The sequence below is a fragment of the Equus asinus genome, chromosome 29, assembly GCF_041296235.1.
Source record: "Equus asinus isolate D_3611 breed Donkey chromosome 29, EquAss-T2T_v2, whole genome shotgun sequence".
NCBI classification, from domain to species: Eukaryota; Metazoa; Chordata; class Mammalia; order Perissodactyla; family Equidae; genus Equus; species Equus asinus.
Genome location: NC_091818.1, coordinates 9,931,544 through 10,074,284, shown reverse-complemented (window position 1 = coordinate 10,074,284; position 142,741 = coordinate 9,931,544). Strand labels below are relative to the sequence as shown.

General features: G+C 44.8%; 3 protein-coding genes, 1 long non-coding RNA gene and 2 pseudogenes across 11 annotated transcripts; 3 read left to right on the top strand and 3 right to left on the bottom strand.

Moving 5' to 3' along the window:
* The first annotated feature begins 18,449 nt into the window (after positions 1-18,449).
* Positions 18,450-59,980, top strand: LOC139042504 (annexin A11-like). 4 transcript variants are annotated; one of them, XM_070501070.1, is made up of 14 exons: positions 18,450-18,696; positions 42,241-42,303; positions 44,304-44,416; positions 45,316-45,702; positions 47,068-47,155; positions 47,402-47,496; positions 48,220-48,333; positions 50,392-50,482; positions 50,921-51,000; positions 51,130-51,186; positions 53,281-53,374; positions 57,247-57,305; positions 57,508-57,630; positions 59,185-59,980. In XM_070501070.1, the coding sequence occupies exons 2-14, from the start codon at positions 42,249-42,251 to the stop codon at positions 59,242-59,244; spliced, it is 1,416 nt and encodes a 471-aa protein (XP_070357171.1). In that variant the 5' UTR covers positions 18,450-18,696; positions 42,241-42,248; the 3' UTR covers positions 59,245-59,980. The 4 variants fall into 4 exon arrangements, 2 of the variants coding, with proteins under 2 accessions (XP_070357171.1, XP_070357170.1); XR_011499284.1 differs by lacking the exons at positions 18,450-18,696; positions 59,185-59,980 and adding exons at positions 35,197-35,284; positions 56,196-56,291 and having other exon boundaries at positions 57,508-57,586; XM_070501069.1 differs by lacking the exon at positions 18,450-18,696 and adding an exon at positions 35,197-35,284.
* A 6,700-nt stretch (positions 59,981-66,680) lies between these two features.
* On the bottom strand, positions 66,681-79,054 carry LOC139042506 (placenta-specific protein 9-like). 2 transcript variants are annotated; one of them, XM_070501073.1, is made up of 4 exons: positions 78,766-79,054; positions 69,342-69,439; positions 67,944-68,067; positions 66,681-67,405 (listed from the first exon to the last, which is right to left on the bottom strand). In XM_070501073.1, the coding sequence occupies exons 1-4, from the start codon at positions 78,827-78,829 to the stop codon at positions 67,365-67,367; spliced, it is 327 nt and encodes a 108-aa protein (XP_070357174.1). In that variant the 5' UTR covers positions 78,830-79,054; the 3' UTR covers positions 66,681-67,364. The 2 variants fall into 2 exon arrangements, with proteins under 2 accessions (XP_070357174.1, XP_070357173.1); XM_070501072.1 differs by having other exon boundaries at positions 67,931-68,067; positions 78,766-79,028.
* On the top strand, positions 69,539-112,543 carry LOC139042507 (uncharacterized). 2 transcript variants are annotated; one of them, XR_011499286.1, is made up of 3 exons: positions 69,539-75,043; positions 85,126-85,311; positions 110,698-112,543. It is a non-coding gene; the product is annotated as an uncharacterized lncRNA (long non-coding RNA). The 2 variants fall into 2 exon arrangements; XR_011499287.1 differs by lacking the exon at positions 110,698-112,543 and adding an exon at positions 100,761-101,671.
* LOC139042520 (small ribosomal subunit protein eS1-like) lies at positions 88,057-90,935 on the bottom strand (annotated as a pseudogene).
* On the bottom strand, positions 107,185-115,435 carry LOC106828630 (transmembrane protein 254). 3 transcript variants are annotated; one of them, XM_044761440.2, is made up of 4 exons: positions 114,831-115,238; positions 112,787-112,890; positions 112,550-112,609; positions 107,185-108,945 (listed from the first exon to the last, which is right to left on the bottom strand). In XM_044761440.2, exons 1-4 carry the CDS (start codon positions 114,933-114,935, stop codon positions 108,825-108,827), a joined length of 390 nt encoding a protein of 129 aa, XP_044617375.2. In that variant the 5' UTR covers positions 114,936-115,238; the 3' UTR covers positions 107,185-108,824. The 3 variants fall into 3 exon arrangements, with proteins under 3 accessions (XP_044617375.2, XP_044617374.1, XP_014692771.1); XM_044761439.2 differs by having other exon boundaries at positions 114,887-115,067; XM_014837285.3 differs by having other exon boundaries at positions 107,340-108,945; positions 115,183-115,435.
* A 190-nt stretch (positions 115,436-115,625) lies between these two features.
* On the top strand, positions 115,626-139,023 carry LOC139042505 (cytoplasmic polyadenylated homeobox-like protein 2; annotated as a pseudogene).
* The last annotated feature ends 3,718 nt before the right edge of the window (positions 139,024-142,741 follow it).

The following is a 142,741-nucleotide window of genomic DNA, read 5'->3' as shown; positions in this document are numbered from 1 at the left end:
AGTCAGCCGGAACCAAGGATGCAATCCAGCCACTTGTGACCACCAGAATGGCTGTGAGGGTTTTAGGGAAGTGAAACAAGCCCCAGGGAGCAAGGCAAGTACCGTAGGACCTCACTTAAGAGGAGAAGGAAAAACAAGCGGTCAGGAACAGGTGGCACGGGACATTTGATTGGGGGTTCCCAGAGACAAAGCGGGCAGGTGTGAGAGGGTGAAACAGATGATGAGGCACAAGTGTGTGGTGAGGGCCTGCTATTAGGCTTACGCAGGGGAAGATGATGTAAGCTACACGGAAGTCTACATCGATGAGGATGCAAATCGGAAAGATATAGGATGTTCTAATGCAGGGTTGCGGCAATAAATTCACCTAAAAGCAGAAAAAATCCAAAATGGGGTCCAGAATGACGGCATAAAGCTTTGGGGCTGAAAGAGATTAGAGAGGGTGAACTTCCAAGGCTGGAAAATCACCTCAAAATGCGTACTGATGCTACAGAAAGGTAGACCCTTCCAAATAGATGAAGAGGAATACTACCCACAGAACATGCTGCCTGCTAAACCCATGCACCAACGGAAAAGGTTACCGTCCAGGACGTTACTACTAATCACCTTCACGAATAATGCAAACAGGCCCACGTGTTCCCAAGCTCAGGCAAAAGGTTGGTCCAAAAGTCCAATTCAGGGCCGGCCCTGTGGCGGAGCGGGTAAGTGCCCACGTTCCGCTTGGCCGGCCCAGGCCTCACTGTTTCACATCACGGGTGCAGATCACATTGGCAGTGTTAGGACATACAGATTTCATGGTACGGTGCGGACAGGGATCATAAACTAAGTAGCAATGGTGAGGTCAACCTTATCAATACGCACCAGAAAAAGAACCGTGAGGCTTTTACAATCCATGAACGCATCTGGTACACTTCCCCAGAGGAAGAAGGAAGGAAAACATGGGACCTGCCAAGGTGGAATCGGCAGAGTGCTAGGAGATGGCACGATCACTGCGCATCAGAGGACTGCCCGGGCAACTTCAACTTGGGAGGGAGTCCAGGACTTTCTCTGGGGAACGTCCACCCACTTGGCCATCTACATAAAATGTAAGAGGTAAAACCCAGGATAATCTTACAGGGCAGAAACCAGTGTCTAGAGAGAATGTAGCAGGCCTTCCAAAGTTCGAGGAGCAAGACAGAAACCGACAAGAAATCGAGAAAAAGGAAAACTATCCTACCAGGAAAGGGTGAGGAGTCGGACTGGCCTGAGATGGCTCTGAAACTCTGTGTGCACGCAGGTTGTCAGGACAACTTCGAATTTTGAGGTTGTTTATGACATCACGAGGATCCTGTCCGCCAAGATGGCCGCACGGTTACAGACCGAGGATTGGCCTAGGCTAGGCTATTACAGGGAGGGATACCCAGAAACAGCTTTGAGAAACAGAAAGCGGACACAGAAACTGGAAGACATAAAACAGACGCTGATTCGAGGGGTAAGAAAGGGATCCTTGGCAAGAAGCGAGAATAGAGGGACAAGCCCCGAGAGGAGAACGTTGTCATCTATTCAAGTCTATGGGGAGGCCATGCTGATTCAAGCTTGCAACTTGATTGGAAGCAAGAGGCCGGACTTGGGCCTTATCAGACCTACGTGGTCCTTCTGCCTTAAGCATAAGCCAAAGTCAAGAATGAGGGCTTGAGGACGTTGAAGAGAAGACTCGATGCCTCCTTTCCTAGGCCCCTGGCATTCTTTGCAGATCAGTCTCACTTTCCATAGCTCTGGCGTCACGGGGGCCCACCGGGTACATGCTAATGTGTCCCAAGAGATGTCTTGGAAGCCTTGAAGGAATGGAGCCCCGTCACGCTTGGGCTACGTCTCTTTGTTTGGAAGTGCTCTACAAGGGTGCTGAAAAGCACCCTTTTCCACAGGGCTTCGTTCCTTCGTGAAGGCTGCCCTCCCAGGCTAGTGTGCTCAGTTTGCCTCCATCGAAATTCTCTCCCCCTACCTCTTGCCGTAGAAGGATTATTGATTATGTGTTTTGACACCACATGTAAGGAAGTGGGCTGAAAATGAGAACATTACAATTCTGTTTCAAGAAAATTAAACAGGCCAGGGCTGAGGATGTAAGGCAAACAAATGGCACAGCCGATAGAAATAAAGTACGCCCGTATCTAGACGGCACCTGGGGGAACGTTCCAGGATCAGGGGTGAAGTTTGAAACTTCCCAAATCCGGAAAGGAGACAGAAAAATATCTTTCCTGGAGAGAGGGATTCATCAGATTCGTCTAATTTGTCTTGGAAATATTGTGTCCGTGAAGGGGGATGCCAGGACCACCTCGAGTTTGGAGTTTGTGACCTCAGGATGGCAAACCAACCCAGATGACGACGTGTTCCCAGTGCTTAGTTTGACCCAGGCTAGGACAGCAAAGACTCCTTCAAGTGACCGGTGCAAATTCAAAGACAACAACCAAGAGTCACGAAAGCACTCACACCTCGGCCTAGAGAACATACGGTGATTCCAGAAATGCAAAATGAATCACTTGGAATGAAGGGGAACGGACTGATAAGCATGTCTAAGGGGGATAGCTGAGAAATACCATGACGATTCTCCTATGGAAAAGAGACAAAGGTCCCAGAAAATGGAAGGCGAACAGAAATCACCCCTGGATAATCCACAATGAAAGATGATGTCCGTCTTTAGACAGACTCTGCTGGAACGTTTGAAAGGCAGAGAAATTCACAAGCCAAAAGACGGCAGCGAAGGTCAAGGCTGGGCTAAGTGGGAAGGGTGAGCTATGAGACTGCTCCAAGCGGGCCAGGAAACCGTGTGTCCGTGAAGCTTGCCGGGACAGCAGAGACACGATTATGACCAATCCTCTGACATCGCAGTGGACCCGAAAAACAACCTGGCCTCATCTACACAGTGCCAGAGTTGGGCTCAAGTAGCATATTCAAGTCCCATTGCCCTCAACTGCAGGTTGCCAACGGAACATGAAAGGGGCCGGCCGGTGGTGCAGCGGTGAGGTCCGCACCTTCTGGGTCGGTGGCCCGGGGTGGGCCGGGTGGACCCTCGGGTGGGCCTGCTCACCACTGCTTCAGGCATTCTGGGGCAGGCGTCCGAGGTAGTGTAGAGGCAGATGGGAAGGGACGTTAGCCAGGGCCAGACTTCCACAGCAAATACAGGAGCATTGCCAGCAGATGTGAGCTCAGCGATGCACTTCTGCCAGAGCAAAACCGATTCAAAGTTGCAAAGCATAGAGAAACTGAAGCTGAAAAGAAAAAGTGAACAACTGCATGCCAGTGAGAAGGATGAGATCTCTATGAAGAAACTTAGCAAAACAGGTGAAAGCCATGGCAATGGAAAACTAACAAACGTTGGGGGAAAGAAATTCAAGAAGACACAAGGAGAAAGAAGGAGATTCCAGGATCTAGGAGTGGAAGCAGCAACACACTGGAAACGTCCCTACCGGAGCAAGGAATCTCTGGATTCCATGCAATCCCAGTCAAAGTTGCAGCAATGTTTCCCACAGAGACAGAAGAGGGCATCCTAAAGCTTCTAGCCAGCAACAAGAGACCCTGACTAGGCAAAGGAATCCTCAGGAAAACGAAAAAAGCAGGACGTGGCACACTTTCCGATTTCAACCTATGGGACGAAGCACTAGGTACCGAGACGGCACAGTCTGGGCCCCAAAACAGGCACACAGACCCATGCAACAGAATCGAGAACCCAGAGCCCAACTCAAACGTACATGGACAGCCCATTTTCGACCAGGGAGCCAAGAGGAGACAGCGGAGAAAGGAGAGTCTCTACCATAAACGGTGCTGGGAAGCCTGCACAGCCACCTGGAACACAACGACAGTACACCATGATGTTACACCTGGCACACACACCACCTGAAATGGATCAAAGCCTTGAATGGCAGACTTGAAACCGTGAACCTTGTAGCAGAAGACCTAGGCAGAGTGCTCTTTGCCATCGGTCTGAGCCGCCTGTTTGGAAGAAGCAAGTCCGGCTGGGCCAGGGCAACCAAGTCAACAAGAAACCAACGGGACCACGTCAAATGCGGACGCTTCTGCCCAGTGAAGGAAACCATCGACTGAATGCAAAGATAGCACAACGACTGGGGGAGGATGTTTGCAAACCACACATCGGACAAGGGGTGAAAAGCCCAAAGATGCAATCAACTCGCACGTCCCCACAAGAAAAAAAAAAACAACAAGCCAATGAAAACCTGGGCAGAAGATGGAAACAGAGATTTCTGCCAAGAAGATCGAAAGAGGGCCAACGGGTGCATGAACACTTGTTCACCGTCATGAAGTCTCAGGCCAATGCAAATGCAAACTGCAAGGGCACAGCAGCTCACTGTGGTCAGAATGGCTATAAGGAAGCAGACAGGAAGCCACAAGTGTCAGAGAGGAGGTGGAGAGAAGGGAAGCCTCCTGCACCGTTGGTGGGAGTGCAGACCGGTGCAGCCACTACGCCAAGCGGTGTGGAACTGCCTCAGAACTTTAAGAATCCATGTCCCATATGATCCAGCTATTCCTCTGCGGCGTGTTGATCCAAAGAACTCGGAAACACTCCTGCCTAAAGACATGTGCACCGCTGAGTTCACCACAGCGTCGCTCCCACTACCCAAGACTTGGAAGCCTCCCTGGAGCCCAGCAAGGGACGAGTGCAGAAGGAAGATGGGCTATAGCCACGCAATGGCATACCAGTCAGCCGGAACCAAGGATGCAATCCAGCCACTTGTGACCACCAGAATGGCTGTGAGGGTTTTAGGGAAGTGAAACAAGCCCCAGGGAGCAAGGCAAGTACCGTAGGACCTCACTTAAGAGGAGAAGGAAAAACAAGCGGTCAGGAACAGGTGGCACGGGACATTTGATTGGGGGTTCCCAGAGACAAAGCGGGCAGGTGTGAGAGGGTGAAACAGATGATGAGGCACAAGTGTGTGGTGAGGGCCTGCTATTAGGCTTACGCAGGGGAAGATGATGTAAGCTACACGGAAGTCTACATCGATGAGGATGCAAATCGGAAAGATATAGGATGTTCTAATGCAGGGTTGCGGCAATAAATTCACCTAAAAGCAGAAAAAATCCAAAATGGGGTCCAGAATGACGGCATAAAGCTTTGGGGCTGAAAGAGATTAGAGAGGGTGAACTTCCAAGGCTGGAAAATCACCTCAAAATGCGTACTGATGCTACAGAAAGGTAGACCCTTCCAAATAGATGAAGAGGAGTACTACCCACAGAACATGCTGCCTGCTAAACCCATGCACCAACGGAAAAGGTTACCGTCCAGAACGTTACTACTAATCACCTTCACGAATAATGCAAACAGGCCCACGTGTTCCCAAGCTCAGGCAAAAGGTTGGTCCAAAAGTCCAATTCAGGGCCGGCCCTGTGGCGGAGCGGGTAAGTGCCCACGTTCTGCTTGGCCGGCCCAGGCCTCACTGTTTCACATCACGGGTGCAGATCACATTGGCAGTGTTAGGACATACAGATTTCATGGTACGGTGCGGACAGGGATCATAAACTAAGTAGCAATGGTGAGGTCAACCTTATCAATACGCACCAGAAAAAGAACCGTGAGGCTTTTACAATCCATGAACGCATCTGGTACACTTCCCCAGAGGAAGAAGGAAGGAAAACATGGGACCTGCCAAGGTGGAATCGGCAGAGTGCTAGGAGATGGCACGATCACTGCGCATCAGAGGACTGCCCGGGCAACTTCAACTTGGGAGGGAGTCCAGGACTTTCTCTGGGGAACGTCCACCCACTTGGCCATCTACATAAAATGTAAGAGGTAAAACCCAGGATAATCTTACAGGACAGAAACCAGTGTCTAGAGAGAATGTAGCAGGCCTTCCAAAGTTCGAGGAGCAAGACAGAAACCGACAAGAAATCGAGAAAAAGGAAAACTATCCTACCAGGAAAGGGTGAGGAGTCGGACTGGCCTGAGATGGCTCTGAAACTCTGTGTGCACGCAGGTTGTCAGGACAACTTCGAATTTTGAGGTTGTTTATGACATCACGAGGATCCTGTCCGCCAAGATGGCCGCACGGTTACAGACCGAGGATTGGCCTAGGCTAGGCTATTACAGGGAGGGATACCCAGAAACAGCTTTGAGAAACAGAAAGCGGACACAGAAACTGGAAGACATAAAACAGACGCTGATTCGAGGGGTAAGAAAGGGATCCTTGGCAAGAAGCGAGAATAGAGGGACAAGCCCCGAGAGGAGAACGTTGTCATCTATTCAAGTCTATGGGGAGGCCATGCTGATTCAAGCTTGCAACTTGATTGGAAGCAAGAGGCCGGACTTGGGCCTTATCAGACCTACGTGGTCCTTCTGCCTTAAGCATAAGCCAAAGTCAAGAATGAGGGCTTGAGGACGTTGAAGAGAAGACTCGATGCCTCCTTTCCTAGGCCCCTGGCATTCTTTGCAGATCAGTCTCACTTTCCATAGCTCTGGCGTCACGGGGGCCCACCGGGTACATGCTAATGTGTCCCAAGAGATGTCTTGGAAGCCTTGAAGGAATGGAGCCCCGTCACGCTTGGGCTACGTCTCTTTGTTTGGAAGTGCTCTACAAGGGTGCTGAAAAGCACCCTTTTCCACAGGGCTTCGTTCCTTCGTGAAGGCTGCCCTCCCAGGCTAGTGTGCTCAGTTTGCCTCCATCGAAATTCTCTCCCCCTACCTCTTGCCGTAGAAGGATTATTGATTATGTGTTTTGACACCACATGTAAGGAAGTGGGCTGAAAATGAGAACATTACAATTCTGTTTCAAGAAAATTAAACAGGCCAGGGCTGAGGATGTAAGGCAAACAAATGGCACAGCCGATAGAAATAAAGTACGCCCGTATCTAGACGGCACCTGGGGGAACGTTCCAGGATCAGGGGTGAAGTTTGAAACTTCCCAAATCCGGAAAGGAGACAGAAAAATATCTTTCCTGGAGAGAGGGATTCATCAGATTCGTCTAATTTGTCTTGGAAATATTGTGTCCGTGAAGGGGGATGCCAGGACCACCTCGAGTTTGGAGTTTGTGACCTCAGGATGGCAAACCAACCCAGATGACGACGTGTTCCCAGTGCTTAGTTTGACCCAGGCTAGGACAGCAAAGACTCCTTCAAGTGACCGGTGCAAATTCAAAGACAACAACCAAGAGTCACGAAAGCACTCACACCTCGGCCTAGAGAACATACGGTGATTCCAGAAATGCAAAATGAATCACTTGGAATGAAGGGGAACGGACTGATAAGCATGTCTAAGGGGGATAGCTGAGAAATACCATGACGATTCTCCTATGGAAAAGAGACAAAGGTCCCAGAAAATGGAAGGCGAACAGAAATCACCCCTGGATAATCCACAATGAAAGATGATGTCCGTCTTTAGACAGACTCTGCTGGAACGTTTGAAAGGCAGAGAAATTCACAAGCCAAAAGACGGCAGCGAAGGTCAAGGCTGGGCTAAGTGGGAAGGGTGAGCTATGAGACTGCTCCAAGCGGGCCAGGAAACCGTGTGTCCGTGAAGCTTGCCGGGACAGCAGAGACACGATTATGACCAATCCTCTGACATCGCAGTGGACCCGAAAAACAACCTGGCCTCATCTACACAGTGCCAGAGTTGGGCTCAAGTAGCATATTCAAGTCCCATTGCCCTCAACTGCAGGTTGCCAACGGAACATGAAAGGGGCCGGCCGGTGGTGCAGCGGTGAGGTCCGCACCTTCTGGGTCGGTGGCCCGGGGTGGGCCGGGTGGACCCTCGGGTGGGCCTGCTCACCACTGCTTCAGGCATTCTGGGGCAGGCGTCCGAGGTAGTGTAGAGGCAGATGGGAAGGGACGTTAGCCAGGGCCAGACTTCCACAGCAAATACAGGAGCATTGCCAGCAGATGTGAGCTCAGCGATGCACTTCTGCCAGAGCAAAACCGATTCAAAGTTGCAAAGCATAGAGAAACTGAAGCTGAAAAGAAAAAGTGAACAACTGCATGCCAGTGAGAAGGATGAGATCTCTATGAAGAAACTTAGCAAAACAGGTGAAAGCCATGGCAATGGAAAACTAACAAACGTTGGGGGAAAGAAATTCAAGAAGACACAAGGAGAAAGAAGGAGATTCCAGGATCTAGGAGTGGAAGCAGCAACACACTGGAAACGTCCCTACCGGAGCAAGGAATCTCTGGATTCCATGCAATCCCAGTCAAAGTTGCAGCAATGTTTCCCACAGAGACAGAAGAGGGCATCCTAAAGCTTCTAGCCAGCAACAAGAGACCCTGACTAGGCAAAGGAATCCTCAGGAAAACGAAAAAAGCAGGACGTGGCACACTTTCCGATTTCAACCTATGGGACGAAGCACTAGGTACCGAGACGGCACAGTCTGGGCCCCAAAACAGGCACACAGACCCATGCAACAGAATCGAGAACCCAGAGCCCAACTCAAACGTACATGGACAGCCCATTTTCGACCAGGGAGCCAAGAGGAGACAGCGGAGAAAGGAGAGTCTCTACCATAAACGGTGCTGGGAAGCCTGCACAGCCACCTGGAACACAACGACAGTACACCATGATGTTACACCTGGCACACACACCACCTGAAATGGATCAAAGCCTTGAATGGCAGACTTGAAACCGTGAACCTTGTAGCAGAAGACCTAGGCAGAGTGCTCTTTGCCATCGGTCTGAGCCGCCTGTTTGGAAGAAGCAAGTCCGGCTGGGCCAGGGCAACCAAGTCAACAAGAAACCAACGGGACCACGTCAAATGCGGACGCTTCTGCCCAGTGAAGGAAACCATCGACTGAATGCAAAGATAGCACAACGACTGGGGGAGGATGTTTGCAAACCACACATCGGACAAGGGGTGAAAAGCCCAAAGATGCAATCAACTCGCACGTCCCCACAAGAAAAAAAAAAACAACAAGCCAATGAAAACCTGGGCAGAAGATGGAAACAGAGATTTCTGCCAAGAAGATCGAAAGAGGGCCAACGGGTGCATGAACACTTGTTCACCGTCATGAAGTCTCAGGCCAATGCAAATGCAAACTGCAAGGGCACAGCAGCTCACTGTGGTCAGAATGGCTATAAGGAAGCAGACAGGAAGCCACAAGTGTCAGAGAGGAGGTGGAGAGAAGGGAAGCCTCCTGCACCGTTGGTGGGAGTGCAGACCGGTGCAGCCACTACGCCAAGCGGTGTGGAACTGCCTCAGAACTTTAAGAATCCATGTCCCATATGATCCAGCTATTCCTCTGCGGCGTGTTGATCCAAAGAACTCGGAAACACTCCTGCCTAAAGACATGTGCACCGCTGAGTTCACCACAGCGTCGCTCCCACTACCCAAGACTTGGAAGCCTCCCTGGAGCCCAGCAAGGGACGAGTGCAGAAGGAAGATGGGCTATAGCCACGCAATGGCATACCAGTCAGCCGGAACCAAGGATGCAATCCAGCCACTTGTGACCACCAGAATGGCTGTGAGGGTTTTAGGGAAGTGAAACAAGCCCCAGGGAGCAAGGCAAGTACCGTAGGACCTCACTTAAGAGGAGAAGGAAAAACAAGCGGTCAGGAACAGGTGGCACGGGACATTTGATTGGGGGTTCCCAGAGACAAAGCGGGCAGGTGTGAGAGGGTGAAACAGATGATGAGGCACAAGTGTGTGGTGAGGGCCTGCTATTAGGCTTACGCAGGGGAAGATGATGTAAGCTACACGGAAGTCTACATCGATGAGGATGCAAATCGGAAAGATATAGGATGTTCTAATGCAGGGTTGCGGCAATAAATTCACCTAAAAGCAAAAAAAATCCAAAATGGGGTCCAGAATGACGGCATAAAGCTTTGGGGCTGAAAGAGATTAGAGAGGGTGAACTTCCAAGGCTGGAAAATCACCTCAAAATGCGTACTGATGCTACAGAAAGGTAGACCCTTCCAAATAGATGAAGAGGAGTACTACCCACAGAACATGCTGCCTGCTAAACCCATGCACCCACGGAAAAGGTTACCGTCCAGGACGTTACTACTAATCTCCTTCACGAATAATCCAAAGAGGCCCACGTGTTCCCAAGCTCAGGCAAAAGGTTGGTCCAAAAGTCCAATTCAGGGCCGGCCCTGTGGCGGAGCGGTTAAGTGCCCACGTTCCGCTTGGCCGGCCCAGGCCTCACTGTTTCACATCACGGGTGCAGCTCACATTAGCAGTGTTAGGACATACAGATTTCATGGTACGGTGCGGACAGGGATCATAAACTAAGTAGCAAAGGTGAGGTCACTTTATCAATACGCACCAGAAAAAGAACCGTGTGGCTTTTACAATCCATGAACGCATCTGGTACACTTCCCCAGAGGAAGAAGGAAGGAAAACATGGGACCTGCCGAGGTGGAATCGGCAGAGTGCTAGGAGATGGCACGATCACTGCGCATCAGAGGACTGCCCGGGCAACTTCAACTTGGGAGGGAGTCCAGGACTTTCTCTGGGGAACGTCCACCCACTTGGCCATCTACATAAAATGTAAGAGGTAAAACCCAGGATAATCTTGCAGGACAGAAACCAGTGTCTAGAGAGAATGTAGCAGGCCTTCCAAAGTTCGAGGAGAAAGTCCGAAACCGACAAGAAATCGAGAAAAAGGAAAACTATCCTACCTGGAAAGGGTGAGGAGTCGGACTGGCCTGAGATGGCTCTGAAACTCTGTGTGCACGCAGGTTGTCAGGACAACTTCGAATTTTGAGGTTGTTTATGACATCACGAGGATCATGTCCGCCAAGATGGCCGCACGGTTACAGACTGAGGATTGGCCTAGGCTAGGCTATTACAGGGAGGGATACCCAGAAACAGCTTTGAGAAACAGAAAGCGCACACAGAAACTGGAAGACATAAAACAGACGCTGATTCGAGGGGTAAGAAAGGGATCCTTGGCAAGAAGCGAGAATAGAGGGACAAGCCCCGAGAGGAGAACGTTGTCATCTATTCAAGTCTCTGGGGAGGCCATGCTGATTCAAGCTTGCAACTTGATTGGAAGCAAGAGGCCGGACTTGGGCCTTATCAGACCTACGTGGTCCTTCTGCCTTAAGCATAAGCCAAAGTCAAGAATGAGGTCTTGAGGACGTTGAAGAGAAGACTCGATGCCTCCTTTCCTAGGCCCCTGGCATTCTTTGCAGATCAGTCTCACTTTCCATAGCTCTGGCGTCACGGGGGCCCACCGGGTACATGCTAATGTGTCCCAAGAGATGTCTTGGAAGCCTTGAAGGAATGGAGCCCCGTCACGCTTGGGCTATGTCTCTTTGTTTGGAAGTGCTCTACAAGGGTGCTGCAAAGCACCCTTTTCCACAGGGCTTCGTTCCTTCGTGAAGGCTGCCCGCCCAGGCTAGTGTGCTCAGTTTGCCTCCATCGAAATTCTCCCCCCCTACCTCTTGCCGTAGAAGGATTATTGATTATGTGTTTTGACACCACATGTAAGGAAGTGGGCTGAAAATGAGAACATTACAATTCTGTTTCAAGAAAAATAAACAGGCCAGGGCTGAGGATGTAAGGCAAACAAATGGCACAGCCTATAGAAATAAAGTAAGCCCGTATCTAGACGGCACCTGGGGGAACGTCCCAGGATCAGGGGTGAAGTTCGAAACTTCCCAAATCCGGAAAGGAGACAGAAAAATATCTTTCCTGGAGAGAGGGATTCATCAGATTCGTCTAATTTGTCTTGGAAACATTGTGTCCGTGAAGGGGGATGCCAGGACCACCTCGAGTTTGGAGTTTCTGACCTCAGGATGTCAAACCAACCCAGATGACGACGTGTTCCCAGTGCTTAGTTTGACCCAGGCTAGGACAGCAAAGACTCCTTCAAGTGACCGGTGCAAATTCAAAGACAACAACCAAGAGTCACGAAAGCACTCACACCTCGGCCTAGAGAACATACGGTGATTCCAGAAATGCAAAATGAATCACTTGGAATGAAGGGGAACGGACTGATAAGCATGTCTAAGGGGGATAGCTGAGAAATACCATGACGATTCTCCTATGGAAAAGAGACAAAGGTCCCAGAAAATGGAAGGCGAACAGAAATCACCCCTGGATAATCCACAATGAAAGATGATGTCCGTCTTTAGACAGACTCTGCTGGAACGTTTGAAAGGCAGAGAAATTCACAAGCCAAAAGACGGCAGCGAAGGTCAAGGCTGGGCTAAGTGGGAAGGGTGAGCTATGAGACTGCTCCAAGCGGGCCAGGAAACCGTGTGTCCGTGAAGCTTGCCGGGACAGCAGAGACACGATTATGACCAATCCTCTGACATCGCAGTGGACCCGAAAAACAACCTGGCCTCATCTACACAGTGCCAGAGTTGGGCTCAAGTAGCATATTCAAGTCCCATTGCCCTCAACTGCAGGTTGCCAACGGAACATGAAAGGGGCCGGCCGGTGGTGCAGCGGTGAGGTCCGCACCTTCTGGGTCGGTGGCCCGGGGTGGGCCGGGTGGACCCTCGGGTGGGCCTGCTCACCACTGCTTCAGGCATTCTGGGGCAGGCGTCCGAGGTAGTGTAGAGGCAGATGGGAAGGGACGTTAGCCAGGGCCAGACTTCCACAGCAAATACAGGAGCATTGCCAGCAGATGTGAGCTCAGCGATGCACTTCTGCCAGAGCAAAACCGATTCAAAGTTGCAAAGCATAGAGAAACTGAAGCTGAAAAGAAAAAGTGAACAACTGCATGCCAGTGAGAAGGATGAGATCTCTATGAAGAAACTTAGCAAAACAGGTGAAAGCCATGGCAATGGAAAACTAACAAACGTTGGGGGAAAGAAATTCAAGAAGACACAAGGAGAAAGAAGGAGATTCCAGGATCTAGGAGTGGAAGCAGCAACACACTGGAAACGTCCCTACCGGAGCAAGGAATCTCTGGATTCCATGCAATCCCAGTCAAAGTTGCAGCAATGTTTCCCACAGAGACAGAAGAGGGCATCCTAAAGCTTCTAGCCAGCAACAAGAGACCCTGACTAGGCAAAGGAATCCTCAGGAAAACGAAAAAAGCAGGACGTGGCACACTTTCCGATTTCAACATATAGGACGAAGCACTAGGTACCGAGACGGCACAGTCTGGGCCCCAAAACAGGCACACAGACCCATGCAACAGAATCGAGAACCCAGAGCCCAACTCAAACGTACATGGACAGCCCATTTTCGACCAGGGAGCCAAGAGGAGACAGCGGAGAAAGGAGAGTCTCTACCATAAACGGTGCTGGGAAGCCTGCACAGCCACCTGGAACACAACGACAGTACACCATGATGTTACACCTGGCACACACACCACCTGAAATGGATCAAAGCCTTGAATGGCAGACTTGAAACCGTGAACCTTGTAGCAGAAGACCTAGGCAGAGTGCTCTTTGCCATCGGTCTGAGCCGCCTGTTTGGAAGAAGCAAGTCCGGCTGGGCCAGGGCAACCAAGTCAACAAGAAACCAACGGGACCACGTCAAATGCGGACGCTTCTGCCCAGTGAAGGAAACCATCGACTGAATGCAAAGATAGCACAACGACTGGGGGAGGATGTTTGCAAACCACACATCGGACAAGGGGTGAAAAGCCCAAAGATGCAATCAACTCGCACGTCCCCACAAGAAAAAAAAAAACAACAAGCCAATGAAAACCTGGGCAGAAGATGGAAACAGAGATTTCTGCCAAGAAGATCGAAAGAGGGCCAACGGGTGCATGAACACTTGTTCACCGTCATGAAGTCTCAGGCCAATGCAAATGCAAACTGCAAGGGCACAGCAGCTCACTGTGGTCAGAATGGCTATAAGGAAGCAGACAGGAAGCCACAAGTGTCAGAGAGGAGGTGGAGAGAAGGGAAGCCTCCTGCACCGTTGGTGGGAGTGCAGACCGGTGCAGCCACTACGCCAAGCGGTGTGGAACTGCCTCAGAACTTTAAGAATCCATGTCCCATATGATCCAGCTATTCCTCTGCGGCGTGTTGATCCAAAGAACTCGGAAACACTCCTGCCTAAAGACATGTGCACCGCTGAGTTCACCACAGCGTCGCTCCCACTACCCAAGACTTGGAAGCCTCCCTGGAGCCCAGCAAGGGACGAGTGCAGAAGGAAGATGGGCTATAGCCACGCAATGGCATACCAGTCAGCCGGAACCAAGGATGCAATCCAGCCACTTGTGACCACCAGAATGGCTGTGAGGGTTTTAGGGAAGTGAAACAAGCCCCAGGGAGCAAGGCAAGTACCGTAGGACCTCACTTAAGAGGAGAAGGAAAAACAAGCGGTCAGGAACAGGTGGCACGGGACATTTGATTGGGGGTTCCCAGAGACAAAGCGGGCAGGTGTGAGAGGGTGAAACAGATGATGAGGCACAAGTGTGTGGTGAGGGCCTGCTATTAGGCTTACGCAGGGGAAGATGATGTAAGCTACACGGAAGTCTACATCGATGAGGATGCAAATCGGAAAGATATAGGATGTTCTAATGCAGGGTTGCGGCAATAAATTCACCTAAAAGCAAAAAAAATCCAAAATGGGGTCCAGAATGACGGCATAAAGCTTTGGGGCTGAAAGAGATTAGAGAGGGTGAACTTCCAAGGCTGGAAAATCACCTCAAAATGCGTACTGATGCTACAGAAAGGTAGACCCTTCCAAATAGATGAAGAGGAGTACTACCCACAGAACATGCTGCCTGCTAAACCCATGCACCCACGGAAAAGGTTACCGTCCAGGACGTTACTACTAATCTCCTTCACGAATAATCCAAAGAGGCCCACGTGTTCCCAAGCTCAGGCAAAAGGTTGGTCCAAAAGTCCAATTCAGGGCCGGCCCTGTGGCGGAGCGGGTAAGTGCCCACGTTCCGCTTGGCCGGCCCAGGCCTCACTGTTTCACATCACGGGTGCAGATCACATTGGCAGTGTTAGGACATACAGATTTCATGGTACGGTGCGGACAGGGATCATAAACTAAGTAGCAATGGTGAGGTCACCTTATCAATACGCACCAGAAAAAGAACCGTGAGGCTTTTACAATCCATGAACGCATCTGGTACACTTCCCCAGAGGAAGAAGGAAGGAAAACATGGGACCTGCCAAGGTGGAATCGGCAGAGTGCTAGGAGATGGCACGATCACTGCGCATCAGAGGACTGCCCGGGCAACTTCAACTTGGGAGGGAGTCCAGGACTTTCTCTGGGGAACGTCCACCCACTTGGCCATCTACATAAAATGTAAGAGGTAAAACCCAGGATAATCTTACAGGGCAGAAACCAGTGTCTAGAGAGAATGTAGCAGGCCTTCCAAAGTTCGAGGAGCAAGTCAGAAACCGACAAGAAATCGAGAAAAAGGAAACCTATCCTACCTGGAAAGGGTGAGGAGTCGGACTGGCCTGAGATCCTCCTCCACCTCACCAAAAATGTTTAGTGCCCCGTCATAAATGTTTAGAGGCCTGTCATAAATGTTTAAAACCTTACCATAAATACTTGAAGCCCACCAATCAAAGCCTGTCCCAGGAGCACTTCCACGTGCCAGCCTATTCTCCCTAACCCCTTACATTTTGCCCCAAATCCTGAATCAGGGAGACAGCTCTTAGGGCACACGCTCCCTGTCTCCCTGCAGATCCATCTCGCAGAATCAAAGCTGACTCTCCCCCAAGGCTGGCGCCACAATCAATCGGCTTGTTTATGCAACACCACGCAGAGAACTCCAATTCTGTGCAGTAACACTACTCAGAGCTCCGTGGAATGTGACCTTTTCATAAAGCACTTTCTTCATTTGATGTTTCTATCAGTCCTGAGAAGCAATGAAGCAGGGGTTATTTTACAGATTTTTATAGATAATTTTGAATATTGTATAGGCGAGAAAACCAAGTCTGGGAGAATGCATCACTTCCAAATGTCAGAATCGGAACTAGAACCCAGGTGTTTGAACACCAAATCTAGCGTCCTTTCCCCCACACAGTGCTTCCCCCGCGGTGGGGATCAACACAGGTTTGTTGAAAACAAATGGGTGAAAATCATGAAAAGGTGAGCACAGTGGTAGCTATTCACCATTCTGGACTTGAAGAGTTCAGTTCTGAGGCATGAAAGTGTGTGCTACATACAGAAGGAATTCCATCCTAAATGACTTATTATTTTTTAATGTGGTATTTAAAGAAGCACTTTCTCAGCTAGGAGAAAAGTGAGCCATTCAAAGAAGCTCGCCTTTTCTGGGCCAGGGGCTCTGGCGCAGAGTGTCCAGGCAGGGGAGGCTGGGTCGGCGCCAGGTGACCTTCCAGGACGAATCCCCCTGCCCAGAGATAGCGAGGGAAAGAGAAGCTCCCCTTGGAAGGCCGCGGCTAGGTTGGAGACTTCACGCCCACGCCCCGAGTCCCGCCTGCTACTGCATTGCTGCGGCGCCCCCACCAGAGTAATAATGATTCCTGGGAGTCTCCTGGTGCCTCATACCCTCCGCTCCTCTTCTGCTCCAGTGAGCGTTTCCTCGGAGTCACTCTGGAACCTTTAGCCTGAGTCTCACCCTCGCCCATCCATTCATGTCCAAAAAATGCAGTCCAGGCCGGAAAAAGAGCCAGGACTTGAGGGAGGGGGTATGTTGGAGAGGCCAGAAGATGACTGGGTCCCCAGCGTTGTAGTGGGGCAGTGGCCAGTCTGTCCCAGGCACGGCTTCTGTCAGGTACCCACACCCCTGCATGGGCAGAGCTGAGGCCAGAGCCTCCTTTTCAGCTTAGAGCTGCCAGTCCTTCCCACTTCATTTCCTGTTAAAATGCAAATAGGACCAGCAGCCTTATTTGTAACAGCCCCAAATAGGCAACTACCTACTGTTCTTCAGTAAGGAACTAGGTAATAAAGAATGGTGCCCCGCAGGATGGTGCATACTGTGCATTCGTTAGGAAGAACCAAGTTGATCCAGGTGTGCTTGCATGGAAAGGCTCTCCAAGATACGAGTAAAAAAATTACATTGCAGAAAAATAATTGCACCACTGTTTTGTAACTAATGGGGTTCAGGGCAGGCTGCCTCAAGATGTTCCACTCTGATGTGTGTGGATTATTTTGAGCTGAAGACAATAAAGGCTCAGAAACACTTAGGAAGAACATTCAACCTTCCCCCAAACTGCCTAAAGAATTTAACATAGAAGCCCTGTTCCAAGAAGGAGCTCATACCATATGATAGCTATAGTATAATGTTAAATAGGTGTTGATGGAAAGACACCAACAAACCCATTTTTTGGCCCAGCAAAAGCTGTCTGACAAACATTTCCATTTCCATCTCCATGTAAATTGTCTTCCTCTCCTCTGAAATCCCAAATCACTACTCCCAACATCCTCCTTGTCTATGGATGAGGATATTTAAACAGGTAGCCTCAGCCAGATGGCTGAGTTACTCACTCTTTCCTGAGTTTCTCCCATATATACATGTTATTAAACTTTGTTTGATTTCCTCCTGCTAACCTGCCTTTTTAATTATTTGACCGGTCATAAGAACCTTAAGGGAAAGAGTGAGGGGAATTCTCCCACTTCCCCAACATAAACAATACATCTACGTGAATATACTATACACAACACACAAAGACTGTATTGTAAAGAGAAAGATCCGGTAGGGCACACCGAAAAGTGGGTTGGGGAAGTGAAGAGTCAATCTCAGTTTTTAAAAAATCTTTTATAATTACCATATATTTATATCTTAAGTGCATGACCTTTTTTTTTAAAAAAACTTTTTTTAGAACAGTTTTAGATTTTACAGAAAAATTGCGAATACAGAGTTCTCACAAACACTGTGTTATTCTGTTCTGTTATTAACATATTAGCATGGTGGTTTTGCTACAATGAATGAGCCAATATTGATGCATTATTAGCCAATATCCAGACTTTATTCAGATTTCCTTAGTCTTTACCTAATGTATTTTTACCAGGATACCACATTACATTTAGTTTTTATATCTTCTTAGGCTTCTCTTGGCTGTGACAGTACTTGTCTCAAATTTTCCCTGTTTTTGATGACCGTGACAGTTTTGAGGAGTACTGGTCAGGTATTTTGTAGAATATCCCTCAACTGGGATTTCTCTCATGTTTTTATTACGATTAGACTAGAATTATGTATTCTTGGGAGGAAGACCAGAACGGAGTACATACTATCACTGCTGGTTGATCACTTGACGTTGACCTTGATCACGTGGCTGAGGCAGTGTGTCAGGCTTCTCTACTCTCCCCACCCCCACCCCTATTTGCATACTGTGTGTGACCTTCTTAATGCAGAAAGTTTTCTTTACCTTAAAGAGAGTCACTAACAATGGCACATCGGGAAGATGGAAAGGGCTTGGGGAATTCCCTCCCCGCTAGTGCGGTGTAGGGCGGGATCCGTCGAGGGAGGTGGAGGATAGTAGAAGCTCCACGCCGACCTCCAAACCCTGGCTGTGCCCTCCTCAGTTCGGGAGCCGGAAGGCCTACGGCTTCCTTCCCCCGCCTCTTGGAGGCTGGTCCCCACCCACTGGCCTGGGCTCTCACCTGGGGGCGGTGCCGCACCCAGACCACGCCCCCGCCCCGCCCCGGGGCGCTTAGAGCGGCCGCGCCCGCTCAGTTTTCCCCACAGCGGGCTTCTCCTCCAGCCCCGCCCAGACGGCTGCGGCGTCCGGGAGTCCGGAGTGTCCCAAGTGCCCCTGGAGAGCGGGAGTGGGACGGAGCTTGAGGCTGAGCCAAGGCGCCGCACCCCGAACGCCCGCGGAGAGAGCGGCTGCTGCCCACATCCCCGTTCGTCCCACGCCGTCCCCCGCCCCGTTGTCCAGTGGCCCGGTGAGTGAGGGTCCCCAGCTGCCCGGGGGCACAGGACGGGGCGGCGGCTGTGTGCCGCGACCCCCGCAGATGAGGCCCGGACAGCCCCGCGCCCCCTCCCGGCCTGGCCCTGCGGCTTCCTGGTTGCACAGCATGGGGGCGGGGACGGGTGTAGAGCTGGTCCCGGACAGGCTGCCGCGGCCTGCCTGCTCAGCTAGACAAGCGGCGGGGGGTGCCCTCCCTGTGGGGTGGGCGGTGCACAGGCCGGACCCTGGTGTGTAGGGCCATGGGATTGTCCTGTGCGGCCTAGGCCTGCTTGGGACTGGGTGAACAAGCGACCAGAAGGCGACTGGCTGGTGTGGGGGATGGCCGGTGGCCCAGGGCCCTCTGACCCAGCTGAGTTCTCGAGAGTATGTGTGCCCTTCTGGGAAAGACTTGTGCTGAGGAGAGAGTAGAGGAGGCTGCCTTCAGGAACTTTCCTCCGGAACTGGAAGGACACAAATTCCTGGGAGCTGCTAGTGCTGGAGTTTGTAAGGCACCTTATTTGAGAGAACGTGGGATCCATCCAGGTGCTGTGTTCACCTGTGTTTACCGTCTCTGCCTTTCCCTCTTCTCCAATCTTAAACTACATTTTCAGGGAAGGATTCTTGGACTTTTATCTCTCCCTCGGCTCAGCCCAGCCCTCTGAGGGCTTAAAAAGGTAGAAACCCGTCTATTGGCTTAAAGGAGAGTTGTGAAGTTCGTCATCTAGAGACTGGAGAGGAGTTAAGCTAGCTAGTGCTAGCCTAAGCTGGCAGCAGTCTGCCCTAGACGTTTCTGTCCCCGCCCCTCTGATGAGTGACCTGTCTATGGAGACTGGGTGTTTTAGGACAGACCCTAGAAATCCATGGTAGCCAGCCACTCTGCTGTCGCCCCGCAGCCTTCCTTTGCTCCCTGCTGCCCTGACCTGGGCATGGAGTGGCTCCGTGAGGGGTGAGCCCCTGCCCTGCCCACACAACAGGAACAGAAGCTTGCAGGGCAGGGTCAGGCTGAGTCCAGGAGCTGGACAGGCAGGGCATGCTACTTTGCTCACTCCTGACTGGCCTGATTATGATCTTCATTCCTTCCTTGCTTCAGTCCATTGTTGGGGATTCTGGGAGGATTAACATGGCCTCTTCCCTCAAGGCATTCTCTGTGCTACAAGGGGTTCCCCGACAAGAGAGGCCAGCTGAGGTGCTAGGGCAGTTTGTTGCCCTGGCATTGGGTGCTCACTACCTTGGGCTCCTGCATCCCTCCTTAATCTCGTCTCTTACCAGTATCTGTGCCTTGGTTTCCTCATCTTTAAACTACGGGTACTAATAATACCTGCCTCCTGGGGTTATTGTGAGGATTCAGTGAGTTACTATATTTAAGGACTTTACAGCTCAGGCACTACAGAACAGTCAGAACAGGTGGTGACTGGTACACTATACCTGTGTGTTCCAGGTAGATGTCACCCAGATTAGACGTAAAGCTTACAGCTGGGCCTGGTGTGTAACTAATGATCTGTGAGTGTCAGCGATAGTAATATAATGATAATAATAATAGCTGTCACTCCCTTCATGCAACTGAAGATCCATCTGAGTTGAGCCACTCCTCTCCTAACCTGTCTCTCTGTCTTAGCTCATGGTGGAATGCCCTGCTTTCCCCATTTTTGCCTATTAATCACAGCCCTTATGGGAGCCATCGAGGTGCCTGCCTCATGTAGGTGCTCAGAAGATGTTGGTTGAGTGACAGTGGCAGGCCAGGGGAGTAAGATTTCTCTATTGGTAAAATATTAGACCTTGAAGGCTCGGTTTAGATAGGCAAAAAAAAAACACAAAACAAAACAAAAAACGGTGAGGAGAGTGAGATAGAAACTATTCCAGACTGAGAGCTGAGGGTAGACACTGGTCGAGAGGCCAAGTTGGAGTCCCTTTTGATTCCTTTATGTAGCCAGGTTGAGGATGATCGATAGGGTCCATTTCGATTGCTTTTGCTAGAAGGCCAAGATCAGTGGGAGATGCTGTGGTCATCTCTCTTCGCTGCCTCCTCCTGCCACCCCCCCACCCGAAAGCCTGTTCCTGGCACTTGGTCCCATGGGGGCAGTCGGGAGAGTCTGTGTGTGGGTGTGCTTCACAATCACAGACAAGCAAACAGGCTTAGGGTTTTCTGCATTTTTCTCTACAACACCTTCTGACCCCATTGCCCCTAGAACACCAGAAATTTGAGTGATGCCTAGATAGGAAAGCTCTTAGGGAAAATGAAGAAACTGAAGTTTCCTTGTTAGGAATTTGCATTTTTAAAAGGAGTTGTTGAAAGTAGTGGAACTTTCTAATAATCAGTGAAACCATACCGAGTTAGGCCAACTGATCCTGACCCTGTACTCCATGACATAAAGGTCTGATGTCACACAGTGGTGTGCTTGTGCTCCTGAAGGTCCTGTTGCCTTAGTGGAAAAGGGAGGACTCACTCTTGAAATTGAGAGGGAAGTCAGGTGCTGCCAGCCTCTTACACCTGGAGCATGGGTTGAGGCTGGCTTGGAGGGCAGTGAGATGAGAGCAGTCTGAGGGAGGGTGAAGAGGACGACCTCCAAGGCTGCTAACAGGGAGGCAGAGGGAGTATGGCAGATTAAGCCTGGGGAGTGGCATCTTTGAGGGAAAGTGGTGTGTATCTGGGGGGACTCATGATAGCAGATGTGAGCTTGTTGTGTCCACCTAAAAGGTCACAGCTTTTTTTAGGAAGTGGGTGACAAGGCATATTTCTGTTGAACTCAGCATACCCACTGTTTGCCTAGCCCTGTGCTGTGTGCACAAAAGCAGAGGCCACTCCCATCCTCCCTAGGTTGTCCTGGATTCCCCTGAGACATCGGACACTGGATGAGAACCAGGTCTGCAGGCTGGGGTAGATCATGAATTCTGTTCTGGACATGGTGCGTTTGAGATACCAAGTAGACAGGTGGGTCTGGGACTCAGGAGGGATATAGGCTAGAGAGATATTTTTGTCTAGGTTGTGTTTGATGTCAAGGGCATGGTGAGATTGAGGAACTCACCTAGAACAGCTGAGTAAAGGAAGATGAGCCTATAAAGGAGCCAGAAGGGGGAAGGAAAACCAGGACTGTGTCATATCACAGAAGCCAGGGTGAGTCTGCTTCAGTAGGAGGCATTGGTCAGCAGAGGCCATTGCTGCCACAGGAAGTGATGTGGAGGAGATTCAACACCTTAAGTTGTGGCTGTTTTGGTGGGATGATGGGAGCAGAAGCCAGGTGGGAATGAATGGGTGGAGGAGTAGCAAGAGGTGAGGATCTTGGGAGACTGAGTGTAGACAAGCTTTGAAAATGTCGGTTTTGAAGGTGAGGAGAAAGATTGGGTGATGCTGGTGGAGGACCACATTGAGGGGGTATTTGCTTCTGTTTCCTCAACCAGTCATCCTCCTATTCCCATTGCACCCTGAGAAGTTAGCAGTGTGGATGGCCTGTGGTCCCATGGTCCCCATGATAGCCAGATTTTTAGAAGGGATGGGTAAAATGAGATTTGCCTGCAAACCCCAGGGATAGGCCTGGGTACTGCTTCTCTCCCTTGGCAGTTCCTGCCTCCTTCCTGTAGGTCCGAGATAGACAGCTCTGACTTGCTGTTACACATTTCCTTCCCCTTTTGAGGCCACAGGAAGGACTTTCTCTGTTCCCCAAGGGATATGACAAAATAGTTAGTACACAAAAATGTTTCAGGGCCGTATGAAGACTGGGCCCGTCTTATGCTCTGTTCTATGCTTGCATTTTAAGTCGCATAAACTATTTCAGGGGACTGGAATGGCTAAGCCTTGTTGTACCATGAAATCCTAGTGAGTGGTTTTCTAAGTCCTATTTCCAGATAAAGGCAAATGGCTGGAAAAAACTCTCAGCCTACTGAGGCAGGATTGTTGAAAAGTCTTCAAAATATTTTTAATATTAATATTTTCACTTCTTGTTTTTCTTTGTCTTTACCTAATATGTCTTTACCCAACCCTTATTTTATTTTATTTTTATCTTTTTGGGGTTCCAGTTGACATAAATTTTTTTTCTTCATTTTTTTATTGTGGTCATAATAGCTTATAACATAGTGAGATTTCAGTTGTACATTATTGTTTGTCATACACCATATAAGTATGCCCCTTCACCCCTTAGTGCCTACCCTCCACCCCCTTCCCCTGGTAACCACTAGTCTCTTTGTCCGTAAGTTTGTTTATATTCCACATATGAGTGAAATCATACAGTGTTTGTCTTTCTCTGTCTGGTTTATTTCACTTTACATGATGCCCTCAAGGTTCATCCATGTGGTTGCGAATGGGATGATTTTGTCTTTTTTCATAGCTGAGTTGTATTCCATTGCATGTATATACCACATCTTCTTTATCCAGTCATCTGTCGATGGGCACTCGGGTTGCTTCCATGTCTTGGCTATCGTGGATAATGCTGCAATGAACATAGGGGTGCATAAGTCTCTTTGAATTGTTGATTTCCAGTTCTTTGGGTAAATATCCAATAGTGAGATAGCTGGGTTATATGCCAACCCTTAATTTTTAACCTTTCTTTCTCTCGTAAAAAAAAAAAAATTGGGGCCAGCCCAGTGGCATAGTGGCTTAGTTTGCATCCTCTGCTTCAGTGACCTGGGGTTCACAGGTTCGGATACTGGAGGCAGACCTATACACTGCTCATCAAGCCATGCTGTGGTGGCATCCCATATAGAGGAAGACTGGTACAGATGTTAGCTCAGGGACAGTCTTCCTCAGAAAAAAAAAAATGTCTATCTTGTAATCAGCACATGACTTGGGGTTTAGGGGGAAGATGGCAGAACGCAATGATAACAACAAAACAGATTTGGTAGTTTCTGTCTTTGCTAGAGAATTCAGACTGTTTGCCTCCCAGCTTGTGTGGATTTTATTCCTTGCATCTTATTTTCTTTTTTCTTTTCTATTTTTTTTGGTGAGGAAGATTGACCCTGAGCTAAGATCTGTTGCCAGTCTTCTTCCCTTTTTTTTTCTTCCCAAAGCCCCAGCACGTAGTGGCATATCCTAGTTGTAAGTCATTGTAGTTCTCTGTGGGATGCCGCCACAGCATGGCCAGATGAGTGGTGCTAGGTTGGCGCCCAGGATCCGAACCAGTGAACCCTGCTGTGCTGAAGTGGTGCACACAAACTTAACCACTTGGCCACTGGGCCGGCCCTGCATCTTGTTTCCTATTTATTATTTGTTATATATTTGGTTGTTCTTTCTTTCCTGACTTCTGCTATCTTGGTTAAGTTTTTCATCATCTTTCTTCCCCACCCTACCTGCATTAGGATTCAGATTTGGTCATGAATTAGGAGAAGAGCTGCTCGCTCTCTCTTGAGAAACTGGAGTTCAGGGTTAGTAAGTGTCTGTTCCGTGAAGTTGTCTAGGCACCAGTCTCCTTGGGTAGAGTTGCTTCCAGCATTCTCCAGGGCTGGAGTTTTCAAACTTGAGCATGTATGAGGTCTGTGGTGAGGTTTGTGAATTCTCATTTCTGACAGGTGCCCACACAGTGCTGAAGCCACCAGTCTGGGCACCACACTTTGGGTAGTGCTGCTCTAAGTGCTTCCCTACCCTGTGTGGCCCAGGACAGCTGACTTTCATGGCATGGCCCTGCCTAGCTCCCAGGGAGGCTCGGAAATATAGCCCTTATTTGGGGTCGCCATGTGCCAGGCTGTTAGGGAAGCAAGAGGGGGCAGATGGTTGAGGGGGATAACCAGACATTTCTGGAACACCACCCACTGCTCTCCTTAATTTGGAACCAGTGCTGTGCTTATCAGTCTTGCCATTGGTTAAGCCAGTATTCCTCAGTTAGGAAGTGGCAATGGTATGTCACAACAGTGGCCAGCCAGCAGGCAGTGGAAGCGTGGCAGCTTCGATCCTGTGGGCTGGTGAATAAGAGGCAAGCTTGTGTTCTGAGAGTCAGCAGCTTCCAGGCTGTTCCCGATAGTCACGTCTGGCAGCTGTGCGCTCTGCCACTTGGAGCCACCTCCTGATCTTACAGGCCCTATGGGGTTAGGTTGGCCCCTCCAAGACTCACCTTCAGGTTGGAGAGTATCTGGCTGTGCTTCTTCCTCCCAGCTTGACTTCCTCACTTTAAGGTATTACACACAAGTGACTTTCCAGGAGAGTTTGGGGGCAAAGGGCATTTGAACCCTGAACTGAGCTGGGGCTGTTGGTCCGTGCATCTCCTGATACCCTAGAGAGATCAGAACAAGTGTCTGCCGACCCCTACTCTCTGCTGTTGTTAACTCACAGGGAGGTGAAGCTGGAGAGAAGCAACTTTACAGAGGCCTCCCTGGAGCAGATGATGCTTTCTGTGTGGCTTGATTATATGGGACTTTATTTGGGAGGCAGCAGAGTCACTGTGTCACTCTCTCTTTCCCAGGGTAGCCTTTGCATTTCCCAAGCTGCATTCTCCAGCCCAGGAAGGTGGATTGGAGCCCTGAGGTGTGCTGGCTGGAGGGGAGCCATCATGCGCCGTGGTGTATCAGCCTGGAAACTGAGAAACATGGTTCTAGTGTGTGTCCTGCCCCCAGCTGATCCTGAGACCTCAGGCAGGCCCCTTCTGCTCTCTGGGCCTCGGCTCCCACCTCAGTAAAATAAGCCAGTTGAACCAAATGATCTCATGAAGGCCCCTTCTGTTTCTGACGTTCTAGGATTTCTATGTGATCCAAATGCCAGTGCACTGGGAATTGACTTTATTTCTAAGACGTGTCTTTCAGACCCAGCTTGGCTCAAGTTCAGCCCCTTGGTGAGGCCTGGACACTGCCCCCTTGCCACTCTCCCAGCCTTCTTTGCTCCGGTGCCAGCCCTTGGAGGCAGGGTCTGAGCCACTGCCTGGCTAAGGATTGACATAGGCTCCAGCTATTCTTAATTCATGGCGCGTAGCTAGGGAGTTGAATGTTTAACAGTACGTTCCTTAGGCTTTTTGTTCAGTCTGGGAAAAATATGGTCAGGGTTGGTGGAATGCTGCCCTAGGCTCTGTGGCTTGCTTCTGTGGCCTACTGGCACTCATGACCCATACCTCAGAGGTGAGGCAGAGCCCCATGAAGGCAGGGCACTAGGGCTCTGCAGTGCCTGCAGAGGGGAGGGCCATGTACACCTTCCCAGCAGAGTGAGGGATGTTCATACACCCTCCCAAGTCACTTGAGGTCCTGCCTTGCTGTGGGAGGGAGAAAGGGGAATGTCTTCCATGTGTCTTCTCTACCCCTAGAATTCCTGGAGCCCGTGTCCCAGAAGCCCTGATCAAAGAGGTCGTTGGAACAGGTGCCACCCAGGGTGGAAGAGATCAATCAGGGTCCACTGGTGTCCTGTTGGTGTGTGTCAAGGACCTCACTGTGCCCAGCCCTGTGCTAGCTGCTGGCAGGAGGTGGAGAGTGCTGTCCTATGGCCTGGGCACGGACTCTGTCACTGAGAGGCCTAGGAAAAAGTAATCCTGGCTCTAGCACTGGTTGGGTGTGTGACGCTTGCTTGTCAAGAATCATCTCTGAACCCTAGTTCCCTTGAGGTGATAATACCTACCTTGGAGGAACACTGTGAAGGTTAATGAGGTAATATATGTACCTATTATAGGTACTGGGAAAAGGGGAGTATTATTAGAACACTAGAGGACATAGGAAACATTTTAGGTCAAGTGCTGATAAATTCCAGGAAGAGCGATAATGTGGGTGAGGAGATCAGGGTGGGCTTCCTGAAGGATTTAGGGCTCCATCTGTCCTAAAGGAAGGCCAGGATTGACATAGGCTTAAGGAAGGGGTAAAGGAGACAAGGAAGACAGACCAGGTAGAGGGACTATCTGAGCAGAAGTCATGAAGATGGAAAGTGCTGAGATAATGGCTTGGCTGAGCTTCGGACATGCATTTCCTGCAGTTCTTTCCATCACATATGTATCTGTGGGAACCTTCCATTTTCTTGCCATGGCACAGTGTAACTCTTGGCCCACGGCCCTTTAGCTGAGCTTAGGCTCCCTCCTGCACAGGGGTCAGCCCATAGTGGAGATCTGAGAGAATCTTCTCCGCTAATGTGATCTATAGGCTCTGGTAGGGATTTCTTTTCAGCTTCCAGCTGTACAAGGCTGGCTGGGGCCTTTGTCACCATTAGAAGAGCAGCCATGGGTAGTTGCAGGAGAGGTTTCCAGGGGCTTCTAGGTAAGGCAGGGGTACCTCAGCCATATGGAGCTGGAATAGATACTCTCTCAGGTCTTCTGGGTCTGAAGGGACTGAGCCTTTCCAAGAACTTGGCGGTGGTGTATCAGGGTCTCCCTAGTAGAGCCCAGGGCTCTCCCTGATGCCTTTAGATCTTTATTTAGTTTTATCTGCCACCCCACTTCCCCCAATTTACTGTGAGAGAGGATCTGTTAGTGACTTTCATATGGAGGTGAGATGGCTCATCGCATCTTAACCAGCAGGGCCCTGGATGACATTGGTTTCTCTGATTACAAGTGCAGCTGTCTGCAGGGACAGCCCAGTGGGGACAGTGGGCAGCTGATGCAGGCACACCTGGCTGAAGGGGACAGCTCCTGTAGCCCTAGCTGTGTGCTACCATATGGAAATGGACATGTTGCCAGATCTCTTATTTTTCCATTTAAAAAAAATTTAAATCAGGTGAGAGTCTCTTTTCAGACCTACCCCCTCCCTACAAAGAAATGAATGTTCGTCAACTACAAAATCTTCCCAGAGCCCCAGGTTCTGGGCAGCACAAGTCGACAACCACAGATCCCTCACAGGTTCACTTGTTTTGTAGGTGAGGGAGGGAGATGCCCAGGAGAGCCTTAGGTTTGCCAAGGTCCGTCAGAGAGAAGCCAGCTTTCTAGACACCCCTCCCACCCTTCCTCTCAGTTCCCAAAGAGCAGACGTCTTGATTCTCAGCCTTCATCTCTATTCTTGCTGGGGGAATGGCTCTTCAACGTGGCGTGGGTATTTTCCTGTGACTGCTCTTTGTGTTTATCGCCCCGTCTAGAGGGAAAGCCTGGTGCAGGCCAGGACTTCTTTTCCCCTTCTGTCCCTGGGGAGTCTAGCCCAGCGCTGAGTGCCTCTCTGAGCCCAGAAGTGGAATTACTGTGAATCTAATGAAATTTCATTCTCAGCTTCAGCCATCCCCCTCATGCCCCAGTGGCCCTTCCAAAGCTCTAGGAGGGGCCCTAGCAATGAACTCACAAAGTCATACAGTATTGTAAAATTTGCAAAAAAAGAGATATTGTGTATTCTTTTTCTTGAAGAAGGTCTCTAAAACTGCATAAGCTCCACAAAACCTGGACCTCCCCCCTTAGATGCTGGTAAAAACCCAGCGATTGGCTGGCATCCTGTCTTCTGGACAGTGAGCTCTTGGCTTAGGGGCAGGAGGTGGGGGTCCTGGGCCATTCCTGTTAGGATCTTGCTGTGTCACCTTGGCATGTCACTTCCTCCTTTCTGGTTGTCAGTTTCCCCACTTGTGAAATGAGAGCTGAGGTGGGGTGGGTGGGAATGAACTGAGTCATCTCTAGGGCTGAGTGACCTCTGGCATCTCAGTTGTGTGATCCTGGCTGACTGGGTGTGATTGCCCCGCCCATGCAGATCACACTGCTGAACCTCCCCCCATTGGAGTATTTGCATTGCTGGCTAGGTGGGGCTGGCCTGGCCACACAGGTGACTCATGTTGACTGATAATACAAGTGAGCAAAGCTTTATTGAGCTCTTATTTCTAGACATGCAGGAAAGGTGAGCACCTGGTCCCTCCTTTCTTGGTTAATGGTCTTTTTGTGATCTTGGTGGTTTATTGCTTTCTTTGTCAAAGAAAGTTTGCTGAGTTAGGTATACTTGTGCACAGATCTCTTGTTTAAAGAAAGCAGAGGCCTTTTTGAAGAGAATATCATGGGAGGATCTGGAGGGAAAGACAGAAGCAATGGTCACTGTATGTATTAGTTTTCTATTGTTGCCATAAAAGACCATAATCTTAGTGACGTAAAACAACACAATTTTTTTGGTGGTAAAGTATACATAACATAAAATTTACCATTTTAGTCATTTTTAAAAGGTATACAGTTCAGTGGTGTTAAGTACATTCACATTATTGTGCAACCATCACCACCATCCATCTCTAGAACTTTTTCATCTTTCCAGACTGAAACTCTGCCCCTATTAAACAATAACACTCCCGTCCCCCCTTCTTCTAGCCCCTGGCAGCCGTAGTTCTACTTTTTTTTTTTAATATCTTTTTAAAATTTTTATTTATTTATTTATTTTTTGAGGAAGATCAGCCCTGAGCTAACATCTGCTGCCAATCCTCCTCTTTTTGCTCAGGAAGACTGGCCCTGAGCTAACATCCGTGCCCATCTTCCTCCACTTTATATGTGGGATGCCTACCACAGCATGGCTTGCCAAGTGGTGCCATGTCCACACCCGGGAACCGGCGAACCCCGGGCCGCCGAAGCAGAATGTGCACACTTAACCACTCAGCCTCGGGGCCGGCCCCCACAGTTCTACTTCTGTCCCTGAATTTGACTACTCTGAGTACCTCACATAAGTAGAATCATATAGTATGTATCTTTTTGTGACTGGCTTGTTTCACTTTCATAATGTCCTCAAGGTTCCTCCATGGTATAGCATGTGACAGGATTTCCTTCCATTTTCAGGCCAAATAATATTCCTTTATGTTTATACCACACTTTGTTTATCCATTTTTCTGTTGATGGACATTTGGTTTGTTTCTACCTTTTGGCTCTTGTGAATAAAACTGTTGTGAACATTGGTGTACAAATATGTTTGAGTGCCTGCTTTCAGTTCTTTTGGGTATATAGCCAGAAGTGGAATTGCTGGATCAGATGTTAAATTTTTTGAGGAACTTCTGCTACTGTTTGCCACAGCGGCTGTACCGTTTGACCACATGACTTTTCTATCTTACAGTTTTGTCTCATGGGTCTCATGGTGTTTATTGGCAGGGTTATATCTTTTCTGGAGGCTCTAGAGGAGAATCTGTTTGCTTGTCTTTTTCAGCCTCTGGAGGCCATTACATTCCTTGGCTCATGGCCCCCTTCCTCCATGGATGGAAACCCTCTCATGCTTCTTATTTCTTTCTTTTCATCCTTATTTCTCCTTATTCTTTCTTTTCATCCTTAACCCAGGCAGGAAATGCTCTCTGCTCAGGAAAGGACTCATGTAATTAGATTGGGTCCACCTGGATAATCGAGAAGTTGGTAACCTTAATCACATCTGCAAAGTCCCTTTTGCCATGGAAGATAACATTTTCATAGGTTCTCAGGGATCAGGGTGTGGACTGTCTAGGATGGTTTTGAAGGACCTACCTGATGGTGCCTTCATCTCAGGCTTTGAAAAACCCTCCCCTCTCTGCTCTTCCCCTTCCCCACATTGTCCTGAGGTACCCTGTGACCATAACAATTGGTTAGGTATGGCACTCAGTGTGTGGGCTGACATCTGGTAGAGACTGAACAAGTTTGGGTGTATGTCTAGGATCTTTGACGACCCTTTTTCCCCTCTCTAAACGTCAGAGCTTGTCCTGTTTGGCCACTCGGGAGAGAATGACATTGGGTGAGTTGGTCACAGAGTGAAGAGAACTGCCCACACTTTACAGAGGTCTTTCCTGATCTTACGTCATTTAGTCCTCACAGTAACTCCAAGGTAGGTGGGCAGATCATATCTTTGCAGACAGCTTAGAAGTTCAGAGAGGTTAAATTGTCTAGTGAAGGTATGGTGGAATTAGGACCCAGATCCTAGCTCCCAGGCTAATACTTCTTAGGGAGTAAGTTAAAATTAACCTAGCACCTCCTATATGCTAATAAACTACGTGGTGGATAGCTATATATGTATATATCAGTGCATCAGATCCTCACAGCCGCATAGTAAGGTGGATGTATTTTTCCCAGTTTTACAGAAGGACGTCAAGTGACATGCCCAAGGTCACATAGCCTGAAAGCGGTAGAGCTAGAATTGGAATCATTGTCATTGGACTCCAAACCCTGTTCCTAGCAGCTGTGTTGGAAGATGATGTCAGAGCTGTGTGGACCATGGGTAAAAATTCATTCAGCAGAACGGAGAAGTCTCTTGTGACCATCCTGTGATGTTTGTGGCTCTTAGTGGAGGGAGGGTGGGTTGTGTGAAGATGGGGGAACTGGCATAGGGTGTGGGCGAGAGTAATTTGGGGTGGTAAAGGGCCTGTAGAGAATCTGGGGATGGATGTTATCAGACCCAGTGTCAGTGATGCTTAGGCTGTGTGACCTGGGATGAGCCACTCTCACCTTTTCCCATCCAGACGTGGGAAGAGTTCAGAGAAGGAGCTCCCCAAGTTCCCTTCCAGCTGAGCACTGAAGGGTCACGTTGTGCAGTCAGTAACTGCTGCACCCCTGTGGGCCAAGGTGATCCTGGGGAAACGGTGCTTGGGTTGGATTCTGCAGGAAATGGAGAGCCTTGAGAGCTAAGCGGGGGTTGAGGGGAGACAGCCTGGAGGGCTCAGATGCCTCTGGGACTTGTGCTTGATTGACATCTGCTGGTCCCTCCTACTTTGTTTCTCAGGCTGGTCCTGGGAGGAGCCCCTTCTGATTAGGTGGTGTAATTGGGAGCAGCTTCCCCCATGTGAAAGTGGTGAAACAAAGACACAGATGTGTCTCTCCAGCCTGAACTGTACTTAGAAACACAACCCACAATTTCCCTATTTTTCCGGGGGGATGGAGTATTTCCTTAGGTCCGGACCACACCTTGGACTTAGGACTTGGGTAGGGGACTTTTTCTGTCGCTGCTACTGTGTCTGTCACAAGAACTTTGGCACCTACGAGGACCATGGCCTGAGCCCCTTCATGTTCTGGGCCTGGGTGTCGCCAGATAATGACACCATATCTGGGTTCACCTTCCCCCTCTGTGGCCTGCTTTCCACTCCTCAGAAATCCTGAGTTGGGGTTGGCATTTGACTAAGTGTTGGCTTACCTGGAAGCCCATTTGGTGTGGGCAGGTCTCAAAGGGGACTGTTCCCATGAACAGGAAGGACCCAGGTTTGCCAGAGAGCTGTGCTGTGGAGGAGTTGGTAGAGAGGTCTCACCTGCCAATCTGTGTGTGCTCCCGGTACCTTTAAATAGTCCCTCCTGCCTCCCTCCCCTTCTCGGTTCCAAGGACCTAGTCTGGAAAGGTCCCGAGAGGAGAGAGATGGTTTCTGTCCTGGCAGGGGCACAGAGTAGAAGTACTGACAGCAGACTGCTGGCTGTTTGCAGGGATGGGCTTTGTGCAGACCAAGGCACAGGTCCCTCCTCCCAGGCAGGTTTTCTCTCCAAGAGGCCTTTTCAAAGTTGCTCCCCCCTCATCCTCCCCCTACTGTCAGCTTCTTGTCTTTACACCCCCCTCCCCCCAGCATTCCTGGTGCTTGAACCAAGCCCCTGGGCACCTGGCTTATAGAGGGGATGGAAAGAAAACATTGCCAATTTCCTGTTGGTGGTTTCTCCTTGGGGAGATTGGAAAAGCCAACACAGCCGTTCCCAGGACTTGCTGCTACAGGGCTGGGCTTGGTTTCGGAGAAGGAACCAGCACACTTTGCTCCACTCCTCCCCTCCCCTGCCATTCACACTGTCCTGACTCTCCCCACCTCTCCTGTTACTCCCCTATCCCACCCCCTCCCTGCCCCAACGTTTCTCATCCTGAGTATTATCAAATGGCCCAGGGTCCTCTGGGACCCTCTAATCCTCTTTGCTATTTTATATTGGGGAAACTGATATAATGAGAAGTTAAATGATATAATGAGAACATATTTGATATTAAACTATTAGTATCTGCATTTTATAGATGTGGCAAACTGAGGCCCAGAACAGTTAAGTAGCCTGCCCAAGATCACGCACCTAGTAGAGAACAGAACTGGATTTGAACTTGGTAGTTTGGCTTCAGAGTTTGTTCTTCCCAACACCCTATGCTGCCTTTAATGAAGTACCTGGGATCGTGGTGAAACAGGTATTTCTACTTTCCGTCTTTGAAATCCTAGTTTCTGGGGCCAGCAGGCTCTGTGAGGAAGTACAGCAGAGGGGTTAAAAGTCCTGGGCTTTGGAGCCTGGCTCTCTGGGTTTGAATCCTGGCTCAGTCATTTACTAGCTGTAACCTTGGGCAGGTTACATAATCTCTCCATACCTTGGTTTCCTTATCTCTAATATGGGGATCATAATCTTAGTATTTGTCTTAATGAGTTGTCGTAAAGTTAACTTTCATGTAAAGCACTTAACAGTGCCTAGTACATAATAAGTATTCAATAAATGTTAACTAATATTATTTTTGCCTAATGAGTTTTGGAAATTTGGGCATAAAGTTAAGCAGGCTCTTTTGTTATAGGACTTCTCAGGACCTTTATTACGCTATCATGAATTGGCACTTTCCTGGAAGGGGATATAGCAGGCAGCATTTTCCAACGCTTTTGGACAACCAATCTTTCTCTCTCTTTTTTTTAACTGGGTACCTGATAAATTCTCAACTTGCACAATGTTAAGATGGTGTCCAAGAACACGGTTCGGGAAGCACTGTACATCATGCTTCCTGTTTGTGCTTCGCAAGGCTGAGCTGGACATGGAGGGTCAGGTTAGGCCTGAGCAAGACTTTGAATGACTGTATGTAGCAGAGCTGGGGCTGTGCCTCGCTTCTCTTGTCCCCTCCCCACAGGATGGGGAGAAGGAATTGGCGTGAGCCAAGGTACCTGAGGGTTTCTGGAACCTCCTTGCCATGAGGAATGGTCTTGGCTGACCTGGTTCAGAGCACAGTTACTGCACTGTCTTCCTTCTGTCCTTGGAGGAGTCTTAAAGTAAGTCACCAATGGCAGCACCAGCTGGGACCACCAAACAAACCAGCCTAGCCCTGGTTTAAAATGGTCACAGGTTTGCACAATGGCACTGTTAGGGGAAGGCAGGCAAGCTCTGCTCTCAGCAGACTAAGTTCTACCATGGACCCTTTCCCTATACATTTGTGACTTGAGTAAGCCATGTCCCTGATGTATTTTAGGTCCAAAAGCAAGGTGGTTGGAAGCTAGAGAATCTTCAAGATCGCTTCCAGTGTGGCATCTTGGGTGTCCGTAAATCTAGGATTGGGGTGAAAATCTAAAGAGGTATCCCCTTCAGGAGTCCTAAAATCCAAGAGGAAGGAAGAGTCCTGAGGGGTGAAGCCCCCTGTCATGCACATGGCGTAGGGAGGTTGAGGAAGTGAGGGCCTGGCTTCAGGTCACTGGTTGGGATCCTTTTCCATTTGAGATTCTTGGAACTGGACTACCTTAAGTAGACGTTTCTGTATTGCCTCAGGCCCCATTTTTATCCTGCTCTGGGTCGTTGCCTCCTGTTGTCCAGCGCAGTGACCCGGGGAGGAATGTGCCCAGCACTCCCAGGATGGTGTTATGGAGGCCGGGAGCTTCTTGGACTAGCTGAGGGCTGACTAACTCCTCATCTCCCCAGCAGCGCCAGGAGGTGCACCAGGTAGGAATGTAGATAATTCATTACTCCTGAGCCCACCCAAACTGAGTTTTGTACTGGAGTGAGGAGAGTTTGCCGACAAGCAAATCTTTCTTGTTTTAAAAAAGTTATACATATGTATATGAGCAAACTATATAGATACATATATGCATATACATTTATGTGTTTTTTTTTTTTTTTGGTTTTGAATTATACATTAGAAACTGCTCAGCGGTGACCTTCGGTAGGGGCTTAAAGGGGAAAGTGACTTTTCCTTTTTATTTTGTGCCTTTCTGTTCTATTTAAATTTCTCTACAATGTGCTTGTATTCCTTTTATTTTTATTTTTAAATGTAATTTATTTTTTAGAGCAGTTGTAGGTTCACAGCCAAACTGAGTGGAACGTGATTTCCATACACCCCCTGCCCCCACCCATGCAGAGCCTGCCACACCATCAACATCCCCCACCAGTGGTACGTCTGTTTCAGTTGATGAACCTATATTGACACATCATTATCACTCAAAGTCCATAGTTTACATTAGGGTTCACTCTTGGCCTTGTACATTCTGTGGGTTTTGACTAATGTGCCCACTATTTTAGTACCATATAGAATAGCTTCACTGCCTTAAAATTTCTTCTGTGCTCTGCCCTTTCATCCCGCCCATCTCCCTAACTCCTGGTAACTTACTGTCTCCATAGTTTTGCCTTTTCCAGAATGTCATATTAGTTGGAATCATACAGGATGTAGCCTTTCAGATTGGTTTCTTTCACTTAGTAATATGTGTTTAAGTTTCCTCCAAGTCTTTTCATGGCTTGATCACTCATTTCTTTTACTACTGAATAATATTCCATTGTCTGGATGTACCACAGTTTATTTATCCATCCACCTACTGAAAGGACATCTTGGTTGCTTCCAAGTTTTATCAATTATGAATAAAGCTTCTGTAAACATCTGTGTGCAGGTTTTTGTGTGCACATAAGTTTTGAACTCATTTGGGTAAATAACAGGGAGTACTAATGCTGGATCATATGGTAAGAATATGTTTAATTTTGTAGGAAACTTCAGACTGTCTTCCAAAGTGACAAAATGTACCTTTTTGCATTTCCACCAGCAGTGAATGAGAGTTCCTGTTGCTCCACATCTTTCCCAGTATTTGGTGGTGTCAGTGGTTTGGATTTTGGCCCTTCTAATAGGTGTGTAGTGGTATCTCATTGTTATTTTAATTTGCAATTCCCTAATGTTGTATAGTGTCGAGTGTCTTTTCATATATCTGTTCAGGTCTTTTGCCCTTTTTTTTTTTATTTTAAATCTTTTTTTAAGATTGGCACCTGAGCTAACATCTATTGCCAATATACTCTTTTTTCCCCCTTCTTCTTCTTCTCCCCAGCCCCAGTACCTAGTTGTATATTCGAGTTGTAGGTCTTCTGGTTGTGCTATGTGGGATGCCACCTCAGCGTGGCCTGAGAGCAGCCCTGTCCACGCCCAGGATCTGAACCGGTGAAACCCTTGTGTGCTGAAGCGGAGCACACGTGAACTTAACCACTCGGCCACGGGGCTGGCCTCCTTTTGCCCATTTTTTAATTGGGTTGTGTGTTTTCTTACTGTTGTTTTTAAGAGTTCTTTTGATATTTTGGATAACAATTCTTTGTCAGATGTGTATTTTGTAAACATTTTTCCCAGTCTGTGGCTTGTCTTCTCTTCCTTTTATTTTAAAAAATACATCAGCAGGGACTGTCTGAGCTGCATGATTTAAACTCTGAATTTTTGCATAAAAACAGATTGAGGATTTAATATTAAAAAAATGAACACACAAATGAATTGTCCAGCCTGCAGGCTGGGGAAGGCCACTGGAGGGGTCACCCTGTGAAAGCATCCAGTCTAGTCCAGGCCTGCGTGGTTTGCTGCCAGGCTCTAAGGGGTGGGAGCTCTCACTGCAGGATGATGCTTTCAGGCCTCTGCCTCCTCCCAGCGTTAGCTTGCTGCAAGCTCCATCCCACCTGAGCTCTGTGCTGGTCCTCTGGGGAGGACACTTCTGTATCCTTGTGCCAAGGCAAGGCACTGCCGCCACCCATTGTTACTGAACCAGGTTCGTTTTTGCCCATTGCCCAGAAAGCCAAGCACGGAGACGATAAGATTACAGCAGAAAGAGAGTTTAATCACAAGGCAGCCAAGTGAGGAAAGGGGAGAACAAGTCTCAAATCCACCTCCCTGGAAATGGGGACTCAGGGATATTTATGGGGTAGAGGGACAAGATGGTCTGAAATGTGGAGATGTGTTTGGAGGTGAGGAGAGGTGAGGTAATTGATGATCTGCGCAAGTGTAGTCAAACTTCATGCCTCTTCATAGGACCTATGTTCACAAAATGGTGTTGTTAGCATGATCTGGGGGTGGGGGTTTTAGCCTCTTGATGTTAAAAGGTCACTTATTAGACATCTGTGCAGGCCCAGTTGATGGGTTGGTGGTCTCAAACGCCCTGAAGTGGACAAGGAGTTCTAATTCTTGTCAAACAGCTCACACACCCGTTACCATGGTGACCCAGGCTCCAGGGAGATGTTATCTATAGGAACCTAGTGGGAGTCAGATAGCGTGTGTCCTAAACAGCATGGTTAACAATGGGTGGATGAACAACTGAAAGCTATAATAGTAATTGCAAAAAAGAAAAAAAAAACTTTAGTTACTAACTACTTAATCATCAATGGCTAACTGCCAGTTTCACCATCCCTTCTTTTTCTTCTGTGCCCCTGGAAGTCAGGCAGGACACCAGAAGATGCGCATAGTGTGTGGCCCAGCCTGTATCTCTATCTCCCATTGTTGGGGTGGGGAAACAAGGCTCTCCATTATGGTAGAGGGGTAGCTGGCTGGGGTGAGTGAGATTCTTCTTGTTCTGAGGGATTTTGCCTCTTTTCTCTACACAGCATTTCTAGATTCTTCTGTTTGGGGACTCTGGCCAGTGCCCTTGTGGAGCCCTTGTGATGTAATGGTATTCTGGTGTACGTATACACAGCTTTAGGGGACAGGCCCTTTTACAGTCCCTGAGAAGCCTGCTGTGTACCTGCTGTATTATTTCAGCATTCCCCCAGCATTCTGAGGCTTGGTTCTGATGGGATCCTGGGATGCCCAGGTTTTGGTGCTTGTCCTCAGCGCTCTGCTGGGAAGAAAGGCTAGACAGTATAAGTAGAAAGTATCCAAGTACCTTGAAGGGAAAGGTGTTTCCTAGAGTGTGGAGCACAGAATCAGTTCCATCAGAATTGCTGGGTATGGGGATGGGGCGCTTGTTTTAATTTCAGATTCCTGGGCTCATCCCAGGTTGAAGGGCCCAGAGTGGTTGGAGCCCAGGCCTCAGCATTCTGAGCGCACCCTCTAGGTGATTCTCATGCATGATGAAGCAGTGCTAGCCAAAGTGTGGTCCACAGTCAGGCAGCATCAGCATCACCTGGAAGTGTGTTGGAAATGCAGGTTTGGGGGCCTATCTCAAATCTACTGATTCAGAGGCTGTAGGGGAGGGACCCAGCAGTCTCGCTTTAACGAGCCCAGCAGGTGATTGTTTTGCAGGTTGAAGTTTGAGAATCACCAGTTTAGCCAGAGAGGGCCACAGCTGGATGAAATTGGGTACACAGCTGCTGGTAGATGGTCCTAGTGAGGAAGGGTGCTATTTTTGCTGCAGTGTGCCCTGAGAGAGGTAGGACCAGAGGCTGGAAGTTCCCTGGAGGCTAGTTTCTAAGAATTGGAGTAATCCCTGAGGAGGCCAGCTGCCTGCTGTGTGCGGGAGGCTCTCACTATTGAGTCCCCGTGGCAGTGCCGTGACCAGAGCCAGCATAGAACAGGGATATCTCCCAGCCTGTCAGAATCGCATTAGCAGTGTGACGCATTCCCATGCAGGCACCCTTTTTCTTTGCTAAAGGACAGAAGTAGGAGAAAGGCATTGGTCGGTGCGTGTGTGATACCATGGAGGCCAGAGAGAAAGCAGATCTGCTGGATTGAAACTCGCTGTGTCCCCTTCTGTCCTGGAGAGTGAGGGTTGGACAGGCTGTGAGGGGAAGGTGAGGGGCACCTGGGAGCCTGCTGGAGCTCCTGTCCTAGCTGGGAATGGCTTGCCAAAGACAACAGGCCCTGATGGTGGCCTCTTTTGAGAAAAAGTGGAGGCCAAAGTTCCCCAAAGACTGGATGATGAGATTTTTTTTTTTAATTGAAGTAACGTTGGTTTATAATAAATTTCAAGTGTACATCATTATATTTTGACTTCTGTAGAGACTACATCACCAAAAGTCTAATTGCCCAGCAGATTCCTGAATTTTCTGAAAAGGGGGGAAGAATGTAGCTGTTGCAAGTTAAAGAGTTGTATGCAATGTCTGAAGTCCCCTAGGATGTGGGTGGGTTGGGTAGGCACTTGGAGCCAACATGGTGCATCCCAAGGTTGCCCCAGGTTATTTGGCTGCATTTGCTTTTCTCCTGGGGATTATTAGGCAAATGAACTGCAGGGCTCTGGGCATGGGAGATGTGTTAGAATCCTAATTTGGAGGAGGCCCTCTTTATACTGTTGTGAACAAGATGGGGAAATGTGCGCTGGGTCGTGGTGGAGTTAGGTGGCCAGATAGCTGGTTGAGTGCCTGTACCCGCTGTTGTCGAGCTGGGGTGTGTCTGTCGTTGGCCCTTTCTGTATCAGTTACTTAGAAGAACGCATGTCACGCTTACCAAATTGGTAGATATAAAACAAAGCTGAGAGGGCGCACAAAGATGTTTGATGTCAGTCAGAATCTCAGGAGATCTCAGTAGGCTGGAGTAACGGGCAGAACTTAAGGGAGAAATTTAACAAGGATCCGCATCAGGTCTTCATTGTCCTGAACACCCAAGAGTTACCAAGCCAGAGGGGCTGGGAGCCACACCCATGGGGAGAAGTGGGCTGATGGTCCTGCCCTTCACCTGGTCCTGCACTCTTTAGACCACACCTGGGGCCTTTGGTTCTGAAGATAGCTTTCAGAGAAAGAGAAAGGGAGTGGGCTGCAGGCTGAAAACTATTTCAGGCAGGAACTGGTGGAAAAAAATGAGACTTTTTTCAGGAGAGGGGAAGACTGGAGGTGGTCTCTTGGGGAGAGGGGAAGACCCAGGGATGAAGGACTGCTCTTTGGACATGGGATTAGTCCCGGCCTGTGGGGCACTCAGGGCAGAGCTAAACCAGAGTCACCAGGAGACTGATTTTGACTCTTGCTGAGAACTCTGTGAAGCGCTCCTGGGAATCAGTGCCATTGCCCTGTGAGCCGCAGAGGCTGGCCTGTGGTCCTGTCTGGGGCGGGGAATACTAGCAGTGCCTCCATTTCTGAGTCCATGGTATGTTTATGTAACAATGCTAACCCCAGACCCAGAGCCCGCTGCCTTGGACTGAATGAGCCTGTGTGAGTTGTTCAAACCTTAGAAGGACAGCCATGGCCTCAAGTGAGCCCAGAAATCCCCACCTGAATTGGGCCTTTTTTAAAGTTGTTTTTTAACAGGCAATACATGTATGTGGCAAAAAATGCAAATATAAACAGTAAGCTTCATTTCTGTCCCCAGGTTTCTCCTCCCTAGGCAACCAGTTTACCCAGTTTCTTGTTTATTCCAGGATGATTCTGTGGTTCTGTATATATATATATATATATATATATACACACACACACACCCCCCCCACTAAGTTTGTGTTTGTTTTATTTTTTTAAGTCAGCTTAGTATTGCACCTTGATTAATAATGGGGATCATTTCCTGTCCCTGTATGTAGAGCTGGCTAATTCTGAAAACAGCTTCAGAGTACCCATTGTATGGATCTGTTGTTATTTATTTAACCAGCCTCTTACAGGTGGATATGTAGGGGGTGGTGGTGGTTGTAACAGCTAATGCTGCAGTAAAATTCATGTGTGTATGTCATTTCACACAGGTGTGTGTCTGGGAAACATTTCCAGAAGTAGAGTTTCTGGGTCAAAGAGTGTCATTTTTAATTTTGATGTCTGTGTTTTTGACTGGCAATTCTCAGTGTATTAGTGAGGGTAAACAGCTTCACTTCCTTTTCTGTAATTACCTGTTCCCATCATTTAAGTTTCTCTAGTAGTTTTTGATCTTTTTATCATAAAACATTTTTCCTAAATTTGTCATTTCTTTTTAAGTTGTTTTCCTTATTTATTTCTTATGCAGAACTTTAATTTTATGTTTTTGCGGTTTGGGACCACTTCTTATGTTTAAATCTTTGGTCTGGCTGAAATTTATTTTGGTGCATCGAACAGGATGGTACCCAGCTTTTGTTTGGTTTTGTTTTTTCCCCACCTGGCTGTGGATAGGCCTTTTGGCCTCATTGCTCTGGGAGGAGACGAGAAGTGGGTGGGTGGAGGGGCTTTGGTGACCAAAGCTTCTGTGCAGTGGTGGTCTCCAGAGACAGATGTAGGAAAACAACTGTCGCACACCCTGTTCCTTTGCAGGGGAGTGCCTCTTTCTCCCATCGGAAGGTTCCTGGCCCATCCATCCTTTAAATCTCCAGGCTCTTTCTTCATCAGCGAGGTCTGAGGGTTCTGGTAGGAGAGTCAGGCTGAGGGCAGGACCTGGGAGGGCTTTGTGCTGACGGCTCACCCAGCCACAGGGAGATGAGTCAGACAAGGGCAGCACCACTGGGGAGCTCAACCACCTCACTGCAATGGGCAAGGGGAAGGGGCTTTGGCACACACCGCAGGTAGCCAATTCTAGCTTTCTCCAAGGTTACTTGCCCATCATCTGGCCTCATATTGCTTTGCCTATAGTCACCTCTGGACCCACTGACCAAAACGAATTACCACACCCATAGGGCTGAGAACTAGGCCTACCCTGTGGGGACCAGCGCCACTTTAAGGAAATCCTTCAGCTTTCTTGAAAACAACATGCCCAGTTCTCGAATGTGGCTGTGAAGGGCCACTAGAATCTTGTAGGTGGAGAGCAGCCTTTAGAGCAGTGGTTCCCAAAGTGGAGTCCCTAGACCAGCAGCATCACCTGGGAACTTGTTAGAAATGCAAATTTTGTATCTGCTGACTCAGACTCTGCAGGTAGAGCCCACTATTGTGTTTAACAAGCCCTCCAGGTGGTTTTAGTGCAGTGCAGTGTGGGAAGCAATGGGTCTAATCTGGGTTGGGGCCCAGCATGCAAGGAGGAGCAGCTCACCTGGGGCCAGCAGGTATGATTGTTAAGGGGGCCTACAGGTTTCCTCACATATCCTCACCTATCACTGGATGGCTCTGCAAACTGCAGCAGCCACTGATTAGCAAGAGTAGGCAGGTGGCATGACAGTCTCTGAGTGACTGGTGTCATGGCAGATCTGTGGCTGTCCTGGGCAGTTTAATTGGCATGGGGCACGGCAGAAGGATTTGTATACAGAGGGAGTGTGTTAGAGCAGGTATCCCACTCAGCACCAGCAGGCAAGAGCCCGGGGTTCCAGGCCTTTCTTCTTCCCTTACTTGTGATCTGCAGGTCACTTACCCTTTCTGAGCTCCAGCTGGTTCATCTGTAGAAATGGGATGGTACTGCCTCACTTGCCATGATTCCGGATCCTAGATCAGATGAACCCTCCTGAGGTCTCTTCTTGCTTCTAGGAGTAATGATTCTCCATACTGTACCAGGTTCCCTTGCCCGGTGAACCAGAGGTTGGAGAATGAAAAGTGTAGCTTGGGGCAGATCCAGTTTGGAGGCTGCTCTGGATAGCTTGGAGTCTATAGGTTGGGCACAGGGAGATGGACTCTGGCTTTCCCTGTTCGATGGAGGGTGATATGGACACTGGAAGATAAAACCAAACAGACCTGGACCCCTGAGCATGAGGCTATCTTCTGAAGTTGGAGAACAGCTCCACACAAACACAGCATCCTTTGTCAGCAGCGGTGGGAATGAAGCTTGGGTGAAAGGGGTTTTCAAGGAAACCCACCAGCTGGTGGGTGGTGAATCCTATAGTGGGGTGTGGGCGTGAGCCTGACCCTGAAGATGAGCCCACCTTGGTTGCCATTTCTAGCTGAAGGCCCCAGCAGGTAGAGGATAAATTGGGTTGCCACAGGTCACACCTGATACAAGAGGGGCACCGGTTTGTGGGTGTTGCTGTTCTACAAAGAAGCCGCCAGTAAGGCTGGTGGGAGCTCCTGGCGAAGCCTGAGCGTGCTTTCCTCTTCCTTTTCAGATCTAACCATGAGCTACCCTGGCTTTCCCCCGCCCACAGGTGGCTATCCTCCAGCTGCACCAGGTAAGAGGGTTTGGGGCGGGCCGGAGTGGGAATGCCTTCTCTGCTTAGTGTCCAGCAGTAGAGAGTAGAGGAGGAGTAGGGCTTTCCAGTCATTTCCTCACTCCTGTCATGCTCCCACAGCACAGCCAGGTTGGGACTGGAGAAGAGCATGGATGCTGAGGCCAGGAGAGGCCTGAGTTTCAAGCTGCTTCTGGAAGTCTAGAACCAGGCCAGGACCTGGTCTCTTGCCTTACTAGCTGATAGCAGTGGGCAAATGGCTTCCCTTCTCTGAGACTCAGTTTTCTCCTTTGCAAATGGCTTCAAGGATCTCTCCCTCCCTGGGCTGTCCCGGATACTAATGAGATAGCCAGGTAAAGCCTCTGGCACGGTGTCCTCCGAAGCATTGTTAGGTGACAATTGCCCTTTGTCACTTCTGCTACCCTGTGCTCAAGGTGCATGGTTTTGCAGTGGCAGGGTTCTCCCTGCCGAGGGGAGGAAGTGGGGGCAGTTGCTAAGAGTCAGATGTTCCTGCTGAGGCTGCAAGAAGCTGTGGGCCAATAGTAGTGAGGCTGCACCAGCTGGTCAGGCGATTGGATCCCGGCCCCAGCCACAATGCTTCTCTTCACACTTAGAAGGCATCTTCTCTGGCCCTTTCCCCTCCTGGGTTCCTGAAATGAGATTTGATCCCCACAGTAGGAAAGGAAATAATGAGGGCTCCTGGGACAAGGGGGAGAAGAGATACCATTCCAGGTCATCCTGAGGTTGCTTGAGCTGTGCTACCCCTCACCCCATGAGACCACTGGGCACATTCTTTTCCCTAGAACTGAGGTCCTTGAGTCTGAGCACTGATGGCCCTGCAGGCCATTTGGATCCGCCCTTCCATTCAACAGGTGAAGAACAGGTGGAGCGGGGAGGTGCAGCTCCGCCACTGTGACAGGGTGTATCAGGGGTTGAGCTGGGACATTTCCCTCTGAACAAGCCCGGGCCCAGATTTGCCAGCACTAGCCTCAGTCCCCTCTCTAGTAGGAATCGTACCATCTGTGTCCTACCACTGCCACCTCTGTCAGCACAGCTATTCTACCTCTGAGCAGCAAGACAGGGAGCAGGCAGGTGGTTCCTAGGAGGCTCTGTCCTGACTGTCCCGGAGTCCTGGAGCTGAAAAGCCAAACTCGAGGTCCCCTGGGCCTTTTCACTGCCATGGACAGGAATGCATCTCATAGGCAAGCAGCTCACATGATGATGCTCACTGCCATACTGCTTGTCACAGTGACAACTGTAACATAGGAACACTCACTGGGCACCCAGCTATGCCCTGCACAGGCATTAGCTCTCTCAGTCCTCATCACAACAATTTGAGGCAAATGCTAGCTATTATCCCCACTTGTCAGCTGAGGAAACTGAACCAGAGGGTTTGAGGGCATCGCCCCGGGGCACATACCCCTGTCTTGCTGGTTTCAGAACTGGGGCTTTTCACTGCTGTCCCCTCACAAGGACATGTGACTCAGCCCCATCTCCCTCCATCCTCTCATTCTACTTCTCCCTGCCTCTTACAGACTCCTAAAAGCAAACAGCCAACTTGGCAGGACCTGCCCCCTGCCATGCTTTTGCCTCTGGTTTCTTGGTGCTCCTTGAGCTCCCCACTGTCATGGGCTCAGTACAGTGTCCTAAAATGACACTGTCCTGTTCTTGTGTCTGCGCTCCCTCTCTGTGGTGAGCCCCTAGGCTCCTAAAAGCAGAGCCTGTCCCTGGCCTCCTACTCCTTAATACCCCACAGAGGGTCGTGGGGGTGTTTGCTGAACCTCACCTTCCTCCCCGGAAGGAGGAGAAGGTTCCCTCTTCTCTTCCGCTGGCAGTGGGATTGGGTTAGACTTTCTTGACTGAGTGTTTTCTGTATGGTCTGTAGCACCATCCCCAAGGCCCTCCCTGGGTAGTCTCCCCTTCTGAACCCCTGGGAGCTTGATGCTCTGCCTTTCCTTGTTGGAGGGCCAACAAGGAGCTAAAGGGCTTGGTGTTGCTTTCAGGTGGTGGTGCCTGGGGAGGTGCTGGCTACCCCCTGCCCAACATGCCTCCCATTGGGCTGGATAATGTGGCCAACTACACAGGGCAGTTCAACCAGGACTACCTCTCAGGACTGGTGAGTCCAGCCCTCCTGCTGGGGCTGCCGCTGGGGCCACACTTGCATGGCTAGAGGCTGCTAGCTTCCATGGCATCAGAGGTGTCTGTGTGTGTGTGACCTGTGGGTGCTGAGTGTATTGAGCTGCATCTTAGGACAGAAGAGTTTTCATCAGGGACTCTCACCTGCTTGCTATCCCTCTCTGCATCTTGACGTTTCCCACCTGTAAAATGAGGGCAAGGGGAATGCCTTGGCTGCGTGGTCTCTCAGGTCCCTTTCAGCCCTGGAGGATTGGGTAGGGGTGATGCCTCCATGAAATATATATTGAGCACCTTCTGTATGAGCTCAGCATAGGATTAGGAGGTGAGAATGTGTATGTGTGTGCATGTGCTGTGTACATGCATGTTCACATGCCTGTGCATGTCTGTATGGATGGCTATTCTGGTTGGGACTGGGAGCGGGTGCCTGGTAGCATGGACAGGCATACTACTTTTATTTGTTGATTTGCTTTTAAAATAGTGTATTTTGTAATCTGAAAACAAATGTATGCTTTATGTAAACAGTGCAATCAGTGCATAGTCTGATTTGTTCAGATCTGTTTTAGGCACTGGGGATATGTGGATAAAACAAATGAAAGTCTCAGCCTTGAGTACTTATCCACTGGGAGGAGACAGGTAGTAGCCATATTAAATGGTGTGGTGTTAGAGCAAGTCAGGAGATCAGCAGTACAGGTGGAAGGGATGTGGAACAGTGTCAAGGTGGGCCTTGCTGAGAAGCCACTGGTGCTCAGACTCTGCTCCAGCTCTGGTTGTGGCTCCTGAGAGCCCACTGCAGGGCTCAAGGCAGGGAAGGGCAGATGGCAGAGTGTGGCTCTCTCAGCAGGGGCCATTAATCTTAGGCTCTGCTTTGTGGACTTTCAGGCAGCCAACATGTCTGGGACATTCGGAGGAGCCAACATGCCCAACCTGTACCCTGGGGCCCCTGGGGGTGGTTACCCTCCGGTGCCCCCTGGGGGTTTTGGGCAACCCCCTTCCACCCAGCAGCCTCCATATGGAATGTACCCGCCCCCTGGAGGAAACCCACCCTCCGGGATGCCTTCATATCTGCCATATCCAGGGGCTCCTGTGCCAGGCCATCCCATGCCGCCCCCTGGGCAGCAGCCCCCAGGGGCCTACCCTGGGCAGCCACCGATGACCTACCCTGGACAGCCACCAATGCCACCTCCTGGGCAGCAGCAGCAGCCCATGCCAAGTTATCCAGGATACTCAGGGTCCGGGACTGTCACCCCTGCTGTGTCCCCAGCCCAGGTAAGTGCCAGCCCTGCCCTACCCTCAGTCTAGCCTGGGCCCCAAAGGCCTGAGACGTGTGGCTCAGCATCCTCTATCAGCAAGGCCAGGGAGGGTACAAGGGAGAGCTAAGTCCTTCGGCTATAACCTCTTGTTTTAACAGACTGTCACTTTCTCAAAGACTCCTCACCCCTGGTTTGTATTTCTGAAGACCTCAGGGAGCTGCCTGGTTTCTCCCAGTTTGATTAGATGTTCTGTGTGCAAGTTGGGTCTGAACGTCCCAGGGTACCCTTCATTCCTCCTGTGTTATTTGCTGCCTGGGCTCTGTGTTTTGTAAGAACTGTTTGGGCCACTGGTCTCCAGGCTTTATGCCCAACGGCTCTTAGTCTTTAGTCCCTTGGATGTGCCTTTCCAGGCTTGTTTTAGAGGATTCTTCAAACCTCCTTTGGGTAGGGAAGATTGTTGGCAGTTCTTTCAGAGCTGCTCTTGGCTCATTTTGAAGAGCAATTCATGTTTGCAGAGCCTAGAATTCATTGTCATGGTTATGTGGCCAAACAGCCAAGCCCAAGGCTAGTGGTATGTGTTTGACTACTATTTTTAGACAGAGGATCCCCTCTCCTTCCTGCCTCTACCCCCACACATTCTCCCACCCCTGCCCTGCTTGCTGTCTCCCTCCCTGCCTTCTGCCTTATCTTTCCTCTGAGCTTATCTTCTTAACTGTGTTATAACCAGTTTGTACTAGCCACAGAAGATAATCCACCAGGACACAGTTTAGGCAGGAAAATTCAGGTATGCTGGGGAGTGCAGCTGTTGGTGTCAGGAGGAAGTCCGGCAGGAACACAGGTCACAGAATTTAGAAAACAGTGCCAGGGAACCAGTGCTAGTCTAAGAGGTAGTCGGGCTACATGTACCATTGTGAAGGTCGGGCACCTTCATTCCCCTAGAGGGAGCACTTTTTTCTAATTCACACAAAGGTGCTCCATGGACTAGCCAGGCCCTGTTACAAGGACCCTGATATGTGCTCTCATGTGCTGTGGTGGTGAGGCACTGAGAGAGGCCAGTGCCCCTTGTTTCCAAGGCCTCCCCTTCATCAGGAACCCAGGTCAAGCCCTGGAGGACCTGGGCATTGGGCAGGTTTTTCAGCGTCAGGACTCAGCTAGAGGTGGGCTCCTAGCCAAGAGAGCCAAGCAGAAGCTTCAGTACCAGGACACGAGGACAGATAATGGTTACGTTAGTCCAACTCCATGTAGAGTCCTCTGCACTGTTGCTTGCGGGCTCCTTCTGGTACCCCAACTTTTAGAGAAAAGGCCATTCCCAGAGTCTGGGGTAGGGCAATCTCACATCTGGGGGATGCAGCATCTCACCTAAGTCTGTTTGTCTGAGCAGTTTGGAAACCGAGGCACCATCACAGATGCTCCTGCCTTTGACCCCTTGCGAGATGCTGAGGTCCTGCGGAAGGCTATGAAAGGCTTTGGTGAGAGACCCTGGGTGGCTCAAATGCTAACTGCCCTTTGATTCCCCAAGTAGTTACACATGGCTCTGTGGGCTGGGGCTGCTGCGTGGAGGCAGCCTGGCACCAGGGGTGGTGAAAGAGAAGGTGGATATGGGGGTATAGTTGAGAGGCCCAGGAGAATTGGAGGACCCAGACTAGGGAAGTCTCCAGCTGCAGAGCATGCCCACGACCCCCGGCCCTGCCCACTCCCACCTCTTCTTCCTCCAGGGACTGATGAGCAGGCCATCATTGACTGCCTGGGGAGTCGTTCCAATAAGCAGCGACAGCAGATCCTCTTGTCCTTCAAGACAGCTTATGGAAAGGTGAGTCTGTGTGTATATGTGTTTTGTGGGTAGGGGAGTGGTCCCTCGCAAATCAAGGCATAGTCTCCAGCCAGCCCTACTCACTCTTGCTTTTCCTTGGCCGAGGGGGGCTTCCATCTCCTGGAATGGACCATGAGGTGTATTAGGGTATTTCCTGCTGTCCACCTGGCCAGTGGCCTCTCAGCTGACGGTGTCTTCTAGAGGTGAAGGATGCTCTGAGGGAGAAATCTCACAGTCCATAGGATACTTGAGGTTTGATGAGAGGTGCCCAGAGATCCGAGTTCTAGCCCTGCGTCTGCCATGACTCACTGAGACCAGGGGCAAGTCATTTCCTCTCCACTCCCACCTGGTGTGTCTCCTCCTGGAACCCAGGCTGCTCTCCCTGCCCTCTTCACCACCACCTCAGGAAGTTTAGCTGATAGAAGAGCTTTGAAGGAAAAGGCAAGGTGGTTGTATTTTGAACTTTTGAATCTTAGAAAGGTGAAAACAGTAGATATTGAATAGGCAAGTGTTCTAGCCCAGAGTATCTCCAACTTTAATGTGCCCTAGATCCCCTGGAATCTGGTTCAAATGCAGGCTCCGATTCTGCAGGTCTGGGCTGGGGCCTTGGGTTTGGCTTTTCTGTTGATGCTGCGGGTCCTCGGATCTGGGATATTGTCCCTATTAATCACCTTCTGTGGATTCTCAAAGTAGGGTTTTTTGTTTGTTTGCATATCCAATCAGGATTTGATCAAAGATCTGAAATCTGAACTGTCAGGAAACTTTGAGAAGACAATCTTGGCTCTGATGAAGACCCCGATCCTCTTTGACATTTATGAGATAAAGGAAGCCATCAAGGTGTGTAATGTGTGTGTGTTTGTGTTCACATGTGTAGACACAGCCCAGGAGAAGGCCTGGATGGCATGATGTGTCTTAGCCTGCTCATTAGCTACTGTTGTCACTGTGGCTTCTGGACCCTTTTGGGTTGGAGTCTAAGTGCTACAGAAAGGGGAACTTCTGGTGACTTCCCCAAGAGGCAGATGAGGTGTCATTCAGCATCAGGGAGCATCTAAGTTTCTCTCCATCTTAAAAACATAGTGGAGGCTGGGGTTGTAGAGGAAGCTAGTGGTGCAGTGAAAAGAAGAGGGGTATGAGGCATGGGTGATGTCATCCTCATTCATTAGGGCTCTGTTATTGGCAAATAACAGAAACACTCTTGAGTAGTGTAGGCAGAACAAAGATGGAGAATCAGTTATGGGGATAAAGACTAGCAGCCTGGTGTGGAGAGGGATGGGACCCAGGCAGGGTTTGCCTCTTGTCTCTGCTTCTTCTTGAGTGTCCAGTTCATTCTTCATCTACTTCTTTGCTGCTTTTTTTATGTCTGCTTGGCAGAGGATCCCTGTTGACCCCTCTCCATTTACCTTTCAGGGATCCAGCCACAGAAGAGATCACTGTCCCCTCATTCCAAATTCCAAACAGGGGGCAGATTCTGATTGGCTTAGTTTGGGTTCACTATCTCCCCCAGTCCAGCTGGTTATGACCAAGGGCAGATTATGACCATTCTGGAGAGTCTCATGCCTCCCAAGACCCACAGCAGGTATCCACCGGATGGGGAGAGGGCAGCTCCCACAGAAGGGGAAATTCTTGTGAATCGAACAGATGCTCCAAAAGAATCCACCTTTTCTTTGAGGCCTGATAGGTGGGCACACTGTGACTCCACTAAAACACACCTACGTGCTTTCTTCTAGGGAGGAGGTCAGGAGGCATTTGGGGAGGGCAATGGCCTGGGACCCCAGCAGTGGCCCCCAGCCCTCTGCCCAGCCCCAACCCCCAGCCAGCTTCATGAGGTGGTGGTGGTTGTGGAGTGCTGGAAACAACATACAGTCCCTGTTGCTTATCAACTGTGTGGCCTTGAGCAAGTCACCCCACCACTCTAGGCTCCAGTTTCCCACCAATAAGAGGTTCACTTATATATGAGAGATAATAAATATTATAGCCCTAGGTGAATCACAGGGGCAGCTGTCACGAACTACCTATGTATCCTTGAGCATCTGTAAAATGGGAACGTGTGAACACTGAGCAAGGTGGCTAATGGAAGCTCTTTGTAAACCCTAAGTAATCTAATGGTAGCAGTAATCAAAAAAATAGCTAACCCTCTGTTGTGCTTCCTGTGTGACAGGCACTGTTCTAAGTGCTTTACGTATGTAACGCATTTAATCTGCATGACTTCCCTGTGAGGTAGGTGCTAGGATCACTGCCATTTATTGACAAGGAACCTGAGGCACAGAGAGCTTAAGTAACGTGCCTAAGGTCATACAACTAGTAAGCGGCAGAGCCGAGATTCAAACCAACATAGAAGCCTGGCTGCTGACCTTGTCCTCCACCTTCTCACTGTCCCTGACATGGTCGTCTCTGCATCCTCATTGTTGCTACCTTTTCCTGGATGTCTCCAGATGCTCCACAGTTCACTCTAGGACTCTAGTTTGTTCACATGTCTGCTCTCTTGTGTTAAACCCAGTTTCTCAGTTTTTCTCATCTAATTCATAGGCTGAACTTAGAATAAAACAGATATGGGTCCACATCTCAACCCACCATTTACTGTGTGGCCTTGGACAAGTCACTATACCTTTCTGGTTCTCAGTTTCCTGGTGGGTGGAATGGGGATGATCCTGTAGTCTCTGCTCATCACCATGTTGCTGTCATTATCTGGAACTTGCCTGGGCCTGTGGAGAGAGCTTGGCTGCTGCAGACCCAGGTGGCAGCAGCCCTCTGGGGGTGTCCCTGTGTTTGGGGCTTCTGTTGCTGGGGCTTGTGCCTTGGGGGATGGGGCAGCAGCATAGCGCCTGCTCTCTTTCCTGGGCACCAGTGAGGGAGCTATTATAAGCTTGTGGCTTGTTGTGTTCTCGGCCACTACAGGGGGCTGGCACCGATGAGGCCTGCCTGATTGAGATCCTCGCCTCCCGTAGCAACGAACACATCCGGGAATTGAGCAGAGCCTACAAAACAGGTCAGACTGGCCCCCAGGGCCTTCTGCCCTCCGCTGATTCCTGTGCTTTCTGGGCCTCGGCCACACCCTCTCCCAGGGTCTCTATTCTCCTGGCCTTCTTATCTCTTCATCTGCCACTCATCAAGCACTGGACTTTGATCCAGGACCCAACCTTGCCTGCTGTTTACACACAGGCCAGGTGACTAAGGTAAGGGAGAGCTGGGGAAAATATCTTGAGTGTGGTTTGGGCCAAGACTGGCCAGAGGCCAGGTCAGCCTGGAGGTCATAGCCCCTCCTGGATCTCTAACTATATGTCCCAGGATGCTGTGTGGGCTGCCTGTCTCTTCATGCCCAGGACTCCCATGCCCTTCTTTTGCCACTGCCCACTGTTGACTATGTACAGTGGGCAGCTTCATTCATGTGGCTGCAAGCTGGACCTTCCCTGTGTCTCCCTTTCAGAATTCAAAAAGACCCTGGAGGAAGCCATTCGAAGTGACACATCAGGGCACTTTCAGCGGCTGCTTATCTCTCTCTCTCAGGTACCTTTCCCACAATAGAGCTTGGGGCTCAGAGAGGCATGGATCTTGGAGCAGTGAGGAACAGGGATGGGGAGGTAGGGGTGTGCAACTCCACGGAGTGGGCTTGACCATACAGCTGCTTCCTTTCAGGGAAACCGGGATGAAAGCACAAATGTGGACATGTTGCTTGTCCAGAGAGATGTCCAGGTGAGTGTGATGGCCAGGCTAGGTACGCCACCTGGCTTCCTAAGCCGGGGGGTGGGGATGTCCTCTACTTTCTTGCTTCACAAGGGAGGAGTTCTGGGATGGAAAGAGCAACAGATAAGGAGTATCCAGATGCTGTGCGTTTCATACAGTCCCTGCCACTTATCAACCATGTGGCCTTGAACAGGTTACCCAACCACTCTAGGTTATAGTTCCCCACCAATAAGAGGTTCCCTTATGTGGGAGATAATAAATATTACAGTCCTTGGTGAATCATAGTTATAGATGTGAGATTTCACGTGACTTGGTACTTTCCTTGGGTTTGCTTATATATACCATTATGTTTGCAAATGGGCAGAATTCATACTTGCCTGTTAAACTTTTGAAGGTTTGAGCCTAGAAACCACCTGTCTCATTAGTTGTGTAGCCTTAGAATTCTGCCCTTGTCCCCAGCCTTGTGTGAATTGCAGACAAAAGATGAAAAGTGTCCTGCCATTTCCTCTCTTTGTCCAGGCATCTGAGTGCCTCTTTAGAGGAGTTTGGGTTTGCCACTAATGAATTCAGACCATAGTGGTTCTGGCTGGAGAGAGCCATGGCTTCCTGGTGGGAGGGAGCTGGCCATACTTCTCTCTCCCCCTTCATTACTCCTGCCACCCGTGGCAGGGCATTCACCAGGCACCGCCAGTGGTCTCCTTATCTTTGCTTTCTATCAGGGCGAAGAGGACCTCTGTGGAGTGCCCTGTGTCAGGGCTGGAAGAGAGCTACTCTTCTGGTCTGGTCCATTTCCTTTCCAGATGAGGAAACTGAGGCTAGAAAGGTTGAGCATTGTGCCCAGGGAAGTCTGGAGGCAGAGCCTGGACAAGCACCCAACTCCTGGCTCTGTTCTCTCTGCCCAGGCAGCACACAGACCCCTGGTCCCAGACCCCTCCTGCAGGGTCTGCCTCAGTTAACATCTCCCTGGCCTGAGACATCCATTTTCATTTGTGAACTCAGGGCTGGACAGTCCCCAAGCTCCCAGGCTCTGGCTCGTGCTCCAGTGTTGCTTTTCCTATTTCTTATAGAGGCCGTTTCCTAGCTGAGGCAGAAGTTGCCTCAGTTTCAAGGTCTCCTGCCTACTGCTCTGCCTTCTTGGTTTGGACCTGCTCGGCCTCTCCTTGATCTGTGCCCCCAATGGCCATCTTCTGCTCTCACCTATCAGTGCCTTTCCATCAAGAGCTGCTATCTGAGGCCTGGAAAGCACTTTAGAGCCATTTGGGCTGAAACTTTCAAAAGCTTAATAGGCAAGTGCAGATTCTGCCCATTTGCTGATGTAATGGTATATGCAATGAAACACAGGGAAAGTGCCTAACCCATGAAATCCCACATCTGTCACTCTGATCTTTCAATTATTGTGATAGTTATTGTCTCACGTGTTCCTTTTAGATAGGAAAGCTGCTTTTTAAAGATTGGGGAATTTCACATAGAAATCTGGATTTCTGGCTTCTCATGAGAAATGGATCTGACAGCTGTGAGCCTGCATTCCTCCATCATTGTTCTCAGCTGATGCTGAGAAATCAGTTGCCCTTCTGTGTGGCTAGCTTTGGTCCCTACCACTCCCTGGCCTTATAGCTGGCCTGTTTCCCTCATTTAAGTTACCCAGCTGGCCCCCTTGGGCTTTCAGGTTTGTGACCCCCAAATCTAATCCAGCTTTTGCCTTTTAGAGATGAGAAACTGAGGCTTAGAGGGGCCTGTCTAGAGTCCCCTGGCAAGTTGGTAGCAGAGCTAGGACTCAAGCCCAGGCGTCTCATTCACATTTTCCTCTGTGTTGCTGCTCCCTTGTTTGGGTTAAAGCTGTTCCTTGTCTGGGCCCCAATGGGTCTTGGTTCTCCTGGTCCTGAGTCCCCCCAGCCTCAGAACCCTCTGTGTTGCCCAGTGAGGGAGTGCGGATGGTGTCTAGTTTGGCACAGTGAATGGAGCACAGCCGAGGCGCTGCTCCCATTTCCTTTCCCTCTTGGCCTCCAGGGCCCGGAGACTCTGCCCAGGTCTCCCAGGTGACATGGGCCTTGTGTCTGGGTCGAGGCCTGTATCGCATGCCCATCTTCCCCTCTGTCTGTCCAGGAGCTATATGCAGCTGGGGAGAACCGCTTGGGAACAGATGAGTCCAAGTTCAATGCAGTTCTGTGCTCCCAGAGCCGGGCCCACCTAGTGGCAGGTAAGGCAGTCTGGGCCTCCCTGGGGCCAGGTATATGAGGGCAGATGAATTATTGTGGGAAACAGAGCTTGCAGGAACACTTGGCAGTTATGCTCTGCATGGGGCTTTCGCTTCCTTAAAAGAGCCCCTGGTGGTGATTTAAAAGATGTTATCAGTAGGTTTCCCGAGTTTCTGCAAGCATCGAGTTCTGGAGGAAAGCAAAGGAAGAGGCAAGGGAAACTGGGAGCCTTCTTGGCTGGTATCTTTACATGCTAGAATGTGGAATGTTAGGATTGAGAGAGCGCAAGAGCATCTAATCCAAAATGTGGCATAAAAAATGAGCATAACCATAAGACTAACGTTTATTAACTCATTCATTCAACAAATTGAGCTCCTGCCGTGTGCCAGGTCTTGCAGTAGGTGTGGAGACTGTAGGAAACAGCACTACATCATCCCTGCTCTCATGGGGATCACCTTCTTGTTTGGGGACATGGGCAGTAAACAAAAATAAAATTCCTACCAGATGGTAAATCCTTTAGAGAAAATAATAAAGTTGGAAACAGGGATAGGGAATGATGGAGGATTGGCGGGTGCTTGGGGAAGTCCACCGAGGTAATGACATTTCTTTTAAAAACATGAAGTAGTTGCAGGTGCAAAGGCCCTGAGCAGGGGGCTCCCAGCGTGACTGAGCACCGGTTAAGGCAGTCGGTGTAGCTGGAGCAGATGGAGTGAATGAGAGTAGTAGGAGGTGAGGTCAGGGATGGGAGGAGGCCCTGCTGACAGTTGTTGGGACTAATTGTTTATCCTGAGTAAAACCGAAAGCCGTTGAGGGCTCTGAGTGGAGGAACAATGTGATTTGACTTAGATTTTGCAAGTTCACTGGCTGTTGTGTTGAGAAGAGTGAAGGGGTCAATGGCAGCACAGCAAACCAGTTAGGAGGCGGCTGCAGTAATCCAGTGGAGAAATGATGGTGGCTAGCACCAGGTGGCAAGGGCAGGTGGTGAGAAGGGTAGGATTCTGGCCCTGTTCGCTGATGAATTGGACATGGAGTATGAGAGAAAGAAGGGTTGAGGAGGACACAAGGATTCCTTCCCGCTGAGCCGGTGGAAGAATGAGGTGGCCCTCAACTGAGATTGGGAAGCTGTGGATGGAGCAGGCTTTAGGAGGGAAGGAAATTGGGAGCCTCAGGCTGGAGATATGAGGTAGGCAACTGGGTTTATGAGTCTGGAGATCAGGAGAGGTCAGGCTAGAGATGGTGGTTTGGAAGCTGTGAGTGGGTTGAAGGTGTGTTTGAGGCTCTGGGACTGCATGAGGTCCTCTCAGGAGGAGACCAGCAGTCAGAGGACAGGGCCCTGGCCGTTGCAGGAGACTTAAGAAGGAACACTCAGAGAAAGGGAAGTCCTGGAGGCCAACAGTGTCAGAACAGCTAATGTGTGAGGCAGGCGAGGACGGAGAATGCTGACCACACTTAGAAATGTGGGAGGGTGGGTGGCTCAGGTGAAAGCCTAGGCACCTGCTCTGTGTGTGCACGAGGTCTTGTAATACATACACGCAGACAGGTGCTGCTGTTCTCCCATTCTGTGGATGAGAAAGCAGGCCCAGGGCAGGGGCAGGAAATTAGGTCATCTAGCTGGTAATGTGGCCGAGCTCAGGTTTCAACTCCACCTGTCTGGCTCCACAGCACGCTTTTTAACATTTACACTACACTGTGATGGAACGTGAGTGAATGTATTTTCATTTTAATCATTATTTATTTTAATGAGTATAGACTTATATAAGTAGCACATCAAATCCATGGTTTCACAAACATTATGACTTAGGAGAAAAGAGGAGCTGATCTGAAGCAAATAGTAAGTAATGAAGACAGATAAAGATATAGCAGAAGTCGTGACACTGATATACAGATGACAGAAGTTTGGAGAACACTGACAGAAACTGAGACCCAGGCTAGAGAAGGATTTATATCCAGGGTCAGAGCTAATGTTAGGACCCAGGTCTCATTGTGCCGCCTGCCTCTCTAGGAACCTGCAGTCCACTTCCTGTGGTGCTCAGCTTGTCCTAGGGTGAGCTGGGGGTGCTGGGTGGGCAATAGCTCAGTCAGATTGGGAAAGACAAGGCTGATACATGGACAACGGAGAAGGAATGGCATGGACTGGAAGTGTAGGGGATTTGAGAAGAGAGGGCAGGCTATCGGTGTGTAGGGGTCCTGAACAGGGGATTATGGTGTGATGGGGTAAGCAGCCTGGTGAGGGCAGTCCTGGTGAGGGGACGGGACAGCATGAACAAGCTCGAGGGGAGTGCACTCGACTTGGGGGTGAAGCATCTGGCTGATTGAGAGCTGGGAAGGTATGGTCAATAGGGCTATCCAGGGTGCTGGGAGCAAAGTGGAAGAGAGGAAGGGGCAGAAGTCTCCTCACTGTGTGTCCTGTATTAATTTCCTCTACCTGTCATAATGAAGTACCACAGACCAGGTGACTTAAATGACAGAAATTTATTTTCTCACAGTTCTTGAGGCTGGAAGTCCAAGGTCAAGGTGTCAGCAGGTTTGGTTTCTTCTGAAGCCTCTCTCCCTGGCTTGCAGATGGCCACCTTCTTGCCATGTCCCCACATGGTCTTTCCTCTGTGTGCACATCCCTGGCGTTTCCCTGTGTGTCCAGATCTCTTCTTAAAAGGACACCAGTCAGATTGGGCCACACTAAGGGTCCCATTTTAACTTAATTCTTTAAAGACTTTATCTCCAAGTACAGTTACATTCTGAGATACTAGGAGTTAGGATTTCACCATATGAATTTTGGGGGGACAGAATTCAGTCTATAACTGGTCCCTTCTGTCTTCCCACTAGTTTTCAACGAGTATCAGCGAATGACAGGCTGAGATATTGAGAAGAGCATCTGCCGGGAGATGTCTGGGGACCTGGAGCAGGGCATGCTGGCAGTGGGTAGGTGTCTTGGGCTTGCCTTGCCTACCTGCCTGCCCACCGGAGACTGGTGTGTATTGTAATTTTCAGGGTGCTCACCCAACCTCTCGTTGAGGGTGGTGCAGTGAAAGAAACACAGGATCCAAGATAGCTAAATCTAGCATGCCCAAATGGTGGCAAATCAAAGTGCTGCCTGGATTCCTGTGCAGTTGTACCCTAACTGTCCTGGAGGCGTCTTGTTTATATTTCAGGCGCAGCTCTGGGGAAGGGAGCTGCAGTGTGGTTATTAGTGGGCCAGCAACCAGCTGCTCTCCTGGAGGAAGATGACTCATATCCTCCCAAGTTTCCTCTAAAAATACATTGCTGCAGGCAGTTGTCAGATGTTTGTGATGGAAACACATGGAAAGATTTTTCCTTGCAACAGCAAAACAGGCCCTTGCTGAGGAGAGCTGGCATAGTTCCCAGGATGATGGTGGGCTTCTTGCTGTGCCTGAGCCCTGCCCTATGAGGCAGGGCCTGATGGGCCAGGTCCTGCCCCCCAGGAGGGTTTATACCCATTTGGGAAAATCCTCCTCATTTCTCTGCGTGTCCCTCACTGTTTGTGTCGTGGCCTAAAAAGTCTAGGGAGACTTTTGTTCCTCCTGGCCGTCCTTTCTCCATGAGGGTCTCTGCGTCTCCAGCTCACCTCTCCCATCTGAGCAGCACACGGGCCTCATCACTGTCCACGTTTCTCCCCACACAGCAACTTTTACCGTGTGAGTTGCCAAGAAAGAGGTTGGGTTGGTCCAGGCTCTGGATATTTCTATTCCAAAGAGATAGAGCAAGACCATGGATAATTGAACCTGGAGAATGGGGGAGAAGAAGATGGATGCAGTGATGTGCTTGACATCTGACTTCCTAAGAGGATACTCGTGTACTCTATGCCCACTTGGACTGAGTTTACTGCAGATCGAGTTATTCTGTTTTTCTCTTCTAGTGAAATGTCTCAAGAATACCCCAGCCTTCTTTGCTGAAAGGCTCAACAGGGCCATGAGGGTATGTAAATCTCATGTGCAGGGTCTGGGTGGGGGTGTCTCAGGGACCAAAGGCTCAGCATAGAAGGCATGGGCTGAGCCACCCCTCAGCCAAGGAGACAGAGAGCCCATGGGTGGAGAGGGGGCCAGAGTGCCTGGGGAAGGTGGGACAGTGGGATGGTGAGGAGGCCCATTGCTCATGCCCTTGGGCGGACTCTCTTCAGGGAGCAGGAACAAAGGACCGGACCCTGATTCGCATCATGGTGTCTCGCAGCGAGATTGACCTTCTGGACATCAGAATGGAATATAAGCGGCTGTATGGCAAGTCATTGTTCCACGACATCTCGGTATGGGCCTTCTCGGGGCTGACTGGGCTGCCTCTTGGTGTCCCACTTGCCTGTGGACCTCCCTGGCCACCTCCACTGTCTCCTTGACATCTCCCTCCTCAGAACTCCCATGGGCTTGGTCTCTGCCCCATATGGGCGTCTTGTTTATGGGCCTTGTCCTTGCTCTCCAGTTTTCACTGGTTCATCTGGTTGCTCCCGAACAGATTGTAAGCTCCGGAGGGCAGGAGGGGTCTTGACCCTGCTGTCACCCCCACCCTACATCCCTAGCATGCAGCACATTCATTGCTCAGGAAATGGGTGGGGAAGGAGATTCTAAACATCTGCATCAGAGAATATGCAGGACTTCTCCTACCTTGGGGCCTGGCCTTCAGAGTCCCAGCCACCCTGTGATTCTGGGATCTGTCAGTGAGACTCGGGTCCCAGCACTCCCTAGAATGCAGCTCTGGCTCACTGATAACTGCTTCCTTCACTGAGCTTTGTGATGGAGGCAGTATAGAGAGGCAGTCAGAGGCGACGGCTCTGGGGTCACCTGCTCATAGCCCAGTTCTGGCTTTTCTGCTTGCTCACTGAGTGCTCTCAAACAGCTTCTTTAAACCTTCCTGAACCCCAGTTTCATCCTCCATAAGACGAGGTTGCTAATAGCTCCCCCAAGGAGTATTGTGAGTCTTGAACAAGGCAGTCCAGGTAAAGCATATTGTGTGACAATAAGTGTCTCATAAACACTAGCCATTCTTTTATCACTGTCTGCCAGAGCCAGTCTGACAAAATTTATTCCAGTCTGGGTGGTCTGAAAGTTACATTCTGAACTCACATGAACCTGGAAACTGTAGGCACCATGACCAGGTCCTGATTTCAGACTCACTAGTGTTTGATGTTGGACGTATCATTGAGAGAAGCCAATCTCCATTTCCCTGGCTATAAAATGATGCTGTTGATAGCAGAGAGTTAGTAATTATTCACAAAGTGTCTTCTGTGTGGGCATCTTGAAGAACTCATGGACTTGCCCTCAAGGAAGGAAATGATTAGAAATTTTCTAAGCGTGGGCCGTGCTTCTAAAGTGCGATGGGCTCAGATGGAGGAGAGATCAGTGTGAGCTTGGATACCTAAATAATAACAGCACCCTCCGCTGGAAGGTCGTCTCACAATAGATTACATTCCCAGCGCGGGACATAATACTACATTACGGTATAGTCCCAATTTAGTGCGACAACAGTGCGCTGTGAAAAGACCACTGTTAGTTAGCCCTGGGGAGGGGTTTTTTTTGGCTGTTTAAATATGTTTTTGGTTTTATTTTTCAAATTCTAACTTTAGTCCTTGGGGTGAGTGCAGCCTTCTATTTTTTACAGAGGGTTGGGGAGGCTGAATTGCACTATCCAAGGTCTGTGCCAGCTGTGACGCTGAGTTTGTGAGCCCCTCACCCAGCATGCTGGGGGATTTCCTTGGGATGGGCCTACCTCTCTGTCAGAGCACTTGAGGCAGAAGGAAATCCAGACCCAGGAGGCCAGAACTAGCTCTGCCACCCTTAACTGATGTCTTCCTTGTTTCTGTGACCAGGGAGACACTTCAGGGGATTACCGGAAGATTTTGCTGAAGATCTGTGGTGGCAACGACTGAGCGGTGACTGGTGGTTCACTTCTGTCCACCTGCTGGCAAGGGCAGTGCCGGGAAAAGGCCAAAGGAATGTCCATCTGTTTCTAACAAATCCTCAAAATAGCCCCTCAGGTGTTCCACTGCAGACTGTCCACAGAGCCCTGGCCCTGTCCTCCTCGTGCTCCTCCTGTTCCGTATAACGTGCTTGATCTCCAGCTCCCGCAGGATCTCTTTCCTCCTCACCCCTCACAGCCTCTTGCTTCTCTCTTCTCAAGTAGACATTTTGTTTCCTGACTCACGCAATCATTCTCCTTTGCCTGTGGCTGAGACTCTTGGCTTTGTTTTAGTCATGTAGTTTTTATATGTTTATTTGGAGGCATTTTTTTTTATAGTCATTGCCAGACAGATGCATACAAGACTCTTTCCTGCATACATATTTTGAGTGAGAGAGGTCGGGTGGGGGGACACCATGTCCTCACTGAGGAGTAAAAGGGAGCACCTTTTAAGGGTAATCTTTGCATCTGGTGAGAATGTGTTATGAGCTTTGTTATTGCCAAACTCACTCCTTTTTAGAAAAGAAAAGAAAAAAAGCCAGAAAGTCATCTGTTCCTTCTTCCATGCAAAACCACAAGAATAAGGGCAGCTCCCTGCCATTGACAGGGCTTCTTATAATTTGGAATGTGCCTTAAACCTGAATGTCAATAGCCAAAAGCTGTTTCTAAATTAAAGTCAGCCGGCTCTGGAATGTTCTGGAAATGTTTCCCTGGTGCCAGCTTGTTTCTTTCTGCTTCGTGATTCTGCCCTGTAGCTCCAGGCTTATTAGCTGGTGAAAATTTATATGACTTTAAATAGAAATTTGTGCTCAGGAAACCCTGAGCATAAGTAATTTACAGGGACCTGGTTGTTTGGACCTGAGAAGGGAAGTTTCTGAAATCCATTCTGGAGGCCCAGACACTGAAAAGGTGTGGGGATTTAGTCAGATGTAGGCACACTGAAGTCCAGTGAGGGTGAGGTAGGAAGAGGGTGGCTCTTCACCCAGGTCCTGAAGGAAAGGCATGGGCGAGAGGGGGTGTGCATGACTCCTGGGATAGGCCTTATGGCCAGGGGCCAGAGAGGAGAGAGGGGACAACTCAGAGAGGCACAAGACCAGTGCCTTCCCTCAGGGACCCTTCAGTCTGAAAGGGTGCTCCTGGGTGTGGTCCCCACCCAGCCTTTTGTCTCTTGCTTGGTGGCGGTAGGAGGGGGTGAGTCCAAAAGGGGAAGCATTTCTAGAAATCACTATCTCACGTCCAGAAGCCCAGAGCTTGCCTTGCTGGTCAGGGGTCTCCACTCACTCCTTTTGTGATCTGCAGTGTTGAAAGTTTAGAAAGGTGAGACTCTAGAGACTAGGGTTGAGATCAAGCCTGCTGAGCCCTGGCAGGGCCCTAGGGAGTGGCTTGTCTCCAAAGTAGACATCTGCTTGTGGGTACTGCTGGACTCCTCACTGCTACCTGAACATAGAGGAGGAGATGATGCAAGGGGCATACAGCAGCCATGAGCTAGACACCAACCTGGCCTACCTAGACCTGCCTTCCTCACCAGAGGAGGCTGATGTGGGCACTGGAATCGATAACAGGCCCTGCTCATCACTTCAGCTCTGCCCTAGTTTCCATGCCTGGAGCCTCTTGACCAAGACCCAGCATGCTTGGCTGAGGTGCTCCTCCCCTGGGGCAGACCCCTTGTCCTTGGGCATCAGGTGGGAACTGCATGGTGGGATGCACTGCTTGGCATTGCACAACTTGCCATGAACTCAGGCTGCTACTGGCAGGCCTCCTGAGCTGTGCCAGGGCCTAGATTCAACCTGCTCTAATGTGACTGTAAATGTATTGTGATATTACTTTGCCCTGTTGTCTATACCATAGGTTTCAAACTGCTGTCCAGCAGGCAGTATTTAACCTGTACATGCATTTACTTTGGTCTCCAAAGAGTCTTTTTAGACATTTGGATTTGTTGTCAACATTTAAACATTGAGAGATTTTGTATTTTAAAAAACCTGGAATTCTGGTTTCTCTTGAAAACCCAGAAATTCTGGCAACACTGGCCCAGCATTCCTGCACAGCAGTTGCTGCTGGAGCCAGATTGCAGCTGTCCCCTTTAGACGTGTGCTCTCCATTTTGCCACAGGCCCCACCACTCCCTATTGTCTTCCACCAAGCACATGTTACCTATTTGGCCCCTGCAAGCCTTTAAGATCCCTGGTCTACACACTTGAGGACCACCTGTGTTCATCCTGGTCCTGGTTCTCACACACATGTTCAGGGCTGGGTGGATGCTTTTCAGAAAAGCCTTGAGAAAGCCCTAAGCTCTTGCCTGTGGCTGACCTTCAGGTTCTGCACAAACAGGAAGTTAAGGCAGAGTCACAGGCTGCCTGGCTCATTGTCAGTAGATGTGCCCAACACACACAACACATCTGCAAAGACCAAAGAGATTTTTGGGGGGTTTTTTGGTTCCAGGAGTTTAAGGAAATTTGTTGAATCATTAGTGACCACTTACCTAACTGAACAGAGACTTCAATGGCCACCCTTAACAAAGAATACCAACTTTAGAAGTCACTAAAACTACAACAAATTCTGGGGAAGGGAAGAATCTGATTTCTGGAGTTGTCACATTATAATGTCAAAATGCCCAGTTTTCAACAAAAGTTATGAACCATGCAAAGAAGGAAGTTTGATCCATACACAGGAAAACAAGAAATCTGTTAATACAAACTGAGGAAAGATCAGATATTGGAGTTACCAAACAAAGACTTTAAATCAACTGTCTTTAAAAAGCTCAAAGAACTAAAGGAAACCAGGAGAGTGATGTCTCATCAAATAGAGAATATCAATAAAGAGAAATTAGAAAAGGAACCAAATCGAAATCCTGGAGTTGAAAAGTACAATAACAAATGAAAAATTCACTGGAGGGGTTTAAGAGTGGATTTGAGAAGGCAGAAGAAAGAATTGGCAAACTTCAAAATAGGTCAATTGAAATTTCCCATTCTGAGGAGCAAAAAGAAAAAAATTAACGGAGCCTAGGAGACCTGTCAGGCACCATCAACTGTACCAACATATGCATGATAGGAGTCACAGGAGAGAAGAGAGAAAGTAGAATTATATGAAGAAACAATGGCTGAAAACTTACCAAATTTGATGAAAGACATTAATCTAGACATCCAAGAAGCTCAGTGAACTATAATATAAAAAGATCCACACCGAGACACATATAACCGAACGGTCAAAAGATAAAGAGGGAATCCTGAAAGCAGCAATAGAGAACCAACTCGTCACATTCACTGGACCTTCTATAAGATTAACATTTGATTTCTTGTCAGAAACCATGGAGGCCAGAAGGCAGTGGGGTGGTGTATTCAGTGTGCTGAAAGAAAAAAAAGTCAACCAAGGATCCTATATCTGGCAAAATAGTCTTCAAAAATGAAGGAGAAATTGAGGTATTCCTCAGTGAACAAAAGCTGAGATGGTTTGTTGCTAGTAGACCTGCCCTATGAGAAATGCTAAAGAAAGTCCTTCAAGCTGAAATGAAAGGATACTGGACAGTAACTCAAATACAGAGGAAGAAGTAAAAAACATTGGTAAAGATAATTACATAGGTAAATATAAACATCAATATTAGTGTGTTTTTTGGTTTGTAGCTCTTTTTCCTATTTGATAAAAGACAACTACACCAAACAATAATTGTAACTCTATGTTGATAAGCACAAAATGTATAAAGATATAATTTGTGACAATAACAACATAAAGGCCAATGATGGAGCTATATAGGAAAAACGTTTTTATATACTGTTGAAGCGTCCTATTAATTCAAATTGGATTGTTATAAATTAAGGTGTTACTATAATCCCAGAAAATAAAACAGTAAAAGAAACAAGGGAATCAAAACAGTATACTTGAAAACATCTATCTAACACAAAATATGGCAATAATGGAGGAATTTATTTATAGAAATAAATGACATAGAAAACAAATTGCAAAACAGTACAAGTCTTTACTTATTAGTAATTACCTTAAATATAAGTGGAATAAACTCTCCAATTAACAGGCAGAGATTGAGAGGCAAAGGACATTATATCCTGATAAAAGGGTTAATCCATCAAGATATAACAATTAAAAACATATACACCTAAAGCCCCAGAAAGTTTCAAACAAAAGCTGACAGAATTGAAGGGAGAAAAAGTTCAACAAAAATGGAGACTTCAACACCCCACTTTCCCTATTGGATAGAACAATTAAACAAAAGATAAACAAGGAAAGAACTTGAACAACACTGTAAACCGACTAGGCGTGAGAGACGTCTATGGAACAGTCTACCCAACAACAGCAATACACATTCTTCTCAAGTGCACAAGGAAAATTCTCCAGATAGACCACAAAACAATCTAAATAGATTTTAGAAGACTGAAACCATACATTGTATTTTCTATTACCACAATGGAATTAGAAATGGGTAACAGGAGGAAATCTGGAAATTCTACAGATATGTGGAAAGTAAACAACATACTTAAAAAAAACCAAAACACAGAATCCAATGGGTTAAAGAAGATAGCACAAGAGAAATTAGAAAATACTTTGAGATTAATGAAAATGGAAGTACAACATACTAAAACATGGGATGCAGTGAAAACAGTGCTCAGAAGGAAATTTATAGCTGTAAATGCCTACATCGAAAAAGAAAGAAAATCTCAAATCAATAACCTAAGCTTCCACTTTAAGGAATTAGAAAAAGAAGAACAAACTAAACTCAAAGCAACAAGAAGGAAGGAAAATAAAGATTAGAGGGCAGATAAACAAAATAGAGAATAGAAAAACAATAGAATCAATAAAACAAGAAAATGGTTCTTTGAAAAAGATCAACAAAATTGACAAACCTTTAGCTAGATTGACAGGAAGATGGAGAGAGGGAGGAGACTCAATTACTAAAATCAGAAATGAAAGTGGGGGCATTACTAACAATCTTCTGGAAATAAAAGATTATAAGAAAATACTGTTAACAATTGTAGCCAACATATTAGATAACCCAGATGAAATGGGAAAATTCCTAGAAACACAAATTCCCACATCTGATTCAAGAAGAAATAGAAAATCTCAATAGACCTATAATAAGATTACATCAATAATCAAAAAATTCTCAACAAAGAAAAACCCGTACCAGAAGGCTTCACTGGTGAATCTATCAAACATTTAAAGAAGTAACACCAATCCTTAAACGCTTCCCCCCAAATTGAGGAAGAACATTTCCTAACTCATTTTATGACACCAGTGTTACCTTGATACCAAAGCCAGACAAAGACATCACGAAAAAAGTGCAAAAATCCCCAGTGAAATACTATCAAACTGAATCTAGCAGCATGTTAAAAGGATTATTCACCATGATCAAGTGGGATTTATCAAAGGAATACAAGGATTATTTGATACATGAAAATCAATCACTATAATACACACTATTAATTGAATAAAGGGGGATAAAAACCTAATAATCATCTCAATTGATGCAGAAAAAGCATTTGAGAAAGCCCAACTCTCTTCCATGATTAAAAAAAAAAAATTCCTAAGAAATTTAGAAGGGAAATTTATCAATCTGAAATAAAGGGCATCTATGAAATGCCACAGCTGACATACTTAATGGGGAAGGATAAAAGCTTTCCCCCAGTATCAGGAACAAGACAAAGATGTCTGCTCTTGCCACTGCTATTCAACATTGTATTGGAAGTTCTAGCCAGGGCAGTTAGGAAAGAAAAAGAAAGAAAAGCATTCAACTTGGAAAGTAAGGATTAAAACTCTTTCTATTCACAGATGACATTATCTTACATATAGAAAATTCTAAAATATCCACACAAAAACTATTAGAGCTAATAAATGAATTCAGCAGAGTTGCAGGAGGGGATACATGATCAACATACAAAAATCAGTTGTATATTTATACACTAGCAATGAACAATCTGAAAATGAAATTAAGAAAACAATCCCATTTATAATAATATCAAAAAGAATAAAATACTTAAGGATAAATTTAACCAAGGTGGTGTAAGACCTATACACTGAAAAATACAAAATACCTTCTGCTCATGGATTGGAAGACTTAGTATTGTTGAGATGGCAGTACTCTGCAAATTGATCTGCAGATTCAATCCAGTCCCTATCAAAATTCCAACTGTCTTTTTGCAGGTATAGACAAGCTGATTCTAAAATTCACATGGAATTGCAAGGGACTGGTCCCCAAATAGCCAAAAGAGTCTTAGAAAAAGACAAAAAAGTCAGGGAACCCAAACTTCTTTACTTCAAAACTACAAACAAAGCTACAGTAATTCAAACTGTGATACTGGTATAAAGACAGACATATAGACCCATGGAATAAAATTGAGAAGTAAACCTAAACATCTATGCTCAACTGACTTTTGACAAGGGTGCCAGGACCATTCAATTGGGAAATAATTTTCTCTTCAACAAATAGTGCAGGGACAGCTGGATCTCCACAAACTAAGGGATAAAGTTGGATCCTTACCTCACATCATATACAAAAATTAACTCAAAATAGATCAAAGAACTAAATGTAAGAGCTAAAACTAGTAAAATCTTAGAAGAAAACATAGGAATAGTTATCACCTTGGATTTGGCAATGGATTCTTAGATATGCTACCAAAAGCACAAGCAACAACAAAAAATAGATAAATTCTTCATCAAAGGACTTCATCAAAATTAAAACTTCTGTGTTTCAAAAGACATTATCAAGAAAGTAAAGACACAACCCACAGAATGAGAGAAAATATTTGCAAATCCTCTGATAGAAGCCTAATATCCATGATACATAAAGAACTCTTACAATTCACCAAGAAAAAGAACCCAATTTTAAAAATGCGCAAAAGACTTGAACAGACATTTCTCCAACAAATATATACAAATGGCCAACAAACACATGAAAAGATGCTCAGCATCGCTAGTCATTAGGTAAATGCAACTTAAAGCCACAATGAGATATGACTTCACACCTAGTATGATGGCTATAATCAAAAAGACTGATGTTGGTGAGGATGTGGAAAAACTGAAACCCTGTGTGTTCATTGCTGGTGGGACTGTAAAGTGGTACAGCTGCTGTGCAAAAACAGTCTGGTGGTTCCTCCAAAACTTAGACACAGTTATCAGTTGACTCAGCAATTCCAGCCCTAGTTATAGACCCAAGAGAAATGAAAACGTATATCCACACAAAAGCTTATATGCAAATGTTCATAGCAGTATTATTCATAATATCCAAAAAGTGCAAACAACTCAAATGTCCATCAATTGAATAGGTGAATAAAATGTGGTTCATCTATACAATGGAATATCATTCAGCCATAAAAGGGAACAGAGTACTGATACACATTACAACATGAGAGAACCTTGAAAACTCTACGCTAAGTGAAAAAAGAGTCAGACACAAAAGACCACATATTGTATAATTCAATTTATATGAAATGTCCAGAATAGGCAAGTCCATAGAGACAGAAATACTACTGGTTTCCAAAGGATGGTGGGAGAGGGAATGGGAAATACCTGCTTAATAGGTACAGGGTTTCTTTTGGGGATGATGATAATGTTCTGGAATTAGAGAGTAGTGATTGCACAACATTTTGAAGTGACTGAATTTGTAGTTTAAAATGGTTAAAATTTTGGATTTTATATTATGTGAATTTTACATAGAAATTTTTTTAAAAAAACTTTAATGTGCCCATGAATCCTCTGGGGATCTCATTAAAAAGTAGATTTTGATTCAGGAGGCCAAGGTGTGTCCCGAATTCTGCATTTCTGATAAGCTCCCAGGTGATGCCACTGCTGTTCATCTGTGGCCATGTTTTGAGCAGGATTCTTGGCCTTATCTCTGTGCCCCATCAGCTCCTATAAATAAGGAGAGCAGAAGCACAGACTCACCAGGGGCTCCCAGGTCTGAGCCTGCAGGTGAATGTGGGCCTAAGGGCATGAAAGTAGATGGAGAAGGGGCTGTAGCTATAGAGGTCACTGACAGAGACACAGAGGGGACCAAAGAAGTAGCTTTTATTGTGCACAAAGCTGAGGAAGGAAGGCCAGAATGCACGGCTCTGTTCTCAGAAGAAAGCTGTCTGACAGGTACATCACGTCAGCTGCCGGGCTCCTCCGCCTCCCGTGCCCAGGAGGGATCTGAAAGAAAGGGAGTAGCCTTGGAGTGGGCAAGCAGAGGGTGCTGAAGGCTTCCTTACTGCCCCTCCCAGTCCCCAGGGAACTCCTGTTCCAGGAAACACAGGGCTCCAGGAGGGAGCAGGGTGGCAATCCCTCCACTGCCTGATCAGAGGATGCCAGTCTTCCCTGAGAGGGTGTTATGCTGCCACAGAATTGGTTCCTTGGAAGGGAGATGAAAGGAGCCAAGGAGGTTTGAGGCATGAAAAGGGCCAGCAGAGGACACAGCTGCTCTGTGTCAGGGTGATGCTGAGAGTGGCCCTCAGGTGAATGGGGCCAGCTCTTCCAGGAGCCCCGAGCTGTGGCTGTGGCAACCCCCAGGGTGGGGGTAGGGGCAGAGAACACTTAGGGTGAGGTGAGGTGGATGCTTTCCCACTTCTGTCCCAGGTGGAGCTGGAGCCGCTCCTAGCTTGTCAGGGCTACACCTGTGTGGTGGATCAGCCATCCCTATCCTGCTTGCCCAGCCCCAGACGCTATAGTCTCTGCTACCTGAGCTGCTCACCCTCTCCAAAGAGGTCAGGGGTCAGGTTGAAGGGTCCTGGGGGCAGGTTCCAGGCCAGCTCCTCCAGCTGACCCAGCAGGCCTTTCACTTCTGCCTCCAGGTGCTCCACCGTCTTCTCCACCATCTAGAGCAAGGAGAGATGGGAGCCGGGTGGGGGTGGGGGAGGGGCAGGGTGAGTGGAGGACAAGAGTGGTGCCAAGTCCTGCTTAATCAGCCACATCCTAAGGAGCACCTGGAGGACCACTGGGGTGCAGTGGGGACAGAACTGAGTGACAGGCAACCTGGGACCTCCTCATTCAGGTTTTGCCCCTACCTACCTTCCAGTTCCCCCGATGACAAAAATCCTAGGAGCTCTCTCTCTAAGGTCACTCTGGCACTCTGCAGTTTTAGAGGTTTGGCCTGGAGCGAGTCTGAGATCCCCTTTTCCCTTTCAGGACTTTGTCACTGCGAGCTAACATTCCTTTTGTTGCCCTGCCCCCAGGTAGCAACCCTGCCAAATGACAGGTTTGGGATTTGGAAATTTTCTTTATTCGGGGTTCTTAACTTTTTTTGTGAATGAACCCCATTAGCAGTCTGATGAAACCTACAGACCCCTTCTCAGAAAATGCTTTAACTGAAAAAATAAAATATAGGATTTATAAGAACAGCCATTGCATCAAAGTATTATTCAAATATTAAAAGTTAAAATATTTAAAAGTTATTTTATTGAGGTCATAGTGGCTTGTAATTGTGTAACTTTCAGGTGTACATTATGATATTTCAGTTTCTGTATAGACTATCGTGTTCACCACCAGTAGTCTAGTTTTTATCCCAAAATTAAATTTTTGAGGTAAAAAATTTAACTCACTACATAACATGATCTAGCATCAGATCTAACAGCCACCATAATTTTGACATACTTATGAGAATGAATGATATGTTGAGATATTCATAAAAACTATAATTGGAAGAAATTACCTGATTTCTATCAATGACAAAGTCACGGTGCTGTAATTACTACTACGGTTTGTTGTCTGCATTTAGAATGAATGGGAATGCTAAATTTCAGTTAAAGTTTTATGAAATAAACTGGAATTTTCACCCGCACAAGTTTGGGGACCACAGGTTACAAACCGTGGCGATATAACAACACTAAGGGAATGAATTTCCACTTCTCCAGTAATTGTGTGGAGATCTCTGGCTTGGTATGAGCAAGAGCCCCAGAAGAGGCAGCTCTGTTGGTGGCTGGTCAGCTTAACAACCGAGGTAGGGCAGGGAGATGGTTAACATGGTGGCCAGAAAGCAGGATTGGCCTAGATTTCCCCGATTTTCCAAAGGAAGGTTGGCCTCAGCCCTATAAAGCCTGAAGCCTGGCAGGTGGTCCTAAAGCTGCATGTCCTCCCCGGTCACCCTTATTACCTCCTCTATGACGTGTAAACGGCTGTGGACAGCCAGGTGTCTGTCACACCTGGGGCTCCAAGCTAGGTCTCCGTGGGAGGGGATGAGGGGTTCCGCAGCTGTGGGAAAACAAGTCTTGTCACTGTGGGGCCCTCAGTTTCCCTGTAACACTGGAGACTCCTGTAAAGCACTGGGCTCAAGTGAGGTGGGTCCTGAAAACATCACAAAGAGAAGCAAAGGAAGGCTCAGTGTGGGTCAGGGTGTGAGTGTGGGGCTCCCCTAATCACTCCCTTATCTCTATGGCCATGGTCACCTGGAGACCCAGGTGGGCTTCCTCAAGGAGCTGCTGCCTGAACTGGGTAAGGTAAGGAAGGGAGGAAAGGTCTCAGCCAGGGAGAATGGCATGTGCAAAGATAGGGAGGCATGAAATAGCATGGCTCAGTGTATAAACCCTCAGGGAGTTTGGAGTGGCTGCAAAGTACAGGGTGGGTGGGAGATGAGACTGGAGAGGTGGGTCTTAGAAATGAAGCCAAAGGCCCTAATAAACCAATCATGATGCTGGTTTTGGGGGTTATTTTAACAGAAGAATGACATAGTCATATATGAGTTTTTAAAATACAGGGAGTGAATTGGAGGGATTTGTCTTTGAAGAAGGAAAGTTACTGCAGTAATAAAGTAAGAAGTGACGAAAGGAAGCAGTAGCAGGAGGAATAGAGAGTAAGGAAATATTCTAGTAGAAGCATTGACATTGGTGACCAGTTAGTACTATCGACATTTGATGAGTGCTTACTATGTACCACATAGTGGGCTAAACAAATGTGTTAACTCAGTCAACCTCTACAACAGCCTATTATTATCCCCAATTTACATGTAAGGAAATCGATTCACAGAGGGATGAAATGATATGTCCAAAGTCACACAGCTGGTAAGCAGAGAATCTGAAGTTCAACCTGTTCAACTCTTGACTCATCATTTTTCTCCCTACGTTGGTTCTTCCCTGGTTCTTCCTGGCACCACCAACCCTCATACCAGAAGTCTTAGAGCCCTGGTCCCGAACTCAGGTTTCAGAGTTGGTGGCTCTGAGATGCTGGCAGGGCATCAGAGTTGGCTGGAACCTTGAAGAACCTCCAAGAATCTTGGAAGGAGGATGCTGTCTCAGAAACAAAGAGAAGCAAAGAGCTTTACAGAGGATGAAGCAGCCAACGCGGCCTAAAGCAGCAGGGAGGTCTAGAAAGATAAGGACCAAAAAACATAGCAACAGCAAAGTCACTGCTAAATTCTACCCCAGCACTTTTAGTGGAGTTGTGGAAGAAAGCAAAGTTTAGACTGCAGTGGGATGAGAAGGAAAATGTTTTCATGAAGCTTGGCTGTGAAACAAGGGAGCTCACATCACAAGGTCCACACAAGTGTTTATTGTTGTCATTTCTGGTTTTTTAAGCAGTGAAGAAACACAACCATGCTTATAGCCTGAGGAACAGGAAGAAGACTGGAGAACTGAAGGAATGCATTTCCTGAAGGGATGAGAGGCCAAGGAATCCAGAAATGATGGTGGGGGTATAGGAAAAACATGGAAGGAAGAGAGAGAGAATGCAGCAAAAATGGGTAAAAAAGTTCTGCTCCAAGATCTCTAAGGTCCAAAAAGTTGAGTGACTTCCCACCTGATGGCCTCTATTCACTCTGTAAAGTAAGAGGGGCTTCATCTGCTGAAAATTCATGGAGAGTTAGGAAGGAGGAGAGCTAGTTGTTAAATTTTCAGAAATTCTGTGCGTGGGTTGTTAAATACAGCCACTAAAATGGGAGTCTTGGTGAGAGCATTTACACCATAAAAACTGGCAAGTGTCTTTTTCTTTTTTTTTAGAGCCAGTTTATCAGCACACCACTGGGTTGGGGGCTTGAATAAAAAGATGGCTCCAAAAGGGGATGAAGGGAACAGGAGGCAGTATAGGACTGTGCGGGATGACCTGACATCAGTGAGGAACTTTGGAAGTGCTATTCCTCCCCTAGCAGCTTCGCAGGCTGGGTGTAGAGCAGCAAAGACAGATGGCTGGATGGAGCTAAAACCTGAGAGTCTGCAGGATGAGTGTGGTGGAGGGTAAGAGCACAAAAGCATTGATTTGACCAGCAATGGTTTAAGGGGATGAGCTCTGGAGCTTAGCTTGGATAAGGAAGGAAAGGAGGCCAATTGGAGGGCCACTAAGTTGGGAGAAGTGATGAGATGATGGAGGTAACAGAAGGAACAGTGGTAATGGATACTGCAGTTTTAGCTTTTCGAGATGGAGCAACCTCATAGTGACAGTATCAAGATTGTAGCCATGGATGCGGACATCTGAAGCAGAATGGAGGTAAGACTTATTGGGTTCAATCTTTCTAGATGCAAAATTCTTGTAACTGTAAGGCCTTGGTATTGGTTGGTTTGCTCAAAGTGACATATAAAGTTGCCCAGAAGGGTGGCAGGTCTTAAGGTAAGGACAGAGATGGTGATCCATTTTGCTGGTGATGATGTGTCACTCTGAGAGGTTGAGTAACTTGCCCAAGGTCACACAATCAGTAAATGACTGGACCCCAAGCACCCTGGCCTTCTCCTGACTTCACTTGAGCAATCTGGCCTTCTGGAACTCTGCCAGAGTCCCCCTGGCCTGCAATTCTCTAGATCCTAGCTCTTCCACTCAGGGGTGAGAACCAAGAGCAGGGACAAAACTTCCTTCCACTCTAAGCATCTTTTGTGGAGAACAATTTGTTTTTTTACATTCTCCTTTTCATTATTTCCCTCCACTGAACTTAGAAAAGCCTCTTCAAAAGACAATGGGCTTCTTGTTGACTTTGGGGAAGGAAGGGGACATTATAATGGCACTTTGGTTTTTTTTTTAAAAGGGAGTCTTTTAGAGATCTATACTAAAATATTTACAGATGAAACGCTATGATGTCCTGGATTTACTTCAAAATAATCCAGGCCTGGGAGTGGGAGGAGGCATGGGTAGGTACATAGAGCAAATAAGATTGGCCAAGATTGGTAATTGTTAAAATTGGGTAATGGGGGACATGGAATCATTATTCTCTCTATCTTTGTATATATGGTTTGAAATATCTATAACAAAAGCCAGTTGTCTGATAGGATTGTTAGCAAAAAGCGGAAGTCATCATGGGCTGCATGCATTGATATAAAATGTTCAGGACAAGGGAGGGTGGTGATCTGAGAGACCCCACTTGGAGGGCTGTGCTCCATTCTGGGCCATACATTGTGAGAAGGCCTTTGACAGACAGGAGCAGGTGTAGAGGTGCCATGGTGAAGGGACTCCAAATTTTGACTCATTTCTCTCAGCTGAAAGAACAGGGGTGCTCAGCCTGGAGAGGAAAGATGGAGAAGGCAGGAAGAGTTGTTCTCACTCACAGGGAGGGCTGTCTGAGAAGATGGGGGTCTGTCTCAACATGGATCTGTGTTCACACATACCCTTTGCAGGCTCCGCCCAGGGGCCTTTGGCCAAACTTTTCCCCTGAGCCTCACTACCCTCTCTAAACTACGCTTTTCCCCTCAAAGCTCCCCCAGCTTAGGCCAAGAGCAAGCAATGTGACCTTGCCGGCCAAGTGGGGATCTGCCAGCTTTGTAAGTCACGAATGACATGAATCTGCTCCTCTCCATTGGCCCAAAACATCATGTTCTCTACATTCTTCGATGAGGTCTAACTTGGCTCCAAAACCCCTCCAGGGAAAAGTCTGGGCTGAGGTTGCGCTCCACATCACACAGCACTAATCCTTTACATCTGGACAGAACTGTGCCCTGCGCTCCACTGCACAACTGTCCATGAGCTCATCCAGTCCTCCTGACAAGCTCATCTGAGAGAGAAAGCTGGGGGCAGGACCAGGGACCCCACAACCATCCTGCACTGCTGCTCCCTCCCCTACACATATCCTCATGGCATTGACCTCAACTCATGACGGCAGAAAATACACTGGAGACACTGTTCTCAGCCTGGCTTGGCCACTAATTGGTGGAGGCCTGTGGAAACTTCCTTCTCCCTGAGGCTCTGCTGCCTCCTCTGTAATACAGGGTGGGGTAGGCTCGAGACACTGCCACCCACATGTAGTTCACGATTCTGCTATCTTTCAAAGCCTACTGAGAGGCCTCAAAAATTAGCTGCAAGGACAGAACTGGGATGAGTCAAAGACAAGTTTCTTCTTAGGGCAGAAGCTCCAGCAAGGCAAGACCTGGGTGTCACACACACACACACACACACACACACACACTAATGCCTGCTTTATGGGACTTTTGGAAAGCTCAAACAATAGTAGGAGTGGGGAAAGCTGAAGGATTACCATGACCAACCTTGAGCAGCCAAAGCTGTGGTTTCTGTGTTCCTTCCTTCCTTTGCTCCCACCCTCCGTGCCCTGGCCAGTTGGGAAATGGACTTTCTTGGATGCTGGGTTGTTTTCCCTGGCCTGCCTCCCGTTCAGGGCCTGTGTGCACCCTGGATGGCAGCCATGGGTGGAACATTGTGCACTAGGGAGAGCAGGCTACTGGTGGAAGCCAGAGGCCCAGGTAGAGGTGCTAGAGCCCAGAGGCCCAGGTGGAGGTGCTGGGATAACTTCTCTAGTTAAAGAGACATGGCCACTGCGTCCTGGTCCTCAGAGGTGGGAAGTACGGCCCCCTCCCACTCATAGGCATAGAAGACCTTTTGTATTTGGGACTCAAACACTAAGAAGGTGCCTACAACTCAAATGATTTCTGCCATGCTGGATGATGACAAATACTTTCTCGGTGGTGACCCTGAGGCATGCTGCTGTGCCTCCTGAATCATCAAAGATATAATCTATTCCACCAGGAACAATTGTCACTTTGGGGTTAATTATATTTGACCACATTCAATATAAGAGAATAATAAACTTTACCACATTCAATATTTGTATTAAAATTTATGATTTATTCAAAACTATCAGTGGTTTTTTTTTTGTTTTTTGTTTTTTTAACTAGAAGAATACTATTTTTAAACAATTATATGAAGAACTCCAATCTGTGGAAATGCTCTGGCTGAAACAGGAGAGAGACCCTCGAGCCCCCAAAGAGAGAGCTCAGATTCTGAGGCACATTTTTGTTTCGTTTTGTTCCATTCTGTTAGAGACAAGTCCTATCTCCCTCAGTCTCGCGTCATTTTCCAGATGTGGATTTGAGCCCAGCTGACCAGTCTGAGAGCTTACCAATGTCCTTCCAATACATTCAGTATCTGGTTAAGTTAGTATTTTGCTTAGGATACAAACCAGACAGTTGTACAAAGAACTCCCCTCGATTACAGACGTTTTTTATTTCTTTCTCATGTATTGGTTCAGAGGTAGACTGGCTGGTGGTCAGGGCTGGCAGGCAGCTCCTTGAGTCTGTATAGAATCCAGATTCCTTCTATCTTGGAATACTGTTTTTTTAATCCACTGGGTTAAAATGTACTACTAGAACACTCCAAAATTCCACAATACTGAGAAGGTCTAAACAGCCATCCAGGATAAACCTCTCTCCACGTGCTGTGAAAGAACACAAGACTGGGAGTGGGAGACGCAGTCCCAACTCCACTGCTTACTGACTGTGCTCTCTGCCTCTCACTCAGCTTCCTCGTCTGTGAGGGACCTGCTCTGCCCTGTCTACCTTGAGGGACTGCTGTGCTGATCAAAGGGGATCCTACCCTTGAAGATGCCTTGGAATTGCCAAGTGATGTGCAAACACCATGGAAAGCATTTACCAGGTGAGCTGAAGACTGAGCAAGGCAGTGAAAGCCCCCAGGGCGCCGACTCTCCACATGGAGCCAGTGCTCCTTGCTAGATCACTGTGATCAGGTCTCCCCAAGATGGGGAAGTGTCTGCTCTAGGACTAATCCCGTGCAGGGATCCAAGGGACGCTTGGCAGGGGCTCCTGCAACAAGTGCACAAAGGGCTGAGTGCTGACCTGGCTTTCTGGGCTCTGTTACAAGCCAATCCCACTTGCTGGATCCTTGGTTTCTTCACCTTGAGAATAGGCACAACCATACTCTATATTCAAAGTTACTTTTGATTTGTGATCACTAATTACATGCTAGGCTTTTTGTTGCGTGCTGACATGATCTCATTTAATTTGATCCGTGAGCTCAGTACCTCCTTTTTTACAGATTAGAAAACCAAAGATCAAAGAGATTGAGTAACATGCCCAAGATTTCACAGGTAGGAGGTGGTGGGGACAGAATTTAAATATACCTGCTAGACACTGTCTATACTGTGTCCTGGCAATCATGTGAACTTGTATAAGTTAAGGGCTTCCCATCTTGGGGTCTCAGCTGCCTGCTCTGTAAATAAGGATCTGGACAGGTATGGGCAAAGGGGACCTGCACACATGACACCTTTGCAGCTGTCTGGAGGCCCTATAAGAACCCAAATAGTGTGCCTTGGGTCAAATTATCTTTGGGTGGTTCATTCCCCACAACATCCATTTTTGTAAACAGAAATGCTGTGATCCTCATCACAGCCCTTCAGCATCTTCCCCTTTCACCCAAAGCAAAAAAACAGAATTCCAATACAGGACAGACGTCCACGGGGACTTGCAGCAGCAGTGGACAGTGAGAGCTTCCCTGATGGGCCCCAAGGCATGGGTGAGAATGGTTACACTGGTTAAAAGGACAAGGCTCTAGGCCTTCAGATCCCTCTGACAGCAAAATAGGAAAGGGACTTAGCTGAAGCCTTAACTTAAAAAAAAGTCTGTACAAGTAACACAAAACAGTTTGCTTCATGCAATACATAAAGAGCTTTTGCAAATCAATATGAAAAATCCCAATACCAAAATTAAAATGTCTAAGACAATTTGCACAGATTAGTAGAAATGACCAATATGCATTTGAAGGAAAAGTCTAACTTAAGGAATAATCAAAGAAATGCGAATTAAAGCAATAAAGACCATTCTTGCAAAAAAAAAAATCTAACTGGAATTAGATCAAGCTTCTAGATCTATAAGCAATACAGGGGAGAGAAGAACATTTAAATGTCACCTAGGGGATGTAATCAGCTCAAATCTAATTGTGGAAAACTTTACAGGACAAATTACCCAGTTTCTTCAACAAATAAATTTTTTTTAAAAAAGGGGAAAAGAGAACTTACATATTAAAAGAAACTTAGACATATCAAACAAAAGCAATGCACGCACCTTATTTGGATCAAACAAACCAAATATAAAAACATATGACACAATCAGGGATACTTGAACTCTGATTGCACATTTGATAATGCTAAGGAATTATTGTTCATTTTTAGGGTGTGATAATGGTACTGCAGTTATGCTTATTAAAAGATTATTTATCTTTTAGAGATACATAAGGAAATATTTATAGATGAAAATATATGATGCCTGGAATTTCCTCTAAAACAATCTGAGGGAGAGGAGGGAGGGTGGGAATTGTAGATGAATAGACCCTTTTTGAAGAGGGGTGATAGGTACATGGGGCTTCATTATACTATTCTGCTCTTCTATCCAAAAGATTTCATAATCAAAATTTAAGAAAAACAACGGTATATTATCTGAAGTCTGAAAGGTTATACACAAAAATCTGTGACCTCAATGTGAAATTACATTAGTATGTTTATACTTCCTCTTTTTTTCTTAATGTGTAGCAATGAGCAAGCATAATCAGAAAGAAAATGTTTAAAAACAGTTTTAAATTAAAGTGTATATACCATCTGTGGCCACGGGGCCACGAAGAGCCACTTGTGGGTAGCAGCCAGCTCCTCCCTCTAGGGGAGCACAGATGAAGCTTTGTCCCCTCAGCTCCTGGAGCTGGGGACTCTAGGAGGAGGGTAAGGGAGAGGGAGCAAAAGGGAAGCTCATGCTCTATGGGCCTGGATCTGTGCTGGGCATCATCCCAGCTACTCTTCACAGGCTGTGAGGAAGTGGTTGTTGGTCCTCCCTAACACGTGGAGAAACTGAGAGTCAGAGAGATCAGTGGAGCTGTCTGAGGGGACAAGAGAAGGAGGCTATGTGTTGAGACGTGTTCCATGCTGGGCCCTTTCCTTCTCATCCAATCCTTGAAGTCAGCCCTGTGGGGTGAGTATTATTCTCCCCAACTTACAGAGGACGAAACAGCCTCAGAGAAGTGAAGTGACATCCAAGGTCGCTCAGCACTGGCCTCAATCCTTTCCCTGAGAGCTTACTCCCACAGTTCACTGTGCCCCAAAAGGGACTGGGCACAGGTGAGGGGGGCTCCATCTTAACATAGACACTTCAGCTGGGTGACTCCAGGTTGATGGGGGGCAGCCTGGCTGGGGGCAAGGAGCTGACTGAGAGGGCAGAAGGCCTGGATGCTTGGGGAGACCTCAGCCTTCCTCTCGCCTGCACAGTTGGGATGAGCACCAGTGGTCTCTGGCTGGGGCCTGCACGAGATGCTGGGTAAATGGGAATGTGGCTTGTAAACTCTAAAGTGCTGTGCAGAGTCTTGGGGGTGGGGGTGGAATGAGCACTTGTGTGTACCGTAAGTACATCTGCAGCCATCCTGTCTGAGCCTCACCTGTGAAGGGGCAGCACTAAGACTGCTGTCAGCAGAAGGGAGGGAAGAGAGTGCAAGGCAAGGATCCCAGCCAGGGGAGCACCCAGAGGACCTCTCTCTCCTGTACCCTGTTCCCACGCACCCACCCAAGGCAACTCAGGGGCTCAGGGAAGCTCTCCGGAAGCCTGGAGACTTGCCTCCTCCCCCAGACAGCAGAACCCCCCTAGGCCTCCTGGCAGGTGACCCAGTGGCCTTTCTCCTGGGCCCGCCTGCCTGGTTCCTGACTGGCTGGCTGTGCTAGGCCAGGCCTGGGTAGCTTCCCTGGCAATGCCCAGTAAAACCAGGCCTGGACGCCTCTGCAGGCCTTCTGGATGAAGCTGGCCTGGGGGGCTGCCCCACCCTGTAGACTTGACCTCCCACCCTGTGATCCTTGTCCCTTCCTCTCTCTCCTTGGGCATCGGGTTTCTCCACTCTCTCTCTTTAAGTCTCTCTCAAATCTTTCTCTTTTCCTCAATATCCTCCTTCTCTCTCCTCACCTTCCCTTCTTTTTCTTGCCAGGTTAGTTCCTCTATTTCTTTCCTGGTTGTACCTTTTGCTTCTCAAACTCCTTTTTCTATCTTTCCTCCTTCATAGTTCATACCCATCTGTTTACTTCCAAAGTCTCTTTCTCTCAGCCTCTCCCTTTCTCTCTTTATTCTTCTCTTTCTCCTTTCTCTCTAACTCTCTCTGCCCATCTGCCTTTTTCTCTTTCTTTTTCTGTTTTCTCTTTCTCTCTCTCTCTCTCTCCCCCTCTCTGCATCCCTTTCTCCAGCTTTCTCTCCATCTGGCTCTGTTTCCATCTTCTCCCCTCTCCACCCTCCCTCCCTTCATCTCTCTTGCTCATCCTACCTCGCTCGGCGCAGCTCTCCCCTACCCTCGCCCTCGCCCTCGCCCTCGCCCTCACCCGGCACCCGGGTCCCACTCACCGACAAAGGCGCCCGCGGCGCGGAGCAGGGCGAGCCCGGCCAGCGCGCAGAGCAGGGACCGCATGGTGCCGGCCCAGCCGAGCGCAGCGCAGCGTCTGCCCCCAGCTGCTCTCCCCAGGATCGCGCCGGGCCCGCCCAGGAGGAAATGCTCTCAGTCCTAGCCAAAATTCCTGGGCGGCTCCCGGCTTTCTGGCTTGAGCGAACCCGCCCCCTCCAGAGGCCCCCTCCGCAACGTGCGGGCAGCGCCGAGCCTAAACACCCCGCAGGCGGAGGGGCCAACGTGTTAGCCTGGGCGCCTGCACAGGAGGGAGCCGCCCTCTGAGTTCCCCGCGCCTCCCGGGATGGGGGCGCAGAAGGGGAGAGAGAGGGGTGAGGGAGTGGGTTCTAGGCGATGGGTCCCGGGGCCCAGGTACTGGTTGTGAGCCCGTTTCATAGATGGGCAGACTGAAGCTTAGAGAGAAGCGCCTTCCTCTGTGTCACCGACAGCTGTGGCACAGGATCTGAACACTGACTGCTTGGAGCATGGAAGCTTTTCTCTCTGTCCGCCTGTGACAGCGCCTGGCCCTGAGCAGTAGACTCAAAAGTGGTGTCTGCCTTCTATAGAAACTTATTATTTTGCTAAAGGAGTAATAGTAATGTTAAAAGATACTTTACAAAAAAAAGGTAAAATCATGACTTTCATTCAGATATAAAACGAGCATGTGCTGAAGATTTTAACTCACCATTAATGAGGGAATCAGTAAGAGGTGACAACCAGTCCTACAAACAGACAGAGCTGGAATATTGACACGAATGTGCAAAAGGAGGTAAAACTGGCTTCTTCCACACAGGGAGGGAGGAGAATTAATTGAACCTATAACAGGAATTATCTGCATATCTATAGACAAGAATTATGTTGCATTGCTATTACAGTTTGCCGACTTCTAAAATGGCTCAAAGGCAATGAAAGGCCCAGGCCCTAACTAAATCAGAATCAGAATCAGAGTGTTCAGCAAATACTTAATCTCTGTACTAGATAGTTGTTAGGTAACCTCTGCAGGTGGGAGGAAAGGAAATAATTCTCATGTTCACATATGTCTGCCCTCCAGGAGCTCACAGTCTATTAGCCACCATAATATTAATAAACAGTAGCTAAGCTGTGATGGACTTACTTCTACATACACCACTTCTCTGATCTTCACTGCAACTCCATGAGGGGCACATCATTACATCCATTTTGCAGATCAAGAAATTGAGGCTCAGGGATGTTAAGAACGTTGCCAATAGTCACACAGCTGGTATAATGTGGAGTCAGGATTTGAATCCAGTTTTGCTGTCTCTGCAGACCAGCCCTTAGATAATAATATATACTAGGTCCCTGAGAGCCAGGTTGTATTTTCCATTCTAAGCAAGATCAGAAGAAGAGCTGGGTGGGTTTTTCAGTGAACTTCAAATCGTCCCCACCTCCTTCCAGTTTAGAATACAATAGTCGAATCCTCACCCATGGGACACCCCACCCAACAAGTGTAAAAAAAGTTAAGTTTTAGTGAAAAGAAAAAGCAAGAGCTGCAGCCCCGACGTCTGTGCTGCAGAGCCTGAGTGCCTCACCTGGCTGTAAGCAGAGCGTCTTCACCAGCAAACCCACGAGCATGTCTTTATCCATCAAGGGTCCCCATTAGGTTAACTGGAGTCCTGGCAGATTAAGGCTGCCCCTCTGCCTTCTCTGTTCCTCACTGTGACTATGCAATTGTCCAGTACAGTCACCACACTATCCAGTAATCCTAAATTCTCACTTCCTCCTCCAGGTAATAGCCTTGGGCACAGAAATTCCGGTTCTGAGTCAGCAGATCTTGGGCAGAAAGTTGGATCTAAATTTTTAAAAAGCTCTCATTGAGATTAGGATGCCCAGATGAGCTAGCTCAGAAAAAGTGTTTATTTCAGGAATGCCAAGCATCCCTATGTTCATCACAGCATTTTTCACAATAGCCAAGATGTGGTAGCAACCCAAGTGCCCATCAATGGACGAATGGATAAATAAGATGTGGTATATATACACAATGGAGTAGTACTCAGCCATAAATAAGACAAAATTGTGCCATTTGCAACAACATGGGTGGACCTTGAGGGTATTATGCTAAGCAAAATAAGCCAGACAGAGAAAGACAAATACCAAATGATTTCACTCATATGTGGAAGATAAACAAACGCATAGATAAGGAGAACAGATTAGTGGTTACCAGAGGGGAAGGAGGAGGGGGGAGGGCGAAAGGGATAAAGGGGTACACATGTGTGATGATGGATAAAAACTAGACTATTGGTGGTGAATATAATGCAGTCTATACAGAAACTGAAATATAGTTATGTACTCTTGAAATTTACACAATGTTATAAGCCAATGCGACCTCTATAAAATAATAATAAAAAAAGAATTTCTCACACTGGGTAGTAGGACAGTCCTTGGTAGTTTACCCAGGTGGGAAGTTGTCAAAGAATAGCCAGACCCACAGGGATTCTTGAAGCTCAGAATGAGCAGGCCACCTAATATTTTGAATTTGCAATAAACACAACACATATGCAATACTTTCATATTGTGGTAGAGTCACAAAGTAATACAGCAAACAGAGTAAAACATGAAACTCCTCCCTATCACTAACTCCTCCTGCCCAGTGATTCCAGTCTAGTCCCCTCAGCTTGGTGGACTCTTCCAGTTCCTTGTCTATGCATGCCCTATCTATCTAATACGTATTCAGACACAATTGTATATACCTGGGATTGAATAATAGATATTTTTGGGATTTGCTTTCACATTAATGCTTATCACAGTCATAACATCAAATCTCCAAGATCATTCTATGCTAATACACTTAAATCCATCTGGTTCTTTTTAAGAGTTCCAAAATATCTCATGAATGTGTGCACCATTATTTGTCCAGACAATCCCCTATTGATGGACATATAGTTTGTTTCCTGTCTTCTCCAATATAAAGCATGCTTTAATGAACATCCTTTTGCATATATCTTTATATACATATTACATACTCATGTATTTCTGAAAGACTAGATTCCTGGAAGAGGAATCATTGAGTCAGAGAGCCTTTTATGTTTTGCTGGGTAGACAAAAACCTCACTAAATCCCTAGGAGGGGCCTGGCACTCAGAGCACTGCTCCAAGACACACCCATCACATTGTAGTCCATGTTGTCCTGCAGGGGTGCTATTTACATAAAATGCTTCTGGAGTGGGAGACCTGAAGTTGTAGATCTAGCAGCCATGTACATTCCCCAACACTGGGTGTTTATCTTTTAAAATTTTGACAATTTGATGAGGAAAAATGTTACTTTCTTGTTTTTATTTACACGCTATTTATTATGAGTGAAGTTGAGCTTTACTCAAATATTTTTTCCTCTTTTCTTTACATATTCTGATTAGTAATCCAATGCTTGTTGTATATGTTGGCAATGTTTTCTTTCATTTTTCCATTGTCTTTAATTTTCTTTGTGGTGTCTTTCATCGTACAAAAGTTTTGGATGTTTGGGTAGCAAAATCTCTCAATGTCTTCTTTTATGGCTTCTAGATTTTACACACTGCTTATGATTTCTCACATCAAGGCCATAAAAATATTTTCCAATATTTTCTTCAAATAGTTTTAAGTTTTTTTAATGGTATAATCTCTAATCCATCTAGAATTTTTTATGGGATTGAGAGGAAAAGTTCAAACAAAATTTTTCCCCCAGTGGACGTCTAAATATTCTAATGCTCCTTGTTGCATAGTCCATTCTTTATCCAGTAATTTGAACATAAAATAAATTATTGGTTAGCTATTCATTCCCAAGTGGAGTTCCAGAAAAGTCTTTAGCCATCATGTCTGTCATAAGGTCAAAGAACAAAAATAAAATAACCTTATTTGAATAAATACTGATGAAATTAAGCAGCCGTACCTGCTTAAAAACAACAAACTCTAAGAGTTAGAAATAAAGGAAATAAAGGGAGGTTTCCTTAACAATATAATTACCTTTATCTTAAACAAATAGTTCACATGTACATACAGGAGAAAAGAGAGAGGCATTCTTCATTAAGCCAGGAATGAAGTAAAGATGATACCATCACAATTGTTCATTATCCATGATCTGATCAATGCAATAAAGCACAAATGAAGAGTTATGGGGAAGGAGACAAATTATGGTTATCAGTAGAAGATTAAATTGCTTTCTTAGGAAATCTTAGAACTAGAAGAACTACTTGAATTACTCCATAAATTGGCTGGATTTAGGATAAGTGTTTGGAAATCAATTTATTTCCTCATACCAATAGAAGCCAGCCCAAACAGGTAAAGGAAAACTTCCAGATGTTAATAAGGACCCAGTTTGCTAATGTCCTCCTTTCAACATTCTCTAAAAATGACCCATGAAATTAAAAATAAGAGAAACTGGTGTCATTGTCAGGAACTAGGAAATATGCCAACCATATGCCAGGCCTCTAAGCAAGTTGGCAGCCAGCTGGGACTAATGACAATAAACACTGTTATGTATTATTACTGCTACACTTCTTTGAAACTGGTATTGTGCTAAGGCCATATACGTGTTGTTCATTTAATCCTTGCGTCAATAAACCTATCTGGTAGGTATCCTTATCTCATTTGTCAAATAAGATGTATTTGATCAAGGTCAGAGGGTGGCGAATCTCAGCTTGAAAACCAGGTAGATGTTCTTCTGAAATCCGTACTCTTGCATTATCAGACCTCTTGACTCTCAGGCCCCAGAGGTGTAACTAGATGGTGAGGGAATCTGGAGGGAGGTGAAGGTGAGAAGAGGGCAAAGGGGGTATTTGGGGGCTCAGAGTGGCAAGTCCTCAGAGCGGCTAGGGGGAGACCACCCATAACCACCTCATAAATGAAGCACCGAAATGTGCAGAGCTTCTCTTTCATCTAATGCTCTGGCAGGTAACATCAAGATCCACAGTGAACACAGTGTGAGGCTCGGTGAAGTTAGGAGGTGATCCAAGGTCACACAGATGCCATTCAGAAATGTGGAGATTTGCCTCCAGAGTGCCTGTGCCTCCACAGGCAATGCTACAGGATGCACACCGGCCTCCCACCCTAGCTGTGCTGAGGGGACAAATGGTGGGGAGTCTTGCTTTCCTAGCCCAGGCCTAAGGCAAGGGGCCAAGGGAAACAAGAAATAGGGGCTGGCCGTCTCTTTAGGGGTAGAGATCAGGGAAGAGTGACAGCCTAACTGGAAGGGCCTCAGTAGCCAGAGGGGTCAGAGCCACACAAAGCCTCCTTTTCTTCTTGTCTTGGCACAGGCAAGACCATGCTGGGTGGGCCGGGTCACCTCCTCTCCACAGAGATGGAGGGGGACCACTAGCCCCGGGCCACGTAAGTTATGGTAAGAGAAAGTGAAGCAGTGGGGTGTGGGTATGGAGGTCTCTGTTGGGAGATGGAAAGCTGAGTGGGGCAGGGGTCTTGACAAGTTGAAATTTAAGAAGTGCTTTCTTTTAAAAAAATAAAATATACTCCCTGTCTTGCATGCAGTCCCGAATTCTCCCCGGTAGGGAGGGAGATATAGGAAGATGGGAAAACCTGCTGGGTACAGGGAGAAGTGAAGTGTGTGGGGAGGGTAGAGGTTTGATATGAACAATTATAATATCAATAATTGTAGTCCTAATAGCCAATATTCGTTGCTTCTGACTTGGTGTCAAGCACGCTCTGTCGCTCAGTTAATCGCCGCTGCCGCTCTACCAGGTGGGTTTGCTGGTTCACCCAGAGCTTTGCAATAGCAGTTTCCCAACCAGTGTCTTTTGAAGTGATGAATCCACATTTAAATGTGGAGGAAGCCGGCCAAATGGTGTCTAGCAAGGTATCCCACCTGCTCAGCTTTGGGATATTTTTGCACAGATTCACATAGCTCATGTCAATTTAGTTCATTGTAAAAGCCATTGACATTTCCTGAGAACAAGTTCATCCGTGATTCCAGGATCCTCTGTGGGCTTGGTGGGTAGGGAGTCAGTTGGCATGTCCCTCAGCTCTTTGAGAACTTTGTCTGCAGTGTTCTCTAGGAAGATCTCATTTTGCTCCTTGAGGTTGGAGTTGGGGTAAAATGTAAGCTGTCTGAGGACCCTGCTTGGCTGACTATTCAAAGCATTTGAGAGTTGAATTCCTCAGCGGGGGGAGCAGGAAATTGAGTTCAAACCTGGCTCTACCTTACTGGTTGTGTAGCCTTAGGCGGGTCACCTCTCTGAGCTTCAGTTCCCTCACTAGCAAAGAGGGAGTAAGAAGAACACCTACTTCACAGCAGAAGATGTGAATTCCCTTGCCTTTCTCTGACCTGCCTCCTTGAGCTTTCCTGAGCCTGTCACTATTGTTTCCTTTCTTATTCATTTGCAGGTTGCGAGTTTCCTGAGGGTAGAAAGGGTGTCAGCAATGCCTGACTGGCCTGCAGAGGCCCTTAGAGGGAGTTCAAGATTTCCAGGGAGTCAGGAAAGTCAGCTGCTGACCCAGGAAGAGCCAGAAGCTCCCTCTGCTTCCTGAAGCGGGTGCAGAGTCAAGGTCCTGTGCAGGAGGTCTTTGAACGTGAGTAGGGTTTTTCTAAGCAGTGTGTACTGCGTGCTGTGGAGATTGGTGGGGTGTGGGCGGGTGATAGGAGAGTGAAGGGCAATAGCTCTGGGGGAATGTTTGGCCAGGTTATTGAGGGCCTTGAAGGCCACTCTCAGGAGAGTCAGTCTTTAAGCCGTAGGCAGAGGTGCTTGCAGGGTTTTTGGCTGAAGCACGACACAATCATGCCCCACCCCCTTCTTCTTTTTTAAAAATCTTTTTTCTTTGAAGTAATTTTAGACTTACAAAAATAATACAGCAAGTTCTTGAATACTCTTTACCAGCTTCCCCAAGTATAACATCTTACATAACTACAGGAGAATTATCGAAGTCAGGAAATTAGCATTAATATACTACTGTTAAAGAATCTACAGACTTTATTCAGATATGGCCAGTTCTCCCACTAATGTTCTTTTTCTGGTCCAGGATGTAATCCAGGATCCCACACTGCGTTCAATTGTCATGTCTCTTTAAGGACTCTTTAATGTAGAACAACTCCTCAGTCTTTTTTTTTTCTCTCATAACTTTGACAGTTTTTAAGAGTCCAGGCCAATTATTTTTGTCTTTCGTGACCTTGACAGTTTTGAAGAGTACTGGCCAATTATTTTTGTAGAGTGTCCCTCAACTTGTATTTGTCTGATGTTTTCTCATGATGAGGTTGAAGTTATCCATTTTTGGTGAGCATCCCACAAAAGTGATGTTGTGTCGTTCCCAGTGCATCATATCAGAAGGCACATGTGATATTGCTGTGTCTCATTACTGGTGATGTTCACTTTGAAAGATGATGTGGTAAAGATGATGTCTGCTAGGGTTCTCCGCTATAAAATTACTGCTTTCCTTTTTGTAATTAATAAGTATTGTTTGGGGAGATACTTTGAGACTATACAAATCTTTTTATCATTACTTTCAACTACCTAATTCTAGCATTCACTGATGATTCTTGTCTGCAATATGTATTACCTTTGATTTTCCAAAGGTGATTTCTATTTGCATAATTCCTTCTCCATTTATTAATTGAAATTCAGTTGTAAGGATGAGCTGTACCTTCCCTATTTATTTATTCAGTTATTTATTCCAGTATTAACTCATTGATATTTATTTTATTCTACAGATTATAATCCATTACTAACATTTTTTGTTTTGTTGCTCAAATTGTCCCACATATAGTCATTAGGAGCATCTTCAAGTTGGCTCCTGCGTCCTTTTGAAATACTCCCATTCTATTTTGAGCACTTCCTTACTTTCTGACACCACAAGATGTTTCAGGCTCATCTTGTATTTTCATTGCCCCCTCCCTAGACTCAGTCATTTCTCCAAGGAACCCTGGTTCCTTTTCTTGGAGAATGACATCTAGAAATGAAGATCTGGGTGCTGAGTGTGTTCATTGCACTGAGGCGTCATTGCTTCTAAGCCCTGTCAGCAGACAGAGCTGGGGAATATGGGTTAGCAGTTCTTTTTATGGGCATTCTAGGATTGTGCAAATAAGAAAATATATTATATTTAATGGGAGCTACATTTCTCACTGTTGAAGAAAGGAATTGCAAATGAGGAAAGGGGAGAGGGTAAAATGAGCCCTGTTGTCTTAGATTGGAATCAGCGGTATCAGCATGAATTCATCGTTTTTTATATATATATACAAACTGATAGATATAGAAATAAATATGACCTAGCAATTCCACTCCCAGGTATATACTTAAGAGAAATGCATGGCATAAGAAGATATGGACAGGAATGTTCACAGCTGTACTATCATAATAGTCCTAAAATGGAAACTACCCAAATTCGTATTGACAGCAGACTAGATAATGAATGGATCTACCACTAGATGCAACAATATGGATGAATCTTGGAAAAATACAATTAATGAAAGAAATTTTCGCAAAAAAAATCTGTGTGATTCAATTTATATGAAGTACAAACACAGGCAAAATTAATCCATGTTGTGAGAACTCAGTATTGAGTGACTTTTGTGTGTGCTGCGGGTGGGTGGTGACTGAGAAAAATGAGGGGGCTTCTCAGATGCTGGTAATGTTCTGCAATTTGATCTGGGCGCTGGTTACACAGGTGTGCTCAATTCTTAAGATGTATACATGTTATACTTCAATAAAAAGTTTAAAAAAAATCTCTATCTCCTAGCTCTAAACTTCATGTTATCTTCATTTCCCCTCAGCGGCTGCAGCAACCCATTAACTGAATACAACAGGACCCACCACTAAACCTTAGGCATTAGAATTTAATTCTTTCCCTTAATCCTAATTGAAAGATCATGTAAACTGGTATTAACCTTCAATAATCTAATCTGGCCCCCTCACCCTCCTGGTTCCTTCCAGACTATGCGTGTTTGGTATTAGCCTTCCAGGGCTAGGACCCTTGATCCAGCCCCACCTGGTGGTGTAGGGTGGGAAAAGATTATTTAGGCCCACTCGACTAGAAGGGTGAGTAGGAGGGATAAGATTAGGGTTGTTGAAGGTTAACACCATCTCTGATCTTCCAGTTACTGCCTTCCAGGTTTTCTCATCTAAGATTAAGGGCAAGAATTAACTCTAAGGCTTCCATTTTTGTGAAGAATTATAATGAATAGGGCTTCTGTCCTGTGTGCTATTAAAAGGTACATTAAAAAAAAGATAAAATCATGACTGTCAAACAGATATAAAATAAACATGTGTTAAGTGATTTATAAATAGTGATTATAAAATAAACATGATTTAATTCTCTATTTCACAGAGAAACCAGAGGATGGATGCTTGTGACTGTGAACTGTCCACCCATTAGCATTTTAGCAGACTAGCAGAGTTCACAAATTTCTGCAGCTATATGTGTCCTGTATAGTAAAACTTCTTTGACAAAAATGAACATGTTCATTAACAGACCCAGAGATATAGGCTCTCTGTAGACGTAAAAAAAGGAGCAAAAGTATATAAAGTTAAATTATGCTCGGTATGCATGTTTCAGTATTCCACTTTGCTTAGAAATTATCCAGGGGCTGGTGCTGTGGCTGAGTGTTTAAGTTTGCACGGTCCACTTTGGCAGCCCAGGGTTTTGCCAGTCAGATCCTAGGTGCAGACATGGCATAGCTCAACAGGCCATGCTGAGGTGGCGTCCCACATAATACAACCACAAGGACCTACCACTAGAATAACAACTATGTACTGGGGGGCTTTGGGGAGAAGAAGAAGAAGAAGAAGAAAAACCCCAGAAGACTGGCAACAGTTGTTAGCTCAGGTGCTAATCTCAAAAAAAAAAAATTAAGTACCCAGTGAATATCCATCAATTAAATTAATCAGTCCAAGCTCTTAAGTTACTTAAAGATCCTGGAAAATATCTTCAAGCTGATAAACGACAAAATGTATTAACTTTTGAAATAAAATTCATCAGCATAACAGTTCAACTTTGTTAAAACAAATTTGCATTTATAAATTTAAACAATATGTAAAAGTACTGCTAGCCTATTTGATCAGTAAACATGCATAAGTTTAGGAAAAAGCATACCAAAGTAGAATTAAAATGTATACTCCTATCATACAAATAATTAATGTGCAAGTTTCAAGAGTTATTTTATTCACATATAAGCAAATAAATGTGGATATATATACACACACATACACCTCCTGTTCTATCACAAATATTAGCATTTGTACTCCTCATTTGTTTCTACTTGTATTTTAGAGATCTTTCCATATCAGTACATAAAAGAACTTCCTCATGCAGTTTCTTTTAAAGCTGCATAAAATTTTATTATATGCTATGGCAAATAATGCTGCAATGAAAAATCTTGTCCATACATTACTTCCATGCATCAGAATATATCTTTATTCCTAGGTCAAAGGTTATGTGCATTTACATTTTGATTGATAATGACAAGTTGCCTTATAGAGGTGGTTTAATATACACTCATCAGCAGTGTATAAAAATGCCTTTTTCCTCACACAAGCTCCAAGTGTGTTAGAAAAGTTGAATATTTTTCTCAACATGATAGGTGGAAAATTGTTCTCTGAGTACTGTTTTAATTTGCATTTCTTTTAATATGAGTGAGGTTTAATATCTTTTAAAATATCAAAAACTATTTATATTTCCTTTTCTGCGACCTAGATGTTCATATCATTTACTCTTTTTTCTATTGTGTTATTAGGCTTTTTCTTATTGAATTGTGGAAGTTCTTTATATATTAGAGAACTTCACTTTTGTCTGCGATATGAGTTGCATATATTTATTCCAGTTTCATGATTGTCTTTTCAGTCTTCTTACAATTGTTTTAACATAAATTTTTTTATTAACATAAATTTTAAATTTTTTGTAGTAAAATTTACCAGCATTTCTGTTAATACTTTTTTAATGACATTTGTGTTTTATGTTGTAGACAAACCTTTCCTACTACAAGGTTTAAAAGTATATATACCCATTTTTTTCTAATACTTCATGTTTTCAGGGTTTTTAACATTTGAATCTTTTTTTCTCCACAAATAGGATTTTTTATTTATCACCATTAAAAGTCTGAATTTTAAACAGATTCTTGGGCTGGTGGCTTGCATTCATCTTTAGCACCTGTCTCATCCCCACTAGCTTTTCCACAACCTTCTCCATGAAACTCCATGACTTTTCCCAGTTCAAACTTGGGCTTCTTCAGCATTTTTACTTTTCCAACTAAGACATCATGGAGTGGATAAATAGATTGGCAAGCCTTTTCTGTGTCTTTCCAATGCTGTCTGGAATCAGTTTACTGACTACTTCTTTCAAGTCATCTGTCTGTACCTCTTGGGTCATGACTTCCATCATCTTCTTCCAGATTTGGCACGCCTGTTGGTGCTGAGCATAAGAGGTCTACTGAATCTGATTGTTGTGTTTTTTAGTAAAACCAACACAGAGAAGACGAGGCAAATAACCATTGGTAGTCTTGATATCAACAAGAGAGCTTCAATCATGGTCTGCCGTTTTTTGACCATAGAGCACATTCTGTCATAAGTAAGATCCACACCATGGAAATTAGATAGACAGTTTTTGCCCTGAACATCCTCAGTTATTAGCTTGAATTTTCTAAGTGCAACTTGATCATTCTGCAGATCAACAGGGCTCACTTCAAACACACAACCCTTGAGGCCGTCAGGTGTGATTTTGGTCCCTTGAGTTCTCATGACTAGTTTTCCTAATATTTCTTATATATATATTTTAAAATATATTTTTATATTTGTTTATTATTTATTTATATATATTTTATTTTATATATATATATTTTATGTATATTTTTAAAGGACTATTAGCCCTGAGCTAACATCTGCCACCAATCCTCCTCTTTTTGCTGAGGAAGACTGGCCCTGAGCTAACATCTGTGGCCATCTTCCTCTACTTTATATGTGGGCCGCCTGCCACAGCATGGCTTGCCAAGCAGTGCTAGGTGTGCACCTGGGATCCAAACTGGCAAACCCTGGGCCACTGAAGTGGCACATGTGAATGGTTGCACCCTCAGGCTGGGCCCCCACTATTTCTCATATGAACATAGCTGGTGCTTTCACATCATACAAATCTTTCTTAAAAATTGGATCAACCACTTTCTTCTTGGCTCCCTTTTTGGTACCTTTCTTAAAGTGCTTGTTCTTGCTGATTGCCATGGTGCTACTCAGAGAGCCTAAAGGGCTACATTTGAATCTTGAGGTAAATGTGACTCATACCAATTCTATATTTTTCCAGATGACTATCTAGTTTCCCCAGAAACATTAATTACACAACTTTTTTTTCCTATACTGATTTTAAAATTTGCTTAGGAACCATACAAAATTCCTCCATATATTTAGGTCTTTTTCTGGACTATCTATTCTGTTTATTTGTTATGTTGGTTATTCATGACCAGTTCTATCCTCTTTTCATTACTGAAGCTTTATAATATGCTGTAATATCTGATTGGTATAGTTCCTCTTCTTCTGTTTTTGATTTTTTTCCTGGTTCTTCTTGACTTTATTTATCTATATGAACTTTAGAATCAGCTCATTTGATTATAAAAGTATTTCATTTGTAGCTTATTTAATTTATAAAATAACTTAGAGAAAATTGCTATCTCCATGATCTTGATTCTTCTTGTCCAAGAGCATGGTATGTCTTTCCACTTGTTCAAGTCTTCTTTGGTGTCCCCCAATAGCATTTCCAAGTTTTCTTCATGGAGATTGTATCAGTTAGCTTTTCCTGTATAATAAACCGTCCCCAAACTTAATGCTTTTTTTTTTTTGAGGTTTCTACAGTGATTTATTGTTCATTATTTCTACAACTTTTTCATGAAGATAATTCACATATTGAAAACATCCTCAAACATTTAAAAGACATTATCACTTTAAATAACTGACATTTTACTAGCAAAGTTATGAGAATCTACAACACTAAAATTCTTCTTACTTTTTTAAAAGAAAGAACACTGATGAACTAGTGGACACAATTTCCCTTCTTTGCGGAGCTTATCAGTGTCAGTTGCAACTCCAATAAAAGTTACATTGACAAATATTCTTGGCACAGTTCTTTCACCAGTCATTTTGTAAAGAACATCTTGAAACTGGCTTCCATATTCAAGTATGTCCAATTCTACCACTTTATAATTAACATTTGTGTAATGGAAAAGTTTTTTTGCCATTGTACAGTAAGAATGAGATATTTTTGAGAAAATTACCACACAATTATCAGAAGTCGTTACTTGGATCCGATTCACAGGAGCAATTGCTGACTTCCCCAAAGATGGTGATGTGCCGTTCTCCATCCCTGATGCCGCAGTGCCCACTGCCTGCCAAACCAGCCCCCTGAGCAGATGGAGATGACTCCCCATCAGCGCCTTGCAGCACCAGGAGGGCATGGTGGGAGCGCAGGGCTGCAGCGAGCAGAGGGGCGGGTGACCGTGGCCTGGGACAGCTTGCCTCCTCTGGCCGGCCCTGCCCCTAAAGGTTTTAAACCACAAGCTATTATTTAGTGCATGATTCTGCAAGTTATCAGTTTGTGCTGGGCTCAGCTGGGTGGTTTTTCTGTTGGTCTCCTCTGATCTCAGGTGGACTCACTTATGAACCTGATCGGCTGATGGGATAGCTAGGACTAGTAGCCTTTTGATGGCCTTGTTTGGGAGGAATAGAATGACTACATGGTATCTCATCCTTCAGAAGGCTAGTCCAGGCTTTGTACATGATGTCTAATACTCTGAGATTTTCAGTTAGCTCTTCAAAATTATACGCAAAATTGCAGGTGCATTTGTGTGAGTATGTGTGCACACTCAGGGATTTAGGATTATCAAATCCTAAAAGAGGTCCATAATCCCAAAGAGATTAAGAACCAAAGGGCTGTGATCCTCCTGTGATAGAATTGAGGTAAAGGTCCTGGTTCTCTCTTCCCAATAGCATGAAGCGTCCTCCCACCTTGGGTTCTTAAGTAACCAATACTATGTCACTGTGAGCGACCCTGGGGTGCTCTCTATTCTGCCCATCCTCAGCCTGCAGAAGTAGACTTTCTCCCAGTCCTCTGGGCTGAGGTTCCTCCTTTCAGGCTCTACTACTGACCTATCACCTCAAATTTGGTTCTCCTGACTGCTCCACCTTTCCATGATCTAAGTCTCATATACTGTTGGTAGGAATGTAAGTTTGTACAGCCTTTGTGGAGGGCCATTTGCCAATGTCTACAATAATTTTCAATGTGATGCCCTTTGACTTTGCAATTTCCCTTCCAAGAATCTACTCCATACATAATGAAACAAGTGTATAAAAATGGTATGTGGTATACTAAGCAGATGTTAAAATGAATGAACTATATCTATGTATACCAGCAGGAAATTACTTGCTAGACTTATCATTGAATAAAGGAAGCAAGTTGCAGAAGAGTGTGTGTAATACAATCCCATTCATAAACAAAAGTATGTCTATGAGTATGTATGCATGTATATTATACACTCTTTCATTCATACCTATTTTTATATATATAGCCGATATCTAGAAAAGTGCACATTCAACTGCTAAAGTGTAATTGCTTTTCTACACAAGGGTTAGGTTGAGAGTGAGGGTACTGGGATAATGGGGAACTTCATGTTAGACATTTCTCATTGTTGAACTATTTGGTGTTTCACAGCAAGCACAGGATACATTTGTGATAGCAGTAACAGTAATTCTTGTTGCAGCCAAGCTCATCTTTGTCCAGAAAAGGAAATTGAGGCCCACAGAAAGGGCCTTGCCCAGGTTTAGGCAGTAGGTTAGCAGCAATGAAGTGGAGAGGGGAGCCGATGAGGAAGCAGGACTTAGAGGGAGAATAGGTGAGCAGAGGAGGCCCAGCTGGGGAGACGCATAGAAAATGTACTGATCATAAGGAGCAGGAGGGGCTTGGCACTGCCTCCTAAACTCTGAGTGTCCCTGGTCCAGTGAGAAAGTGAACAGGGCTTTGGGACTCAGCTTTGCAGCACAAGGCACAGTCCCTGAATGTGAAGGTGACCACGATGCCAATGGGAGATGATGCTGATGACTAGTTCTAACTACAGCTGAGGGTGAAGTGAGAAGTGTAGTGGGTGCCAGAGAGCAGGGTGGAGAGGCCCAGGGGTCACGAATTCCCCTTTCAAACGTTTTCTGTGAAGGAGCCCCTGTCATCACTTCCATTTTAGAAAAGGGTTTGAGAATGGATAAGAAACCTGCCCGAGGTCACCCTGGACTCCAAAGCTTGCTCTTAAGTGTGAACATGCTCCAGACTGTGCCTTGAGCCCTGAGTATGGCCTAAAGTTACATAGTCCTTGGACACCGTTCAAATCACAATTAAATTGAGCATGTTGCAGCACAAATTTGAAAACCACTGAACTTGACTAAGAAGGAACAAAGAAACAAAGAAAAAAAAGGCCTATGCAAGTATCTTTGCCCTGGAACAATTTTGCTTTTAACTTAATTCCCTAGGACTACAGGGTAGATGAATGGAGAATTCTAAAGTGTTCCTACCAGTCTGCAGATTTTATTTCTTAAAAACTTAAAATATATTGAGAAATTTGTATGTTGTAAAGCTTAAATGGGGGAGTGGGTTTGCGTGTTTCTGACACAGGTATAAATGTAGTTTGTAGGGGCTGGCCCGGTGGCACAGCGGTGAAGTGCGTACGTTCCGCTTCTCAGTGGCCCGGGGTTCACCAGTTCGGATCCCGGGTGCAGATATGGCACCACTTGGCAAGCCATGCTGTGGCAGGCGTCCCACTTCCAGTGACAGGGAACTCACTACTTCTCCCAGTAAATTGTCTATCACTAGTAGATAGTGCTTCTGGAATTTTTTGGAATTTTAAAGCTGGAAACTTATAAATCATCAAGTGTAACTGCCTCATGAGGAAACCCAAGTTCAAGAGGTGGAATGATTTGCTCAAGATTGCATGGCTAGTTAAGTGGCAGCTGCTACCCTCTTTTGCCTTCTGCTCTTGCTCACTAAGTCCATTTTCCTTAATGCATCTGAGAGCCTTGGTACTGCATCCACCAACGCCCCCCACACTCCCCAAAGAACAGTTCCTGGAGGCCCCAGGCTGTCTGTTTGCGGGGCCTCTTTGGATCACAGATTATATATATATAAAAATATATATATATATATAAAAATATATATATATATATATACACACACACACACACACACACACTTTTTTTTTTTTTTGGTGAGGAAGATGGTCCCTGAGCTAACATCTGCGTCCATCTTCCTCTATTTTGTATGTGGGACATGGCCACAGCATGGTTTGATGAGTGGTGTGTAGGTCCACACCCAGGATCCAAACCTGCGAACCACGGGCTACCAAAGTGGAGTGCCAAACTTAACCACTATGCCACCTGGCCAGTCCTAATCCCAGACAATATTGAAGGTTCACTGACCCATCCGTGGAACCCATGATGAGAACCTCCATTTTAGAACTTCTAAGTGATGAAGGCCAAATTCTCCTTGCTACATTCTGTAAGACAATCCTCCTCCTCCACCCCACAGTCACAGGGCTGATTCAACTCTACTCTGCTCCTGGGCTCAGCCCAGCCTTCTCTAATCCCAGTGGCCCCTTAACCTCCACCTTGACCCCGCTTGAAGATGCCTGGTCTCAGGCTCACAGGCCCCCTGAAGGCTGATATCCGTTTACTAACCCGCTCCACCTAGTCTGGAGAAAGAGTTACAGCTGAATTGCTTGGAACTCTCTTCCCCACAGTGACTATGGAAGAATGGCATATGTACATGCTCAGGAGAGGGGCCTGGCCCTGCCCACCCCCAGAAGCCCTCTGTGCTGCTGACACGACCTTGGATGATGCCTCACAGAGAGGGCAGCATGGCCAGCTCTGTGTTCCTGAGCTGGCCCCTCCTCCTTTTTTGAAAAAAGTTATTTTATTGAGGTCATATTGGCTTATAACATTATGCAAATTTCAGGTATACATTATTGTATGTCAGTTTCTGTATAGATTGCACTGTGTTTACCACGGATAGTCTGGGTTTTATCCATCACCATACATATGAGCCCCCGTACCCCTTCACCCTCCACCCACTCCCTTCCTGTCTGGTAACCACTAATCTGTTCTCCTTGTCCGTGTGTGTGTTTATCTTCCACATGTGAGTGAATTCATGCAGTATTCGTCTTTCTCTGTCTGGCTTATTTTGCTTAACATAATACCCTCAAGGTCCATCCATATTGTTGCAAATGGCTCTTGAATTAACTAGTTGTGGTGAGAAATCAGAAGGCATCACTGGGATCTTTTCCTGGCCTGAGTCTCTGCTGCACAGTTCCTCAGTGGCTTCAGAGGGGGCTGCTCTGGACAGTCCTTGCTCAGACTCGTGTTCAAATGGAAATGTCTTTTCTTAATAGATGCCATTTCAAAGAGGCATTTCAAATGAATCCCTTGCTTGAAGTAGAAATGGAATAATTTCTATAAAGGGAATTAGATGGTGGAGTCTGTTTTAAATACCTATTTCACAGAGCAATGTATTTCACTGTGAATATATTGAATCCAGGGAATGATTTTATACTATGGTCACATCTGTAATTTACAACCAATAGGCCATGAATACACGTTACAAACACAGGCTTTAGAGTCACAGGGATACAGGTTTGATTCCTGGTTCTACCACTCACTAGCTCTGATTGTTAACAAGCTACTTAATTTCATTAGGCCTCAATTTTTAAATTGGGAAAATAGAATGGCAGTGCCCACCTCCTAGGGGTTAAGGTGAGGATTAAATGAAAAGATGCAAGCAAGGCTCTAATCATAATGCCTGGCACACAGTGAGTATTCAGTTAAGGTTTGTTCTTTTCATTAACATAGAAGTCATTCTGTGGGATTCCTGCAGATTCAGAGGATGTAATGGGATTTCATAAGGAGTTCCTGCCTCTGGCCAACAGTGTGTTTTGCAACAGGTGTGACAGGATGCCAGTACAACACTACTGACATGTTGAAAATTGAAATTTCATAATATATTTATTTTCAGTTTCCTAGGAAATACTTTGTAATACCCACAACATAAGCCTGGCAAACTGGCTGTGCAGATGTTAAAGCTTCATAAATGCTGTAAATACCCCAATTCTGTGTACATGTGCAACGTATTATTGCTTCACGATTAACCCTGGCAAAAAAACCCCTAGTCTGCAGAGTGTTTACAATATTTGTGCATTGCTATGGATACAGTGTCAAAGGCAGGTGCCAGCAACATGAACTGGATGTAGGGGCTTATGGCAGCTAACAACGATGGAAACTATTCTTACTCTTAATGCATCATTCTTGGATAATATTTACAAGATATTTGGGAGGTGAAGCATGCTGTGGAGAACATTACTTTGGATGTTTTGTGCAACACTACTGAGAGGGAGCTTGGTGAAATATTGAGGAGGTGGGGACCTAGGTCTGCCACCACACTGGCTGTGTGACATTGGTGGTTACGTTCATTTGTAGGTGCTCAGTTTCTCCCAGTGTAAAGAGGTGTGTATGTGTGTGGGGTGTTTATCTTAAGATTTCTGCAGTCCCTTCCAGCATTCTGATTACAAGTGAACCACGAACATGGTTTCATCTCATATCCTGTGTAGTTTGATGCAATTCTGGCTAAGTAGAGCAAAATTAAGATAGATTTGTGGAGGTGTCCAAGATTAGCTATGCTAGTTGGCCAGCCTGGACTTTCTTTTTCTATTGTTATCTGTCTTGTTCATAAACCTCGTGGGTTCCAGTTGGCTCTCATGCTGTCTTAGAGACAGATGTTTTTCCCCCTCCAAGGGAGCAGCATGGAATGTGGACAACTCAGCTCTTGTTGGCAAATTGTCAAGAATTAAATGAAAATCAGATTAAGTTACCAAACTCACACTGTCCTTGGAATCCTTTTCAAGATGCCAAAGTTTAGTAGCAATTGACATATTGCAACATGATTGGGTCTTTAAGTCATATATATCAAAATATTATTCATGTAAATTAAAAATACATGCTCACAAAAACAACAATGTACATTGTGCAAGAATACATGCACAGCAAACACATTGGAATTGTTGCCTGGGAGGGGGGACTGTAGTGGAAGGGGGATAAAAGGAAGCAAACAAAACAAGAGGAGAGTAGTTGCTGAGACTCAAAGAGATGATGACATTTACCCAAGGTGATGGAGCTAGTAAGCAGTGGGTAACAATTTGAACACAGTGTCACTCAAAAGGCCAGGACCTTGTTCTACTACATCCTGCTGCCTTTTTGCTCTTAAATGGAAACTACGACAATAACAACAAAAGATTGAATTGCGGCTTGTTATTTATCAGTTCTCTCAGAGGGTTGCTATGCTGTTACTTTTCCCTCTGGAAGTAAACTTCTTGCAAGATTCCCTCTTAGGGAGCTTTGTCTTTATCAGATCTTGTCTTTTTTGGGTGATTTCATCTTCCAGTAACAGGAAAGGTAAGGTAAATTAATTCAACTCAGGGTTTCTGAGGTTGTATCAGGGTGAATAATTCCAGTTCACAGAGATTTTTAGAGGCCTCTAGAGAGTTAGAAAGTGGGAAGTTCTTCAAACTTTTGTTCTTAACGTGATATACCACTATCCCAGAGATGGGCACCTGAAATATATATTTTTTATTTTTTTTTGAAGATTGGCACCTGAGCTAACATCTGGTGCCAATCTTCTTTTTTTCTTCTTCTTTGCCCTAGAGCCCCCAAGTACATTGTTGTATATTCTAGTTGTAGGTCCTTCTGGCTCTGCTAGGTGGGACGCCACCTCAGCATGGCTTGATAAGCAGTGCCATGTCTGTGCCCAGGATCCGAACCAGTAAAACCTGGGGCAGCTGAAGTGGGGCACACAAACTTAATCACTTGGTCATGGGGCTGGCCCCAAGGCACCTGAAATAGCACAGCAGGTGTGTTGTGAAAGAACTTTTGCCCATTTTGTCTGGGGAATGTACTCCATGGTGGGCATCTATTACAAGACTTGACACCTAGGAAAAAAGTGAAATAATAATATTTATATGTCTTTACTTTTATTCGAAAAATTACACACAGAAATGATAAACTGGGAATTAATGATATTTGTTACATAAGCGTAAATAAAAATAAGATTGAATTTTCCCTCTTGCCCAAAGGGAAGGAGATCTTTTCCTCTTTCTCTTTTCTTGGAGCATTTCCTTGAGAAACTGTATTTATGAGTGTATAATTAATATAGTAAATATACAATATGTAACTATATATATAACATGTAATTGCATTTATGAATGTATAATATAATAAATATATAATATATAACAATGTAATTGTATTTATGACTGTATTTATGAGTAAACTATATTTATGAGTCCTTTCCCCATCTCTTTGATATGTATATAAACCTTATGTAAAAGCTAAATAAGCCTCTTGATGATGTTACCACCCAGGAATGTTTTCTTAAAGGCTTGGGAGCTATTGCTTAGAAATGTAAATATCCAGGGAGACAGTGGCCCTATCACCTTGACACCGTGAGAATTGAGCCTACTGCCTTGCACCAAGCTGTAGCTACCTGCTTGTCATTAGAGAGAGAAATTTTATCCTTCCTTAGGATGAAGGTAATACAGATGGTCACCCTACTTACTAGGTGAATTTAGGAAGAACTATGAAAAAATGTACAGCAACTGGTGCTGTCATGTCCCCTTACGTGAAAACTAGTTATCGTTTATCTTGAGAACATGTATGTAATGGATCTTATCTGCTTGCCTATCTAGAAGGGTGAGATTTCTTTCTGTCTTTGCAATCTTGTTAGAAGATTGTCTGGGAGGCACATCATAGTCTGGTTTAGTGCTTATTAAATAAAACTGCTTTCTTTCTTTTCTCCATTTGTGGAAAGGATTTCTGGGTTGGCAAGAGATTTTATTTTTAGCTTTTCCTCCTACAGTTACCTATAGAGAGTGGGTAGGATTGGGCTGGAAGAGATAGAGGAGGGAATGAGACTTCTTCAATTATACTTCTTATATAGTTTTGCCTTTTGAACCCTATTGATGTCTTATATATTAAAGAACATAAGAACATTAACAAGGATGGGGAAAAAGGAAACCCGAAAATTGAATACAAATTAGCAAATGAACTTAAAACCTAACTGAACAGCAACTATGGCATATTCACAAGGAGGCAAAAATATAACTCCTATGACATACATTGTACGGATCAAAAGGACTGCCAAGAAAGTTTGTTCTTCGTAGGAATATTGGCTGACAAGTCAGCTATTCTAAAACTATTTTGTGTGTGTTGTAGGACTGAGTGATTAAGTAAATACATTGATATTTGAACTAGAGTTCTCCTTGTGGGAGGAGACACAAGGAAAGGAAAAACCCTGTTGCAAAGAATTGGAATTACAAGGTATCAGTATGAATTCATGATTAAAAAAAAAAAATCTATGTCCTTAGCTCTGTCCACTGAATGGTTCTAAAGCAAGGACACCCTTGGCAGCAAGAAACAAACCAGATCTTGGTTTCTAAACACCTTTCTTCAATGCAAGAAAGCCAAACTGCTTGGAGAATAGGCTGATTCTAGGCCTAGCATAGAAAAATGACAGCTTGTTGAAAATACTAAAAAACTGATGAGAGCATTTCAAAAGAATGCAGAAATCACCTTGAAGGGGCTCCCACTGGCCAAATTTTAGCAGCAAAATAAATGAACTTAGAAACAATTTATAACACATTGAATAAAAAAGAATTCATAAGTTCATAATGATACCTCCAATACTAAACAAACCAATAAATGAAAATAGGAGAAGGAAGAAAACTCTTCTATGCAGAAAAATGCCAACTGATAAATGTAGAAGAAGTGATAGAAATAGGAAAATCACCAGTTTACAAACATCGTGGTAAAAATTGTTTGAGACAAGAATCATCAATGGATGCTTCAACAATTGGTGGGGAACATGTGGTCATGTGGTATTGTAGTATAACTCCTCGGATCTCTTATTAATTCAAAGGGAGGGGAGATATCTGTAATATTTTTTTTAATATCCTTTTTTTTTCCTTTTTCTCCCCAAAGCTCCCCGGTATATAGTTGTATCTTCTTAGTTGTGGGTCCTTCTAGTTTGTGGCACGTGGGACGCTGCCTCAGAGTGGCTCGAGGAGCGGCGCCATGTCTGCGCCCAGGATTCGAACTGACGAAACACTGGGCTGCCTGCAGCGGAGCTCGCGAACTTAACCACTGGGCCCCGGGGCCGGCCTCAGGAGATACCTTTAAAGTGGAGAAAACTGTTGAACACCAGCTTACCAAGTGATGAAATTTAGGATCATTAATAATGGGACAAACATCGTGGCTCTTGATGTGATGCACTGAAAAGGACATAGCGTCATCTGGCTCTACTCCTACTAGTGTGTTTAACTTCAGTCTGATCATGAGGAAGCAGACAAAATTGAGGGCCATTCTGCAACATAAATGGCCTGGGCTTTTAAAAAATGTCAGTAATTAAAGGTAAAAACCAAAACAAAAAAGGCAAGGGAACCCTTCTAGATTAAAGGAAACCAAAGAGACTTGATCACTAAATGCTGTGTGTGATCCTGGATGGGATCCTGGACTTCCCCACTACTGCAGTCCAAAGGCTTCTAAAGACATTATCAGCACAATGGGAGAAATTTGAATCTGAACTGTATAAGATAATGTTAAATGTCCTGAGTGTAATACTTATGTGGGGGTTGTGTAACACAACACCTGTGTTCTTAGGAGATGCACACTGAAGATGAAGTGTCATGGTGCCAGCAACTGCTCTCAAATGATTTGGGGGAAAAAAGAAAAAGTTATATAGGGAGAGAGAAAAAGAGAGTGATAAGGCAAATGTGGCAAAATGTTAACTGGTGAACCTGGGAGGTGAAGGGTATGTGGATGTCCTCTAACCTCTTCTCTGTGACTTTTCTGAATGTTTGAAAATTTTCAAATAAAAACAATTACACATCCTATTTTTGCTCTTTTGGCAGTTGCGCCTGTTAACCTAAAAATAAAGAGCCGAAATGAGAGGCAGTGAGATGTTTATTTTGGGATCAAAGAATTGCAATTCAAGGAGCACAGATTCGGGTAGAAACCCAAATACTGTCCTAATTACAGGAGAGGGGCTTAGGGTTTTTATGGGGAAAAGGGAGGATGAGAGGAGCTGTATTAAAGAAGAGTTCATTTGTGCTAGATAAGGTAAGGCTAGCTTTGTACTTCAGAGATTGGCTTGCGGTATGATCATCAGGCAAAAGGCCAGACTTGTTTGGTTAATGATTGGTGATCAGCAAAATCCAGTTTCATCAGTCCTTACAAACAGGATATTCTTGTCCTTACTCACTTCTTGGAATGTTGGTGGTTTGGTCCAGTTTGGAAGATAAAGAAAACAAGTGTTGCAAGGCAATTCCTCTGCAATGGCTGCTCTGGCTCTGTTTTAATATGGCTCCACTCACGTCATCTTTCACACACCTAATTCATCACTTCATGTTTGTTCATCCTGATTGCTTTTTAAAATTTATTAGTATCTATATTTCCTCCTAAGGTGGCAACTGTTTAGTGGATGAAAATAATCCATAACCAATCTATAAATGAAAATTTGGGAGAGAGTTTATTCTGAGCTAAAATGTGAGGACCGTGAAGTGGGGTGTGCAGAGTGGTTATATACCCCCAAAGAGGATGTTTCACATATGACTGAAATGTCCCTTTTACAATAGTTGTGAGACTGCTCAGTCAGCACAGTGATTGATGGACACAGCAGGGTGGCAGGTCTGTTGTCTCGAGCTGGGTGGTCACAGATAAGCTGGATGGTCACAGGCAGGCGCAGCAGTCAGTTCCTAGCCTAAGGAAAGATGCTTGTCCTTAAGGAAATGCCAATGTGGGGGGAAGTTGCACCTTTATCTTAAGGCCGTTTGTTCTTGCCATAGGAAATGTTTAAAGCAGATATACGATGCATGCTCAATCGCCATGTCAGGCCTTTTTGGAAACTCAAAGTCAGGCCGAATTAGGTTTACACCAAATGACTTCCTCATATATTCCAATATATCCTATTGCTTGCCATTTCTACTTGTCAGTTTCAACTTACCCTCATGCCCAGTTAACTCATCCTACTGCCTCCCTCCCCCATACACACATGCACACACACATGCTATCATGGAAATTTTCTAGAACATATATAATTTAAATTTGGGGTTATTTTGAAAACATTATCTCCTTTTATTTTTCTTTCATGACTCTCTCCCCTTTCCTCCCCCATATCTCTTGCAGCACTGCCTGACTTTTTTCATTATTTAAGGACTTCATTCAAAGGTGCTTTCAATGTGGGTCTTTGTGTGGCAAACATTCTGTGCCCTTGGATACAGGGAATTTTCTATGACTTTCTCCTATTTGAACGATAATTTGGCTGAATATAAAATTCTACAAAGTTATTTTTCCTCAATATTTTTAAACTACTATTCCACTGTCTTCTAGCATCCAATGTAGCTGTTTGATATCCATCTCATTGTCATTTCTTTGGAGGTGATCTGCTCTTTCTCTCTGGAAGCTTTTAGACTTTTCTCTTTGTCATTATTCTCAAATTTTATTGTTATTCCTAGGAATGGATTTTTCCTGATCTCTGTTCTCTGCCCCTTTATGAGCCCTTTCGAATAAGGTTATTTAGGGGAAATTTATCTCCACTATTTCCTCAAATATCTTCTCTGCTGCATTTTTACTTTTCTCTACATTTGGAACTATTGCCCAGGCATTGGTATTTCTATATTTATCATCCACATTTCTAAGCTTTTCTTTCATATTTTATATTTTTTGTGTTTTCCTACTGTGAGACTTCCACAATCTTGTGTCCACAAATTCTTTCTTCAACTATATTCATTCTATTTCACTTACTCTGTTTTCACTTATTAGATGTTTTTATTTCAACTATTTTATTTTTCATGTCTAATATTTTCACTTACTTCTTTTTTATGATTTCTTGTTCTTATTTCATGTTGCTAATATCTTCTTTTAATAATGCCTTGTCTCCTACTTAAAGAACATCTTTAGATTCCAGGTCTTTCTGTTCCAGAGCTTTTGTTTCAGATGGTATGTGTGGCTCGGTGTATATGTGTCATCCTTAGCTATCTGGTTATTTGGTTTGTGAGCTCATTTTCCCTTCAGGCATCAACTAGCATGCCTGCTACTATGCATTGGGGGAGGGTTAAAGCCAATTAGAATTGGCCTTAACTATATATTGGAATCAGAGATTTAAAGATGAGAATCCAGGAACCACAGAACCCTTCATGAAAACTGACGCCATTCCACCAGTCTTCTGCCTGAGATTTTCTCTTTTAAACCTTTAGGAAGAAATAACAACATAATCCACAATCCTGGTGATTTGGTTGGGAGCATGGTGGAGTGAATGCCTGTGTCTATTTTCATGAACTTTCCCCTGTCTCCCAGTGAGGGTTTTGTGTTGCTAATATTGACAGACACTGCCATGGGCACTGTTATTACCTACTTCTGTGCTGAAGGGTTGGAGAGAGATGACTGTCTGTCTTAAGGCAACTTGAGGGAGAGACAGAAACGGAAGGTAAAAAGTTCTCCTCCAAGCTAGTTCTCCCTGCTGCCCAAGGCCATGGCCACCCCTCCCCACTCCACACCAATTCTAGTAGTCTTGTCTAGGGGAGATTCCCTAATTTTTCCTCGGTTTTAGGAATCCATGCTTCTCTTGTGCGTTGACTGTTTTTTCAGGGTTGATCTTGGAAGACGCAGTCAGTGGCCTGAGCTAGTGAGCCATCTGAGCAGAGATCCCCTCAGGGTCTTCAACTATAAAATGGGCATAACTGTTACCTCACAGAATTGTTGTGGGTTTTGCATATTTTATGTCAGTGTCTAGAACAAAATGTTTGAAAAGTATTGGGTTTTTTATTTTCAAAAGGCCTCAATTCCAAACTTTTATCCTCAAGGAGGGGGAGTATGCAGACATGCCAATTGGCTAATTTCATCAGCATTTTTAGCACTGCAACAGTGCTCTTTGCTGATTATGTCAGGACTCCAAGTGCTGAGCTCCCAGTGAGGGTGTTTAGCTGTTTTTCTTACAAAAACATGTTGGCATGCATAGAAATCAACCCAAAGCCTCATGAAATCAGAGTTGAATTGTTTTATTTCTAGTTCTAAATTTTCTCTAAAAATCTTGCTATTCAAAGTGATCTGCAGATCAGCAGCTTTAACACGACCAGGGAGCCTACTAGACATGTGAAAACTTGGACATGCTCTACACTCACTGAATCAGAATCTGCACTTTCACAAGATCTCACGTGATGCATTTGCATGGTCAAGTTTAAGAAGTGCAGGATGCATCCTCAGCCAGCCTTCCAATAAAACTATACTCTTGTTTAATGCGTTATAGTGTAAAAAGTTGCTTTACCTAGATGATTTCATTTAAATTTACCATTCTATTTTTACCCCAGCCACAATGTAAAATTACTTATATTCTTTTTAATGATGAGTTTAAACTGAGGTCCAGGACGGTGACAAAAATCCTGTAGTTAGAGCCAGGTTAAACTCCGCACTTCAGTCTCAGTGAGTACTGTGATACTTTCTAATTACTAGTAGCGTGCTGAACATATCATTAGTATGCATGGTGATTTTAGGTAATAATTATGCTTTATTCTCTTCTCATATGTATTAGAGGAATATATAACGAACAAACCAAGCCTGGCATTTCAGTTATTCTTGCTTAGGAAGGTTTTTTAAAAAGTGAATTCAGGTGCAGTGTAGACATGACTAAAGTTATGAGTGGGCCCTACATGCTTGAGGTTTAAGGAACACTTCACTGCTTTATACTATAGATGCCATTTCTCTTTCATTTACAGCAATGTCAAGAGTGGCAATTTTTATTGAGTAATTTTTATTTACTAGCAACATCCTGTGCAACGTGTTGGTACAAGAGAAAAGTAAAAGTTCTTTCACGATTATTTCCCTGAACAGTATTAGTATGCCAAAGGTATTTTCCCTAATCCAACTTTATGACTTACTACAAACAGAAATGAGGCAATGGGTATACTCAAACCTATTACAAAAGGTTAGGAGCCATCTTAAATGTTTGTTGATAGAAATTGCAAACACAGTATTTAAAATAGGACTTTCAAATGTCCACTGTGAAATCAGTATAGATCTCCTCTTCATAAAGAGAAATGTGAAATGATAATTATACACTCTCATTGTCCAACCTTGATGAAAGGGAAACCAAGATTTCCAATTTGATGTGGTCAAGGAGTCTTGTAGAGAGAAGGGTCTCAAAGACTTAACAATATGTTACTCAGCTGTCCTACTAGCATTTTTTGGTCTGTGCTGATAAGAAAGGGAAGGATAAATATTTACAAGCCAGGTTGCTAAACTAAGAGCTTTAATTAACAAGGCTCCAGCAAGGGCCCATGCAAAGATAACAATGAGATTGCACTCTGTTCTCTAACCTCAATGGCAGGTTCTCTAACTTCTCTGTTTTCAGAGCCTATATGTAAACACATAAGGGCTCTCAGATAGCAAGTTGTTTTGCCAAAGAACCTCTTTACACATCTGGAGTATAACCTCTTAAACTCAAGACTTGTTTTAAAACCATGACTTATAAAATGTTTATATTGGATTGCATGAAGTCATAACATGTTGAATGCAGGAAATAGTTTATAAATCTATCCTGTTACTAGGTTGTGAGGTCATTCTCTCTTTTTTTTTTTTTCCTAATTGGTTCTTTCTTTTTTGTCCTACCAAAACTATACATGCTTTTGATATTTCGGGGTCGGGGTAGGGGGTGGGTAAGAAAAGTTTAGTTTGTTTGCCCTCCATAGTTGCTTCCACCAAGAGCCTCTGGCCTTTTCTCATCCAAATTCAACATAAAGATGTTTCTCCCATGTCACTACTATGACTGCAACACAAAGCCAAGATGTCACCATTTTTCTGTTTATTTTTTGCTTCACAGACTTACTTCTAAGCTCCTCTGCTGAGGCAGGGGAGAACAGGACACTCAATTATTTTTGTGTGGTGTTGTTACCTCACCTTGATGGGATGCAGTTTATGGGTCTATAAAATGAATGACCTGCACCATTTGCTCACTAAGATCCTTTTTTGCTCTAAGCCATAATACTCCAAACAGGATTAGAGGATTTTATACTTTTGGCACTTAAAAAAAGAATACTACTCTCACTTGGTGTGTAGACTGTATCAAATGCTGAGTGAAACATAAAACAAGAGGACAATCCTACAATGAAAGGAGACACTCACGTCCACCCATAACTCAGTGCATGGAGGAGTCAAATGCGCTATGGGCGTCTCTGTAAACATAATGAGGAACATATGCCCTACAACTAGGGCATCTGTATTTCTTACCAGTGAAAAAAAATCCCTGAACTGTACAAACAGTTCCATAATAGAGCCTATTTGAGAAAAAGTACAATCAAGCATGTGACAATCTATCAAACCTGACATACAAAAAAAGCATTTGATTGGAGAAACATTTCTGAAGAAATTCACAGCATTTTATTCAAGTTAGTCCATTTCGCTCACTAATCTGCCATATTGTTTCTGGCACCATTAATATTATCCTCATTATTTCTCTTTGAAGAGGACCATTGCTTCTAAAAAATCTGGGTTGGAGTTCCATGATGTTTAACTCTATGATCAAAAATCTTTTTCTTTACCAAAAAGCAACCCCTTAATCATAAGAGAAACAGAGGGAAAGACCGACATTAATTTGCAGAAATTGATCTCCACCAGAAACAATTCATTAGTCCGTAATCTTTTGTTGTTGTGCTTTTACTTGGGGCCTTTCTTTGGAGGAAAGGGCTGTTTCTGACAAATGCTTGCTTAAAACAAATAATATGCCCTACTGTATCATGGAAGGAAAATAAGGTCTAGTGCCTAGAGAACAAGAAGGTAGTCCTCCAGGAAAGAAGCCCTAATGGCTTCTAGAGGTGACAGAGTCATTCTACCAGGGTCAGGGGACACAGTCAATGACCCTCCTGCCCCTACCAGTCAGTCATAAGGTACAACCAGGTGAATAGGAGTAGTAGTAACTAGCTGGATAAGCCATGGGCTAGAATCTTTAGAAAAGGAATGTTTGTATTTGAGTAAGCCAGAGCTGGAGGGAGACATCTAGAGAGCCTGGAGAAAGTGACCCAGAATAGGAAAGTGCGAAAGACACAGGTTTCCTATCAGGGGACCCACAGAATGGTGAGACTACAGTCAAAAGCAGTCCTGTGCTTTTCTTTGAGGGTGCACTGAATGGGTTCTAAACTTTTCACACACAAATTGGAATGATACTCAACAAGTGGAAAGTGAAATCAGAGTTTCCCTCCTTTGTTCAATAAACACTGACAGAATACCTGTGTGCAAGGCAACGGGACAGGTGCTAAAAGAAAAATAAAGCTGTCTAAGATGTGGTCCTGACTTGAAGGAGCAATCTAGTGGTGGCCATTAGACCCCTGCACACTACAGAGCACTGTCTCCGTGGGGCCATGTGGCGGCCAGGATCACTTCTGGCTGGAAGGATCAGGAAGGCATTCCCCAGTCCTCTCCTCCTGGTTCTCAGCAGGTCCTCTTTGCCTCTATGTAATCGCTCAGCCTGCCCCATTCCAGGCACTTGTTTATTTTCCTTATCTTTCTTGGTTGTGTGAGAAATAGAAGTTTGCAAGAATAAGATCTTGATTCACAGGTGCCTAGTAAAGCATGTGGAATTGATGTGTTGTGGAAGTATCACTCTATCTTGTTCCAGAAAGGTGGAAAAGATTGTGCAAAAGGAGAACAAAGATGGTGCTGGTAAGGGTAAGGTGTTTTAATCAGAAGGTGGGAGCAAAGGTATGCCAACAGGCAAATTTAGTGCCTGGCTTAAACCAGACGATAGGGAGAGCACCAACACAGCCAAGGACCTCAAGAAGGTAGCTAGAAGTCCTCTGCCAAACAGGTCAGTCTGCAGAATTGGAAAGTTAAAGTCTTTTCCTATTATCTGCTCAAGCTCAACCAGAATGTATGAAAGAATAATGAATAACTAGAGGGTCTTAACTTTCTAGAAAGTAGAAAGTTTGAGAAAAACACAGCACCCCTTAAAAAAGGTGGGGTTGAATATCAAAGGGAAGAGAAAGCTTTTGGATATCTTCTTTAAGTTTGTTTTTGGTGTTTTGGTCTGTAAGCAATCAAGATGGAGAGAGATGCTATCCCAAAGAGGAACGTCTGTAAGAACCAGAGTAGTTGAGCTCGACCATCTGTGATGCCTTTAGACCTAAAAAAAGAAAAAGAAAAGTTTAACCACCAGAATTTTAATGTTGTGGTTTCATAGGAGTTATTATCTTCTATTTTTTAAAAAACTTATTCCTTCTACCGACTTTCACTGGGTTTATTTTGCCATTTTCCTCCAGCTTCTTAACTTGAATACTTAGTTCATTTATTTTCATTTTTCTTGTGCATTTAGGAGGGTACACTCACTCTTCCCTGAGAAGCAGTCTGGCTACTGCCTAGGGCATGGTGTTATAGAACTGCTTCCCACGTGATTCTGATGAGGGGATAGGGTCAAAAAGCACTGATATGGCTTCAGAGCAAGTGTTTTGAAGATAGACCAGATGTAACTGGCCAATTACCAGCTGTGACCTTGGGCAAGTCACTCACTCTCTCTCAGAATCAGTTTCCTTGTCTGAAAAACAGGAATAATGTATTTATCTCACCAAAGTTTTGAGATGATTTATAAGATAATATACACAAAGTGCTTAGTAAAGGGCCTGGCACATAGTAATAATAAACACCTGTTTATACAGTCATTCAAACCAAACGGCTTAAAACAAAGCTTAAAAGAAAATATCCCAAAAGAAGTAAATGGCTTGCTACAGTCTCATTTGTATATAATTAAGTCTCATGTGGATGAATTTTAATTTAAAACAAAATTTAAAAACAATCTATGTAAAAATGATATAATTTTCCACACTAACAGATTAAAGGGGAAAAATCACATGATCATCTTAATAAAAGCAGAAGAAGCATTTGATAAATTTCCACATCCATTCTTAACACAAGTTCTCAGCAAACATAGAAATGGAATAGAACGTCTTCATTCTGATAGAAGAAATCTACATAATTCTAGAAAAAACATGATGCAAAATGTTGAAAGCTTTCCCTTTGATCAGGAACAAGGCAAGGATGCCTACTATCACCACTTCTGGTCAACACTGTGCTGGAGGTAGTGGGCAGGGCAATAAGGGAAGAAACAGGAATAAAAGGTATATAAAATTGAAAAGAAGAAATAAAACTGTCTTTACTTCTGGACACAATTGTGTACCTAGAAAATTAAAAAGAATCTATAGATGAACTATTATAATTAATAAGCGAATTTAGCAAGGTCACTGGGTGTAAGGTCAACAGATAAAAATCGACTATATTCATACATTCTACCACCAAACAATAAAAAAATGATATACCAAAGTGGGCCGGGATGTATGAGACATTTATGTTTATGCAGTACTATTTATAACAGTAAAAAAACCAGAGACTTAAAAGTCCATCATGAGGGAGATTTGTTAAATACATTAAGGCATATACATAGAATAGAATACTATGCACTAATAAAATGAATAAAGTAAATTTATAGGTCTAGACATGGAAAAATAGGCATGTACGACACAAGAAAAAAGTTATGGAAGAGTTTATATTTATATGTACACATATTATGGTGTCTATAAAGTAGAACATAGAGTCCAATCTTATCTCTGGTTAAAAGGAATTCACCAACTGTCCTACACAAATGTCCTGCATGTCTTCATATATTGATTCATTCACTTACACTTGCTCATTAATTCATTATTCAGAAGGAATATTTATTCTGATTTATAGTGACCAATGATACACTGCAACATGTTAGACCATAAACAAATGATTTCATGAACAAAATAGTGGTGACCTAACCTCTCTATGCCTGTTCTCCCTCCACCTTTCAAAGAACGGCATGGCAGGATGTTAAATTTGATTCTTTCTGTTTTCATTACAGGTTTCAAATGCCAACGACAAAATAGGTGTCAAGTACTCCAACACTGTCAGTGGACAGTGTCAGTGTGGCTGGACCACACACCTCCAAGCTGAGGTTTCACCGAGAGGCTGAAGAGGCCAGTGGAAAGAGGTGCTAGTGCTGTGGCATTTCCTATCACAAATCAAGCCCAAAGAACAGCTTCAATAGAACCAACTGGAGAGCTTGACACAAGTCCCCTGCAATTTGGGGGAAGGGATTTATATTTGATTCAAAAGATTAAAGGCTGGTAGGCAATTAAAGTGCATGCACTGGGAACCGCATGCACTTGCAGATTTTATCCCACTGGAGGGATAAGGAAGCTATTATCGTGAGCCATACAGATCTTGTGGAAGGGCGCTGGCAACGGGTGGGCCTAAAGACCTAACTGAACGGCAGAAAAATTCTCAATAAAAGGGAAATTCCCCCCTAATCATAGTTCCTGAGAGGAAACTGTGACTGGCATGCTGGAGGAGGCACCTGAAGGAATCGTCGTGGGAACTGCACAAAGGAGATCCCCAGTGATGGGTGGTTTTTCAAAGATCCACCAGGGACCCTCTGGAGAGAAAGAGCCAACACTGGGTATGCAACATCCACAGCACCTCACTGCTGATCACAAGGCACACTGTGCCCTGTTTCCCCTAACTGCTCCTACCAGCCCAAGGGGCACAAGCAGCTGTTGCTAGTGAATATGGCAAAAAGGTGGAATAAGAGAAGGCACTAACTACACTGTTTTCCCCACAACAGGCTCTTGATCCCCAGCTGGATGAGAAGAGCTATTTTGAATTAGATAAAAGTTTATAGTTTTAATAAATAGACTGTACTACACTGGATAATATCAGATAGTGACTGGAAAATCTATAGTGCTGCTTCTGATTTCATGCAGGGCTGGGAGGGAGGCAGAAAATAATCCACAGAATGAGTTTACTTGGAGAGGAGTGAGAAAAAATAAAGTCTCTTTCTGCTCCTCTCCCAAAAACTCCAGCTTGTTTAATAAACCAGAAGATAATCTATTTAAAGCACTTAGTGGTGTCTGGCATAGGGTGCACCCAATAAATATTATTTCTATTATTAAAAAGTAGTGGTAATAAAGTATCTTATTTTCCACTTTTAGAGGTAATACAACAATAACACAGGTGGCAGTTAATCTTGACCAGAAACAAAGTTAACTGCAAAGCAGTCTGGCATTACTATAGCCATCTCTTTCATTACATTATACTTTCTGTATATGCTTACATAAGTACAAATGTAAAGAGAATCTTTTCTATTACTGTCACATAGTATTGACTTACACTGACATCTGTTGAGTAGGGTTTAGTCAAGGGGCTTTTAACTTGCATTGCAACCCAGAATTATCTGCGAAGCTTGAAAAAATAACAAATTCTCATGCCCGAAGTCAGGCCTACCAGGTTAGGATCTCTGGGTCTGGAAACCAGATATGTAGACATAAGCATTTTGAAAAAGCTCGTCAGGTGATTCTGTTGTGAAACTAGAATGGGGCATCATCAGCCTAAGTCAATAATTTAGCCCCTCTTCAAACTAGAAGGTAGCCTCCTAATCTTTTGTTCTAGTTGGGGCTATACAGAGAATTTTAAAAAAAATACAAAAATCATCAAATTAAGTAATGAAATAATTGATTAGCTAACACAAATGAAATGAATTCATTAATTAAATGTTTACTGAATACTCCCTCTAAGCTAGGCTCAGTATTAGGTGTGGGGATTCAACTCTACCCTGAGAGTGCTCTCAGCCTACAAATGCATGAATTATTTAAATGTGGCTACTCTCAACTTAGATACCAAGAGAAAAGCGACAAAGACCTATTAAAAACACTTACTTGCATAATACCACGGCACACAAGGACTCTCCCACGTGAATCAGCCAGGCAAGCCAATACCTGAAACAAAAGTCAGCCTAGTTTAAGGTGATGGTTATCACAGAAACCTCAAAAAGAAAGGTGCTTTAACGTGAACTAGCACTACTCTTAAATATCTAAAGGCAACTGCAGGCCTTCCTGGCGTACAGTGAGACCGGAGCTGCAGTGTCCACACCCCATTTCCGCAGCTGTCCTTACCCATTACGCAGGAGGGCGTGATGATGGTCCACCAAGTACTGAGTGAAGGGGCCCAGGGGCCCTAGGTTCTGATAAGGAATACTCTGAGGCCAGAAGACAACCCACTGAAAAAGAACCAGAGGCACACAATACCTATTAGGTCACTTAAATCAGCAAATGTTCCCTTTTGAGAGAGGCTAGGAAATAATTCTGATTCCACAAGAACAACTATAGACCAAAGAAACTCTGAATTAAGTCACCTGGGCTTCCACTCTCTACTTATATTTTCTAAACACTATTCTAGTGGGAGATTTATGCTCAGGAAACTATATGGTTATCAGACTCAATGTCCAAGTTGGATGACTTCTTAATGAACTCCACCAAAAACATTATTTTATACAGTTTATTAACACATTTTAAGAGTTTATGTGCCCTGGCTAGCTTTTTTACTGCAGAAACCATGCCTTGAGCCAAACGCCTGTGGGTTTTTTTGGTGAGGAAGATTGGCCCTGAGTTCAAATCTGTCGTCAATCTTCCTTTGTGCTTGAGGAAGACTGGCACTGAGCTAACATCCATGCCAATCGTCCTCTACTTTGTATATGGTATGCTGCCACAGCATCGCTGATGAGTGGTGTGTAGGTCCTCGCCTGGGATCTGGGCCAGAGAACTTCTAGGCTGCCAAGTGGAGGGCACTAACTTAACCACTATGCCACCGGGCCGGCCCCCGAAACCCCAGTTTAATTTAAAATCCCTTTCTCTTCTTTCACTTTTTCTATCTCTAAAATTGGGAATGATCCTGCACAAAGTTGGAAAATAAGTGAGATCAGGTTTGTGAAGTGCTAATAGCAACTACTTAATCACATAAGCTTTTTGTAATCTCATCAGCTTTCCCTCAGTCTCTGTGTTGTAATCTCTGCCAGCTTAGGCTTTTCTGAGAACAATTATGTGCCAACAGGCCCAAAATTTATTGTCCCATTCAGATCTCAGCCAGGAGCAGTACTGCCTCTCCTATCATGTTGTTACACATCCAAAATATAAATAAAGCATGAAAAATCACTGCATCCTCCAAAAGCAAGGGGACTAGAAGGAGCAGCACCTGCCAGTTCCAAAATATCCCAATTTGAAGTCCCCAAAGCTTTCCTCCATCTGTATTCTAACTAGTCAGAGATGCAGAATCACAGAACAGAAATGCACCTTCAAGAGTTTTCAGTTCAATACCTCCATTTTACGTATGGGGAAATCAGGACAAAGGTGGTCAGATTCGTCAATAATCAACACTGTGGACACGACAAACACACTTCTTTTACTTTTTTCCTTTTCTTTTTTTATTGCAGTAACACTGATTTATAACATTATATAAATTTCAAGCGTACATCGTCATATATTTCGATTTCTGTGTAGCTTACATCATGTTCACCACCCAAAGACTAATTTCAATTCATCACCACACACATGGACAAACACACTTCTAATCCCCAATCACCACAATCTCCTGAGCAATATCCAAATAGCTTTGCCTTCCTTCAAAATTATACCAACTTAGTCCACAACCTACTTTTCCAGGCATCTATCCCATTATCCTTTAAAGGAACTCAAGACAAAAGTCCCTCCTCTTCTAGTAGAGATCCTCAGTCTTCTTGATTCCATATCTATGCCATACATTTTTATCCTTTCTATCCCTTCTTAACAACTATCCTACCCATCCCTTAGGTCTATTCCCATTTTCCAAGCAATTCTAACTGCCTCAAGCATTCTGCGTCGGAAGCCCTATCCTGACTTGGCAGGCCTACGGGAGTCTGCCAACTTGGATTCCCCCTCCGTCAGCTCTCCTCACACTCAGTTTAGTCTAGCAACCGTGGATGTGCGAGGACGCAAAGGCATGAACACTCTTAAAGCAGAAACCGTCCAAAGAGCCAACCTAACTTCCGCTTACGCCAGTAACCTAGGCAACCACCGGGCAGGCAAGCGCAAGACCTCCCTTCCACAACTTCCCCGTCCCCCTCCCCCCCGCTGTACGAGGGCCTGGCAGGCCAAAATAGATGCCCCGTCCCGCCCTATACCTCACCGCAAAATATCCCAGCCCCACGACCGTGACCAGCGAGGGCAAGGCTCTGCACGTACGGAAATAGGCCGTAGCAGCTCTGCTGCCCTCTGACTTCGCCACCACCATCTTGAAAGAGCTAGACGCTGAGTCATGGGGTGGGAAGCCGTCCCCGCCCCCATAGAGGGAAAGCCTGAATAGCCGGTTTCTCAGGACCTCGAGCCCCGGCGACGGGCAGGGGCAGAGGAGTGCGCCTGCGTCTTCTTGTCGGCCTGCACCCCTTTCACTTGGCTCAAAGCGCCTGAGAGCCGGAATGTGCCTGCGCAGACTCTCCTCGCCCGCAGGCGCGGATCTTACGCTAGGCCGTTGCCCTTACGGTGTAATAGCCAAAGGAGAGGGTGATGACGGTGAGCCAGAACAGACTGCTCCTCTGGAAGTACGCCTCGTCGCCGGCGGCCTTCCCCATCGTTGCAGCACATCCCCGGAAGGCGCTGCCGGGGCACACTGCTCCGCTGGAGGTTGGAGGCAGGACCTCCGGGAGGGTGAAGGTCTAAGGATTCGGAACCTTGGGGAGCGAATCTTGCAGAGCTCTGGTCTGGTGCCCTGGTCATCTTGCAGGGGAGACCCCTCTCTCAGTGTCACTTTCCTGGGTTTAAGAAAAAGATGTTGGAATAGATGGTGCTTTCCGCCTCTAATAACCATGAGTCTAATTTTTGAACTTCAGCTCTGCCATGCTCGGTGAGAAATCATGCCATGCTTCTTCATTAGTGAAGTATCGAACCCTAGGGCACAGCAGTTATGAACAGGGGCTGTGGGATAGACACCCGGGTTAAGTCCTGGCTCTGCCATTAACTTTTTGTCTGTGCCTTGATTTCTCTACCCCGGGGCTTTGGGTCGATTAAATGAGTTATGCGTGTATTACACTCACAAAAGTGTTTGGCCCCTAGTGCTTTATAAGTTTTGGTTATTATTAATATTACTGAGCCTTCGACGTGTGTGCCGAGCCTGTGCTAAGCACTGTGTCATCAGTGCGCAGTGGGAGACATATCAGACAGAAGCGTGTTCTCAGACTTCATGAGAGGAAGACCATTTCGCTGGGACCTTAAAAGTGAGTGAAAACAATAGCTCATATTTATTGAGTGCTTACTACGTTCAAGACATTGTTTAAAGTACTGTTAAACAACTCTATGCAGTAGACTATTGTCCTTCATTTGAAAGAAGAGGAGACAGCACAGAGAGGTGCCTAAAGTCCTGCAAGTGGGTAGGAATATTGGAAGCCAGTGGTAGCCGAATGCTCTGGTCCTCTTAAGGACCATGCTATATGAGGTGTGGCACATTTCCAGAACTTCTTCAGTTGACATGGAAACAGCTAAGGTTCTGTTTCCTTGTTTTTTACATGAGTGTATTCGGTTATGTCTTAATGAATTCCAGAATATGTGACAAAATCCTTTCCCAGGTAAACCACAGTGCCTGTCACTATCAGGGTTACCAGTGCTAAACAGCTTGTCTTAGTCGTAATCTTTCTTCATCATATCACCCTCTTGGTTCTCCCTCTCTGAATACCTGTTTTCTCAGCTTTCCTTTTACCTGTCCCCTAGATACAGGTTTTCCCTATTGTCTTCTCTCTGTGTTTATAGTATCTTTGAGATTCAATTTCACCTCCATCTGGATAACTTTAAAACAATCTCTCCAGCCTTAGCCTCTCTCAGTTTCCTGCTGGTAACTTTCACTAAGTATGGCACCACACCTCAAAGACAAGTCCACTGTTGTTATCCACCAAGTCAGTCCTCACCAAGGCTCCCCTATTTATTTTAATAGCATCTTCCTTCTTCCAGGTACCCAGATTCCCCCCTTGGGCTGCCCTCATATCTAGTCTGCTGTCAAGTGTTCTATTGATTAACATGATATCTCATCCTCTGAATTAAACTGTGGTTTAATTTCTGTTGCCTCCCTGGGTCATTCCTTCCTATGTTCTACCACTTCAACAACCCACATGCAATCCGTTTATCGAATTTGTCCTACAAATGACAGGGTAACTCTCCTCAAGTACACTGCTGATTAAGCCTTTAACAGAACTTTTCAAGAATTTCTCTAATTTTAGACTATTTTTCAGTATTTCTCTTTTATGGTTAGGCTGTCATGCACATATAAGGAATTCAGAAGGTACCAGAAGATCTTTACTCAGATATGAGTAGTTTATGTCAATCCACAAGGAACTCACAATCAACTGGAAATTCGGAGGGGTTTCCTCTCTTCTACCTAAGTTACCCTCTCCACACATGCCAGAGGTGGCTAAATTCTTTTGTTTTCTTTTTAAAGATTGGCACCTGAGCTAACATCTGTTGCGTCTTCTTTTTTTTCCTCCCCAAAGTCCTCCCAGTACATAGTTGTATATTCTTGTTGTGGGTGCTTCTGGTTCTGCTGTGTGGGATGCTGCCTCAGCATGGCTTGATGAGTGGTGCTAGGTCCATGCCCAGGATCTGAACTGTTGAAACCCTGGGCCATCGAAGTGGAGCACATGAACTTAACCACTCAGCCATGGGGCTGGCCCCCCAACTAAATTCTGTATCCTATATTGCCATCCCCTCTGGGTTGGCAAAGAAATCTCTTACCCTTTTACACTTTATCTCTTTCTTTCCCCTCTGGATGGATTAATGACCTAAACATTGAAAACAATGAAGAAAATATGGGAGAAGAGTTTTACAACCTTTGAGAGAGGGGAAAGAAACTATTTAGCAAGATATGAAAATGAAAAGCCATAGAGGGCAAGAAAAAAATTTAACTGCATCTAAATTAAAAACTTTGTTCTTATGAAAGGCATCATAAGTAACATTGAAGGACCTGGAAGAAGAAATTCTTCAATGTATATAATAGGCAAATGAGTGAAGGATATGAATTGGACATCTGTTAAAGAGAAGACTTGAATGGCCAAGAAACATGAAAAGACGTTCAACCTTAATGATAATTTGGGATGTGCAAAATAAAGCAAAAAAAGATAGTTTTTTCCTATAAGCTTGGTCTACCAGGTATTGAGACACACTATAAAGAGCTATAATAATTAAAAACATTTGATATTTGATATGTAAATCAAATAAATCAGTGGAAAATGATACTCCAGAGATCTGACATATACACAAGCATTTATGATAAAGGTAGCATTTCAAATTAAGGAAGAAAGAATGAACTATTCATTAAATTATTTTATGATGATTCGTTATCTATTTGGGAAAAAATATTTTAAACTCTACCCTCCCCCAACACAAGTATACCAATAATGCAGTATCATGACGTCCAGAGATAATAGTACCCCTAGGGGATTTCTGATGAGATGGCTGTAGTGTAGGATGGGCATGTGCTAATATAGCAACCCAGTTTTCCAGGATCATGGGGGAGTGAGGAAGGGAGAGCAATCTAAACAAATTTATGGGAATTTGGATACAGCATTGTGTCCAGAGAATTAAGAGCAATTTGTTGTTGCAAGAAGGAACAATGTGGGAACATTGTGAAGTTGAGTGAAGGGAGTTGAGGCTCACAAGGTGGGTAGGGTCCTGATCATGAATGTCGTTAGGTATCAAACTAAGTAGTTTTGATTTGATCCCTTAGCCAAGGTAAGTCAGTAAAAACTTTTTTTTTCTTTTTTTTTGCTCAAGGAAGATTAGCCCTGAGTTAACATCTGTGCCGGTCTTCCTCTATTTTGTACGTGGGTTGCCGCCACAGCATGCCTGACAAGTGGTGTAGGTCTGCACTGGGGATCCTGCGAACCTGGCATGCAGAAGTGTAGCATAGTGAACTTAATCACTACGCCATGGGGCTGGCCCCCCAATTTTATTTTTTTAATCAGTGAGGGGAAAATGTCTGGTGTACGTTGGATGGAGTTAAATTGGAATCAGGGAAACTAGGAAAGATGAAAGGTTGACAAAGTATAATGTGAATGGAGAAAAGGTTATGTCATTCACTCAAATATTCAGTCAGTCCTTCTGAGGACTCATTTAGTGTCAGGTGCAGTGCTAGGTCCTGGAGATACAGCTGTGAATAAGACAAATACAGTCCAGGCTTCAGGTTGGGTACAGTGTAGTTCTGATGACAGACAAATCAATAGGGATTTACTAGAGGCAGCATAACTTAATATTTTAATACAACTGACCATTTGACCTTAAGGTATGAGATCCTACATTCATGGGTTGCAAACAGAAATGTCCTCAGGGCATTAAATTAACAAATGAATGAAAGGGATAGGGATGATCCAATTTGGTGTGGTGAAACTCTGGGGAAACCAAGGTGGGTTTGTCCTGCCTAAAAATCTTCAAATTCAAATAATGATGATGGTTGATGATGATGATGATAATCAGATTTTGTGCAGGATTTTGGCCTATAGGACACTGATTTATTATGTGTATTTGGGAAATGGTTAGTTTAGAAGTGGCATAAAGTAAATCTTCAATAAATGTTAGCTGTTGTTCTTACTATTGTTTATACTTCCATGAACTGAGTGCTGTGATATGGGAGGAGGAGGCAAGCAAATGGATAAAATTCAGTTTGAGAAAATACAATTCATTGAATGGGCAATTTACATAAAATCATCTCAACAAAACCCAAAGTGCTCAAAGCGAATTTGAATTGTCAGTTTGCCAAATTCACCAGATTTGTGGAGTGTAGCTTTAATACTTCAATAGGTATGTTATATAGCTTTGTCAGGCATGTTTACTTTTGGTCATGGAGTAACTTTTCTGTTTATATTGATATTTTGTGAATCTTTTAACATGTCATTTCCTGTTTTGTTGAACTTTGGAATTTTTAAGGATTTCTGAGCCAAGTTTTCAGATAGCGTATTGTACTAGTTAGGATTACATATGGCTTTAGACTTTTATTTTCCTCCCACAAATCCAGGTGTTGACTTCTAGGGCTAGTTTTGATACTGGCCCTGATATCAGTTTCCCTACATTAAACCAAGCATATATGGGGTTAAAAGCAAAGCACTTATTCCCTGCTTACTCCCTGGCTTCCTGGCACCAGAATCCGCCATCACTGATTGAGGCAGACAACCAAGGACAGCCACCTGCATTCCTTATCATCTCTTTCTCCTCCCTGCAAACAGCTTCCTGAGGCTGAATGCAGGCTGGTGAGAAAGCTCCAACCAGCAAGGCCACTGACTCCCCCCACCCACAAGCAGACACATTCCTTGCAACCTTTAAAAACCCCTTGCCTCTGATCTTTTGGGGCGATGAGATGAAACAAGATGAATTTGAGGGCTCAGTCTCAACTCCCAGCTTGACGTCACCCAAAATAGAATCCTTTCCTTGCCATAAGCCTGGCATTCCAGTTTTTATTTGTCCCCTCTTGTGTGGCGGGTAAAGAACCTATGTTTGTAGCCAGTAACAGTTTGGGGGTCCCCATAGAGCCTGTAGGGGGTTAGGGAGAATTCCCCCATACCCATTTCCCTCTGGTTCTTATGGCTGGTCAAAAAATTTAAAAGGCAGGGGGCCGGCCCCCTGTCCAAGTGGTTAAGTTTGCGTGCTCTGTTGGGGTGGTCCAGGGTTTTCTGGTTCAGATCCTAGATGTGGACGTGGCACTGCTCATAAAGCCATGCTGAGGTGGCGTCCCACATGCCACAACTAGAAAGACCCACAGCTAGAAGTATACAACTATGTACCAGGGGGCTTTGGGGAGAAAAAGGAAAAATAAAATCTTTTAAAAAACATTAAAAAGGCAGGTTAGCAGGAGGAAGTAAAACAAAGTTTAATAACGTGTACATGGGAGAAACCCAGGAAAACTGAACAACTTGCCAGAATGGCCAAAGGTGTCACCTTAAATATCATCTTCAGCTAAAGGCAAAGGAGGATGTTGGGGGTATCCGTTTGGGACTTCAAAGGGGAGGAAGACAATTCACATGGAAATGGAAAGCAAATGTTTGTTAGACATCTGTTTGCTGGGCCCCCTATAGAGAATGTGGCCCAAGAGACAGAATTTTGATAAGATGAGCTTATTGGTGCCTTTCTTATCACACCTATTTTCCCTTATACTATAGTTATCTCATGGTATTAGCTGCTTCCTGGATCAGGCCTTCTATGTTAAATCCTTTTAGGCAGTTTGGGGGAAGGTGAAATGTTCTTCCTGAGTCTTCTGAATCTTTATTGTCTTCAGCTCAAAATAATCTGCATAACAGAGTGGCATATGCTGGGGCAGCCTGCTTTGAACCCCATCAGGACATTTGGCCTGTTCTCAGTTTACTTCCACTAGGCTTGTGGCCTTGTGGTTAACCCTCCCAGGCATCCTTAAGCCTGTGTGAATAATTTTACTCTTCCTCTTGGAATACTGTAGCACATTGCATACAGTTTGACAGAGATCAACTTCTCCTCATGAATAACCAACATTTCAGCATAGGGTAAGGGATGGAAGGAAGTGAAACTACTGTTGCCTGAAATAAAGAGTCTAGGTGATATTAGAGAAGGAGTTTATTCAATAATCAGCATGAGGAGTTCAGACCCCAGGAAAACTGTTCAAGAGAGTGCTCTGATGGAACTGCTCTGAGGGGTATGAGATTAAGTGCAGTTTATGTCTCTTTCACAAACAGTGTACATGCAGGGAAGAGGAAAAAAACCCCTTACAGCTAGAGTTCACATATCTTAACAAAAGGGATAGAGCACATCGCGGCTTTTCTCTAGATTATATAATAAAGGTAACATAAACAAGAATTTCTTGATTATATATCAAACAAGTTCAGAGATACTGACATTATCTATGTGGGGAGGGAGGCAAGGACCAGGGTCATTAATTATTCCCTCAATCTCTAAGATGCAGCTGGGAGATGTGAGAGTGAGGTACCCCTTTCTCTTTTCCTGATGTGGATCTGTCCAGCTGGCATCTTCAGTCATGAGGTGTGGGGTTGCAAGGTCATTTTAACACAGGCTGAAGATGGCCTGCACAGCTGTTTCACAGTGCAGCACAGACGTTATTGTACTGACTTAAAGCCCATGAAATTTTCTTGCTAGATTTACCTATTATACTACGGAGAGAGGTCCCAAAAATCTGTCCACAATGCTGAATAATTTCCCTTTGAGCATGTACATTGAAAAACAAAAAGAAAAGTATCACTTAAAGGTGAAGCCAAAGGCTTTGTTTAAATAAAAACAATGAAAAAATGACCCAAACTTTGGTATAACAAACACATTATTGCTAATCGCTAAATAGAACAATTGTGGCACACAGGAGGGGCTCAGAAATATTTATTTAATAAGTGAATGAACGAAATATTCTGTTTCCAACATCTGTGTAGAAGGCAAATGTTATATTTTTGCAGTAGGCAAACTGAGGACTAACCACATTTTTGTGCATTTATGGTTTAAATTTTAACATCACAAAAACAATGGGGAAAATGAATTAAAAATTCACTGGATGCAAAAAGTAGAGGAAACATCCCCAAATTCTGCAGGCAGGGAAAAACCCATAGGAAAACACTTAAGGAAAACAAAATTACTCTACAGAGCACCAAATTCTTAAATCACTTGTTGTTATTGCTGCCTTTTTCTTTTTAACCAGATGATTATTTTAATCAAATTGCCATGTTGATCAACTTGCTTTTGGTTAAAGTATTTTCTTCTAATGTCACCTGGGACTTTTCTTTGCAGCACCTGAAGCAGATTGTCAACGAAAATAATCCATAACCAATCTATAGATGAAAATTTGGGTGAGTTTATTCTGAGCTTAAATCTGAGGATTATAACCCGGGAGAGTCTTTCCACAAAGGAACAGATCACTCCAAAGAGTTGGGGGGGGTATACAGGGTCATTATATACCCTCAAAGAGAATGTTTCACATATGATTGGAATGTCCCTTTTACAATAGTCGCGAGACTGCTCTGTTGGCACAGCGATTGATGGAAATAGCAGGTAGGTCTTCTGTCTCGGTGAACACAGCAGGTGGCAGTCTGTTGTCTCCAGCTGGGTGGTCACAGGTGAGCTGGGAGGTGAGTGCAGCAATCAGTTCCTAGCCTAAGGAAAAATGCTAATGTGGGGGGAAGTTGCATCTTTATCTCAAGGGCCTTTGTTCTGGCCATAGGAAATGTCTAAGCAGATATGCAATGCGTGCTCAATAGCCAGTCAGGCCCTTTTGGAGGAAAAAAAAGAAATCAGGGTGAATTAGGTTTATACCAAATGGCTTCCTCATATACTCCAATATATCCTATTACTTGCCATTTTTATTTGTCAAGATGTACAGGCCAGGAGGGCGGAGAGTATCTCAGTACCTGGAAGTGGCCTAGCCTGTTGGAGCTAAGAGTTTGCAGGAAGTCACAGAGTCTCAAAGGCGAGGCTGAAAGGGAAGTAGTGGCCAGGTCATGAAACTCCTTATTAGGCATTCTAGTAAGTTCTGGCTTTTCCTTGCAGGTGACAATTGGGAGTTAAGTACTTCTAAAAGTTCACTCTAATGTTGCTTCTCTGAGAGCAGAGACTGCATTTGTGCTTTTGCACAGCTGTGTCACAGGGCTCAATACACAGGACCTGGTCTATGTTGGGCTCTCACGTTATGAGGTATTTTTAAAAAGCATAAAGGACTCAAGTGGATATTCCTTGAAGCCAAGCTTAATATTGTTGATGCAAATAATCCGTAACCAATCTATAAATCAAAATTGGGGTGAGTTTATTATGAGCCAGAATTTGAGGGCCATATAGCCCAGGAGAGTCCTTCCACAAAGGAATGGCGCACTCCACAGAAGTAGGGGTGCACAGAGTGGTTGTGTACCACCAGAAAATATGTGTCATATTTGATGCGGGGTCGGTGAGCCGAGGAGTCGAAAGAAAGATTTCTTAGACTCTCAAGATCTGGCAGTAGTGCTCTTTTATTTAGAGAATAGTGTGGAATAGCATGGGGACAGGACCCATGGGCAGTCAGAGCTCCTGCTGCTGCCGCTTCTGCTGCCCCTGCTGGCATGGGGACAGAGCCCATGGGCAGGCAGAGCTGGTGCGTGGGGACAGGACCCACGGGCAGTCAGAGCTCCTGCTGCTGCTGCTGCCCTGAGTTGAGGGTTAGGGCTAAATTTAAGGCATAGGTATGTGAGTCATCTCTTTACAAGACAAAGGAAAAAAAAGTTAAAATGGTACCAGTGCCGGTAGGGTCCGGCCATGGGGCGGCCCCACAACTTTTAGATAAGAATCAAACCGGATTGAGTAAATGGCAGAAGTCACCGCTCAAATATTATCTTCAGCTAAAGACAAAGGAGGATTTTGGGGTGGGGGGTTAGTTACATGAGGTTGCCAGACAGTAAACAACTTAAGTTCTTGCCTTCCCCATTAAGGGTTTCCAGAGATAAAGCCATCCCCCCTTCCTCCTGGCGCAGAGAGGGAGGCATGGAGATTTCCTTCACAAATGCAATTGTCTCTGATCAAAGGGCAAACAAATTCCACTCCTCGGAGCCTGCTTCTTATCTGTAGTTTTAAAAGTAACCAGCCTAAAAATCCTCATCATAAACTGTTTTAAAATTAAGCAGCCTAAAAATCCTCATCAATATTGATGCGGGGTCGGTGAGCTGAGGAGTCGAAAGAAAGATTTCTTAGACTCTCAAGATCTGGCAGTAGTGCTCTTTTATTTAGAGAATAGTGTGGAATAGCATGGGGACAGGACCCATGGGCAGTCAGAGCTTCTGCTGCCACCGCTTCTGCTGCCCCCGCTGGCATGGGGACAGGGCCCATGGGCAGGCAGAGCAGCTGCTGCTGCCCCCGCTGGCATGGGGACAGGACCCATGGGCAGGCAGAGCTGGTGCGTGGGGACAGGACCCATGGGCGGTCAGAGCTCCTGCTGCTGCCCCGAGTTGAGGGTTAGGGCTAATTTTCTAAGGCATGGGTACGGGACTTATTTTTACTGGAGAAAAGAAAAGATGATGTAAAAAGTCATTAAATGATTTCAGTGCAGATGGGGTCTGGTTATTGTGCGGTCATATAACTTTAGATACGAATCTGGCCATACAGATCGGCATGTAGGTGAGGATGCCCTGGGCTTCGCTCCCTGGGGTGGTCCTAATTCATACCATAAAAAAAGTCCACTGGGTCGTATAGTTTGGCATGTAGGCCAGGTCACCTTGGGCTTCTCTAGCTGGGGCAGCCTTAATCCACATCAATATGATTGAAATGCCCCTTTTACAATAGTGATGAGATTGCCCTGTCATGACTGGTGGACACAGAAAGTAGCAGGTGTGTTGTCTTGAGCTGGGTGGTGACAAGTGGGTGCAGCAATCAATTCCTAGTCTAGGGAGAGATGCTTATCCTTAAGGAAATGCCAATGCACCAGGAGGTGCATCTTTATCTCAAGGGCATTTTTTCTTGTCTTTGGGACATAGCCGATGCTTAAAGCAGATATACAATGTATGCTCAATGGCCACCTCAGGCCCTTTTGGGAAAAAACAAGGTTAGGCCAAATTAGTTTTGCACCAAATGGCTTCCTCATATACTCCAATATCCTATTGCTTGCCATTTATTTATCAATATAAAGAATCTGAAGTAAGAGAGTTTTCAAGAAAAAAAGGATTGGCCAACGATGTTTGATGCCTTAGGGAGGAAGTTTAACTATACGATTAGGCAATTTAGAGGCTGATTTGTTGACCTTTGTCAGTGACATCTAAATGATGGAATGGGACCAGAGGCAAGACTGACTGGAGTTAGGGAAAGAACCTGAAGCAAGGAAGTGAACGTGTCTGGCAGAATGTATTTTGGAAGCAGCTTGATGGAGGAGGCACAGGAAAGGTCACCACCTAGTGTGAATTCAAGGTACTGAGAGAAAAAATAAAGCCAAGAATAGCTGATTTGAACTTTGAATTACTGGGAAGAAAAAAAAAAGCAGAGAAATCAGTTTAGGTCCAACCTTATCTTGGTTTGCTCTGCTCTCTTAGCCTCCAAACTCCTCCAACACTTCCAGCTCCCAAAATATTCCCCTCAACTACCTCAGAGCACCTGGTACTGCCCAAATGCACTGGCTTGGCTATCAGTGCCTCTGACCCCAAGCAGACAGCAGAGGACCAATCTACAGTCATAACTCATTAACATGACCTCCCATGATTTCATCTGCCCACCAAGTCTCTTCCTTGTGCTTTATCTTCATTTGTTGGTAAGGTGTGATCTCTGTTGAAATCAAGTCAGAAACACGGGCTTTCCCTCTGCCTGCACCTCTGCCATTAACATGCCTAATTAAACCTTACTTCCACCTGCTTTATGTTCCTCTAGGCATTTTCCTCTTCTTAGAGTTTGACCTCAGGCAATTTAGCTCATCTCTCTGGGCTTCAGTGTCCTCATATGTATCACAGGTATGAGTAATATATATCCACGTAGGGCTATTGCAAGACTTAAGTAATATAATGTGTGAGAGATCAATTCGTTGGGTTTGTCACATAAATTTGTAGCAATTTTTTTAAATAGAAAGGGGCACATGTGGATCCCTCTGAATTCAGATGAATTAATATGAAAGAACTGTCAAGCATGTGTTATGTTTTTCAGATCTGGAGTATATAAAAACCTTCTCCCACACATTTGGGAAGGTAAAAAGTCCTAGAATTGTGAAGAAAACTCCAATGGCCTGCAATTTCCTCATCTGTAAAATGGAGGGTTTGGTTATCTCAAGGACTGTTTCAAGGATAAGATGAATTAGCAAATGATCTAATGTCTATAATCCTTATTCAATATTAGTCTCTGGTCTCTTCTGCTCCCAATCTCAGTATTCCTTAGTCGAATGATATATCAAGCAATGTGGATCCTCTGTGAGCCTGACAAGCCTTCCATACTCACACATCCTGCAGTCTATAACATAATAGGATGGTAGTGACAAGCATGAGGTCAGAGATCAGACTGTCTGGGTCAGAGGCTTCCTCTATGGTCTAAATCTCTCTGTCCCTGGTGTCCTCTAAGTCTAAGTGGGGGTAAAATAGTACCTACTTTGTCAGGGTATTACAAAGATAAATAAGAAAATTGGATTCAGTTGGTGCTCAATGAATGGAAGCCAGGTTTTGAAGAGGTGGATTAGGTAAGGTGATCCAAGGGTGTATCTGGGGTGGAGCCCCACCTAGGGTGGAGCCATGTCTAGGGCTGTGTCTAAGGTGTGTCTAGGGTGGGCACCTCAGGGGTATATTATTGCTGCTCCAGAGCTCATCACTTTGTCACTCCAAAAGACCCTGGACTAGAGATTCAACATGTCTTCCAACGGTGAGTTTCTTTGGTGAGAGGCAACCTACCTTATGTACTAGTGCTTTCCGAGGGATTGAGCTTTCATTTTTTAAAAGTGCAGGTTTGTAGGCTGAGGACAGCTCATGTCACTGATGTAATTGTTTGTGGTTGCCGAACAGTGGAATTGGGTGCTAGGACTTTCTGAGAGGCTCAGGTATTTGAAAATGAAGTTTTGATTACATTAAAAGGGATATCTTGTCAATTGTATCTCAATAAAACTGGAATAAAAAAGAGAAATGAGAACAAACCTAAATAAATATCCAACAATATGGAACTCATTATAAAAAATATTTCTTATATTTTAGAGATATATATTGAAGTAGTTTTGGGTGAAACAGTATGTCTGGGATTCACTTCAGAGTAATGGGAAGGGGTGTCAAGGAGGTGAGTGGATGAAATAAGACTGGCTATGTAGTGCCATTTATTTGAGTCAGTGATAGGATCATCAGGTTCATTCCTCTCTTCTCTCTTACTTTTCATGCATGTTTAAAAGTTAACAGGGTAAAAAGTTAAAAAAAAACCTTCCCAAACCTAAAGAGCTATCCTGGAAGAATTGCTGAAGTGGTCCTGGGATTTTTTCCCCCCTGGTTCCCAAATGATTTGATATTCTGTGCAATTCAAAATAACTTGGAACTTTCCAAGCTTGGGGTATGAAAGAGACTTGACAATCTTGTTCTTTGAGAAGGTAAATATCACAAAATATCAGTGTTCTGGCTTTGATTTTTTTTTTTAGAAGAACCTTAACTGAGGAGAGAAGGCTCTGTGGTCTGCTCCAACTGTGTCTTATATCTTTTGGTGTTGTGCTCAATGAATAATATGTGACTCATTTGTCAGAGGCTCCTGAACTATGTATGGTGGACCCAGGAGTCCACTGCTCCCATCACCATCTCTGTCTCGAGGCAAAAATCTTCAACAGAGAGACTCCAAAGCAATGATGGCTCAATCACAGTGCCTGTAGGATGTGAAGTCCTCCAAGCAAGTGCTTTGGGAATGGCTTTCAGTCTTTCACCACTGAGTATTATATTTGCTGTGGGTCTTTCAAAAATGGCTTTTATTATGTTGAGGTACTTTCTTTCTGTTCCTAGTTTGTTGAGTGTTTTTATCCTGAATGGGTGTTGAAAATTGTCAAGTGCTTTTTCTGCATCAATTAAGATGATAATATGGTTTTTGTGCTTTTTGTTAATATGGTATGTTACATTGAAATTTTTGTATGTTAAACCATCCTTGCATTTCAGGTATAAATCCCACTTGGTCATGATGTATAAACACTTTAATGTGCTGTTGAATTTGGTTTGCTAGTATTTTGTTAAGGATTTTTGCATCAATATTTATCAGAGATATTGTTCTGTAGTTTTCTTATGATATTTTTGTCTACCTTTGTTATCAGGATAATGGAGGGTAAAACTCATAAAATGAGTTTGGAAGTATTCTCTTCTCTTCAATGTTTTGGAAGTATTTGAGAAGGATTGGCATTAATTTTTCTCAAAATGTTTGGTAGAATTCTCCAGTGAAGCCATCTTGTCCTAGGCTTTTCTTTACTGGGAGGTTTTTGATTACTGAGTCAGTCTTGTTATTAGTCTGTTCAGATTTTCTTTTTCTGCATGATTTAGTCTTGGTAGATTGAGTGTTTCCAGAAATTTTTCCATTTCTTCTAGGTTATCAAATATGTTGGTATACAGTTGTTATGAAACACAAATGCAGGTTCATTTACCTGATGCATTGTAGGCACAATAAGCGAAATGTCAGGCTTGTGGCAAGGAAAGAGGTTTACTATTGAAAGGCAGTCAGACAAGGACATGGGAGTTAGAACTCAGATTCACCTCCTTAAAGGGAAAAAGGGAGGGGTTTTTATCTGGGGTTTTAGGTAGGAAAGGGAGAGCATGTGCTGGAGTGTTAAGTAGGGGTAGCGGGAGCATAATGCATTGCTGGTTGGTACCTTCTCATCAGCCTGCATTTGGCCTTGAAGACTGAATTTCTTTTCCCTTGACTGGACTTTTCTGTTTAGTTTTCATCTTCAGCCTACATTTGGCCTTATGAAGCTGAATCTTGACATCTGGGTCTTGAGTTCCTGGGAAAGACAGCTCCTTCCTTTACTAAGGAGGGACATCAAAATCTGGTTAGTTTTAAACAATAGTTGATTATGCAAAGCTGGAGTTAGCAAAGCTTATCTCAAAGTTTTCTGCTCTAGGGGAGATTTTTTAACTTTTTCATTCTTGGTTTCACAATTGTTCGTAGTATTCTCTTGTACTCATTTTTATTTCCATGGTATTAGGTGTGATGCTCCCATTTCTGATTTTTATTTGAATCTTTCTTAGTTAATGTAGACAAGGATCTATCTATTTTGTTGATCCTTTAGAAAAACCAACTGCTAGTTTTGTTGATCTTTTCAGTTTTTTTCTATTCTCTACTTTTTAAAAAAATTTTATTTTTCCTTTTTCTCCCCAAAGCCCCCCAGTACATAGTTGTGTATTTTTAGTTGTGGGTCCTTCTAGTTGTGGCATGTGGGATGCCACCTCAGCATGGCCTGACAAGTGGTGCCATGTCCACCCCCAGGATCTGAACTGGCAAAACCCTTGGCTGCCAAAGCAGAGCACTCAAACTTAACCACTTGGGACATGGGGCCGGCCCCTTTATTCTCCATTTTTAAAAATCTTTAATCTTTATTATATCCTTCTGTCTTCTATTTGGATTTAGTTTGTTCTTTTTCTAATCACTTGAGGTCTAAGGTTAGGTTGTTGATTTGATATATTTTTTAACGTACTCACTTACAGCTAAAAAATTCTCTCTTAGCACTGCTTTCACTGCATCCCATAAGTTTTGGTGTTATGTTTTTTATTTTCACTTGTCATAAGGTATTTTCTAATTTCCATGGTGACTTGTTTGACCCATTGATTGTTCTAGGGTATGTTGATTGATTTCTACAGATGGGTAGATTTTCAGCTTCCTTTTGGCTATTAATTTCTAATTTCATTCCACTGTAATTGGAAATATACTTTGTGTGATTTCAATATTGAATTTTTTAAGACTGCTTTTGTGGCCTAATGTATGGTCTCTTCTAGAAAATGTTTCATGTGCACTTGAGAAGAATGTATATTCTTCATTTAGGTGGGGTGTTCTGTATATGTCTGGTATGTCTAATTAGTCTATACTTTTGTTCAAGTCCTCTATTTCCTTATTGATCTTCTGTTTGGTTGTTTTATCCATCATAGAAAGTGGGGCATTGATGTTCCTACTATTATTATGTTGTTCACTATTTCTACCTTCAATTTTGTCAATGTTGGCTTCATATATTTGAGAGGTCTGAGGTTTGGTCTGTCATACTTAAAATTATTGTATCTCTTTGGTAAATTGATCCTTTTGTCATTATATAATGTCTTAGTCTCATAACAGTTGTGACTTGAAGTATATTTTGCCTGATGTTAGTATAGCCACCTGTGCTTTCTTTTGGTTACTATTTGCATGGGATGTCTTCTTCCATCTTTTCACTCTTTGGCCTATATGTGTCCTTAGGTCCAAAATGAGTCTCTCATAGACAGTGTATAGTTAAACCTTGTTTTTTTGTTTTGTTCTTGTTTTTACCATTCTTGTAACCTCACTACAAAACCTTCCTACTGTTTTCAAGTGTCCTTTGATTGCTGTGTTGAAGGATATGTGCATTTTCAATTTGATTGTATATAATAAAATTACTTCCAAGGTGGTTCTAAGAACTTATACTTATACCAACCCTGCTTCTGATTTCCTATTTTCTTTATCGTTCTTCCCTACTCTAGTCCCATACATTTAAGTTGGTTACCAGATGGGTGTGAGCTGGTTTATTTGTATTTCTTCAATTACTAATGAGGCTGAGCATTTTTTCATCAGCCTTTTCTTTTATAATGTGTGACTTCTTATTAAACTAAAGAAATCCTTCCCTACCCTTGTTGCTAGTGCTGTTGAGTTGATTCCCTACCTTAGAGGTCATAAATCTCATTTTCTCCTCATAATTTTAAAGATAGGCCTTTAACCTATTAGTAATCTTATTATTGTAAATAGGTGTGAGGTGGGGTTCCACTTTTTAAAAATCTTTTATGAATGGTTAGTCAGTGAACAGTCTTTTCTTTTTCTAGATACTATCATTATTCCTCAATGCATTTCCCTTTCCATTTATATATTTTTCAGGATCTCCAGTCGAAGAAGATGGTCATAAGGAAGTTAAAGGAACAAAATGGAGAGGAGGAAAGGGAAAACAACAACATAAATTTACTACAGATGAATTGTATATTCTTAATCAGACATTTGAAGAGACTCCTTACCCTGATTTTACCACTCGAAAAGAACTGGCCAAACAACTGCGTTGTCAAGTATATATAATTGATGTAAATGAAATATTCAAAGCTTTGCATTCATATATCTTTTATTGACAAATATAAAATGTAAAGAATTCTGAAAAAGTTTCATAGTATTTCATCACACAGAACAAAGTGTTGACATCTGGTCACTTTTCTTATTTATGTCAGTGTGGGCATGAATATGTTATGTATGTGTTTTATGGAAAATAGACTATTGTGGATCAAGTTTGGAAGCAGAGACCAGTTAAGATTCTGTTGTAATTATCTAGGATAAGGACAATGATGGTTTGGATTAGGTTGCTGACTGTAGAAGTATAAAGAACTATTATTATTATTATTACTTTTGAGGAAGATTAGCCTTGAGCTAACATCTGCCACCAATCCTCCTCTTTTTGCTGAGGAAGATTGACCCTGAGCTAACATCGGTGCCCATCTTCCTCTACTTTATATGTGGGACGCCTGCCACAGCATGGCTTGACAAGCAGTGCATAGGTCCACACCCAGGATCTGAACCAGTGGATCCCAGGCCAACAAAGCAGAATGTGTGGATTTAACTGCTGCACCACTGGGCTGGCACCTAGAGAACTATTATTTTGAAGGTAGAGCCAATAGTTTGCTGAGAGGTCTTTGCATCTTCTCACTGTATATCCAATAAAGAGGGATCCAAAATTTTGGCCTAAGCAAGTGGAAGATTAGAGTTGCCTTTAAGATAGGGAGGCCTGGAATAGAGTGGTTTTATGCTAGAGGCATTAGGAGCTTTACTTTGGACATAATAAGTTCAGTATGCCAATTAAACCTCCAAGTGGAAATAGTAAGTAAATAGTTGAATATCCAAGTCTGAAGTGCAAGAGAAAGGACTTGGCTCAATAGTGTCCCATCACTTGGCACAATACATCACAGCTATAGCAGGTGCTTCATAACCATTTGCTGTGTGAACCAAATTTTGTCCAGGGAATCTCTCATATGATTGTTTTTAGAAATGATTGATAATAGCTCCATGAAATTTTATTAGAGCTGTACTTTTTGTGCCATACACACAATTAGGAAGATTTTCTTATTTCTCTTTGTCCTGTAATTTCCATAGATCTTTGAATTTATTGGTTGTTTGTTTGACAATAGGAGGAAATTATCTTGGTGGAAATAAGAAAGGGAATGCAAGAGTAGCTTTGGAGGATAAAAGTATAGGCAAATACTATGTAAGTAATTATGTCATCATATTATAAGAGTTTCATGAGTTGGAAACATTTCAAGAAAAATACAAGTTAATGATTTCATATAACTAAGTAGAAACTCTAAAAAAGGTAACAGCCAGGAAACAATAGAGACTGGTCAAATACTTAAAACATTTTTATACTGTATTTTCTTTACATTTCTGGATTCATGACCACTGGGTTTCTCAAGTTCAAACTGTTTTTTAGTCTTTTTTTTTTAATCCTCCAAACATGTCACAGGGATAGTTTTATAACATGAAGTTCACAGATATGGCCATTCAAATTGCCTTGCACTGAATTGAGCTGCATGTGCTTAGAGAGAGTGTCCATGATGTGATCAGGAAGCAAACACAGTTGGGGGAGGATCAGGGCAGGCTGTTAGACTAGGGAAAGTGAGCACTTGTTTTCTGGTTGGGTCTTCGTGAAATCAACATTCGAACTGGCCCTATAATCTCTGACAAATTGACTCTTGTAACTCAGCTTTCTGTAAAATTATCTATGTTGTGGAGTTGTGAGGAAAAAATGAGAAAGTGTGTTTGGAGGTGTCAGGGTCACTGTGCGCAGTCAGAATTTTGCTTTAAACAATCATCATGAGGGGATCAGAGATCCGTTTAGCTTTAGTAATACTAATGGCCTAAAGCTATTCTGAACTGGGAGCCAGAGGGCAGTTCCAGGAGTGAGCAGATGGCAAAAGGCCCCCAGGTACTGTTGCTTAGGCTGCATGACTCTAACTGTCTACAGCAACCCTGGCTTATTAGGATGGATTGTCTACAAAAGCATTTTATCATTTCCAGCTCACCCAATGTCCTGGGGATTATGGGTTGGCATGTATAATTATCCTCATTTTAGGGAGGATGAACAATGGAGACTAGAGGTGTTAAAATGAAATGCTTAGAGACACATATACAATACAGTAAAGTTATGACTTAAACTCTTGCTTATGTATAACGTTTGAAAACAATGAATTTAAGAACATGATTTAGAATACATTGAGCCATGAATTCATTCTTATGCAGCAGCTTGAGTAATGGTTTAATGTAGGTTTGAATGTACAGAAGGGCCAGTGAAGACTTTGAAGGTGGTTGGAGTTTTGGAATTGTGTACAGTATGACTTCCATAATCACACGTGTAGCCCCAGGGAAGATTGCCTTTATTTTTGAGTACAAGGTCAGGAGGAAAGTCAGTGATAATGCTGAGACTAGGCTTAACTACAAAATTCTCTCCTACATTATGGAAATATACTGAGGAATATAACCAGATAAGTCAATTTGATAAAACACTACTCTTTTTTTCTCTTTAGAACTGGTTCCAGAATAAAAGAGCCCGACTGCCACCCAGAGAGAGACACAGAATGTTTGCTATTTGGAAACTACATGAATTCCCTGTTCAAGGTCGTTCATGTTTAAGCCTCCAGGATACTCAGGCAGAATCTCCCAACTACACCACTGAGCACAACTTCTCTTCTACTGAGGAGGCTGTACTGGGGAGAGCTGGCTATTCTTCTCTAGAGACACAGGAAATTCCCAGTCAACAGGATGGCCCAGGCGACACTATGGTCCCAGGCATTGTAAAGGAACCAAGCTGTACTTTGGAGTATCAAGGTGATACGAGAAGTAAACTTTGTCCTGCCTATCCATTTTCCAGCTACAAATCAGCACTCTTTTTTCATCCTCCTACATCTTCTGTGCAGTATTTTTAGAGGGATGGGCCTGAGAAAGAAGAAAGCCAGCATGCAAGGCCCTTCATTCTGCACCATATTTCTACTGTGCAGGGAGAGAGGCAACAGCAACAGGAGAAGAAGGCCCATTGTCATCACTCACTATTTCAAGGACAGCAGGCTAATGGTTGCAGATGTCCTTTACAGCAGCCTCAACAGCTTCAGGATTATCAAGAGAATCTGCTCTTCCAGGCTCAGTATCTAATGCACCTGAGTTGTGGGGATTTAGGGCAGCAGGTGCCTTCCCTTCCATCACAAGAGCAGAGGGGGTTTTCTCAAACTAATGGAGAGCCCCTGTGTTCTCAGCTGCAGCATACACCTCTACAAATGGTGGTCAAGTCTCGGCCAATGCCTCTTGGGCAAGGTATGCGTCAAGGAGCTGCCGAGGAATCCCATTCTGAAATGCAGCATCTTTGGGATGAGGGGTCTGCAAAGGTCCACTGCTGGGATCGAGATTGTGGCCACAGGAAATAATAACCATATAACATTCAATAGTAATCCACACAGCAGATCAAGGCGAACACCTCTCCAGAGCCTGAACATAAACACTGTCTTGAGGAAAGCTCCATGAGCTGTTGATCCCTTCTGGTTGGGCAGCAGTGTCCACCAGTGTTTTAGCCCCTGATCATACAGCTTATAGTGCCCTCTAGGGCTGGGCTAGAGGATGGAGCACAAAACCAACAAACACAAACATAGCAAGACAACCAGCAAACAGCAGTTGCCAAATTCAAAGCAATTTGTGCTTCAGAAGAAAGAGGCCCTTGCACAGTACCTGTTTCAGATATTGTCTGCCCCTCAGAGGGGAGATAGCCAACAAGAATCCGAAGGACCCCACTGCAGCAGCCTTTGGATGAGAGGCCTATGAGGCTGCTACTGCAATGTTCCTACACCATGGAGCCACCGCAGTAGCCATATGTCCTGCAGCAGCCTCACTGAAGCCCTACTGTGAGAGACATCCAAACGTCAGCCAGGTCTCCATACATCTAAAAGGCAGTCCCTTTGTTGAGGCCACCCAAGTTTTCCCCACTTAAGGCAAGAACTTCAGTGGAGATGCAGGCCCAGCTGTTGCCCTTTGAAGAGCCCCAGGAGGATCCTGTGCTGGGTCAGGTGTGCAGCCCCCACCATCCCCCTTACCTGAGAGCTGCTGCCTGGGAACCCAGAGTGTTGTGACCAAGTCTCCTGTGGATGTGCATAAAGCAGATGTCACAAGATCTGAGAGTACCCAGTTGAGCATCTGAATGCTACATTATTTCATATGTACACAATTACCTCATCTGCCAGTAATGGCACCTGTATTTCTATACAATCCTTATTCTATTTTCCTTTTACTGTGTTGGCTGAAAACTGCAGTAATACATTGAATCAGCAGAGTGAGAGGTGACATCGTTGTCAGTATTTCCCAGTTTCATATTTAGTATGTGGCATTTACTATACTGCATATTATCAATTTCTGCAAAAGGAGTCCACTTATTTCTAATTTGTTCAGTTTCTTTATTTCTTCCCTCTCTATGGATTTTGAAGCACTTAAATGTTTTTTCATTAATTGCAATTATATAATTTTTTTTCTCTTGTAACTTGTTCCTGTGGTGATTTAAATAGATTTTTCTTATATCAAAGAATGTCGTGTTTTTGGAATAACCCAACTACGTCATGATGTATCCTTCTTATGTATTTTTGGGTTGTAGTTTCCAATATTTTGATTACAATCATAGCATCTATGTTCACAAAGGAGTGGGCCTCTAATCATTTTCTTTACTAGCACTATCTTTAGGGGTCTGGATCATGTTAAACCAGCCTTGGAATGAATTAGGTTTGCTACCTCTCTCACTATTCTCTAAAATCTTGTGTAAAAACTTATTCCTTCATTAAATGAATTTTCTAGTCAATCCGTCTGAGTCTGATGTTTTCTTTATGGGAAGATTTTTGACTACTAATTCCATATTTTAAATGATCATAGGACAACCATTTCTCCTTGAGTCATTTTTGCCAAGTTGAACTTTTCCAAGAATATGTCCATTTCATCTCTGTTCTCAAATTTATTGCTATAAAGTCATTGGAAATATCCTCTTAACTGATGTGCCTGGAGCATATGTAGTAATGTATATTGCATTTTACAATTTATATTTGTACTTTTTATTCTTTCTTTCTTTGGCAGAGGTTTGGAAAGACCCGGCCAGGCCAGCCCAGAGAAGCCTCAGGATGCAGACCTGTGCAGTGGATTACATCTTGTCACCTTGCCCATGAAGGCCTCTGTCAGGTCTGGTCCATTCCCATCAGTTGACAGTCTCCTCCAGGGGAACATCTGTTAAAGCGGAGAGGAATCCTCAGGTGCAAAAAGCCTCCCCTTTGCCTCTGGAGCAGGATTTAGCACCTGGAAATGGGAGTTGGGATTCACTCACTAGCAGTCTAGGTCAGATCTTAGGCTCTGAAGAAGGTCCAAGTGCTGTTTCTTGCTGGAGAGTTGGGACTCATTCCTTGGCCTGGCCAGTTTGTACTTTGTGCAAGTCAGGAGTCAGGAATTTGTGGCTGGCCCTAAACAAAGGACTTTGTACCCCTGAAGAGTTTCCCAGGGAGTCAGGTGCAGTCCTGTTGCTCCCCAACCAGCTCCAGTGGAGAACCAAGGTTGAAGAAGAAAAGAGTGTCAGGCAACTGGCCAGCTACAGAGGGGAGACTGCTGTGGGGATTCAGATAGTCCCCAGTCACTGAGGGGCCTCTCCTTAAAAGCCTTTATGTGTTCCAGGCAGGCAGGAGCCAAACTGTACCTTTGATACCTCTCTTGGCTGGGGCATGGGTGGAGGTCAGATGGCTGGTAGCTGTATGCAAAGTTTTTGGGTGAAAAGAGTATTAAACCTCTTAAAGTGTGTTATTACTTGTCTCAGATAAGATGTGGTCAAAATGAATTCCTATAGGAAATACCACAGGTATTTTTATCTCCTTACAAGTGCTTCATCTGGATCCTATATCTTAATTCACTTCAAGTCCTTGGTAGCCCATCACAACAGTGGTTGACATGGCAGAAACTACACTGAGTGGCAATTACTATTGTAGTAAGAGATGGGAGATAGTTACAGAATGAACAGAATATTCCTTTCATTTCCTCAAGAATAGGAGAAACCAACACAGTTTTTGAGGTACACCCCAAGGAAAAGTCCCATGAAGATTGTCTGCCTATCAGTATGTCCATTCTGCAATTTTTGAAAGTCAAACTGAGTTTTATAATCGCCTAGACAAAGACAGATAGATGGAAAGAAAGAATTGGGGAGCAAACATTTGCACAAAGGTTTATTCATTTCTTTCTACATTATACTCTATAATAAATATTTGAATTGCAGTTGCAAAATAAGCAAATACTTCTTTCTCATTGAAAATATTTAGCAAAAAGCATTGTAAAGTTCTTGAATGGTGGATAAAGTTGCCTCTCAGAACCACACCCTGACCTCTTTGGGGCATTGTCTGTCTCTCACTGAAAATGTTCTCAGCTGAAAAATGACACACCTGCTTTCAATAGAAAAGATCTGATCAAAAAAATCTGTGGAGAATGCATGAACGCTGCACAAATTACAAGGCCTCTCCAGGGCCTGGCCTGGTGGTGTAGCAGTTAAGTTCACGTGCTCTGCTTTAGCAGTCTGCGGTTCGCAGTTTTGGATTGCAGGCACGGACCTATACACTGCTCATCAAGCCATGCTGTGGTGGCATCCAACATACAAAATAGAGGGAGATTGGCACAGACCTTAGTTCAGGGATAATCTTCCTCAAGCAAAAAGAGGAAGGTTGGCAACAGATGTTAGCTCACGGCCAATCTTCCTCACAAAAAAAAAGCCTATCCAACATAAAATAAAATGGCCAAGCCAAGATAATTAAGAAACAAGAGAACTTGAACATAGTAAAGAACAACATGTTTATATATGTATAAACTAGAGAGCACAGAACCAAAGTCATATTTGGAAAGGCATTATGATAGATGCAAAATTACCTACTGTAATCTTTACTTTCACATCCTCTTAATCTGATTGCTTTGAAATCCTTTGTAAAGGCATTAAATATTTAATGAAATGATTAAATAGAAAGATATTTAAGAAATAGGTGGGCCACCCTAGGTCTTGATAAATCCTGTGTCTCTGGGATTTGCTAAATTGGCCAGCAGTCTCTGTGAAAGCTAGGTGACTCTCCCAATATGGATTTGATCAGCATTTCAAGTGATAAGTTCCCATCAACCTCTTCACTGTTTTCTTTTATAATAACAAAAGCCTAATTTATTTTCCAGAGTTTATGAAAGTTTAAATTATCACCATGATTGGAGGGATATGTTTTTGGAGGAGACCCAGTGATAAACTGGATCCAAGGACGGTGTCTTTTGAAAAGTGTTACTGTAATTTCAAGTTTAAGATGGCAACCAGGGGTACCACACATGAGTTGTTTACCTGAAGTGTTAAAGTTAACATTTTAGTTGGACAAAACACAAGGAATTCCTGACATTATATATTTAATTTTATCAAAATATGTCATTTATTCCACTGTACCAACTTCTATGATTTTATTCAAACTTTTAATTTTTTCATGATATTGTTTCATTTAGTTTCAGGAATTTTCCTAGGTTCTGTTCCTTCCTATTTTCTTTGCATGTAATGTCATGGATGTTCTGTAAACTCTTGCTTTGTATACTTCGATCATTGATTATCATCCTTTCTAAAATATATATTTATACCTATTTGTGTCCATAGTAGCATGGCTTAATCTGTGTCCCTAAAGTAAAAATATATAGTCATCATTGAATGTACAGACTTTTAACCTGGAATAAACAAAAACTATGTGCTCCCACCACAATCCTTCATGCTCCCTATCCCTTTTTTGTTTTCATCAGGCTCACTACAAAGAGAGCCCAGCAAAGGAGGATTGTTTTGAACCACAGTGAAAAGGATATCCTCCAATCATGGCTTGAACAGAACGCTTATCCTGGAATAGCTACCAGGGAACAACTGACCAAAGAAATTGACATTCTAGAACCTAGAATAACGGTTGGCATTAATTTCTATTTCATTCTCTCTCAGAATCAAAGTAACAAGAAAAGCTAGGCTAAACGTTTTTGAGCAATTCTCTTATATCAGGTATTTTGCCAAGAAATTTTTCCTGTTGTATAATGGAAAAATAACACAAATACAGAATTCTGTTTATAACTTTTACTAACAGTGGAAATATTGGTTGTGTGTATTCACTGATGGGGGAAGGATGATGTACTGGCTCAGGCTTTCTGCATAGGAGATAATGAAAGCAAATTTTGAGATTTACAGAATATAGTACAGAATTGGATGAGTATGATAATGATATGGTGCCTTTAGTTATTGGATTAAATACAGCAAAACAATAACATATAATTTAGAGAAAACTGTGGAGTAAGAATTCATGGAAATTGCCAATTCATAGGCTAATCTTTAGTTAATGTCTGAAGTGTGATTCATACACAAAAGAGTGTTGGAAGTAAAGTTCTGTATTGAATTATTTTGAATAAAATTGTTGATGTAAAAATGAAACAACTGCTGTTGTGATGAATTTCTCCTAATCATTAAAGAGATAGATGTATATAATTATACCAGGTGAAGCAGTATTTAAACTGATGAAGATAAGTAAAAATGTCTTTTTAGAGATAAATGAGTTCAGGGTTTTGTATGCATTATGTAGTCTCAGGTTAACAATTGGCTAGAATGACCTCAGTCTTGGAGGATGCTGAAAAGAAGAAATTTTTCTTATCTCTCTATGTATCTGTTCTGGATAGGGAAGACAGTATTTACTCAAACTCTGGTAATGAAAGTGATTCATGTGGAAACACCTGTCAGAGAGATTTGGCTGTCAGAGAGAGAGAGAGAGAGATAGACAGAGACAGCGAGAGGGATTTCTTTGAGGAGACATAGCAGTGTTTTGAACGAGGGAAATTTACTTTGGATACTATGAGAATGGTCATAGAAGACATGCTAATTTGAGTGTGGATCAAGTGCTGTCCTGAACTTCTTGCTAATATTTGAGATAATAACATTCCTAGAATAATACGTTGCCTTTCTCTTATGGATAATACTCCACCAGCAGATGCCAAACCAGCGTTGTTCAATTGGATCAATGTTTGGAGTGATATAGACTGAGTTACATGACTCACACCTTCTTTTTCCCACTTAGATTTGGTTTGAAAACCACAGCTTAGATAGAGATGGCTGAGATCTGAATGCTCCTTAGGAGACTATCAAACCCAAGGATGGGATAAGCCTCATCTTAGGACTCATGGTAAGAAGTCAGCAGTCCAAATACAGTTCAGTAATAGATCTCCTTGAGAGGATAAACAACTCTGCATGTTGTGCCCAAATTTTCTGCAAACAACTGCACAGAACAGGAAAAAATAATAGTATGGTTGGGGCATCCTAGTGTCAAAGATATAAACATCATCCCACTGTTTGCTGGGAAAGGCAGGTTCTTAGCAAGAAAGCCTTTGGACTTTGTTTCTGCTGTTGCTAAGCAGTGCAGTGTCCTGCTCTTCTGTCACCTCAGGGGTTTTATCCAAGGGCCAAGAGTTGTTGATGAATTCCTCGGGGAAATAAGAGGGAGTGAAGGTTGTCAGAATGATATTTAGAAATCTCTGTTTTGAGGTTAAATGTGAAAGATCGCCTAAAAACCCTTTTTTCTTCTCGAGTTTTCCTTTACAATGCTTACCAAAAGAAGCCAGACAAAAGGAGACATCCATCACTGGATCACCAACTTGTTCAAGCCTTTGAGAGGAATTGATTTCCTGGTATCAGCACCAGGGAAGAACTAGCTAGACAAACAGACATTCCAGAACCCAGAATTCGGATAAGTTGTCTGTGGCACACAATTTTGTCCTCTCTGGAAGTGGTATGCCCCCTGAGATGTTGATGAAGAAATGAGGGCTATTTGGGGTTATCCCAGTGATCTAGCGTAAAAATATATAATGGGAAACACCTGACATTGTGAGTTTGAGTCTGGAAAAAGGACATATTTTCAAATCAAATTGGCAGGAGCATATGCATTTAGAACCAATAGTAGGACAAAAAGTGGAAAAAAGTGAAAGTTGATACTTATTTTGAGAACATACTCTGTGGCAGGGCTTCCAAACCCCGGCAGTAGTATCATGTTTGGCTAATTAGTTCTCTGTTGTGAGGGCTTTCCTGTGTGTGGGAGGATGTTCATCAGCATCCTGGATCCCTAGGCACTAGACACCAGTAGAGGCCCTGACCCCACCCCTCTCCTAATTGTAAGCATCTAGGGTCATTGCCAATGACCTGGGGTGGGGATGGGTGCACAATGACCCCTACTGGACAACTACTGTTCTACATAAGTCATGAGGATAGTGGTTTCATGTATGTTAAATGTTTGTGAATTATGAAGCAGGTGCTTGGGTAAATCAAGATGGAAACTCTCATTTGGATCAAAGAACCTAGGATTCTAATTGAACATGCATTCAGAAGCCCTGTGTTCTTATCTATGAAACTCAAGCTGGTCAGGAGAGCTCCTTTCCTGATCCAGCCTGGGCTGATTCTAGATCCATTTTTCTTTTCCATCTGTATTCAGTGGCTACCTTTGTCATGACCTCCATCCATAATAGATGTGCTTGTATACACATCAACTATACACATGGACTAGAGGCATGAATTTCAACCCATGACTGAACCAGGGATAACCTCTGAGCCAGATTAGGTGATTTCCATTTGGGTTGCAGCCATTAGCAAACAGACGAAAGGTTCCGAGGAATGCATATATACTTGAGGACTTGGAGTATTCTGGGTAGGAAAGAAGAGGTGCATATCTAAATATTTGTCCTAGAACTCATAAGGTGATTGATATTAAGGTATAGATTTCCAGGAAATGAAGAGAAAGAGAGTTCCTGGGCAGAGTGTGAAAGGCCCATAATTCCAGCCAATAAATGTGGGATCCACTCCTACACAGGTCTCAGTAGTTACCCTGAATTTGTACCTAGTTTTCAAAGAGCAGAAGAAAGGTATAGATAGAATCCCCCCTGAGATTAGGCCAACATGCATGGCCCTCTACCTCTCCTGTATTCAGGAAAGATAGAGCTGAATGCTCTGATATCCGTATCTCCCTTTATCCGTCCTAGATATGGTTTCAGAACCAAAGAGCTCAGCACCCAGGGCAGAGTAGAAGTGAAGCTGTGAATTTCCTGGCAGAAAGACCCCAAGTAGGAGACCTTATCTGGCTGTTCAGCTGGAACAAAGCAACCTGCACACTGCCCCAGGCAGCTCTCATCACTTTCCTATGCTCAAATATTTCATCAGCAAACAATCACCTGTACTGACTCTTTATCCACTTCACACATCTTTTGTTCCTTGGATTTTTTCTGGGGGCCATGTGGGCCAGTAACTGGAGGCCATGGTGGTCCAGCCCTCTCAGGCTGTGAAGGGAGGATGGAACTCTCACCTTCCTCAGACACTTATGAGTGACTTGTCAACAGGACCAACAGTGA

Bases quoted from the DNA above. Each gene is read 5' to 3' on its own strand.
- LOC106828630 (XM_044761440.2), bottom strand. From the start codon at position 114,935: ATGGTGGTGGCGAAGTCAGAGGGCAGCAGAGCTGCTACGGCCTATTTC. The intron at 112,891-114,830 runs GTGAGGTATAGG...GTTCTTTTTCAG, and splicing joins TGGGGCTGGGATATTTTGCG to TGGGTTGTCTTCTGGCCTCA. The intron at 112,610-112,786 runs GTAAGGACAGCT...CTTTTGTTTCAG, and splicing joins CACGCCCTCCTGCGTAATGG to GTATTGGCTTGCCTGGCTGA.
- LOC139042504 (XM_070501069.1), top strand. From the start codon at position 35,209: ATGAGAGTTCCTGTTGCTCCACATCTTTCCCAGTATTTGGTGGTGTCA. The intron at 44,417-45,315 runs GTGAGTCCAGCC...GTGGACTTTCAG, and splicing joins AGGACTACCTCTCAGGACTG to GCAGCCAACATGTCTGGGAC. The intron at 47,497-48,219 runs GTGAGTCTGTGT...ATATCCAATCAG, and splicing joins TCAAGACAGCTTATGGAAAG to GATTTGATCAAAGATCTGAA.
- LOC139042506 (XM_070501072.1), bottom strand. From the start codon at position 78,829: ATGCGGTCCCTGCTCTGCGCGCTGGCCGGGCTCGCCCTGCTCCGCGCC. The intron at 68,068-69,341 runs GTAATAAGGGTG...TCCTTGCTCTAG, and splicing joins GTTTACACGTCATAGAGGAG to ATGGTGGAGAAGACGGTGGA. The intron at 67,406-67,930 runs GTAGCAGAGACT...CCTTTCTTTCAG, and splicing joins GGAGAGGGTGAGCAGCTCAG to ATCCCTCCTGGGCACGGGAG.